Source organism: Diprion similis, chromosome 3 (assembly GCF_021155765.1).
Source record: "Diprion similis isolate iyDipSimi1 chromosome 3, iyDipSimi1.1, whole genome shotgun sequence".
NCBI classification, from domain to species: domain Eukaryota; kingdom Metazoa; phylum Arthropoda; class Insecta; order Hymenoptera; family Diprionidae; genus Diprion; species Diprion similis.
In genome coordinates, this window is record NC_060107.1 from 4355770 (window position 1) to 4499948 (window position 144179).

At 42.1% G+C, this 144179-nt stretch overlaps 1 protein-coding gene across 1 annotated transcript; it reads right to left on the bottom strand.

The window, feature by feature from the left end:
• Positions 1-75485: 75485 nt before the first annotated feature.
• Positions 75486-77881, bottom strand: LOC124404648 (transcription factor Sp5). Its single transcript, XM_046878982.1, has 3 exons — positions 77687-77881; positions 76346-77176; positions 75486-76267 (listed from the first exon to the last, which is right to left on the bottom strand). The coding sequence occupies exons 1-3, from the start codon at positions 77879-77881 to the stop codon at positions 75566-75568; spliced, it is 1728 nt and encodes a 575-aa protein (XP_046734938.1). The 3' UTR covers positions 75486-75565.
• Between the last annotated feature and the right edge of the window lie 66298 nt (positions 77882-144179).

A 144179-nucleotide genomic window follows, 5' to 3' on the forward strand; every position in this document is an offset into this window, starting at 1 on the left:
GACAGGCAAAATACGATCTGTGATTTGTGCAAGATAATATCTGTTACAGTACCTGTACGATACATATAAGCAATCTTTTCTGGGAGAAATTGAAGAAGCAGATTTGTCTTCAAATCAGCATCTGGAACAGAAATATCATTTTTCTATTCTTCAATCTATCGTACGTCAGACTATTTTACAAAAAATGATCTTCATCTTCAAGGCACAGGGTAAAAAAAAAACACACACAAAAAAAAAAAATTTTAATTTATGCTTTCAATCCCGTGCGAGAGATGGAGAATTCTTTTATTTTTTCACGGGCAAGCTCCCGAAAGAAACATTATGTATACCATGTGTACGAAATTTGTAAGCAAGGATAAATGAGGTACACATTTCGGTAGCGATATGGCGCATAACATTTATATATATTTTTATATGTATATACATATATCTAACCGCATGAGACACGTAGACGACTTTTATCTGGAGTCTTTACAAGCATGTTCTCTCGGTTCTTCCGGTAAAATAACCGATGTCAAAGGTGGCAGTTAAGACAACGAGTCCGGTTCACATTGTTGCTTACATACTTTTAGACTGTAATCACGAGGCTCGTAAATTCTCCTTCCTCTTCCCAATTTTTTTGAACGTTTCAAAGCGTCCACAATTTGCCCAGAATAGTCTCAAAAATATCTTGAAAAGAGAAGACTGCGATGAAATTCGCGTCGTAGGGAATAAATGTGATGATATTTCGTATAATGCAACAGCCAGATTGACAGTGGACTGCAAGTTATTCTTCCTCATCTTGGCTACATCGACGTGCGAAATTACGACAAGCTTGCAACACGTTTGTACACAAAAGCTGCTGGATAAAATCGCGATAAGGTGTACAAAGCGCGAGGCTGAGGCGAGATGGGGACAAGAAGCGATTAGCTCGGTGTAAGATATGATCCTGAGGATAGGTGAGGCGAGGTGAGCGCTAGCGTGATGCAGGGGAGGTTATAACAGAGAATGGAAGATGATCATCTCATGGGTTCGAGGCGTCGCGTCGCGTCGCGTCGCGGAGGATTTCTCACGTGTACAAGTCGCCTAGCAGAGATAGCGTCACTCGACATACCTTGATATCATTAAGCAAGATTTATGCAGTACATACCGGCGCGCCACCTCGAGGTAAGGCCAGAGGCTACGGGCACTAAGGAAGAGAGACGAACGGACAGGCGCTATTCAGAATGCCACCTTAACCACCCCGGCTTCAACAGCGGTACGCCTAAACCACCCCATAAAAGAGTCACCAGAGAGAGAGTCTTTCTAGTTCTGACCTTTGCTTTCTCGTAGGTAGGATGCTCCACTTTTTTGTATCAGCTTCTCCGTAACTCTTCATGCATAAAATGTTCGTCTCGTCATTGGATTGCACAGCAGAACTCAAAGTCAACTAGTCATTTCTCGAAATCGGAACCATCCGCACTGTCACGTTTCAGAGAATGAATCAGCATGATCAACACCTGTCAAATTAAACGACTATTGGTCCTCATCCACGAGTTTCATATACACAGAAAATTCTTTTGCATTGTGAATTCTCGGTCGATGATGCAATTGCAATGCCCATGATGGTAAGTTATACACGCACAGCGGTAGCAGTGGCGCATCGAGACGCAGAATGCAGTCACAGAGAGAGCCGTGCAGCTATCTGCCGACTTGTCACCCGGTAGGGTGCATGACACTCGTGGGAGAGCGAGCTTGTAGGGCTCGGACTGAGGACTTGAGAGAGTGCAGGACAATGAACGGGCAGAAACCCAAAGAGCCAAATGACGCACGTCTTTGCTCCGCGCTGTGGGGACACAACGAAGATGATTAAAGAATGATAAAGCCCCAAACAGTATTCAAGGTAGTCCGATTCCCGTCGGTTCAACCAGGCTCCAACCGGTCTCGGTGAAACTGGACGTAAAAAAGCGTTTTTTTTTTTTTTTTTTTTTTGTTTACAAAATCGTTGGTCATCGCGTGATGCTTCTGATCCTCTTTGCACAGCGGTACGAATCCTGAGGCCGTGAGGTACGAAAGCGACGTGACGGGGAGACGGGCGGACATATTTCTAGTTTAATCTGCAGTTTGCGATCTGAAATCAAGCTGATCGCCTGCAGTAATACAGACGATCCGCGGCGTCGATCGTTGTGATTTATGGTCACATACCGCGAGATGCAGAATTTTACAATAATAAACCGCGCGCCAGATGATCGAGATCACCTTTCGATTTACGGAAGTGCGATGTACATTCGCGTGTCCGACGCCTGATCAGGATCCATATCTTCATGCTGTATTCTACCAAGCCTCACGTCACTTTATCGTTTCGAAATGCTGTCCTACTTGCATCATTCACTGCAACAGCTGTGCTTAATTTTTTCAGAAGATGAGACTGGAATATTGAAGATTCGTCAATCATCCAATCAGACTTGACACAAAAGATGCTAAAGTTGGTTCCAAGCCAATGTATAACAAGTTGAGTCAGACCCAAGTTACACTGCAAAAAAAAAAAAAAATTTGGCGTGGACTTCTGTACTTAGATTTCGATTTCGTATCAATCAATCCAACACTGTTTGATGATGAATGTCCAAATTGAGCCCAAAAACTGTTGCTCTAGGTAAATTCAACACTACAGTACCATTTACCTTACATCGTACTCTCACCATCGTGATGCGATTCGAGTTTGATTCGCATGCCAAAAGTGTAGCACAAAACTTGGCAATTTCCAGATACCGAGTAAGACACGAGACGTGAGTAGCCACAACGACTCGTCGACGACGCGTGTCCCGTTAAGATAGTATTCGCGGCCCGTAGGCAGATGGATCCTAGTCGTCGGTGCGCATCTCATGGACTGCAATAAAGTATGAGGTGAACAAGAGATCCGGGGGAGGCTCGCCATTGTCCCTTCGTATATATTAATTAATATGTTTGGCATTGTGCGTCGAGTCAAGGAGATGGTATCGCTCCTTGCCTCGCCTCGTCTCGCCAGGGCGCGTAACCTACGATCACTACCTGTGACAAGATCGCGTAACGCGATACGCGGAAGCCTTCCTTGAGTCAAGGTACCGCCGCTCCCGGGGTTCCAGCATCTTCCTTTACCTCCCCGGACCTTCGCCGAGGAGACGACGCGACCCGGCGGTCCTGGTGTCACCGCGATCCTCGACCTCCCGAGACGATGAGGGTATCCAGGATTCTTCAGTCCACCGTAAACCGACCGCAATCCAATCACGAAATACGAGAATTCACTTCAGGTTCTTAATTGCTGACGGTTGTTTACCCTCTTCCGTTCTTGTCGTTTATTTTTTTCTTTCATTTTCTTCCGTTCATTGTGTCGGCTCTTGATTTCACTGTAATTGAATGATCTTTTTAAGAGATCAGATGCTTTGTTTCGATCCGATGCAAAGTCTGTTTCGGAGAATAAAATAATCTCATTGTTGAAGCTCCTTTACATTTCTCTTCATTACGCGAATGCTTCTGCGAATAACGTGAAATCACGTAACAAAAAACAGATATAGCGGTATGAATAAAAAATTTCGAAAACAAGAAAAAAAAATTCTTACGAAATTCAACGAGAACACTTCGTGTTCAATGTTGGAAATCGCCACGTTTTCTAGTACGATTCCACAGAATAATTTATACTCATAATCGGCATCCTCCATTCGATGAAAGTATAATGACAAAAAAAAAAAAAAAATTGTAAAACTCTAGAAACGGATCGAGGAATCGGTGTATCGGACTCGTGGATTCGTCTCATACGTCAGGATCAGGTATTCCAGCGGTGAGTTAAATACACATATCCATTAGCCGAGCGCACACACATAAAGACTTAAAGTTAAACACGCGTATCTATCTAGTTGAGAATGCAGTCAGATTGTAGAAAGTATAGCGGGTGCGGGGTAATAAGTTGTGGCAGTTGAGGTCGGAGGTTACGACTAGGCCGTCCAGCATGAGAACGAACATACCTACCTGCTTGCCTGCCGTGGTCGGCTCACCTGACCGCACGTGGAGTTACGTCCGTTGGGTATCAACGCGGTTATACACCTGACTAAAGATGCCTACCTTATGCCGGAGGCCCACATCCCGGTCCCCGCCCATCCGCAGGGTCACCCAAGTTCACTCGGTCCGCAGTCCCACTTACCGCGAAAACTCTTTTTGCCCAGAAATCGGTACCGACGAAACCGCATTGGCTCGTTGATTCCAGAGGAACTTCGCTCAATTATGAAACTAACAGGTCTTTCGCGATTTAGAGTCTCCTCTACACCTTTCATGTCACTTCATGTCGATAATCATTTTCTGGTGTGTTTGTTGCGTTTTAGACTCGAATTTTTGAAATACTATTCAGTTCAGATTTCTCCAAGACTTGTCAATACCTGCTGTTGCTCTGATTGCGAGACGAGCAGTTGCTGACGGATGTTGAGGTTGTTCCTTCAGACGACGACGGAAGGTGGACTGACAGATGCTCGTCAATTTTCTCCCCCCCTCTTTTCACAAACATGTGTGCAGAGGAGAGTCCGGAGAGTTGTTGGAGTCGAGAGGTGTGTATTGCGTGTAGACATAGTACATAGGCATCGGGTATACATACCTGTACGTAGATTACCCATTGCCTAGAGGCCTCTCAAGCTGCGGGTAACAATAAGAAGCTCCGAACCGACTTTCGACCACCGCGCCGGCAGATATCGTGGGCGGACAGTTTCAGAGTGGAGTTATGAAACGGTTGTAAAAGAGGGAGCGAAATATTTACGATACTACTAAAGTCTTGGCGACACGAGATCCTTACGTCGTATTTCATCGATGTGCTCTTCGCCGCCGCGGTGCGGTGTGGTTGCATCAAGAACTGCAATAAACTCATAGAACGCATTGTTTGAGGAGCAACGATCTCTCCATTCTCTTCTCCCGCAGGCATATTTTCTTGTCTTTTCTTTCAGCGTCAGACAGTTTAATTGACTGCCAATTTCTTTGCCCTCAGTTTCCGTCTGTTTAATGTCTTCTGTATGGTTCTGAAGAAACCTGATTTTTTTCTACTTGTATACTATCGCGTTGCATTGGATTCGAACTTGAGTATTGAGACTAATTGACCATTTCAGAGTCTGGATTAACCAATTCTGGTCGCGACTGAGTGAAATGAAGCGATATTCGCGTCTCGTAGAATTATAACGCAACGTGGGCTAGTCTGATATACATAAACACGATTCTCCTGCACGCAACGCAACGTAACGCAACGCGGCGTGGCTTCGCTTCGCTATGGCATGTGTGTGCAATGGTGGGTGGAGATTTACGCTGGGGGTGTTTCCTCCGCAGGCTGCAGGAGAATGCATTAAAGATTAAACGCACCCACCTTGTATACCTGGATAAGCCGTAAGGTAAGAGTACTTTAAGCGAAAGATTTTTCAGATTCAACGATCAGATTTTCTCTTTCTTTTGTCTATTTTGATTTACCGAATAGATACTTAAAGTGGGTTCAAAACTGTCAACATTATGACAAATCGAAGGAATAGTTATACCGATATACGAAGTGAAAATTGATTACAGCCAAGCAAACGGTTAGAAATCGTGAATAGCAAAGAAATTTCAATTTCCGTAAGTACGATTATGTACTTGCTGCATATATATGTACATGTATGTATACAGTATATTCACTTGATTGCGGTATAAGAGAAAGTTGTGTGCATATGAATCTAAAGGAAGTTTCGACGACCGCTGAATTAATTTTCGAAAGGATATAAGCAGCAATTATATATCTTGGGTGCATACAGAGAGTCTACACGTCGCGGAATCCATATAAATCTGTAACTTGAGTACATTATACGATTCGCACACAAACACAAACACACACACGCGTAAATAATCGTGAAATAATATGCCGCACGTTGCACCTTGCGATCTCTCGTGCTCGCTGCACACGAACATATTGCTTATATTTTATTCATGTAGCAAAGATTTTTCAATCATTTATCGATTTTTAATTTTTCGTCTGACCCCTCGATTCTCTCTGCAGCTCTCAACCCGTAACCACATCGATCAGTTTCCTCTCTCCGACAACACGAAGTACATAAGCTGACCGAATTCAGAACGCAGCCGATCCAACAGGTGTTATAGAGTGACGGAGGAAATCAGGAACAATCTATTTTTCAAGCTAGCATAATGTGCCATATGGGCATCCCGGTAATAACCTGCAATTACAGCCTAATGGAGATCCATCCTCTGTAAAAGATCGCCTTTTTTTTCCTTCAAATATTCCACTTCACTTATCCGCACGCAGAGACCGAATATCGCCTCCGTTTTGCTGAATTTATATCTGATAAATGTGTACTGTTTATACTTAAAGAAAAATAAATAAGAGAAAGAAAATTTGTAATTCTTAATTAGACGTATAATAACGAAATTTCTAATAAAATTTAAAAATTCTCGTCCATTTAACGGATTTCAGGCAACACTTTAGCGTCGAATTTAATTGCAAATGCTGTATTTGAAGGCGTTGATTCGGAATAAAAATCGAAGAATGAACAATAGACAGGAAATAATCTTGAATATTCATATTCATCGGTAAATTTCCGCAGGCGCAGGACGAGGCTGCGGCTAATTACACGCGGTCCCGACATCGGTTATTTTAATAACTCAGTTCGCGGGCCACGCCACAAGATACGGGGTAGGTAAGCTCACCTAAAAAGTTAAATTAACCACAAACAACATTTAACAACGCAGTGAAACCTAATTTACGAGTTTCCAAGCAGCCCGCTGCATGCACTCGTGGTACGTACATAACATAAGGTAGAAGGAAAGGCCGCGAGGTTCTTCGGCCTCTGGCCGCGAGTAGAGAGCACCTAGATACGCACGTAATACATATTTATATGACGCGTTGAACGCCCCAAGAGCGCGGCACCGATGTGCCAAAGAGAATGGTAGGAAGATAGTCGGAGGAGTACTAGACACTCGATAAATTGCTCAAGTAAACGTTCGGAGCACGTTTTCTCGGTTCAATTTGCGTTTACTGCCAATTTAGTATACGAGTGGTGGGGAGGAGGAGGGGGGGGGGGGTAAAATTATTTATCGCACCCTCGACTTCGAGTCACGTGACCCAATTTACAACGACGATCTTATATCTCTGCAGTCCATACTCCAATTATCGCACGTCATTAAAGTCAGCCTCATATTACAGAAATATGCTAAGGCGTGTTCGGTGTAAATTATATAAACGATTCGTTTCGCTCTTTTCATCTTTACGCGAAAGCGATAACGAGGTGGAAAAAAAAAAATTGAAGTGGAAGTTTGTAAAATCGGTGAGTTGAAGAGAGGGTTGATTACTTCTGCAACCGTTTTCACTGCACAGCCACTGGTCAGGATCGTTCTTGTAATCCGGTAGATGGGTGATAACACATACGGTGGATGCGAGTTACTTGCGAGGGGGATGCGGGGGTAAAGAGGGACGGAGAACAAGGTGTTTATAGATTAAACCGTGGCGATAAACGTCGGGGTGAATAAATAACTGTGTGTATTCCGACAGAGGAGTGCGTTTTCGTTCCTCAGATAAGAATCCGACAACATCACACCCCCTTCTTTTCGCGCGGACCCGGAGAGTAAGGAGGAAAAGGAAAAGGATGAGGATGAGGAGACGGAAGAGGGGGGGGGGGGGGGGGGGGGTGGCAAGGAGCGTCTCGCAGAATCGCCTCGGTCGCACATATTTCTATAATTATCGGCGGCGCTCTTTGAACGCACTTGCAACTCTGCTCAGAACTCGAAGGCGAAACCGATTCACCTCGCGGTCTGCAGACCAAGGATCGCGGTATCATTTCTTCAAACCCTTCGAGCCTCCGCGATCGGAAATATTCTGAAGATAAAGAAATACCAACACGTTGCACGTATGGCGCTTCTCCCGCCAGTTTTGCTTCGGTGCGCGATTCGAGAGAGGAAGCCGTTTCGACTGGATATTTTCTTCATTTTGTTTTTTGTTTTCTTTTTCTTTCTTCGATCGATTTACTCAACTTGCCTTGTTTTTAGCCTCCGCGTTTCACCCTCTCGTTAATGACTTCATCTCGGTAGAGCCGTTTTCCTACAATCGAACACGGTTAGGAACATTCGATTTACACTCGTTAGGCAAGGTGATTATATTTTTATCTACCCATATTATCTGTCCATGAATTCCCTCTGTTGATGTATTTTTAAAAGAAAATTGTGCACATCGCCAAGCGATTGATTATCTTGAATAATTAACGCACTTGCCACAGTATTTATATGTCACGTGTCTAATATCTAGACGTATTTTAATTTTGAACACCTCAACATTTGATCAGATTCGAATGAATTTTTCTTCCAGTTTGCAATCTGCGATCTGTAAGCCAAAAAAAAAAAGAAATCTCCTCACACTTTGCGTAGAAAAGATGAGGTTTTTTTTTTTTTTTCTTCAGTATATCACGGGACATCGATATAACCGGTAATCGATATACCTGATTAAAATGCACGCGAAACGATCGATTTTTTATACAACCCTCGGGGTCCCGACTAAGCTGTCGATAATCTCGGAATTAACGAACCATTATCGAACGAAAATCTGACCAATCTTGACCAGGTACCTACTACACTATTTCTTCTTCTTCTTCTTCTTCTACGTCTTCTGCTTCTGCTCCCTTCACGATAAATAATGGATTACCAATTAAATTAATTTCGGACGCGTAGGCCGGAGCGGCGGCGGTGCAGGGAGGGGGGAAGGGGGAGGGAGTGTGTGCGTCATTAGGGGCGCGATGGTGATTAGGCCACCTTCGCCGTCCGACAAGACAGCGGCAAGTCGGTAGCCGGACGCTCACCTGCCGCCAGGCCACACGAAACCAGCTGCCCTGCCCTGCCTTACCTTGCCTTGCCCTGCCTTACCTTGCCTTGCCCGGCTGCAGCCTCGCAGCTTATTGCCTTGCTGTACCTCGCCGAGTCTAGCGAGTCGAGAGCTGCGTGCTTCCTGCGAGTCGACGTCTTGAATTCCAACTTGCCGTTTCCACCCTTCGATATAACGGGTTGTTGTTACATTCGTCGAAGAAAGGCTTTCAGTTTATTGTTAAAATTTATTCGTAAACAAAGGTTTTATTTTTCCAGGACACTAAAGTGTTTGATTACCTAGAAATAGCAAATTTTGTTAAATAATTGCATTGACATTACAAGAAAAAGAAATTATAAGCTATGAAAAAAACGTCAAGATCTCTCTGCAACTTTGCACTTTTTGATTGTGATCGGGAAAAAATTCATTATTCATTATTGTTTAATCGATTGATGGAGTTGATGAAAAAATGGTATACAACCGTGTTTTTTGACTTGAAATTGTAGTAATCGATCGGTAATTTTTGATCACCTCTCGAAATCGTCGCAGGTTAAATTTCAACACGTACAACAAATTCGTGTTTTGTGCACCGAGATCGGTAAGCGAGATATCTATCGCTGGGTGAATCGAAAGAAGCCAAGACTCGAGCAGAGCGTATAATGTACACGCGGCATCAGGGCCGATAGCTAATCAGCTTGCTAATAGGGATGGACAATGTTTCCATCTTTGATAGCAAGACAGGATTTCAGGGAGAATTTTTCATTCCAGCCGACAATCAGGTTTCTATTTGAATTCAATATAACTACGATATGTCATGTGACTTCGTATCTGCAGAAAAATTAACAATTATTCACATACGTTTATGATTAGTGTGTGTTTAATAAATATTTTTTATTCCCTCTTAACGCATTTGCGGGAAATATGTCCTCATATTTTTCCTAATTTGGAGTTACGGGACATATGAGGTCACATATGACACCGAAATAAAAGTCGATTATAATATAATAATCTTAGACTTTATTCCCTTGTGACGTAATGTACTATTTTACGTACTCGTTATGATTTTATTTAATATGGTTAATTATTATTGTATCATGTATTCAACAATTGCACGATCATTAGAATTGTATTCTATAATTTCCGTTGATTTTTATGCGTGGATAAAATTTTCGAAATTCCCTTTTATTTTATAATTTACATTCAGGAAAAATAATCTATTGAGAAGTTAAAAGAATTAGCTGACAATGAATCGATATCAAACCGAGTGACGTGTACCCACCTAATACATATCGAGAATTCATGCTAATTCAATCTCTCATTAAACAGGGAAGAAATTTCGATCCCCCCACACGAAACGGGTATACACACCTATAGCTATAGCAGCTTGCCTCGTTTCATATGCAAATGTTCTATGAATATATTTATTTAGTAGCATGCCATTTAATTTTAATTGAGAGGTTTATCGCTCGACGAATGTAGGTATACAAGGTATAAAGTACCTGCGTATCTCGAAGCAAGAAACGCTACACGAGGACGCATTGCGCGGTCGGAATAACAATTATTTTTTCATCTTTCGTATCATTAACTTCCACGCCATTGTGGTGGACCACTAACTCTGTATAAAAGAAGTTCTTTAAAATCGTCGAGAATTTTCTTTGTCAAATTTACATCGTCCAAAGCGTGGAGCGTAATATACTTTAGGGAAAAAGAATTCCTCGCTGAAAGAAAGGAATTCAATAATACGACCGTACGGCGTGGGTGTTCAACGCTTCGGGCGTTATCTCGATCACTTTGAGAACCCGCGCCTCCATTAAACTGGGCATTATTCTTACAACAGCTGCGCCTAAGGTGACTCGATCCCGATCTTTTCTTCTCATGATCCTGTATACTGTATAGGTAATAAGATGATCTTTAAGGATTGTTATAGATTCGAAGTATAAGATAACCGATTTACAGACAACAGTCTTGGCCTATTTCAGCCCCTTATTATTATTATTATTAACCTCTTCGATGGTTTTGATCGCCTCCGACTAGAGTGAAGAAATCCAATCTTCGTACCTTTGATCCGGCGTCAAAAATCTATACTTATTTTTTTAATAGAGATACGCAATTGAGCAAAAGCATCATATTTTTGCTATCTTTCTTAACTGATATGCGATCACTTTAATTTTCTAGCTTAATATAACAGCGATAATTAACACCTTTTTCCATAATAATTAACGATATTATATTTCAGGTGATGAGAAATTTCATTTCTATTCTTACCAAATTCACTTCCGATGCTTTGGATCAAATGTAAAACTACTAAATGATGTTTGGCGCTTCGTTTGTGAATAATTAATCTGTCTCTCAGACACACTGCACCTTTGGCCAGAAATCCATGTCACACTCGGAGCCGGTATACATATATATACATATGTGTATATGCACATATAAGTCAGGACTTTGAGAAGGCACGCGACGTGGTTAAGTGCTAACTTGTATATCTGCGGCGTGATTAATTATTTCATATTTACAAGTTCCGCGTTGATAATTCTACGAGTGTTGAATGCCTGCAGGAGAGTGAGAAGCCGAGTGTTGATCGATGGTCGCATCGAGGGTTATCATAAAATCTTCACACACCAGTGCAGCCTTGCGAAAAGCTGCCGACCTTGCACGTCGCGATATCAGTTACAATTGATGAAAACCGGTACAAACTGTTGCAGGCTTTCGATTTCTATTTCTCACCCACCACGTAGGCGGGGTTAAAACTTGGCGACTTTCCTCGCCGATCGTGATTGATACGATCGTTCAATTAAATCACGTGTTGAACATTCCTGATGCCTGGTGGGCAGCAAGCTTGAAATACAAAAATCATCGAAGCTTATCGCTCGGCTGAATTCATTCCTGCAGCTGTTGCCACCATCTATCTTGGTGTGAATTTATGCACTACCTATGCCCTGGAACCCGATTACTTGTATCATTCAATTCATACTTTGTAACCGATCGAACGCAATCACCGTCTCAAATTGCGTCATGCAGATAATTATAATTAATACTTGACTCTTGAATACTGTTCACCCTAATGCGAGTTCTGAAAATGTGGATTTAGCTTAGTCAAAACACGTCTGAATTGAAAATGTTCGGGATATGACTGCAGTTTTGTTTATAAGGATTTTCTACCCTCAGGAACTCAAATCTGAAGCTCTGAAAATAGCAGGATTTGACGTTTGTTCTGTTTTCCGAAAAAAATCGCTATCGATCGATGAAAAATGACTCGACCATCGTGTAGAGCGGAAAATTCTACATCGAATCATGTCCTCATATGTCAAAAACGGAACCGGATTAACAAATTTAAAAAAAAAAAAACAGAAATTATTTGATAAAAATTCCCCAGATGATGTCGATAAGCAGAATTCCTTTTTTATTTATTTTTAATCCGACTCCGCTTCCGACAGATTTGAGTTCCTGAGGGTCGATACCCTCTATGATTCAGCGATATCCCGAATATTTTTAAGTCCGACCTATTTTTAGTGGATTAATTGTCCAAGCCAGAACCAAGAAGTGTGGAAAGTAACCTTAAGAAAAGATGCGATTCCTTTTTCATTGCGGTGAAAAGTTGTGGAAGCTCCTTTACAAGACGGGCGTTATTTATCTCGACACCTTTTCACCCGATCTCTAATTGTACTTGCGCATCGGAAGAGCCTCGGGATTCCTGGACGTCTCGACAATTCTTGCCCCGCGATGGCTTCATTATTGCACCAGGATGTAGTAATGCAACCTCAAGCACCCGCTGCTTTATAGTCCTCACGAAATAAAGGTTTTATTCCATACGTGTTATATACTCGCTTGAACCCCCCGACGCGCTGCGCTGTACAGTCCAGTAGAGAGATAAAAACGAGAAACGATGCATGAGAAATGAAAATAAAAATAAACAGAGTTGTCGACTTATGGAGAATCAATTGCAACTTGAATGGCACAAAAACGGAATCATACATCAAGCTACGATTAATTGTTCAAACTATTCGTTTGAAAGACCATTTTTTTTCATGATATAATTACATCTTTCATTTCTCTTAATGAGAAAACTTTTCCCGTTGGATTGATTAAAAATTATTGTGTTCTTGTTGGTGAAACTTCCAAATCGTCGCTCTCAATGCCTTACTATGGAGGGGTGGTTACACCCCCGTAAAGTGTTTGTTGGCAGGTAAAAAAAAATACGTGTCGCCTAGTTTTTAGTCTACTATAACATATCACAAAAGAAATCAAATCGGAGTGATCGATCTGAAATACCTTCCTTATAATTCAAACTATGAAAACGTAGCTACTACACTGCATAGTGAAATCGATGAAGAAATTAGAGAGTAAACCGTTAAAAATGATGAAATCCATTAGTAATTACACGGTTTCTCATCATCAGGTTCACTTCAAAAGTTAAACTGGAACTATTTGCGAAACAATACTCGCGAATTTGGGCTTAATCGTCCGCGCCCAAGAAGAAAAAAGAAACGCAAAAATACTCTCGGTTCGATTTTCAGGATGTTTGCTGCTGTGCGTTGGTATAATGAGGGGGCCTCATCTTTTTTCCTGCTCTCCAAGAGCTGTTCTGGGAGCGCCCTTATGGTGGTATATGCTGTGTGTAGCACCATATAACACAGGTATGTAGGTACGTGGGCCGCGAACGCGAGAATGATTTACACCGGGTGTCCGGAGGGCAGCGTCAAAACCAATACCGGGGATTATTTTAAAGGGAGCAAATCTGCCCGGCGTTATGGGCCCGCTCTGGGCCCCCCTTGAGAAGCTACAAGCTACTACCGGCGAGATTTATGTCTCCGAAATACTTAGCCGCTGATCGGTTACCCGTCGTTACTCACTGCCTTCAGAATCTCAGGGTCATATCCATCGGTTCGATGGGTTTGGTAATAATTTTAGAAATTATGAAGATTTCGTGAAATGTGTGATGAAAACCTTTATGATGTATTTTCCTTTTTCTTTTTGGCACTTTTTCATGGCATTCCTGAAAAGTTTGTCACATGATTATAAAAATTGTGAAGCACCAATTAAATTTTTAATCTCGCTATAAGACTAAAATGGCGGTCAAATCTTTCGCTTTTACACAATTAAACTAGTCGGGCAGTAACGATATCCGATTTTTTGCGTTATACAGACTGAAAGACGAGAGGTCAAGCCGCGGGAAATCCTTATCAAATCGGGCCTATCGCGTAGGGCCGGATGATGAATGCGCATTAGCGCGGGCGTGCGTGAAGACAAAGGTTAGGTTGGATCTGGTGAATATATCCGAGGTGTACAGCGAGACATTAGTTCGCGTCGCCCCTGCTGAGCGCAAATTAGACTCGGCGGAGGACGCGCTGCAAGAGCACAAGACGAGGGCCACTGCGGGTCCTTCGTCCTCCTGCAGCACAACGAGGATCAAACCTGCAGGAGTACGTCTAACAGGCCCCGCAGGATCCGGGGTCCAGGGTCCAGGTGGGACCGCGAAGAGCCGAGACTCGGAGCGGAACGGAACGGAGGCGAACGCGATGAACGACCGTAATCAACGCAACACCGCCCAGCGAAAATTACTTGCAAAAAACGCGAATATATTATCCCTAGATCCTTCTTCCTCTCACTTCTCTCTACACGGGGCAAAGGTCAAGCCGACGAGCCGTGGACCGACGGATGGATGGATGGATGGATGGATGCAGGTGGCCGCCATGCATCGCTGTTCCTCCATATTAGGATGGTTCGTTTATTAACTTTTTGTTTTCTTAAGGTGTGACTTGAAATATTTGTGACAATTACTGGAAGAAAAATTGTCCCGAAACCTGGAGGGGATGGAAAAATATTTAGAGATCGCTAACGATTATTGTAATCTATATGTTAGTTTTTTTTTTTTTTTTTTTTGTATCGTATGAATAAAGCCCTCGTTGTCTACTCTGTCCAAAGACACTGACTACAGGATGAGCAAACTGAAGGGACTCCATTGGTTGCCAAAAGTATTAAAACCTACCCTCGGGAATTTTTATATCAAGTATGGGTTGCGAACTGGGTGCTGGTAGCGGTACATCAGTGTCCGAAGAATTACGATCGAACAACATTCAAATTGGAAGTATATATATATACAAACTGCAGACGCGCGTGCATGTATGTATAAGCACGTATCGACGGAACCCGAACAATTTGCACCTGATCAAAAGAGCCTCGAGGGCATGCGATCAAACGCACGCGAACTCTTACGCCGGCCCCAGGATTTTATATTATAAGTCGTATAACCTGCATTTGAGTCGATACCCTGGCATTCTGCTTCTTATACTGCACGCCATTAGCCCCGTAGCTATTTCCTTCCATCTGACAACGTCACCGTCACTAGAACTTTGTACGACAAAAACAAGGAGATTCGATCAACCAGATTAATCACTTATGTAGGGGTAGACCGATACGAGGCCAAAAATTTTGTCACGAGTATGTAGAACCAGAGTGAAAAAGAATTTCGTGACCGAGGGCTGACTGCAGTTGGCGGTTACTTATGTTCGCCGGAAGTTCGCTCGCGAGTCTTGAGGGAACGTAACAGGCGGCAGCTGTTATTTCCATGAAAGTTTCTGATTGATATCCATGGGTCCCGAGAGATTGATTATTGATGGGGTTAAATTACGGGTGCAGGAGGACAGGCTCCCCCCGCATGAGAGAAAAAGAGGAAGATGACTGGATGGTCGCGGCGTGTGTTACATGTAATCGTACCCCGAAGAGACGGCGTTCAATCCATGGAAGAAGATGACCGCGCGGGACATGCGTGACTACTGTGTTTATAAATATACGTAAGGTGGAACTCACACATATACTGACGCATGGTGTAGCGGTGCTGGACGGGACAGATGATGCGCGGACTAGCATATGGCCGATTCACCAAGCCACATGCACCTCGTCTTGGTACCACGTAGAGTGGATCGACTTACCGTAGCCGAGGGGACATTCGCTCGTGATAGAAGACGCCAAAGGAGGAATGAAGGAAAAATGAAGACCGATCGAAAGTCCAAGGAAACACAAAAATGATTTTTGGGGCTTCTAATCGGCACAAGCTGGAGTGTTCTCGAAGGATAGGAGTCAGCCATCCGGTTGGTACAGAGATCAGTGATCGAGATGGACACTCGAAGACCAATTTAACTACTACGCCTGGTGCCGAGTAGTGGGTTTGAAATTCCCTTACTTCGCCCCTCTTCGCTGATTGTGAGACTTAAATCCTCGAAGCTCGGAGCAATCACGTACTTATTTAATGCAAACGATACCTACGAGGATGATTGCACGGTTGAGTGTGTATCGGACGGTCTGTCCCTTCAGCTTCTCCTCGCTCCGTTCTATCTTCTTCTTATTCTTCCTCTTCTGTTCCTTCGACGTCAATGGCATATCGGAGCTCGAGCGGTATGCGGTGGAAGAGGGGGAGGAGGATGGTTAGTTGGGCACGGAGAAGTTATTTGCATATATGCATACGGAGGCTGAGAGAATGAAAGAATATAACTGATAGGTGCCCGCGCCCGTTCGACGAGTGGATTGTAATTAAGGGCGGTCTCGAGGCATTAAGAACCATCCGCTTCGGGGAAAGCTCGGCTTTTCGGATAAATCCTGAGCAGCCACATCTGCCAGAAGCGTAATTAGCTCCGTCGCCTGCCAATCCAAGCACCTGTAAGGTCCCCTGAACTCAATATTGAAAACACCGATCGTCAAGTCCAGGCTGCTGCTTCCCCACTTGTTAATCGTTGAAGATCGCAGAGAGAGTAATATGCTGCGTCGGAGGGGATAAGAGCCCAGCTATCAGATCCAAAACCAATATCCGGTGTTATAAACCTCGCGAGTTGGAGATGTGTAACGCCGAGGGTAGATAATGACGCGTCTCCTCCAGCCCACGCCTCGATCAAACTTTCGATATCGATCAGGGTACGCGTAATGACGTCTGTATGGAAACCCATTCGATGGACTGTGGCTGTGGCGAACCGCAAGTTCGTGGTATAATACGACCAGCGGATCCCTGAAAGGCACGAGGAGGAGGTGAAGGATCGAAGTAACGCGTATCACGAGCGCTCGGTTATACGCACAACAAGATCGAACCATTGGTCTGCAATGGTCGTGTTTTCGGTGAAGAGAGTCAGGAGCAGTGGTCTAAAAAACAAGACGATTATCTGCGATATCCTCCAGCATCACTTAACTTCCCATTTCGCGGCACGGTGACCGATTTCTCGACGTAGGAATGACGAGGGGGGGAGGGGGGGATCAACAGCTGACGCGAGCTTCCCCAATCATCGTCACTCTTACCAACCTACCTCCACGCAGTTCGAGCGAAAGGAATATCAGTGTTTGCGGAAGCGGGCGTGAACGGAAAAGTTAATTATTTGATGATTAACGAGTGGTCCTGAATTATCATGCCCGGCGAGAGTTGCGGTGAACCGGCTTGAAAAATGGTCAGTGATCATCACGCTGGCTGGTGGAGAGTGCGGTGTAGAGGTGTATGAGGAGAGACCGCGCAGCGCATCTCGTTAAACGCTGACATACTTGAAATCAATTACGAAACTTGGTTGCGCTCCCTAAAAACAAATGCGCCGCTCGCCGACAAAACTATCGCCGATGGGGCTGTGTGAAGGTGAAGGGCGAGGAAAAGGGGCCCATGAAGAGGGGAACCAGCTATATAACTTCTCTCTAACTTCTTCATTCCGAGCCGACAAGTGCAGCCCGTTGCCTGCTCAACCGTACAACCCATCCTGCGCACTATGAGTCCACCGTAGGTACCTCGTGATGCTTTTTGTCCAGCATAGGACCGCGGCGTCGAGGCGCTGGCTCTCATTAGTCGGAACAAACTTCGTCAGGTATTCAAATGAACCCATATTTAATCCGGGAATATTCCAGGTCGGCGTCGCTCGATACATGATCGGAGCATCGCGCCCCAACGAACGTCTTAATCGTCCTCTCACACGGCGGGCACGGCTTATATACACACTATACTTACACTACCTTCATGCCACGGGGTTATCTCGGGATCGGTTACGACGCAGCCTCCGCCGCCGAAGAAACCTGCTTTGCGTGTGACTTTCACGTATTAATTAGATTCTTTTAGCGTGGGAGCTTGTATCGTTTAGTATAACTTTAACCAGTACCAAATGGTGCAGGATCAGCGCTAAGGGGGCGGGGTCAGACTCCTTTCCATATACATACGCGGTAAGAAGAATTCTGTTACAAACTTCAATGGACCATGACAATTTGGATCAACTATCACCATCTGACGTTGGACTTACGAACATTGTTTATTTTAACAACAATATTTTCCAAAGTAGCTAGGTACCAAACGAGGGTCCAAATCGGTATATCTGAAGTCTGTTTCACCTGGCACCAATATCGCGTCTCGCCCCCGCGTCATGACGTCACATTCGCCACGTTTTTGCGTGGCCGCTGATTTGATTCTCTTCCACATTCCGAGGATGAAGGATCTCTTCATATCTTCGAAAGGAAGCTGCGACACGCGACGATCTAGAAATGAAGACTGGGGGGGGGGGGGGGGGGGGAGCTATTTAGGCGTGTGGTCATCACGGGTACGAATTTATATTTTTCGTACCTCGGAGGGCGTGGATTACACCGTACTGGGTTGGCCTCAGGGGATCGATACGTGACACGTTGTTGTGGTGATCTATTGCTAGCCATGGTCCGATCTTAATCGGTAGATCGATTAGTTTTAGATCGACTCATTTATTGCGCTTGCGAGCGGAACGCCACGTCGCTCAATAATGTGCCCACTATCTTGTGCCAACCTAACCTCATCCGGTACTAATTGCCCTCGGGTTCGACTTCTGAGTTTGAAAAGTTATTATATTATCCCGTGTTATATGCCACGATATTCGTCTACTTGCCAATCGCTTCACCCGATAGTGAACTAATCTCTGCTTCTGGAACTCTAATTTTTTAATACCTGTCTTAGACTCTTTTTCTCTATGGAAATGAATTTTCCGCGGTGGACGAAAAACTTTGTTTTAATAACTATCGCAATTTAGAAGGAGATACAAAACGACCGTCACGAGAGGTTCAATATTCTTCTCTAACTCCGGAAATGAAATAGCGAAAAGGAAGTACCCAAGCTGGACGAACAATTGATCAAGCACGAGGGACGATCTAAGTGGTATACGGGAGTGCGCAGGTGGTTCGATATCTTTCACAGACTACTTTGTAATTCTTGATTGCTTCGGCGACTTGACGATCGCGAGAAGCACCTTACAGGATACGTATCCACTCGCTCTCGGGTAAGTCGCTCGGGTGTATTAGCTTATCAGATGTCGGGCGCGGTAGTCCAAATGCGACCATTAGCCACACACGGACGGAAATGGTAAACGAGCCCGATTCTCATCGTCAGTTTACATTTGCGACCAACGTTCATCTCAGAAATCTTGATTAATTTTTCCACAAGACATTTCCACAGAAGTTAAAAATCTTTTTCGCAAAAACGGTTTTGGTACCAAACAAAACTCCACCGATTGCCCATGACTGTAATATCAATCAACTTTCGCAACTTGGGCAATGTTTATCTGCGTCTGTATAGTTGATAAAAGGGATTTGCAGTAACTGCAGTAATGCGGCAGCGTGTAGCTCGGTAGTTGAGTAAAGGGGGACTAGAGTCGAGGTCCTGGTCCCGGTTGTCGTCGTCTTTAACCCGTTCTGGAACTATGAATCTTTCATCGAAGACGTAAAGATTGCTTCAATAGATTCAACCATGCGTCCACAGGCAGGCTCCGTTCTGCCAGAGATTCAGGACAGAGAGCCGAGGTGGCCCCGACTGAAGTCCTCCTCGTCGTCCATCACTCGATCCTCGACGCGGCGTAGGAGGCGACCGACTTGCTCGCGTATAAATTATACCACCAACATGTATCTCCCCCTCCTCTCTACTTCCCTTGCATCCTACTCGATCCAACTTGCCGTCAACAAAGGTACATCGAAAAGAACCGAAGTAAATCCACAGCGAAGAACGAAGAGTAGGTATAAGAAGAAGCTACAGTATCGATTGAAATCTGTCTTCTCGATGAAATGAAAGTCTGAAAAACTTCGTTGGGTATACAGACAACTAAGTACCCTGCGACTGTAAAAAGTGTCGCCTGTTTCTCGATATTACCATTATACCAAGGAACCTATTAAACTGTAACAAGACGTTGAATTGAAACCCTGCCGAGGTTTCGTTTCCATCGAATCATCCAGCCTGTAGGAATAGATGAATTCGGTTCGTTTCAGTGCACCAGGAATTGAGTTAAGTGATTGAAGGAAAACACTTGTAAGGGTCCGGTAGTTGTCAAAAAAGTTTCCCAACCTCCTAGGGACAAAAAGTGATCGTGCCATCTGGGCGTTGGGAGACTTGTTGATGAATAATGGTACCCACTCCGATAAAAGTGACGAGGAGGACGTTAGCGGACGGTTGTTGAAGTTGGTAGCAAGGTACATGTGCAGTCAGGCGTTAAGTGCATCATCAGTGAGTGAATTTTAAAAGCATAAAACGGAATAATAAAAGGTACTGCAACAGGGTGGAGGGGGGGGGGGTCCGAAGCACAGTGCGGATTTCTTAGCTGGCAGACAGAAGAAGCGAGGGGATCGAGGGGATCGAGGGGAGAAGGGAGGATGCGACTTAAAATAACCCCTAGAAGAGGCGAGCTTTGCGAGCTGCGAGGCAAGTACGCGGTCGACGTACGCACAATCCAGTATCAGGTGCAACGCGTGTCTCATCGCGATACGATCTTAGCTACGCGCGATGCAGACTGCTGCTTCGGTCCCGCCGCTGCACGCAGGCATGGCATGGCATGCACCAACCAACCTCTGGGGTACTCGACCGAATATTCCGCCCACTTCGTGGCATGGCACCGCAGTGCATTGTGGACGCCTTTTGCAATTTATGTACTGTAGCAGTCGGTTACACAAGTGCACAATACTACTCAGGAGGACTTTATTCCGGGAAGATCGTTGAGGGAATAATTCTCGCAGCGCGGTACCTACTTATCGCATTAAGTTGGTACCCAACGGAAGCTGGAATCACACGATTCTAGCCAATCACAGAGATCACATGTCTTTGAACGTTAAGGCAGTTCCTCGATTACTAAAAATTTTTTCTAATGCAATAAAAGAATTATTCTAATCAAACTTGAGGTATATGAGAGAACAATATTTGAACTATATTTTGTAAAATTTTTATCAAAAATTTTTGAAAATTCAGTCCTCCGGAACTGGTTTTTAGAGAGACCCGGTATTTTCACGGTGGAAATGATAACTCCTGCTAGCTTCGTCTGAAATCAAAGAAACGAAATATTTTCTGTAAGTAGGTGAGCATATTTTTGAAATATTTTTATCTCATACACATTAAGTTTGATTAAAATAATTCGGTTGTTATATTAAAAAAAAATTTTTTCTGAAAGTTCAAAATCCACGTAACCCCCTAACCCATGGGGTACTTATTCTGCCGAGCAATGAAAAGATCGCCTAAAAAAAAAAAACGAACATGTTCCCGCGATCAAGGTGGTCTGTCTTCCTATTCCCAAGATGTGGACTGCCCTTCTAAATGAATTCGAAGGTGAATCCAAGGAGTCGGGCAGTGATGGTGGGGGATGGACACGGACGAGGACGAAGAGCATACGGAGGCTGAGTACCCCGACTCATTACCGAAATGACGTATCGTCCTCAAAGGACCGAGCTGATTATTATTTACGCCCGACGCCCCGGCATAAATCGTTCTCTCCACCGTTGCTGACCGGGTATGATGATGATCCTTTGAGAGGAGAAAAAAGTGGGCGTGCGGTTCGGTACCGCGGGAGTTACCCACCTCGCCTTCACCGTAGGGTATATTCTCCTTATTTACTCCTTACTTCCATGGACTCTCTCGTATTCTGACCCGTGGTCAAGAATGGCCCACTGCTGTGCCGCGGATGCTGTGTCGATAACATCGCTTCTTCCAACCATATAAAGACGTACCCAACCTGCATCTCTCTCTCTCTCTCTCTCTCTCTCTGTGTTGTAGAGGCGAGATCGTAAAGGATCGCTTATGGAAATCGGTCAGGGGTAGAAGAGCACCGCTGCAGTTACAATATAATCGTAATAACTACCTTACTTCATACCTTCTATCTCAGCGATGATCCCGTTTCCGTTACACTTCGTGCCAAAGTGTTTCAACGATCTCTTCCTCTCGAGAATGCGATTATTTTCAGTACAAGGCTACGTGGAGCATAGAGTCGAGGATAGTGACGGCGCAACACCCATAAACCTCGAGTCACGATAAATGGGTAATGAGTTAAAAAAATGCAAGGTGCGTTCGAGGGTCAAGAAGGTTCAGACTGGTCGATGACGGTGTAATTTGACCCCCGACGCATGAACAAACACGTGTATACTACATTCCTCTTGACGACGTCGCACGAGCATTGAGGTAAATGAGTTGATACATAATATGTGTCGCGAGGTGGAGGGAATCGGCAACCCTTTGAACGGTTCTTCAGCTCGTAAACGGCGCTACAGGTGTTTAAACGCGTCCTCGTAGTCGCTGAGCACATCCAGCAGGCAGGCAGGCACGCATGCAGACGTATAAAGTTGGTACCCGGCTTTCCTTACGACTGCAATAAGTCTCGGCGAGCCGTTAACGCGCTGCGGTAGAGAGTCAGTCGCTCCGGAGTAAGTCCGAAGTTTACGAGCCGAATCCCTGGATACCGGAAATCTTGAGGGACTCGGTATCATGCTGGGAATCAAAATATTTGACGAACTTTGACGCTAACGATCTCACCGATATGTCATTTATTCCACTCCCGGACTACCCAGGCTTGTATTGCCTAACCGACTTAAACCCCCTCCTAACTTCTGCTCGTTTGATCCTCCGCGCCTGATTATAATCTCACAATATTTAGACGATCCTTTTCCCGTCTTACCCGGTCCCCCGGACCTCGTACTCGACATGGATATTACGCCGTTTATACACCATCTGTCGTCGAACGGCGCGTCGTCACGCGTCCAACAATTAATTCGGCTTTGGAAGAAAAATTTTCGGTAAAGAAGGACCGAAAATGTAGAATAAAATAGAAAATGTCGATGAAAGGAATTAAAAAAAATTGTAGCACTTGTCTACTGGGAATTCAATTCATGCAGAAACTTCGAATGTCTCGCGAAACTGATGGAAACGAATTTTATAATCTTCTTTGTTCTCACTTGTCAGAATTGATATTTTTTATTCTCGTTTTTGATCTATTGTGGAAAAAAGGAATTTTGATCCTCTCGTGGAATGAATAATATAAAAAAGTTTTTCAAGTGTATAATATTACAAGTGATCCCGAAGTAAGAAAATGAGGAGTGTAAAAAAGTCTGGTACAGTGTTGCTCAAGCCAGCGTTGCGCGGCACTAGAGACGAATTAAAACGAACGGTTGAAAATTGGTACATTAATCAATCGGTTGAGAAAATTATTGCAACGATCACGGGGCGCATAAATCGGATCTAATTTAAACAAATTGCGGGTCAAGCGATTATACAACGAAGTTTGATTTGTGTAATTTATTCTTCGCTTATCGTCGCCTTGGATCAATTCATTTTTTTCTCGTTAAGTTCATCAGGGATCGATTAGCGCTGGCATCCCGCAAGACTTAAGGTATAAAAACTAGTGCAGACTTATTCCGACGCGCTCTATCTCGAGATCCCAGCATCACACAATGGCCGAAGAGGCTACTCAATTATAACGTTCACCACTTACCCCGTAGGTATTCAATGCACTTATACATGCACCTATACACCATAGCCGAAGAAGAAGAAGAACGGTGGCAATTACGTAATGCAGGCGTATTATTACAGCGGGAGGACTTATTCTTAATTCTCTTCTCTCCGAGCTCGCGAAGATGAGGATCTCTTCGGGTCGATCGCGTTTCACGCTCTACACGCGTGTATAGAAGCAGCAAACTCGCAGAGTTTTTAGGCAGGTGAATATTATGAATAATGAATCGTTGCAGCGGTCAAGAAAGGAAGAGAGAGAGAGAGAGGAGAGAGGAAAGCGGAACTTTGGGCGTGTCTGTAATACGCACGCGGTGGAAATATTGACGGTGAATAATAGCATGAAATTCATAATCCGTGAATGATTATTACGTTTGTAGACACAAAGCGGGTAGATCGGAGAAATTAATGTCTTGAATACCTAATACCCGATTACAACTCGAAAAGTCTCGCATGTATTTCTCATTATCCCATATACCTTTTACCCCATAACTCTTTCCCTTCTTCTCCCCTACTTGACAACGATAATAAGCTTATACAGTGTAACCTAGGTATGCGTAATATTTTCTTTTCGAAGATTAGAATATCAGACATATTGCTTCCTTATTTACACAACTAGCTCACATCCTATTAGCCCGTGGCGACACATCGACACAACGCACACACTGTGACATCACGCTTGCTAGTAGGTAGGTAGGTACCTACCTACCTACATGACGTGTTATACTTTCAGAGCAGGTGCACTTTCCGCCTGATCGTGACTCTCGGGATGTCAGATCAGGAGACAAGGTGGAGCGGAGATCATGGCCGGTCACTCGAGGCAAACGACTTATCCTATACCCGCACCGTTCTCTGAATTCGCAAACAGTCCGAGAAAGAGGGACGAAACTGTGCCAAGAGAAGCAACTAAGGAAGGAAGAAGAACGAATCCTCGCGATCCAGTACAAAGAAAATCTATCACATATATCAAAGAATGAATTATTATACGGATTGAAGAATTATCAAAATGTGCAAAAACAAGATAAAAAGAAATTAAATATAAAATTTGACTCAATCGTAATGTTAAATTTTTTTTCCTCATCTGCGGGAAAAAAGTAACACTTTTCTCCCGCATTTGTGGGCAATATAATAATCTTCAACTTTATTCCCTGGTTACATAATGAATTATTTCATCTTTCCACGAAGGAATTTTCACACCATTCTACTTTACTTTTCCGTTTACTTTGGGAGTAAGAATGGAACTTTTGACAAGATTTTCGGTCTCCTACGCCTCTGGGTAGTTATTTTCATATTTTGTATAGTTTACGGGCCGGTGAGTGGCGGACAATTCATGCCTCGTATATAACCCAGCGCGTGTCCCCGCGGTAGATAGGAGCACCTGTATCCTTTGAGATCTTTAGACGCTTCGGATGATTTTCGTATTTCAAACGAGTCGACGCGTCGAGATGCCGAGATGTAGATCCACGCGGTGGACTGGTGCTGTTTGAGGCGTAGAAAAAAAATGAAGAGAAATAGAAATTAAAAATAAGTTAAATAAAACACACACGCGCACAGACACAGACGCGGTTTATACTTTACACACAGAACGTACGAGCGGTAGATATATGGAATAATTTAGAGGGATTACGAGCGGCTACACGAGTGACACGAGTCTATTTAAGGTAACAAAATTGTCACGGCAGGTTAAGATTATCACAATTATCCGTTTGTCAGTCTCTTTCTCGTTGCATGGCTTCTTCGCTTTTTGTCGTTAAGATAGTCATTTTTTTCTCCTTTCTTCCTTTCCTTATTTTCTTTTCTTGCTTCATTTCTCTCGTTTTTTTCTCTTCAAACGCGTGGATACTCGATCCGCTTCGTAGGATATATATTATATACATACATATATATAATTTATTACACCGTATGCAGTGTCGTTATTATTTTTTTCATCAATCTGCGTAAGTGCACAACACTTTATTCGCAATTATCAAGATTCTACCATTGCACAGGCGATAGCGACACTAAGCCTACAGTTAATTGAAGTATTAATCGATTTCATTGGCGCATAAACATTTATGTATTTATATTTGTATATAAATGAAACATATTTACGTACGTTCAAATGTCGTAAAATGCGCGTAGCCGCTTCGCTGTGTTATTTGTCTCGTTCGTTTCATTTTGCCGACTTCTTCTAACTGTTTTTCAAACATTTGCATACACGCAACTTATGTCCATCTAATCTTCCGCGGTTTTTCCGGACTCGCGATTATTGCTCACTTTTCACGGATTAACGCATCGCCCGGTGGGATTTAGTCGACTATTATAGTCCAACGAAGTTTCATCCGCATCTGAGAACACAGCAATCTCAGATGACCAGGGAGACCAGCTCGGATGAAATTGCACTTTTTGCTGATCGATACACAAGCGTCGGTCATGACGCGTGATTAACATCGTAGAATCTACTTAGCGTCTTTGGTGCTTTGTACATCATCATCATCATCATCATCATCATCATCATCATCATCATCATCATCATCCAAATACAGGCGTCCACTTCGTGCCCGCGTCTTCAACGAATCCTGCACGCGTGTCTGCACGCGTGTATATTCGTGTAATAGCTGAAAGAGAAAGAGAACCCGAGAGGTGATTGGAATGAAACAAATGGCCCGTAAATAAACTATGCGATCATTATCACAAATCATGCGTCGCTCCGGCATTTGCCAAGATCCTTGCAACTGCGATCAGTAGTTGCGGCGATGCGTGTATGCGTTACGGGCGTTTCACATGCAGCCACGATACCTTCGGCCCAACTATCCTTGTGTGGACCTCATCGTCAGCTTCGGTGCATCGCGAGACGGCCGTGCAGCTGCCTTGAGTTGCATCGAAAACGTCTCTTTCGTGTCGCAACGGTTCTCTAGTTTCATTTCTATACACGTCAACTCCCGTCTTTATTTACGCCACGTTAAACGCACGCGCACGCACACACGTTTTCAAATCTCCTGCTTTATACAAGCTTGAGATATTTGTTGCAGTATGAAGATTTGCTCGACGGTCCTTGAATAAATAAGAAGGGCCATCATCCCTTCATTTTTTTTTAAATTTCATTACTTAAATGATCATTCAATTTGGTAAAATTTTACAAAACTTTTTACAGTAGGAAAAGTTGTCGATATTATGTAATTAATGTAATTAAAATTTGAGATGAAAATCAGAAGAATTAATAAGTTATATGACTATCAACTATAAGGTAACATTCATCGCTTTTTCATTCAAAGAAACGACCTTTTTTTGTCTCCCTTGAAAAAACCACTCGTTTGAAATTACTTCCACAGAATTGACTCGTCAAAATAAAATAAATGTCACATGAAAGCGTTACGATAAAGCCGAGGATGAGATTTCCCCATTTCGCAATGAGCAAACGTCGCTCCCAACGTCGTAATTTAGGAACATTGTGGATTGGTTTGCGCTGCGCGGAGAACGAAAAACCAAAGACCACACACCGGTAGCGGTCAATTTATATTTTGGGCGGAGTTATTGAGATATTTATTGCACTATCCGAGGGAGGGTTAGTCGGTGAATCGTTCAGGGTCCCGCGGGCAGCGACGCTCTCAATTTAAATGGCACACTGCACAACGCAGGCGGGTTAGGTAGGTACTTCACGTCGTATCCGAGCAGTGATCGAAGATCGTTATAAATTCGAGATGTAAGATTCGATATTCCCTCCGTCGCGTCGGCTCTAGATTATTAACGACGCCGCGAGACCCGGGAGCGGATATAATTACCTTCACAATCACCCCGATACGGAAGCCAGTCTCACGATTATAAACTCGGCGTTCCAAATGCCCCAGGATCACGATGCTCTCGTCCTAGACTCACCGAATGTATACCTAATAAAACGCGACGTAAGGTCGGAGAGAGAGAGAGAGAGAGAGAGAGAGATAATTAGGCACAAAAAGGAAACAGGCTGCTGATATGGACCCGTTGAAAACTGGTAGCAAGACCCGAGGGTTTAACCTGCGATTCACCATAAGCCATCGATTCTAGCTGGCGTTTAAGGGGCGCGAATAGAACCGTCGAAGAGCAACGAACTTGAGGCTGTATCGAGAGAAATAGGAAAGGTTTATAGCGTATCCTGCAGGCGGTGTATAAATGATCCTAGAAACTTGAAAGGGAGGTTTGGAAAAATAGAGGAGATATCCGAGCGCTGTACGAATGGGGGATCAACACCCCGTTAATCACTTTGCTGGGTAATTAGACCACGCTCAGGATACGCCGGCGAGAGTAACCTTTGCAGAAAGTCTTCTGCTCGCCGGGAGGAACTAGTCGCTGGTGATTCGAATTAAGATCTCGCTGGGCGTGGTGATGAATTGCGGTGCACGTGGAGGCAGCCGGACATTAATCCTGGAACGGTAGCGAGGATCCGAACGAACGGAAAGCACGAGCCAGCGATTTGGTACTTCGCGAAAAAGTTGAAAGAAGCCTTTTTTGGACTAAAATGTGAAAAATAAAGCCACGAAGAAACGGAATCGAAAGAACAGCTGCTGCTGTGGGGTGGAAGTATTTTTGTGACAATTAAAATTCTATCGGTTCTTGTGTGTGTCTGTGTGTCATGATAAAGAACTGGGGGGGAGGAAACGAAAGGAAAAAGGCTTTCAGCCACGCGAGCGGTCGGAGTTGCGTCGTTCTCACGTTACGAGTTTAAAAAATGTGTACGATTACAGAGTAATAGACAATTTCCATCACTAGTATCAGATCTGGTCAATTGCCTAATTACGGCCTCGCGCCCTGACCCATATATTACAGGGTGATAAAATCTCCCGACAACATAAACGGTTCTACTCCAAAGGCTACTGCTTTTAGTTCGACGTCCCCTGGCTTGCCCTGCGGACGACGACGGATCTAGGAATTCTAGGATTTTTCGCACCGCGTAATGACGTTCCTCGAAGAAGAATCGAAGGAGAAATGCCGCGGGAAAAGGGGGAGAAGGTGGTTAGATACTTACTCGAGTAACAGCTGTTACCGAACTATCGACGTTTGCAAAAGGACATGAGAAAAAAGGTTGGAGAAAATGACCTCGCTACCTTTAAATACGCTGACATTACGCTGTACGGATTAATCGAGAATTGACTACAAATCGAACACGCTGCTGTTGCTGCAGGGTATACGATAAGCACGAGGCATTCGGTCGCTGAGGAAGTTAAAACGTCTAATGAAAACATTAAAACCAAGCCGCGTCAACAGAAGAAAATATAACGATCATTTCTTACCGCATCGAATCGGGATCATGAGACTGGATTTAATTAATAGTTGCCGATCGCTTGAGTGTCTGTCGCGTGTATTGCCTAGACGCTTCTATATACCTGCAGAAGGAGAATTGCGAAATCTACTCAACGTTATTAACCGTAATTATAACTTTATAAGATTACCACGAAGAGATATAAAACGCAACCTTTTATACGTGTGCATGAGAACCCGTATACCATACGTTGTTTGCTTAAGACTCAATATTGCTCATCTATTAATTTCTGCATCATAGTTATAAGATCCAATCCCTAATACAAATATTAATTAATCCGTTAACACTGTTAATTAATCGATGCACTTTTTCACTCTAAATATCCTTTCAATTTTTATTTAGAAAAATGTTGGTGATTTTTTTTTATGTCCTGTGAAAAATCCTTCGAGTATAAATCACACCACGCAGAAGTAGGTACATCATAGACCAGAGACCCAACCGTGGGGAGATAATTGCGTTCGTGTGGCGCCGAGTGCGTCGTTTCTACGAGTGTCGGGCGGCGCAATAAACTCGGCTTGACCAGCCGCTATTTTAATTAACCGCTATCATATCACAGGCACAAACAACCGTCACGTATGTGGAGGAAAAATTCTTTAAAGTAGTGCTGCTGTGCAGCTGGTGTAGGTATACAGGTAAGTGCAGCAGGGAGGCAGGGGAAAAATAAGGTAGGCCGGTACATAAACTGGAGCAATAGCAGGCTCAACGGCAGTTGCAGGCGGCGTTTGACGTTTCTTTAATCTTTGATTGACGCCCAGGAAAAATTCTCACCTGGTGAATGTGCAGGCCGCGAGTGCATGTGCCTTTCGACAGAAACCCGGTGGCAACGCAATTCCGGGCGAAAAGAAGCGGCGTCAAAGTGTCCAAACAGTTCCTGACCATTCCGAGCATCTCTTTCTATTTCTCTTTCTCTTTCTCTTTCTCTCTTCATCCCGCCATCTCCCAATATTTGGACACGGTCATTTTTAACCTGACGTACGAGCTTGGACAACGGTCAGAAACGACGACGGGACATCGGGGGTCGTTTGTAACGCCTTTGTAGCGAAATGTCCTTCTTTGTGCTAACTACACGAAAACACGGCATACACGCCGGGTCTACAAGACACTTAATATATACCTGGTTATTTTTCTCTTCCAGATCCATGTGCGCGCGCGCGCTTACCTACTTCAAGGTGTGGGTGCAGAGCGCAGCTGGTGCAGGCGCAAGAAGGTACATTTCACACGGACACACGCACGAGACTGACAAAGTGTTACAACATCGGGGAAGAACTCGTAGTTTTTTGGAACCAGAAGCCATGACGGTGATAAAAATCTTCAAGAATCTAGGAGGACAAAGACACGGGGTACCTACACCTAGAGAGAGAGAGAGAGAAATGCTCGGAAGTATGGTGAGGACTCGACGCATTAATAATCACGGTAACAACGTACTGGAACAAACGGACTAAAGACGACTAATAGCCGTTCTCGTTGACTCTTGGACCCGATGCACGGCTCGAACTCTCTTTTTCTAGCAGGGCCTTTCAGAGGCGAACCTAAGATGGGTCAGGGGTGCGATTCTCGGTCCCTTCATTCGAAGAGAGGCGCGTGCTCGTCGGTGATCATTCAATGCGACAAGTATCACCGGGTCTAAGGAACAAGGCCCGAAAATCCTATACGCATTGCATCTTCACCCCGCAGGATGGGCACGAGTCTCGTCAAAGCGACGGACCCCAAATCCTGCGGAGCGAAAAGGCAGATGCGGTGGACGAGGTCGGGTGGGAGACGGGGAACGGCGCGTGCCCTGCTTCCCACTTTTTCTTTCTCTTATTCTCATTCTTCTTCTTCTTTTTCTTCTTTTTCTTGCTTCTTTGAGGGTACCGGTAGGTCAGAGTCAGAGAAGATCGGAAGTCCGGGATCTGGATAAGCTGACTTTGTCGAAGACCAAGGAAGAAGTCTCGTTGCGTGCGAATCAAGGAAGAGTGCGGTTAGAGGAACGGGACATCGACTGATATACCATGGAAGAAACCATGGCCGAGGTCGTCTAACGAACCATAAGTAGTGGGGCGATTTAATTCTTGAAGAGGCCGAAGGATTCTGAGCCTCGCCTTGGGACGTCAGGCAGAAGGGCGAGTAGACGCCAGGGTGAAAAGAAAAGGAACAGGAAGATCCTGGCTGGCTGCCGTTAGCGAGAACCGTTAGTCCACACCTTGAAAGATTCACCGCGATTCACGGACCGGATCATCTCAGCTGCGTCTCTTTCGACAATTGAAAAAGCCGTTGGGGTGATCGACTCAGATTTTTTGCCCACTTATACCCGCAGCGAAGGTTTCCATCATATTTCTCTAGGCAACCAAAAACTGAGAGACAAGATTGATCAAGATCGGTGATCAGATCGAGAGACGCTTTCTTCTTTCAAACGGCAGCCAAAGTCCAGAAGGAAGTTCGTTCGTGGGGAAAAAATGATTCCGAATTGCTACCGCGCAGCGCGTAGATACTCAAAGATGTAAGACTCTTGATAAAATTCTCCAACCGCCGCCGCTGAAGCTGAAGCTGAAGTTACGATTTTTTGTCTTCTCCTCGGAGAGGCCAAACTTGATATGTTAAAGTTGACAGGGCTAGAAATTCCAGTCAGTTTAAACGAGACTCTGCCGGTTTTCTAACCGAGATGGAATAAATCCGATAAGCGATCGTGAGCTGGTTCCGTAATTGTTTTACACCGTGCGTTAATGCGGCGTATAATACGCGCTGCGTTTCGCACCGGTACGATATTCCAGACGGATCGATCCATTAAACGAACGATCTATACGGATCGACAGTTTTCAGCCGCTTCATTACGCTCTGCTCCTTATTCGTCTTATTTTACCTCCAGTTCAAATCACCGTCTATTTATACTTTCCAATCAGATCCAACGAATTATCTCCGAGATATTGCGGCGACTCGGCTCCGATTGGACCGAACCCACGCGCTCCCTTACTTATGCATATCGGAGTCGGGCCCTCGGTAATGGGCATAATGGGACCTGGTACTACCTCAGGAATCAATATAATCGACCCGCGGACCGGAGACCACCGTGTTTCTGCCATCAACTTCATTACCTCGATATACAATGACGTCGGTTCAGCGATTTATCGAAAATGCGGGAATCAATTTCACTTCGACGTTTCAACCTGTCTCAAGGAATCGGGAATATCAACAGAAATCAGACGCGAAGTTGGAAGAATTTGAAGCGGGGCGGGGCTCGAATTCCGAATTCGAAATGTTCCGAGAGCGCCAAATTACGAATTTTATCGTTTTTACATCATTATTGATCCGACGATCAAAATTCCGAAAGTGGGAAAATAAGAAGATTTAAAATTCTGAAACACCGAAATTCCGAATGACCCAAGGTTTTCTGTTTCGAGAATTTCAGAATTCCACTGTGATCTTACTTTGTTTTGGATTTTCGATATTTTTACTTTCGGAGTCCTGGTCATTCTAATTTTGGGTTTTTGATGATTTTTCACGCCCACTCGTTGAGTCGTTGAGTAATTTTCGAAGTTTCTCTCTATTGGAACCTGAATTTTTCGAAACTTTGCAGTTTCATAAGAGTTTGATTTCTTCACTTTAAATTTCGCGACCAAAAAATTCGAAATTAGGCGCCATCGGAACTCTTCAAATTCGGAACTTCAACGCTTCCCCTTAGAATTTATACTCAAAAATTGTGGGTCAATCCGGTTATTTCTGTCGGCGTAACGGAGGGATCTTATACAGAGAATCTACCTTGCTCTGAACGAATTAACGAAATAAATTCTGTGAAGCAGGAAAGGACCGCTGTTCGCATTCTTCCCCGTATCTTCGGTTAATTGTAATTGAATTTTTCACGTACTTCAGGCTTGTTGGTCGGGGGAAAGAGAATAGTGTAAAGAGTTTCAAACAAATATTTGTACCCGTGCAAGCCGCTGGTGTATATAAAGGCACATAAAAGCCGCGCTCCTGGGTTCAACGATTAAGAGAACGCCGCGGTATATTCAAAGATTCCAAGATAAAATTCCAGCTCTCGATACATCTGCTAACAATTCTTCTTATACATTATGTAGAGAAAATAACGTATAAGAAAAAGAGAAAAAAGACACAAATAAACTGGACATCTGTATACCGTTTTCAAGGCATCACTGTAAACCGATTTTCATCCCCTCTAATTTACAATTTTTCCTCAAATTCCAACTTCGTTACGCGTGTGAAATTCGATGAAATAAAATTAAAATGGTAAATAGAAATATATTAAGAAAAAAAATAAAAATAGATAAATAAGAAGAAGAAGAAGACGAGTACCCACCACTTGCACGGAAGAGATATTTTCGGTTTCATGTTGATATCTCGATTTCTCGTTCGGCATTTATCTGAGATCGTTCAAGTCCCTCGTTAGCCACCGGGTACCACGATAAATTTCGGTAGCACATACACACACACACACACACACTGAGGCCACAAACAACACGTTGTATTACCGCTGAGGTAACAGACTCGGTGAAGTTCCTACACCAAAGCAGTTTCGTATGCGTGCGTGCATGCTAGCTTACACCGATAGTGCAGGTGTTCGATCGGTGCAGAGAAGAAGCTGGTGTGAGTGCGTAAGGAAATAGCTGCAACCGGCAGCATGCCGGCAGCTTCGGAAAACGGGATAGGTTTATCGTTATGGTGTTTAGGCTATTTGCCCCCCTATTAATTAGTGGATTAAGAAACAGGCTCGGTCGCGTGGGCACCTTCCCACACTCCCCTTTACTAACGGAATCCAGGACTTGATAGTCCTGAATTCCGGCTCAGCCTCGAGATTTTTCATTCCAATTTCAATCTCCATTCCGTGTGTGTATCTATATACAGTCTTTTTACTCTCTCTCTCTCTCTCTCTCTCTCTTTTTCTCTCTCTATGGGAGAATAACGAGAATTCTTTTCAGTCATATATTCGAGTTTCTCCCGATTTCTTTGACGACGTGAGAAGAATTGCGGATCCACTCACGGGGAGGAAAAGAGAGAGAAAAGGGGGGCGGGGGACAATTAAGCGGGCGACTGTCGTCGCGGTTGACAGTCACTAAGGTATTCTAATTTCGGAGCAATATTTCCCTCGTCTTGTCTCGTCTCTGTTCGGCGGATAATTCGCGAAAGACAATCGCGCCAGTCGCGAATAATCGCTCAGTGTCGACGGTTACATGCAAGCCGAGAGGAGAGGAGCGACTCCTCGTCCTCGATCACGAACCGAAGGGACTTTGCTCGAACTACGTCGGGGTGCGACATCCTCGCCTGGCGCAATAGCGGTGGTAGATTAATTGCCCTTAATTATCACCCCGCGATGTTAATCCTCGAGAAGGCGGTTCACACTCGGAGAGTCTTATATTAGCCGAATCACGCACGAGAGGTATAGATCATTCCATTTCACCTTTGGATGCAAGAATGCCCGAGTGCTCGAGTTCGTAAAGTTTTTAATATCGAGTCGCGACGGTGAATTAGGGGTGAGTTTGATGGTCCGGTCGTCGTCGTTTGATTTTTAACGATTTAATGAAACCCCTTATCGTCGGTGTGTGGAGTGAATGAAAAAAATGAATAAACAAATAAATAAATAAAAAGAAATAAGGACAAACCTGCACGCGCTTAAGGAATTTATTAAAAGCGTTATTATATATTGCCGTGGGGGTAGAAATGATCTCACGTGAGGTGTCGAGGGCGATAAACGGGCATCGTCTTCCAGTCCCTAACAATAAAGCATTAGCATGTCGGCCGGGTTCATTATCTAATATAAGAATTTCAACGACACCGTATTTCAATATGAGACCCGCTGCGTCTCCCGGTTCACAATAAAACGTTCACATTTTTTAAAAGGTTATATAATTGGGGCCTGTCTTCTTTTTCCCGGCCCTTTGCGCCACGGTCCCATTAAAAGAAACGCCCGAAGACGCCGCGACCAGATCCGAGGACGGATATCGCGCCGTTTTACCACATTCACAGGAACGACACCGACTAAGCCTTGCGTAACAAGCCGCGTTTCAACCTGCGACGGATATCAGCTGCGCACGAAGCTCAGAATCGACTAATCTCGGCGGGTTCAATTCCCTGAATGATTATCTCGATCATCTCAAAAAGACTGTTGCATCGAATCTAAGTTGCCATTCACCCCTCATAATAAGATGATTAAGAATTCATTAATTTTAGAAGACGATCTAGTATTTTCTTCTACAACTATATAACTAACTCTTTCAATCTTTACTCTGAATAACAGAATCTGATAGGAAAAGATAATCTTATCTTTATGAACTGTGCATCGTTCAAAGTTGATCAAAATATACTCAAAACTGTGAAAAAATAATCAAAAACAAAGTATAAGGATTTTCTACTCATTTCTGTAGGGAAATTCAGTAGCCATAAAGAAAAAAAAAAAAGGAAAAATAAAGCACGAGATACGATGCTTACGTTCGATCGGTTTAAATATCAGCTGGATATGCAAGATCGTTTTTGATATATGCATGAATTTTTGCAAATCGCTATTTTTTAGTCATACTTCACGCGGCACGAGTATTACGACGTAATCGACACTAAAGTCTTGTATTTAAGACCCGACGGAACTTGCGGTTTCATCTCATCGTTGAAATCGGAATTCGATCGATTTAAGACATCGCAGATGAGAGTGAAAGTACGAATGTGTATACCCTACGCATATACCTATATATGTATACCTACGGATAGTTGGTACGGAACTACTTGCGATGAAATTTATGTACAGTGTGATGCCTAGCCGCGTGTCTAATAAAATTCTCCTTCAATTAGCGGGAAAGCAAATGTCGTTATTTACCCGGAAAAGTTGAACGCGCTGTCCGATCGAACCAGTGCAAACTGTAAACCGGATGAAATTACGGCCGCGATGTATAGACGGCTGTTTTCAATAGCTAGGAATTAATTTCCCATTGCGCATTTCATCAGCCGAGATAATAAAAGTCCGGGAATAATTTTCGCGCTGATAATCGATTTTCGAGTCGACGATTTTCCTCAGGAATCAGAGAAAATACCGGTGAAGTTTTTTGGTGGGCAGATCGATGCGTTGATTGAATTCTCCGGCGACGTGTAATGCGCTATAAATGCGTTGTAGCTTTGGCAAGGTAAAAAAAGAAAAGTAAAGGTGGCTGAAAATGGGGCGAAAAAAGAAAGGGGGGAGAAAATCGTGGGATCTATTCAGCGAGCCGCCTGCAACCGGCGGCTTTCTTTCCCCGAATAGAGCAGCCACGGTACCGAAATAATTGCGGGCAAAAGAAAGGCTTGGAATAATCGCGGCAGACAATGTGAATTATTTGAGTTGGCGGCGTAGGGTGCAGACCGAAGAGGCGAGATTCCCTCCCGGTTTTACGGGGGTAAAAAGAGACGAGAGCAGGAAAGGAGGGAGAATTAAGACGGTGGGAAGGAAAAAGGAAAAGGAAAAGGAGAAGCTGCTGAGAACGGCGCAAGAACAACTCGAATTACCGAGGACTGCAAGCAACGCCGCTTCACAATCGACCCCCGTATAATGGATATTTATAAGCGGTACAGAGACTCGGTGTAATAATTGCCCGAGTTTCGGATCGGCTTCGAAGAAGGAACTTGGCGGGACGTCTTATTATACTCGCTAAGAGATAAAAACCGATCGATGGTAAAAAATCGGCTTTTCAAAGCCGAACGCAGGCGTTGCTTCCAGATTCACTAATCGCCCCGACGATCATCGGCGCATTGACCATCAGGTGAGATAATACATTAATACCTGTGTAGTAGTGGAAGGATCGAACTGCCCGAAGGCGCGATTCGGTACCGATCGACACCGGCCACTGTGCCTACATCGATCTTCGCTCTGCAATTAACCGCTCCCATTTTAATTGCGGGATTCCGGTTCGAAAATCGTTCTACGAAACCGAGGCTTTCTTTATGTCGATATTGTGTAACACAATTTTTAAAGTACGCGTATAAGAGACGATAGTTTTTTGCCAATCATTAATCGGCAGCTCAGGTTCGCATGATCGAGCCTATAAATTAGTGCTAAAGGATGGGTGGATACAAAGACAAAAATAATACGGCTTATACCGTTATTGATCTCTTTTCTTTACACCCCTTGATCTTTGCGATATCAATGATCAATGCTCTGAGGGCGATTTTTTTTTATGGGAAGTGTTTTGGCTAAGAAATTGCCGATTGAATGAGCCCTGCGTCACTTATCTAATTTTCAATATGGAAATTACCTGGAATAGTTTTTAACAACCACTTTCGAGTTTAGGTACTAATCGATGCACTTTACCTGTGAAATTTTCCACTCGCCACGAAAAGTTATTTAAAAGTTGTTTTAAAAATTTTTTTATACATATTCTGATGTTTATTATTTGTAAGAATAATGATTTTTAAAGCTGCTACAGTGAGCAAGATATATCTGGATTGGATCATTCAAAATGAAAAAAACGAAGAAAATTTAGTTATTACAAGGTATTATCTGGTCTTCGATCGAAGGAATAAGCAAAAGATTAATTCTTAACCAAAGGACAGCAACGCGAAAAAAAAGTTGATTTTTCATGAAAATTTTCGCCTCAATTTGATTATAAAATGGAAAATATTTATCGGAGAGAAAAAACCTTCGATCAAGGACTGAAAAATGTCGAGTTTTTGATTTTTGAAACGTCTAAAAAAGATGTCATCAAAAATTCCTCCCAACAAAATTTAAATTATGGTTATGTATGTCCTGAAAAAAAATTTCCTTTTGCATACACTTTCATCGCAGAAGATCGAAATATTGTTTCAGTACACATACCGCGATACTCTAAATTTTCTTGGGAGGAATTTTTGATCACATCTTTATCAGGCGTTTAAAAAATCAAGAAACTCGATATCACCGAAATTACACGAAAGTCCCCACTTTGACTTGAGATCGGAAAAATTACTTCGCACGCGAGGCTGGAAGAACGAAGCTGCACTTGATCGGTAGAAGCAGTGATCGATGCTTCAGAGGCGTTGCAAGAAGCTCGCTGCCCTCCTCGAGAGGTTCCCCAAGAGTAACGAGCCGATCGTTAATTCGGTTTCGATTATTTACGTTTTTTGGTCAATTAGCTTCTCTCCCTGGGATATACCGAGGGGCAAAAACGCATTGTCACTACACGAGCGAGGCTCGCGCGCGCTAATTCGAACGTGTTAATTGCGGGAGCGGGTAATTATGAGGCAGTAAAACGGGCGTACAGCTCGTCGTTAGCGATGCAATTACCGGACGAACCTACCCGCCGTGCTTTCTCCTTCTTTCTCCTTCTTTCTCCCTCTCTCCTCCTCATCCGAGTCGAGTTATCCTCCTTCTAAGACGAGCCGAAGGGTACAAGCTTCCGATTTTTCCACGCGGCCGCGGCGTCACTCCCGTTAATCGCAAGCATGGGGTGGATTCCGATTATTTACGTAATCCGGACGGCCCGGTATATTTCATAGACTATTTTCGGAGGTCTGGAGTGCGATTGCTAACTCGACGTGACAAGAATTTGGCACGAGCTTCAAGAATCGGGCTCGTCTCTCTCTCCCTCTCTCTCTCTCTATCTATCTTACGCCGGATTTGCAAATTTCACTCTACAGACCTCGCACCTTTCCTCTCTTTCCCTCTTGATTTCCATTTTTCACTTATGCCTTGCAGACGCAGCTTCGAAAATCATAGCTTAATGCACCCCGGCTGCAGATCTGCTGCAGTTTATTGTTTAGTCTTTGGCTCGGGCTTTGCACAAGAGCTTTCCGAGTCTCGCCTTGAAATTTCATACGTACTTAGCGCTCTCGACCCGCTAATTCGTCACAGCACAATGGCCTATGAACACCGAGCGGTTGCATCCGCGACGTCTGCACTATCGGGACAGTTATTATGACTACACCGTTAACTAATGCCCCTCCGGATTATATATTTTAGCACGCTTAACCAACCCGCCGCTTTTCAAAGATCAGATCCGAATTATCAACGCTCCAGACGCCCTCCTTTCAGGATCGCCAGTTTTTATTTCCGCTATGAATTATCACCGTATAATCCAAGCAATTAAGCTGCTCTCAAGTATCAAAAATTTTCAATAAACATCGAAAAAGCATAAAGTATCAGATAACGAGAAGCAGAAATCACGGACACTTGGGTTTCATTTTCTGTGATAAATGTGAAAAAAAAAACAAACAAAAAAAAACAAATAGTAATAATAATATTAAGAAGAAGAAGAAGAAGAAGAAACGAGCGCGATATGATTAATGGGGCGAAAATTCAGGCATAATACGAACGTCGAGTAAATGCTGGTGCATTCGTGCTGCGCTGCGGCGGAGGCGGCTTATTTTCCGCAAGACTCGTCTCTCTTCTCGTTGGTGTAACAAATTGCCGGACAAGTGACAAACCTGAGCCTCGGCTCGGCTCGTCCCGTCCACGTCCCGTGAACATTGCGCAAGAGTTGAGTAGGTATGCGCATAACGTATGGATCTCGCAAAGTGCATGCGTTGCTGCAGCCAAGCTTGGCCTGCCGAATACGCCGCCCACGCTCTCCTCTCCTCTCCCTTCCACCTTATTCCCTCCGAAATCGCGTCTAGGATCCCGTCTCGCGACGAAATTCGCGTAAATTTAGACAGTGCAAAGGCATTATCCACGCTTCGTCTGTATCGCATTGAGCGTGCAAGTCAAGCGTTTTTTTTATCTCGAAACGGGTGTATAAATTCGAGTAAATTCACGTCGGTAGTCTCGGAGGGTTGCTACTTTGATATACTTTTCCGATGAATCGCGTCTCTTTGCTCTTTTTAATTTATTATTAAGCATTATTATTAGGATAAGCTAAGGCAATTGTCGGGTTCGGTGATCGATCGTTGATTCGCGAACGGCTTAATGAGCTGTTTCTCGGCAAAACGCAGACGGTCGTTCCGACATGTCATAATCAGCTGGCAGAAGTCGCAGACGGCGCAACGCGCGGCCCATTAGCGGGACAACGTCGCCTCCTGTTCTCCCTTTCTCTCAGCGAATCGTTACGGACCCCGCGTTTATTCATAAAACGACGTCGTCGCGACGAGTATTGTAACAATAAAAAACAACAACGAAAAAAGTAAAAGAGAAAAAAAAAAAGAAAAAATTATAATCTAAGAATGAAATGGAAAGTCGTTGGCGGATTGATCAACCACCATCTGTTGGATATTGCTGTTGAAAAAAATTGTGAGTCATTTAGAAATTTTTCCCGGAGCGCAACACCCCACGCGAATATAAATTAGACACAATAATTTTTCATCACTTTTTTGGAATTGACGTAAAAAAATTTTTTTTACCCAAGTGATTCTTTGTTAAGAAACTAAGAAAATGAGACCCTATAAGACCCTTAACAAATTTTTAACTACTGACCAGTCATAAAACAAAGCAAAATAATATGATTCTCCCGACACTGTAACTGCGAGTCCCTTTGTCCTGAAAAATAAGGTCAAACTGACTTAAGTAACTTGGATTTTCACCCCCCTAAAATTTGGGCGAAAGGGGGAGACAATTTTGGCTAAAATCGTCGCCCACCCCTGCGCGGAGAAAAGCTGCGACAACAAATGATCGAGGGTTGTTTTCGATCCTTAGGGAGAGAAGGAAAATGGGGATAAGTGAGCCCGCGCTGAGATCAGCAAAGAGGTATATAGTTAAGTGCTGCTGGTGTGTGACGTGAGGTGGAAGCAGAGAAGTGACTCTCCGGGTTTCAGTCTCGGTATAAATAAACGTTGCGGGTTGCGGGGGACGGGGTGGAAAGCAATAGACTCGCTGCACCGTGGCTTGGCAGCAAGTCCGAGAGGGTTCTGCGCTTCTACGCGCACTGTGACACGGCAGAGCTGTCATCGGAACGCGAAATACGCGCAGTTGTAGCGGCGAGATGCGCGAGCTGCTGGACCTCGGCAAAAGAGAGAGAAGGGGAGGAAGAGGAAGAGGAAGACGCGCGCGATTCGCCCGCGAACAAACGGAATCACTCGCTCGCTGAATATCTTACGCCCCCCCCCCCCCCCCACCCTTCGTGGCCCTGATGCCTCAGACTCCCGGTCTAAGTAATAATTACACTGCGGCTAGAACGATTTACCGCTCTTCCAAACCCATATAATGCACGTTCAAAATAACACCCCATTATTTATGTATTCCCCTTTCAATTTACGCACCGCACAGCTGTCCTCCCCGATTTTATCCTACATTATATCCCCATACTTATACACTTTCAACAATTTTAAGGTATCGTCTATACGCAGGCGATTTCAACCACGTGTATGTGTGTGTGTGTGGAGGTTTGCTCGATATTTAGAATCCCATTCATCTGTGGATGGGATTGGAAATAATTCATCACTGGGGGTCGTAATGATCGATTGAAAAAAGACAGCGGAATTAAGTCTTTCTATTTACTTGGTTCTAGTTCTTTTTTGCATTCGACAACTTTACGAGATCAATAGTTTCGATAATTAGTTCGTGAAGTAATGATTATCGCTGCAAATTTACCCTTCCGAAACGAGAAAAACCATGAAATTTCGCAACACCTGCAAAACAAGTTTCACGATTAGTATTGCGATTATTTATTTGCAAAAACAATTTCGCGCGGAATCAATGTGGGAATTATATTTAATATATACATTTATATGATATGCACATGCATCTTTCATATATGAAATATGTCAGGCAAGTAGGTAGTTGTTACTCTAATAGCCAAGTTCCACAATGCATTTCAGCAGCGCAGCAGCGCAGCGACGGCTATTTCCTAGAACACATACGTGTCTCAGCTCTGGCTTATAACCGACCACTGTACCTATTTGTATAATTAATTCAAGGATTGTGTGGCCATAATAGCTAATGACCACCGTTAGGAGCTATATAGGTAAGACTGCGTCGCAAAATACCCGGCTGATTTATCTCCTCCTCTCCATTCTCGATCTCGATCTTGCTGCAGCCTCTCTAGCTTTTCCGCTCAGCAATCCGCTAGCGAGGGACCAATCATCGACGCGGGAATAAATATCTCGCGATTTGGCAACACTTTTATCCTCGTTTACTTCCCAAGGGGTAAAAATCATGGCACGCTATTGAAAGATGAAATTTTTCAGACCACTGCGGTGATCTGAAAGCTAAACAAACGTCCCAGTAAAGAAGGTGAGGACAGCGTGTAGAATTGGTCGGCGATAAATTTGGAAACATATCATACATATATAGACGATAATATACCGGAAGCAACGAGAATCGATTTGATAGGAAATCAGAAGAAATCAGTTAGTCTTAGATACTTAGTAAAAATGAATCCATACATCAACGGCGAATAAAGCGAAAATACGAGGGAGGGGGATCCAAGATTGCAATACACGGTGCAAAATTTCACCGGCAAAGAACGAAGAAGGGAACTCGCTACAGTCGAGAGGCGATAAGCGCGAAATGCGGCGAACAGGCGCGGCTTTAGAGTCTGGATGAAGCGGGGCAAACGGCGCGGATCTGTCGTCCCACGTACGCCGGGAAGCCTTCGACGAGGGTTGGGCTGTTGGAAGAAGAGAAGCAGCAGCAGGCCAACGGGGTTGGGAAAAACGAATATCTATGGTGTACTTTTGTCTCGGCGGGCGCGATACATGCGAGCGATACTTGATGATGGATTACGCGTGGTAGCTCGGTTGTAAACTACCGGACAGTAAATCGCGTCGATAAATGACTGCTGGCCGAGTGTCCTGGGACATTATGCAGGCTCCGTCCTGGTGGTAGCCTGGCTGCGTGGGCGAATTTCGAGATATTGGAGAGAAGGATATCACGTGGGATGCCGGGTGAAAATTATGGGGCGACAATATCTTGCGCAAATGATATCTCCATCTTTTTCTTTCTCTTTCTCTTTCTTTCTCTCTTGCCCCGCCGCATTGTCTTTTCGCAAATTAATAGCCGACACTCTCGATTCACGCTCGGTTTATATTATGTAAACCTTTATACACTCGCTTACGCTGCGGAGGATTTATTCACGTCCTACTGGGTTAACGCTGATATCTGTATGCAGGTATTGCTGTTGTTCGACTGATAAATCGATGGACAATATTGCACTCCGTGAGTTACTGGATCGGCATTATACGCACGGAGGCGGTCGCACCTCCTTGTAGAAACGTCGACCATCATCCATCACGAAATTCACCGCATTTTTCATCCCTCGTTCAGAGTTCCAACTAGGCCTGAAACTGAACTCGTTTCAAACTCGCTAAGAAGCTGGTGAAACCAGGACTCCGAGCACTTTCTTCGAAGGAAAAGCAGCTTCCGAGGAATCCTTTAGCCTGGAAGTGTACTGGAATCGATGTTATCGAGCCTGTCTCAACTACGCAACATCACGAAAGCCACTCACCATCAGTGTCCACGCTCCGCTGACTGACCATTGATGATGATGGTTGCGTTGTTTCCTGCTCTTGCATTTTCTTTATTCACTTATGGCCGCTGTCCGGAGTCTAGATGAGTGCATTCAGGGTCACTGGGCCGACCCGAAGACCTCGGTCGGGTTAGGGAGCGTAGGAAGATGTCTTGTTAAGAAGTTTCATACCGGAGAAACAAACCGGCCGAACGCCTCTTCCGCAACCCCGAGTCCGTTTTCGTCATCAAGACTTACAGCTCATTCCAAGAAGTAAGCAGTTGCTTCAAAAAATGTGTTTAATAATGCAATAAAGCCTTTAAACTCAAATGGTTCCAAGTGTTCTAATTTTCTCTAAAAAAAAAAACCTGCAACAATAGATGCGATTTTAAATTGTCTAAGCTGTAACCCCCCCCCCCCCCCAAATGATATCGCGAGGATCAGTGCCCGTGACTTTTCCGCCGAATAAAGGTTGACGACTCTCTTATCTAAAAACTAAAGAAACTGGCGTCGGGTCGAGAATTACGAGGGTGACGAGTGACGAGTGCGGCGGTGGCACGGCTCGTTTGCGGCTCGAGGTATACCCACGATGTCAGAGAACACTTTAGAGCCGATGTCAGAGGTCAGAGGTCGAAAGGAACCAGGAGGAAAGCCTAGAGCGCGTACACGTTGTGCCCACAAGAGCTCGGAGATCGTGCGAAGCCGGCTCGTGATCTTCCGACTCTCTTTCGCACGGCACGGCCACGCTTGTATAAATATTCCAGGAATAAAAACGTCTTCACGCTAATTACCTAGTCAACGCTGGGGAGATGAAAAGCGCCGGATCGATGATCGACTCTCCGCAGGTGGTTCTGGGAATCCATATATCCCAAAGGTGACAAGCGTGAACACGAGTCAAACAGGACTCGGGACAAATAAATTAATTTTCTTAGCCCCGCTCTCGCGGCTTGAAAGCCTCGCGAGATCCACGTCTCAATCGCTCACTCTATCGTCGATCGATATTGATCGAGCACGTTCGGCTCGGCCCAGGAGCGAATTAACGAGGAAACAAGTCCATGTGCTAGACCAGGATCGATTAATATTATTTTTTGCCCATTGTGATGAAAGAATCGGGTGAAAACGAGGCGAAAAATCCCTTTGGCCTATCAATCGGGCCTAATTGGATGGCTATTTTAGCGGGCCCGTCATCCTTTACCCCGCGATCAATTGATTGATGGGAATTTCGATCATACGATCGAATACGATCATCGCGCCGTACGAGTCCCAATTACCGATCATTAATCGCCAATATTTAAACTTCAACCTCGAGGCACAAGTACCTGTGGATCAACTTCGATCCAGAGTTCACGAGGATCCAGCACTCTGATCCAACCGAGCTGTCACCAATTTTCACGTCCCGTTTCAACGGATAAATTAACGCGACTGTTAATCGCGTAACGGAGTCAGTCGCGATTTTTTCCCAAACTAAACTGTAAAAGCGTAAACGTAAGCTAATGAATATAAAATTGGCGATTTCACAGAGTGGCGTAGAATCGTGATTCGGAGCAAAAACAATCGAGGGTTTACGATCGGATCAAAGAGGCGCGCGGTGCGATGATCGGAGGGAAAAAAAATAATTGATTTCTTCATCGAGATATTCGGCGACGAAGCTCGAAGGAGCGGACGCGATCATCGCTCCACATAAATACATGCCGGCGTATAGAATAACAGTTTGTTCGAAGGTGGTTTAGGTATAAGGTACTACAAGCCAATGTCCATCGACGGTGGTAGAATATAACGACCACAAATCGGCCTCGCGGTCGGCATCGTTGTAGATCCTTGATCGACGTGTCGAATCGGCCGCATTGTCGAAATACATCAAATAATAATCGATAGACTTTCGGTGGGTCGTTTATTTCCTCCCGCGGGGATATGCCTGTGTGTTCCAGGGACGGCTCAATCCAACTAGCCTTTCTCTCCCACACTGTCCCCTCTCTCTCTCTCTTTAGGCCCACCTATAAGTCCCGGCTCGTTATGCTGCTGCACTCGCTTGCTCGATCCTTCCACATGATCTTCTGTTCGGCTGTATTATTTAATTAATTCCTAATCGATTCTGATTGACACTACCGATAAACGTTATTACGATTTCACACCACTGGGTGCCGCCGCCACCGCTGCTGCTGCTGCTGCTCCTGCTGCTGACTTCACAACCGCCCGCTGACCGAGCATCGTTTCGATTCAGAAACCTGGTGCGTACGTGACGCTCATAGATTAAACTCAATTGCCACATATAATATGCCTAGATCGAAGCACACGCTACGCACTGTCCAACCTCTTCATCGTGATCTTTATTCAATTCGGCCGACATCTTTGGTCCAGGGTTCTCCAAAAAGTGCAACCGGTTTTGAAACTCGTTGAAATTTTCTACACACAAAACCATGCACAGGATCTTATTCCACAGGCGCAGAAAACTGCTCAAGTATAATAGACAGAGAGATATAGCCTGGCGCGTGAAGGAGTGAAAGTGATTCGGCCGGTTGGCCGTGTCTATAATCCGTAAGTGTTTTGAAATGATAAAAGGAACTGACATAATGATAGCCGGCCAAGAGATCGGCGGTCACGCATCAGGTTTTATGCTCAACACGGTGATTATTATATCCGAACAGCTGACCATTGTGTCTTTGGCTCTGTCTGAAAGTGATCCAACTTTTATTTTAATTAGTTGTGTATTTATTCAGGGTATATCCTTTTCTGCACCTGTTTTTCTTTCCGGTCTGGTTGAGAGGTATTTTATTCCGAAAAGAACAAACCAGTGTCTGTTCAACTCTACAGAGGGATCGCGTATCGATAAGTTACGGCTTTAGTAATTGCCTTGGGCATGTGTGTGAAAGAGAGAAACAATTGAATTATAATTCGAGTATTAACTTTCAAGGATACCCGAAAAACGAACGTTAGGATCGTTTTTTTTAACATTTTTTTTTCATATTTCATTTCCTAAGACCTGCGATCGGTTAATAATAGCGTTTAATGATTGGTAATAGAGGTGGACACTGTTAGTCTGTCCAGATTTATATGGCACGCAATGAATTAATAATTGAATTAACATATTAGAAAAATCGCGGCGACTGCTGGCGAGGATAAGGAATCGCGATACAAGAGATTAATAAACCGCGGGGCAGGTTACGGAATCGGCCAATCGCTTAGGCCGGAATCCTATTAAATCAATATACACTCGGTTGGTCACCGCCCAAAAACGAAAAAACGAAAAGTGAAACAGCATTAAAATTGAGAATAAAGAAGAAGAAGAAGAAGAAAAAAAGAGAGAGATAAGACAGAGAAGGAGACGAAGGAACACTTCTCTCAAGCCGAAAAATCCCACTGGCGCAGGCACGTAGCGACCTTGTGTGTAACGCACGTTAATTACACGTGACCATTAGCATTTAAATCACTTTTTAATTACAAATGGCGGATGATAATTTAACCGTGCCCCGTTCATACGTGAGAGAGCGACGGTATACGTGTACATGATACAAACCTTCTCCTCGTGGAGGTGAAACTTACATACATACTGCAGTGTGGGGCCTTTCGGGCCTTTCGTGTGTTGTATTATGCCACCGCAAATGGACCCGCGAGATCGGTGCGGACAACGGAGAAGCCGAGTGCTTCTCACTCAGTCATGTCGAGTGTCCCATGATCGTTCGCATCATCATGATCGTGGCGGATAGTCGCGGCTAAATACCGTGGGAGCCTGTCCGACCGATGGACCGATGGAAATTATGGACACTCGTCGATCTCGGAAACACCCGCGTCTTTCGGATCGAAAGAGTCAAGGTCGTTGGTTGAGCCCAAGAAGGTAGAAGAAGGAGAAAGATGGGAAAAAGAAGGGCCAGCCACTTTCAGTAATTCCTTAAATCTCAAAGGCGTATCACCACATCGAGTTGGCTGTTATCAAACACAATTTCAGACTAGCTGTTCTACCCTTTTACGGTAAAACCTCCGGAGTCTCGGAGAACGAACGAAAGAGCGATGATGCTAATTGTAAGACGGTGAGGTGGATAGGTGGGTAGGTAGGTAGGTAGGTAGGTACACCTATTTACTCAGGTGGATAATCAGTCGAACAGTGAGACGTGACTGCCCGGGTTCCAGGAAGTCGGTGAGCAAATCGTGACGAGAGGTGTGTTGAGACGGTGGAAAGAGAAGGAGATGAAAACAAAAAGAAGGAGATCGGAGAGGGAATAAATAATTCTCGTATGATACTGCTCGAGGCTGTTAATGAGGCCCTATGATTCGTCGCTCGATGTTTAGGTCCTCGATTATATTTGTCTCTATCCGTATCTTTTTTCTCTTCTCTTTCATGTTCGATTCCTTTTTTTCCCAGCATTTTCGTTATATCTGATTTTCGTTTTAAGAAATCACTGATTTAATACCTCCTCCGGCGATCGTATACTGATAAGCCGAGTTCCAGCCTGATCAGCTGTGAATAAAGTGTTAATTTTGTGTGTGTCAGACCGGGACGTTGCGGCCGAGAGGTTATCGATTGAATTTCTTCACAACCCGTGAGCGCTGCATGAAAATTGTGTGAAGGAAAAAGAAATAACGAACTAACATAAGATGGAAAAAGAGAAACACACATGCATGGAAGAATCTCACATATTATATTATATAGTTTTATACCAAATCAGAGAGTCCGTGTAACGCGTGTATACACGATTCAGCGACGCGTTCTAAATCACAGCCGAGCCTCTTCACTCACAAACAGTGTTGTATACGCAATACCGTGTATGTACGTGTGCATGCGCGAAGAGCCTTTCTCTCTGTCCTCTTCGTTTTCATTAATTTATTCCCAAGATTAAGTTACCAAGCGTATCTTCCTGGAAACGGTGAGTGTACATTACAAAATTGAATTTAATGAACAAACAGGTGTTCGTGATATTGAGAATCGGCGGGTTTGCCTTTCGAGAGAACGTAATCACGGAACACGGAACGCTCTAGCTGCATATAAGCCATGCTCCGAGCACTCTTCGGCCCCTATACTCGCATCCCATCCTCGATCCATCTCATCCAGCTCTCTTCGTGTGCACACGCCATTACACACAAGTTGAGCTGTAACTCTAGTCATTTACTGAAATCCCATCCGATCCCGTCCTCCGCCACCGCGCCGCGTGGTAAAATTAGTTAATTCGTAACTATCCGACGTTTGCTCACACGGGATGGTGTAATTATGGCCAATGAAACGAGACTCTGTACCCCACAAGATTTCACACCGTTGTAAAACAATTCATATTCACACTAAATCTTTAAATATTCTGTACCTATCCGATTTCCTCGTTTTTTTTTTATATTCCAAGCGTGTATGATTCCTATTTCAATTTCTACTTGTCAAACGACCAAGCGTGATCGCATTGATAGTAGATCATTGTCGGTCAAGACACTCACCGTTCGTTTCCTTGACCGTAAGCATATTGTACCTGGTTGTAAGAGAATTGTAGAAAAAAAAAGAACTGAAGCCGATAGAACCATACCCAGGTATCCACTATTTTGTAATACCCACTCGTGACTAACGGTCGGGTGTAAAATTAGTATTGGAAGTGTTGAGCCTTACCGAATGTGCGGAGAGCATAGGACATAGGTCCGAAACCAAGGACAATTAGTAGTTTGTTTTGGTTACGGTGTGGCCAGGCCGTGGAATGCGCCGGGCTAATGAAGCGTTAATTAATAATCAAATAAGTGACGTTCGCCGAGGAACGGCGTGGGCAGAATGAACCAAGAAGAAGGCGGAGACGAAGAAGTCGAAGTGGACACCGGCGGCGGCCGTCGGTGGTCGTCGTCACTCGCTTAGCCGACATTTTCAAGAGCGTCCTTGTCGAGGCTAAGTACACCTCGTCGCTCGACGTTGATCGAGCCGCCGCCAGCCTCTTACACCCGTCTACACCGAGCAACCAATAAATGCCTCCATAGATACCTTTACACAATCTCCTTTACTCCGCGGTGTGTAACCTCACCTCCCCACCCAGCACCTCTGGTAGCTCCACCAACGCCAGGAGGTTGATGCCTCCGGTACACAGACCAACTTCTGTGTACAAACTCGTCACTCCGAATTAGACAGTGAGTCTTTCGCGCATACGGTGTATGAGCTAATGTTGCCGCATAAAGAGACGCGGTTTTGTTGCGAGTTTCGGGTACTGGAATTATCAGTTTCATCGTTGAAAATATCCCACCTCGAAAATTCGATATACTGCGGCGTCGAATCTGATAAATGATAAAGTATGAAAAAAATCACACTCATAAAGACAGTTGGAACAAATCTATTGAACAAATTTCATCAAGATTGATTAACGATTTCCAAAGTTATCGGCTCATTAAGATTTCCGGTGAACGCCATACTGAAATAAAAAATTGCAAGGATTTGTACAGAGAGCAGCCTTTGGCAGAGTCTATGAACCGTGAATCTTCTTTATAAACAAAATACATAAAAAAAAAAAAATAGAAAGAAAAAAAAACGAAATCGACACGAGGCCGAATTTCGAGTTCGAAGCCGTCCGGATATCGGATTCTCACGCGAGTCCGCGCATCGGTACGGTACCTATCTACCTGCGTAAGGTGCACGAGCACAGGTTAGGTGTATCTACCTGTCCAGGGGCCCCTCCCAGCTCACCTGTAGTGAAAAAGGGTCAACAGCACGCGAGACCCCGCGCGCGTCCGCGCGCGGCAAAAGAATGGACGAGGTTGTGGAGCCGAGAGTAGCAGAGAAGGACGGACAACAATTGTCCAGCAAGTTGTCTCGGAGCGCGGGCCTTACCGAATGTGCTGGGATAAAAACCAACAAGGAAAATAAAAGATCATCCGGCCAGGAAGTACCGGGTGCGAATTGATTTCAGGGAGGATACTTACTCGCAGAATATTGTAGAAAAAAAGGGGGGGGGGATACGAGAGAAATCGATATCTTGAACATCTTCGTCCTTTTTCAGAAAGACGAAGAGAGGAGAGGATATAGGATATATTTATTTGACAAGGAGCGACGTCTATTACAGCAATTGCAGGCGGTCTCTTGGCTCTGGAGAGTTTATCGTTATACGCAACGCCGTTTAAACGACTATTGGGTGTAAGTACCGACCGTAGGCCTAGTTCCAAGTCTCTCGAGCAACGTGTAACGCGCGGGTCGAGTTGGGCGCACAGGTGTGTCGTATAGGAGCCACGGTGCTTAGAGAGGTTAGAATTTAGCCTTAAACAGCCCAGAGCTAAATCTGGCCGGGCGAACTCGAACGGTCTTCGAGCAGCGCGCAGCGCGGCGGCAGTAACGAGGCTAACTGTATTTTATTCATTAATTACAGCTAATAACTGACACTCGATTCAGCCCGCGATCTCGGCTCCTGATTTCCAGCTACTAATCACCGGTAAAACACCGCGCAGCACCAGCAGCGATAAGACGCAATGTAACGCGACGCGTTGTGCGGCCGCAGATACTCACCATCGTCACTTTAATTTTCACCTGACGCGTTTCGGCTCGGCTTGGATCGGATCGAATCGAATCGAATCGAATCGCCGCCGCTTCTTTCGCGAGCCGATCGATCCTCCGGCCTCCTTGCGGGGTGCTGCCACCGCCTCCGAGGATGATGCCCCAGGGGCCGGCGGTAGCCGGGTACTCATTGCCCCGAAATCAAGCGATAATTACGGGTCTCGGACCGCTGATCGCCGTCTTCTCGACGCGGAGGACGACGAGGACCCGGAGGTGGTTGCCCAGCGGAGGCGGCGGAGGCGGAGGCGGAGGCCGAGAGGAGTAAAATACCGGTTTCGACGGCGAGGCCCAACGACGAGCTGGACCGCGGGGGGCTTCGAGAGCTGCGTAAGCTGCGTGGAAACTGTGGTACCTACGTAGCGCATGCGGGCTGCCGTTGTGGCTACACCTCGACATTACCAACTCCCATGATGCCAAAGTAGCTGTGAACCGCGATCGGCGGTCGCGTTCTGGTATTAGTAACACTTGAATGAACCGAGCACTATCATTACCTCGGCCAATGGTGGACCGAGTAGCCTTTGATAATCAGTTTCGTCAAGATTTATGGTTATTGTTCATCGCGTGCCTCCGGATCACCAACTTTGTACCCGATTGAAGCAACTCCGCCTGGTATTCTAACACACAATTTGACAATACTCTTTGGCGAGATCATGTTTTTGTCCCCTTCTTCGTCTTCTTTCATCCTCGTCGACGACCTTCTTCTTGTCATGAGAACGATGCTCCTTGATTCGAAGACGGTATGACTGGTACCTTTTCTGATGTTCGTTTCAAAGTCCCAGTAACACCTCACGGCGAAAACCCATAACTGCAGGGAGACGTCGAAATAAAGAAGAGGACCTCGTGGTGGCCGCGAATCATCGGTGGTAAAATGCGCGATACCTCGAAGTGGTACAGCAGTTATTAAGTAAAGGGCGGTGTACGTGTCTCTTGGCTATAATTTGGGCAAAATATATATATATATATATATATATATATATATATATATATGTATTCAAATTTTACGACAGAGTGAAGTGCGGAACATAATTCACAATTATTATAATTCGGGGCAGGAACGTCGGCGCTGCGGTTGTGCCTCAGAACCGGAACTGTTTGTAGTTGAAATCGCTGGTGGTTACGTGCGTGTGGTTGCATACAAGTGAAGCCTTGCACCGTACACTTCTTACATTATATACCTACGCCCGCGTCGCCCTGGGAGACATATCGGGCATGAGGCGTCTTATTACGTCATTAGCGCGTCCAATAAAACTCCTTTTAGTACTTCCTGGTGCTGGAACTCCACGCCCTGGGCCCCGGACCACGTAAACTAGAACCACGACTGTGTGAATGAGGTCAGTCGCGCTTTTCGCGACCATTTTGCAGTTTTTTATAGCACCGAACTTGCCTCGAAGGGCTTCGCCGATGTAAGTTTCGAAATTTCGGGCTCCATGTTCCCTCGCGTTGCGAATTTCTTACCTTTACTCTGCCGTTCTTCCTTGGTCTGGAATCCCGTTCTCAAACCTTCGGCAGTTTGAGTATCACGTATTGATAGTTGGAATTCACCTCTAAACCATCCCCTTCCGTCCCATCTGTTCCTTCTTAGATCTGTTCTAGGTTTATCGGATGAGTTTTCGTGCTTCCATTCGTGGTTTCGTGAGGCGATCAAAGCCACGATGGTCGCCGATTATCGACGACTGATCCGCTGTCCCATCCTGATCATCGATTCTGAATTCTCGAATCTCATTTCCTTTCACTTTTGCCGACCCTCGTGATTGCCCCCAGGCAAAGGCACTGAAAGTTTCTCATACGATAGCATTTTACCACTCGGATATATACGTATACCTACGTCATAGGATAGATAGGGACCATTAGCGGGGACCCGTTTGCGAGTGGCTTCTCACAAATCCAGAATATTAAAATTCTACTCGGGAGAAGCTTAGAGAATCGAGAAGAATTTAAAACCTCCACGCCGCAACGCCATGCGAATAAAAACATATCCGTACAAGTAAAAACGGTGTTAAAATTGTGCTGGAAGCGTGCGTGCAGGAGTATCGAATTCTGAAGAAAGGGTTTTAATCCCGATCCCCAGATATGTTTGATTTGAGGGAAAATTGCCGCGCTACAGCTCCAAGCCTTCCGTGTCGGATTTTGATCGGGGTGAACCAGATGTGAAGACATTTGCATTCGAAATTGGTTGAAACTTGATAATGCGGCAGCTCCACAGCGTCGAGGAAACGGTCGATTAAATTCCTTTGTTGTTGTGTGCAGGTACCGACGATGAGTGATGTGGACTCCTCAGGGTCCAGAAACTTGGGAAAAGGAAAACAGCATCGTTAGTCAAAATCTCGAAAGGCAATCACAAGCCATGTGACTCGATCCTTCGATCATGTCTCCAACAAAATCCAGCTAGACGAGACACGCAGTTGTATAGGGGTCAAGACTTCGACGGATCAATATTTGGAATGGCAGATGAATCTTAATTTCAAACATTCGAAAATAAAATAACTAATAAAGAATTCTTCGAAATTTTAATTTCCAAAAGAGTCACTGATCAGATTCCACCCCACCCACGCAGTGTCCAATAAACAGACTTCTCTCTCAAGCCGATTAATTTGTCCTGTAAATCCTCGAGCCACGCAACAGGTGGCAAAGAGCCACCTGCGACTTCTCCGAGGTCACTGAGGAAACACTGGCTGAGTAAAGAGACGGTAACGAGAAGATGAAGAAGGGGAGCAACCCGGACTGGTGGAAGTCGGCAAAAGTTTGCGCATGCAATCCGCAGCTCGGTGGATTCTTGGAGCTGGAACTGGACTATGGTGCAAAAGGTACTGGAGGATAGTCGACTCGAGTCGAGTCAAGTCAAGTCGAGGCAAGGCAAGGCGAGGCAAGGCGAAGCGTGCGGCAAATGTACAAACCGTGACGCGAAGGCGACCAGCGCGGAAAGCCGATCTGTCTGTAAAGCACGTCGCCCCCGTCCTTGTAAGGCCACTGCCTTTCCATGTGGACACGCTTGGGCTCTCACCTCTCTCTCTCTCTCTCCATTTTCCATCCTCGTTGCTCCACTCGTCTAACACAGTATTTACCTACGGCTGAGCTGTGCCCACATGCGGACTCGCCGCCGACTCCCAGGTACACGTAATAGACCCAGGCAGGTGGAGTGCGTCGGTATGCGACTGGCGCATGTTCGATTGGAACGCTATCGGTACAGGCGAAACGATTATATTCAACCCGGGTTGTCCCCCGTCGGCGTGATTAGATTTCGATGTCGTTTATTCCGGCTGATTCGTCCACACAATGCCGTCCAATGTACCCACCATTCGGATGATATGATACCCATTCACCCAGGCACAAAACGAGCTGGTCAACACTTTCATTCCGGCTTATAGTCTTATCTTTACGACTCTATACCTCTCAGCACCTCGTTCCCCGCCTCCAAGGAATATCATCTCTGAAAAGGACAATAAACCGTTTTTCGACCCTCTCCTTTTGTCCGCTTTCTCATTCTTTCTTCATCCTGTGTTATAGTGTCTTGATAATATCAGACCCTCTTTTCGTACAACTGAGTATGTTATCCTTAGGTCAGGTCAAGTCACACTACAAGCATTGTCTGCAAAGGTGTGAGGCGAAAATAATCACCCTGCATATTTCGATCGGAGATCAAGGGGCTCCTGGGCGAGCCAACGATAGGCGGCTTCGCATACGTAGGTAGTTAGCTGGCGTCAACCGGAATGTGGAGCCAGAGCTCATATTCAGCTGGTAATAATCATAAAGTCTATTGATCGTTGCAGGATATTTGCATTCCATTCGAAGCACTTGCTCTGCAGCGTGGAAGGATACGATTACAGGAGGGATTTACTCGAGGGTCGTGAGTCGAGTATCGAAAGAACAAAATCGACTTTCATGCCAAACAAATTGTCCAGGAAGAGATACTCTGTTCCCGTTTCCGATTTAATTTCCATCGCCTTTTGCCTGCATTAGATCGAATTTTCTCTACACCATGACGCGACAAAAAGTTTTTATCAACTCATTCGTATATTCGGCATTGAAAAAGCCGTACTTATAGTCAGTCGGTGAACCAGCTGTCGACTGATTCGTGATGCAAAATCCGTGTAGGACAGTGTAATCAATGGCTGACCGTGATTAGAGGTCCATTACCAGAGGCCACCCACTGCTTCAATCAAGGAACTCGAGTGGCCCGAGTCCTGATGTTGCCGTTGCACACTGCATGCATGGTTTGCCAGCCGAGTCGAGCGAAGAGGAGAAGAACAGCCACTCTCCGGACTTGATGAACATACTGCATGGATTTTTTACCCCACAGTGATACCGGGCCAGGCTGATTGTGAGTCGATCTTGGCGTGTAGCAACGATCAGATTGCACTGCTACCGCCGCCTTACGTAAAACGGGAACGTGATTCATCGGGCGAGAAAGCGACACGATTTCCTGAATGGACAGGCGGTTGTATTGTATGTATGTAGTATACCGTGTGTAAGCGTATCCTGATCACCCGGATCCACGTGCAGTGGACCAGGCGTTTTAAGTGCGGATGAATTCGCGTGGGATTTCGATGATTGTGAAAATAAATAAAGAAATTTAATGACGCGCAGTGAGGAGAGGGTGAGCAGCAGAAGACCTGGTCCCCGTTTTAGGACTCCCTTTCCGGTCCCTCGAGACGTGAGAAATACTTATTCAACACGCCACCTTGAGGCTGGAGCAAGCTTTTTAGCGTCTCCGACTTAACGGCTTCGGTTTCATAGGCTGACTAATGCCGTGTGTGCCTGGATTACACGCACGGTGAAGCATGGATGTAAATACCTACCATAGACCCAACGACCATGCAGCTGGAGCGCGATCACAGGTGACATGGGTTTGGAAGAAAGCCGGGGAATCGAGGATCGGGATTCGTTGGTGTTCATTAAAAAGCCAAACTAAACAATTTCACAGCACCAAGAGCGGAATTGAGACGCGGACGAAGGACGGGTCTAAATCAATCTCGAGAATGCGGCTGCCCGGTAAGGTGGCGAATGAAATAAATAAACGAATCAATCGACCTGCACTTCGATGCGAGATGCTGAAGAGTTAACGCCGTCGTTACCGGGATGGACTAGTCATTGGATCCCGGTGTAAGCCCGTGACGATGAGAGCTGTAAACAAGCCCTCCACGCGTACATAACGAAACGCAAAGCCGAAACTCCCCGCGTCTTGATCCCGCCTGGACGCGGCTCCAAAGTCGAAGACGAAACTGACACGACGCTGAGGTCAAAAAGGAGCACCATCTTTTGATTGCCCCACGTACGTGCCGCGCCTATCAAGAGACCAGGCAACCCACGGACCCTGGGCCTTGGGCCCTCCCGCGAGCCAGAGGTCCCGGGGCCAGGCTCATCTCGGAAACGACGTATTCTGTTTCAGATGAAGTGTTTCCTTGGTGTATGCAGTGTCCTCGCTGCGGTGGTCCCGTTCATCATCTATGCCTGCGCGCCACATCACGTGATCAATTCCCAAATTCAGCCAACTCTGGAAAGTCCATCGGTGCTTGGTCTCAGTGGTCAGGAAAAATGGAAGATGTCACTGATTGTAGACTGTAACAAGTTTAGGTGATGGTCAAAAACGTGGAGATGATTATTCCTCGAAATCAATCTCCCTTCACTCAATTCCAATGTGCTGGTGATAATTGGAAGCCAGATAACGAGAAGGGCAACGGCCGGCTGGAAACTGAGTACGGAATGAATTATCTATATCGGAATGTCTGAGGGTGACGCGATGGAGATAAGTAACCCACATTCGCAAACGCGTTGGAATCATTTATGCCGGGGCGCGGTCACCCGGACTAGGCGAATAACGGAGGAATAGATTTTGACTGTTGAACTGTTCGGAGCTGAAATCGATCGGGTACCAAGAATCCTCCGAAGGAGAGATTCTCGAGTGAATTTAACAATTTGTTAGAGGAAGAACATGAGATCATTTCTAATTGGTGACGACATCTTGAAGAATGAGTGCGCTGCAACCTTTGAGCGAAGACTGAAGACTGAGAGGATGAAGATCGACTAGTGGAACCGGCGCCTGGTATGAGAATTTAAAATAAGTTAAAGTCGACACACACCGCGTAGTGTAATGGTACTACAAGTAAGACTCGATCTTCTCGAGTCTCTTCACCGCGGGCAATGTCGCCTCTGGGTGGCGTTCGAAAGCCGGCGGCGCGGCGACGCCCCTCGTCCATTGTCTAACGGGTCGCCGAATACAATACTTAAACCCGTGGCTAACATGAATAAATGTATTACGGGTGTACGTAGGTGTGCCCATATATGCCGCGTGCCACCCACAACACAACGCTCACTTTACCTACCATTCAACCAAGCTGCACACTCCGGCCAAACTTTCCTTGGAGTCAAACGTCCCGGGTTGTTGGACCGAGTTTCTTCTCTTTGATGCGAATTTGAGACGTTGAATTGAAGAGAACTGGTCACAAAGTCGATCGGTGAGTATAAACATAGTATGGAATGCCTCGTGACCACCAACGCGAACGAGAATGGATTTCTCAAGCGTAAGCTGGTCGACTATCTTGTGTAGGTACCTTTACAAGCTGGCGCGAGCGGCGATAGATCGAGGCTGGAGGAGAGACTGTCCTCATCTGGTAAAATCAGCAAACTTGCGACCCGGCATTCCTCGCAAGGGGAGCTGCTGATCCGGCTCAATAAATGTCCGACGTTTGACACACGCCTAATAGGTACGGGATGCGGCCGGGATAGCTGGACTCGAGCTGGTCCAGGAGGGAGGATTATACGGCACCGAGACCAGACACGCGATGGAAGTTGGCATGCCCTTAGACGCAACCAGATCGATCGTAAGTAAACCTAATCGAACCGTACAGCTGGGGGCAGTTTTACCCTAATACAGAAGTCGTCGCGACGTAGGCGGTCTTTTAACCCAAGAACTCGCGGCCACCGAGAGACGCTTTTCTTCGATACCTTTTTTAGGAAGCAAAAAGCGACAGGCTAGCCTCGAGGCGCTTTTCTAAAAACACAATTTCACTGCTCCGCATATTGTAGGTCAGCGACCGATCGGCAACGAGGAAAGTGGCCACATTGGAATAGGGGAAAATAACTGATATTGACACTAATTCCGGATTCGCGGGACCACGTGGAGTTCCGATACCTACAGGTACTCGTATCCACCTGAGGTGATCAGGTGAGGTGAGGATCGATGGAGCTCGGTACAATTTACAAGCCGTGCAGGCTCCCGTATCGGCTATCCAATCAGCTGGCCAGTAAGAATAATGGCGGTAGCTGTTAAAGGTGAAGGGATTGTTTTACTACCGGTAAATTTATAATTCGACATATGATCTCCGGCCCGAGGAGCCCGTCGGTACGTAATGTAAAAATTGAAAAACCTCCATATACGCACACGAGCGCGTCGAGGCATGAATATCCGGTTTACGACCTTCTTCGCCTTCTTCGTCCGAAGTTCTATCATAGATTTGCTGAAAACCCATGTCTAGGTTTCGGAAGGTATCTCGCGCCGTTGTGTTTTCCTTTCGCGTCTCGATCGGATTTTCTTTTGTTGGTACCGAGTAATTGAATCCACCTGGAGAACAATGTTGTTCCTTTGGAAGGCCTTGGAAGTCATGTTTCTCATTTTCCCGCCAACCGATGTAGAATCAACTTACGGCACACAATGATCCCGTCTTCGATGCGCACCTGTATGGTATAATACGAGGTTTACGCAATAACAAAATACCGACGAGAATTTACCGAGCCTTTGAATATACGCTTGGGTTTGATTTTGGTACCGGCTTACGCGTAGCTTCAAAGTTGCGCAATGATATTATAACAAGATGATAATTTGTTCAGTGAGACAATCGGGCCGCAGCTGAACGCCGAATAAATAATAACGTCATCGAATAAAGGCGTATTGTTACAGAGAGAGAGCCATACAACCGGCCAATAAATCGATCATTATCATCTGCGTACGGTTATTTGTACGAGCCGGTATTCTCCATTCAATCGAAAATACGCCTCCCACGCGCAAACGGAGATCTCTCTTGTTAACGCTGCACAATTCGTTCCCGAAGAGATTCAATTATCATTGAAAACACCGAAGACAAGCTTAATCGCCCAGCCCCGAAATGTGCTTCATTGTTTCATTGAAAACCATCTGGCCCCAATCAATCTGTCTCCTGCAAGCGATCAGCCCTTTTCCATTTGTGCTTGAAATTATTCCGATTCTCTTCGGTTTCCATTATCTCATCATTACGTCATTCAACTCTCGTTCAACGAAGCCGCGAGCTAAAGGATCCTCGGAAGAGTGAAAACTGAAATCGTTTTCAAACGGAAGGGATCGTTTTTGTCTCTCAACCCTCCATTCTAGAATTTACATCCCAAACGCACTGCTTCGGGGCCGCTAAAGAGCTGCTCGAGGATGATTAGAAGGAGCAAAGACTCGCGTGCAGGATCCAGGAGTCGGCGCTACTCGTTGCCTCGTCCTGAAACTCGCCCGAGGCCCGGAAGTTCCTCGGCCAGTTCCTACTATCTCGACTTGTGACTCCCCTCAAACTGCAGCTGATGTGTATCAAGGGGCAAAAAATGGCCCGACTATCGTCGAAACGTTGGAAGAACCAACGATACTTGTGTACCTATACACAAAGCCAATTCTTTCTGGATTCGCCGAACTGACCGACTCGACAGTGTTCTACATTTCATTTTTAAACTTTTACGGATATCCGTGAGAGGGTAATTCAGTCTGACGGAGCATGCCTTATGCATAAGCCGCTATTCGTGCCGCACGAATACTTGCAGTTTAATTCAATTTGGCGTCATAGTCTTTATTACATCGGGCCACTGCCAACGGCGCGTCGCGGCGTCGGTGACGTTCGTCACCCTGACGTCGAATACTTTCACAAAGTATTTAACCAGTCCATACAAAATTCAGGATACAATGGCGTCGATTTCCTGCCTGAAAAGTGAAATGAGATGATTATCTGATATTTAGATCATAAAGGTAGGAGAAACTTAACTTGCCTGAGTCAATAATTATCATACAATATGAAATCTCAGTTTCGACGTAATGATTTTTGACGTGGGGTCTCCAGTGACCCCGGTGACACACACAGAGTACTCGATTCTCATTCGTAAAATATTTGCCATTCCTGAAGAAAACCTTGCGTGTCTGTGACATTCGGCCGGAGTGAAACGACGACAAAGATGATGCTGACTAGACTGATGCTGATGGTTCGGAATGTCGTGGGCAGCCCACGCGATAAGTTGCGAATCGTCGTCTCCTTTCAAACTCACACACTCGCAGTCACACGCGATGAAGAAAAAACACCGAGGAGATCTTACGAGCAGAGAAGAGGGTCGTCATGCGGTGGCAAAAACCTCCGGCGTGTTTCATCAGACTGCTTCAAAGTACACAAGCTGCTCCTTGACGCAATTATAAGTAACAGGATCGAGGAAATGAGATCGGGTCGAATGGCCTTTCGTTTATTTACTTGTATTTTTTTGTTTCACAATTTTTTCTTCCTTCTTCTTCTTCGGAGCGAACGCGATATCTCGGTCCTCGGTGAACAGCTGTAAATATCAAAGCGATCGCAACAAGATATCGCTGTCATAATCGCGATCGTCGTCCTCGTCGGATGCTGTGCCTGCCGCGCGGAGAACGCGGGCGGCGAGTTGAGAAAAAGGATCTGAGAAAAAAGGAAGAAGAGTTGAAATGAAGGAATAATAAAAGTTAAGCCGTATTTATGCCGGCGTGGGCGTTCGGGCCCAATTATTATGGTATTTGTGCGCTGGCTGGTCGTCGCGTCGCGTCGCGTCGTCGTCGGATCATGGGAAGAGAAAACTGCGCTCCGCTCGGCAGTTTCGAACTCGCCAAATGACCTGCGTCGGTTGGGTAGGTACCTACTTCTTTTTACAAATTGCGACCGTCCCAGTCCTGCTCGGTCGTAAGGAGGTGTCAATTAGCGCGAAGGTACGGCTCGGCCTTAAGTACATCCTCTTTTACGTCGCCGAATGGTGTGCGTCGCGTCTCCCTCGATCCGCCTCGATCTTTTCTCTCTGGCGCACTGATCGATTCAACGATTACATGGAAAAAAGCGATTATTCGATTCGCACAAGTCCCACCGACTAATCGCAAAAGCTTCGCCTAGTTTTTCTCCAGCGATTTTTGAAACGTTCAATTTTTACGGAAATCAAATTTGGAATGATTTAAGCACCAATTCCGTGACTTGATCATCGCGCGATGCGAACGATCGCATGCAGTCGTTAAAATGTATCATCGGTATCGATGATTTTTGAATATTTTTTTCACACATGATATATGTGTACATAAATATTATGTACACGGATACTTTCCATGGCCTTAATTTCAACTTGAAATTCAATCTGTTCAATTGCAAGTTCGAGTCATTATACATAATATATATATATAGGTCAAACGACTAGACTAGAGTAAATTCGCGTCTTCTTATACTCGTGCTGCTTTCTGTGGACAGGAAGTTGGGTTTCTCCGTTTTGTGAGGTAAAACCGAGTGTTTGAAAAAAGTTAATTTTGTAATGAACATTTTTCCTCCAAAAAGGTTTATCGCCGTCCCCCTGGGCACGAATTTTGATTGTCCCCGGAATTCGTTGATCAGAGAACTTTCACCACCCCATATATGTAGACATATCAGCGTGAAGAATAAACAAATTCTGTTCGTCGTCGCGCTAGAATCGATTGTCTGTACGATAATAAGAAAACAGACATTCGGACGTCCCGTGGTTTACACCGTCTAATTACTCGCCGCCGTTGAGTTTCAACGCATACTATATGCATGTATGTACCTGTTCATAAAACGCCGATATGGGCAGGTATATAATAACAGTGTAAAAATGAAAATACCAGGACTTATTCACCCACGTGCAAGTGCATGAGGTCCCACATAATAAACACCAAACGTAGAAAGACGCCGGTATAACCAAATACGGTAAATTTTCGTCCCGATCATCGCAGGATTCGGAGAGGACAAGTAATCGACGCCTCTCTCACTCTCTCTCTCTCTCTCTCTATCTCTTTTTCTCTCTCGCGGCAAGCTGCTCTTCTGCAGAAGATGAAGCGGGCCGTGATTCTGGGACTTACAGCCATTGACAGCGGCTAATTAACCGTGGAATTGACTCTTTCGGTGTGGTCCGCGATCGGCTTGTTCCGCGATCGAAAACGAGGAACGTGTTTCGAGCAATAACGATCAATAACTCGCGACCCTCTTTCTTCCCCCCTCTTCTCCCCTGTACCGGCGTATTTAAGACTTTCGGGTTCTCCTCAGCCACCCACGCCTCCGGCGATGGTTTATCGCTTGTCATTAGCCTTCCGCGAGCACTGATTAACCATCACCTTCTAAGGGCATTTTACGGTTTTCACATTCCGGAGGCTGCCACCCACCCCCCCTTTTAATGTGTCGAAATTCGAGTTTACCTCGCGTTTTTTTAATACGCCTATTCCAAGGCTCAGGCTTATGCATTCGATGATAGAAATTCAATCCCTTCACGCTACCTACAATCATGCCCATTACTCAAAAGCAGATAATCTCGATATATTTTTGTTGAGAATTTTAAAGCTAGACGAGATATTATCTGGTCGTTGTCTGGATGTATAACGAGCGAGATAACTTCACGAAATCACGCTTTTGATCGAAAATATGGAATTGATAGAAGGATACCACGTGGAAATACATTGAAGGATCCAAAAAAGATAGATTTGACAACAGGCGAGTGATGTTACTACGATCATCTGAGCAGCAACTAGAAGGAAGCAGTTGTAAGAACTAAGGAAGAATATAGAAATTTAATAATAACAAAATCTTGGAAGAAAAGAACGGGAAAAAAATTGAAAAAATGTAGTAATTAAGTAATTACGTGAAATTGAGAATAAATATAATGTAAGTACAAAAATACACGTATCGAACTGTAATGTAAATACTTAAGTAATAACTTGTCAGTAGAATGAAACTTTTGTAAAACAAATAACAAAAATAAACAAGACCATTCACACAAGTGCCAAATTTTTATACCAATTAGGTTCAGTACGTATAAAGTGAGAAATATCGACTGGTAAAATAAACTAGTCTAATAGCAAATTTTTTGAAACTGTTTTTCCGATAGTCGGAAATGCTTTTTACTCGCGTAATTCAAGTAGACATTTTATATCTGTAAAATACTACATTTTGTAACGAGGAGGCAAAATCGGTCTTTTCGTATCGAGCGTAAGTTTACAATATAAGTAGTAGGTGAGCCGAAGCCGAATATTGCAAAAATCAAATAACAATAGAATGTCTCGCGTTTTTTCATCAAGCACGAAATTGAGGTTAGAGTCGCGTAACGTCGGATTCGTGCGCGACAGCTTATGCGCGTGGTGCAGAAAAGACGACTTTCTACACTCCTAGGACTTAAAAGTAGTGTTTTCAGAACTCCGCGCATGCGCATTCGCAAACTCACTTATTCATCATAGAAACAAGTACTTAGTGTACGGAAAACAGGCATGAAAAACACGTAAAACATGCTCGCGTTGTGTAATTTTATATATTCGTGAATGAAATCTCGGAGCAAATCATTTCATGTGGCTTATGATGCATGGAGATGAGAAGAGAAGAAGGAACGAGAGGAAAAACAGATCGCCTGACGGCGAGGGCGTCGCACAGATTGCTGATGTGGGCGGCTGCGAGATACAATCGCAAATCACTTTACGCGTCGTTTCGCTTTCCGGATGAATAGGAAAGTGCGCTTGCGGCTCTGTGATGGTTTCATATTCACAGAGACGCTGCTGTCTCGAGTTCGCTGCACCGTAGCCAACAAAAGTTGCACTCGGTAGATACTAAAAACGACCAAAAATAATCGATTCTCGATTGTATCTATTATTTCTGGCAAACTCCTATTTGATATAAAAATTGAAAGATGAATGAATATTTTCACTTGAAATTGAAAAATGTTTTCAACGAAAAATTTTGATTTCATTTGTAGTTCCAGAAAAAAGAAAAAAGACTAAATGATCGATTGATCGATCAAGTTTTACCGATTCAAATGTGTCGCGTTCGATTATTTGTTTGGACTTAATCAATCGATAGATCCATTATTTTTAGTTTAGTGACGATGATCGCTACTCGTGGATACGGGAAGCTTCTTCGCGGCAATTCACCCGGAGATGCTGCACGCGGTTGCAGCGGCTTATCTATCTATCGGGCATCCAGATCATCGCCACAACATTTCACCGGGCAACGTCTCGCAGACACGCGATATTCCCCGGCTTGTTTCTTGTCGTGCAGCGTCGCTTCGAATATACGGAAAACCTGCAATTTACACATCCCAGCTGCACTGCCGCAGTTTACGCGGCACTTTTAGCGAGTTAATTACCGTCTAATTATATCCCTGAATGTATGCAATCAGGTATGTACATGTACGTGTCCCTGCACCGCGACGAGTCCTGTGTCAATATTATTACTATAATGGCATATCGGCGCAAATCCTTGGCGCCTGAAACGCGACTCGAACACCTTATTTTCTGCAACGATGCACCAGCGTAGGTTGATATAACTTGCATACGATGCAGTCGCTAAATACTCTCCCACATCAATCAAGCATTTCGATAATGTTAAAGTGGAAAAGAACTCTCGTTTCGAACGAACTGAAATCCTTCCTTTATCTACTTTTAATTAAACCTTACAAATGAATTAATCCCAGTTCGTTTCCAATATATCGTTCCAAGCTTTGATTCATTAGAAAGAATTTATCTTACCGATATCGTTTGTGCATTCGAATAACCCGTCTAAACTCGAGACAATCACGGTTCAATGAGCCGCTGAAATTCATCATGTTCATTATACGCGTTGTGGCTTATTTTTTCACACTTTTTATTTTCGGTTATTACTTTTCGCAGCAGGAATACCCGTGTATCGAGTCGTAGTTGTAGACGAACGTAAGACGTGTATGAATGTATGTATACGTACCTTATCACGTCTTCCAGATACGGTAACGGTAACGAAAACTATTGTAGAAACGCTCTAATTGCCTCCTACGAATAAATTCCAAGCGTCAAACCGCATCTATAACGCGATAAATCAGAATGACATACCAAACTTTCAACCATCGCGTGCCACTGTGTGTTTGTGGGTGTGAATAGGTGTTGTGTGTGTTTAACAGCAGCTGAGAGGAGAACCGAATCGAACTGAACTGAACTGAACCGACTAGACTTGTCCGTCTATCTGGGCTGTACCAATTAACTGTCCTAGCCGGAATAAAATTTGAATGCGGTCATAGGCATGTGCTGTGCTTGTATATCTCGTAACCGATTAGCTGCTCTATTATACTTCAAAGCGAAACTCCCGATCTTCCGCTTATCCAAGAGCGGTGGGTTATAGCTTTCGAGATTTAAATAGTAAGAGATGAAAGGTGGATGAAAAGTTGCGGGAACGTAAAGAAAATGGTGTAAATAAGAAAAATTCTAAGCTCTTTAGTACGGGAAAAACGAGAACCTTTAATTACTTTCTTCTCTTAGGTACTTAAAATTTTTTCCTTCAAATTTCATAATTTTCAAATGGGTCTGATTTGTTTGTTTTTCTATGAATTCAACGATTTAGATAAAGAGAAAGTTATACGCATCGAGTAAACTGATGAATGAAGTAACGAACGAAGTCAAGGGAGGGGGGAGAATATCCGTATAATTGATATCGAGAGAAGTAGGAGAGCTTAATGAAATTCAATCGTCGAATGGACTAGCGTAATAGTAATTACTATATGCTAATAACGTGCGGCGCGGTTGTTATTCTAATATCTGAATCTGAATATTAATAGTTGCAATATAATTGCAGAGCTGTCACCGTTGCGGGAAAATAATTACGCCAGCCATCTTAAAACGTATATCATATTTATCGACGTCGATGAAGTGAACCGCGATTTTTGGATTCGGATTCCAATCGCTCATCTTTGTCTTGAATATTTTGGCCAAAAACGAGTAAAAACCTGCTAATAAATTCGAAAAAATCACATTACGTCCCAGATTGCTCGTTCTGAAAGTAAACGTAACACGGCTACAAGGTTTAAGGATCGTGGACCTTATACGTAGGTATGATAGACGTTCGGATACATGAAATAGAAAACATGCCTGGCGCCTGGAATAGAAAGCGCGATAAAGTTGTGGGTGGACCGACAGGCACCGGTTGGGTCGCAACGTTCGGTTGGCGGCTGTCGGCTCCGGCTGCTTGTAAGAAATCGCACACGAGCTTGTGATGTTAATTTACAATGAAAATCTAAAAATTCGTTCGAAAATAGGACATTTTTGATTCAGGATCTAACGAAAAGAAACATATTTCTGAGAACAGCGGTTAAAAACTTGTCGTTAAAGAATCACCTGTTTTTAAAATCGATAAAACTCGATTTCCAAATTGGTTTCTGAAATCGAATAAGCAGAAACAAATGTAACCGGGATGTACGTGGGATTTTGATCGATGAAAACTGATCAAAAACTGTAATCATGTAACAAGTGAAACTCTGCATACTAACAAAAAGCACGATATCGTTAAATTGGGGTTCTCGATCATATTGCTCGGATTCAGAAGTTTAAATACAAATTGAAACTTGAATTTTCGATGAAGCTTGTGAAGCTAAAATAGTTTCAGATTAAAAGCATCGTTTTTCTCGATATCACCCCCGTAAAAATCGTTCAGTAGTTTTTTAACGCTTACTTTTTACTCTACAAGACTCACTCTGTAGATTTTCTCCTCTCTCTCTCTCTCTGTATCTACTTTTTGCCACTTTCATCCCGAAAATTCCAGTCACCTTCCATACCGAAGTTAAAAACCAAGTTAAACACGATTGCCATAAAAAATGGGACTCAACGAGATTTTCCCTGTCATTTGGAGGATAAAAAAAAAAAAAGGAAAAACAAACTGATCGTGGCAGGGGAGGGGGGGAGAAATGTTGGGTGTATTGTTGCCATCAGACACCGAGTCGGAGATATGATCTAGCAGCGCGGCTATCACTCGGGGGAAACGTGTTGTGGCCATGATATCCTAGGATGGATGCACAAACGCGGGCGTGTGCATGAGAGATGCTGACCACGCAGGTCACCCACCCCTGACAATGAGTATAAGAGACGGGCCCAGGACTCGGGGCCTTACGTAACACGCAGCCTCCACTCCGCCACGCGGCAGGGCTCGGGGTCCATTTTTCCCGCTCCTTCGACTCCTCGAGTAAAGGAGTAAGTAAGCTGACGATGAACCAAAAAGGGGATCCGTTTTTATCCCTCTTTGTGAATAAACCATGAATTGGAGATGGGCGGGAGAGGGGTACACGCATACAAGGCCCCCAGGGCCCGACGCATCGGGTTTACAATTTACTTTTTATAATACCGATCAACGCGTGGCTCCGGTTCGATCAGTCTCTCGCTACTCCCCTCCCCCCCCCCCCCCTTCTCCTCATCTCGCTTCAATTGCTGAGCTTTTTACCACCCTCGTTCCTTGCGGAGCAGCTGAAGGATAAAGAACTGGATAAATTGAAAGACGGATATAAACGATCGTATGAAAACACTGTCACGGACAATTATCGGAATTTATACAATGTTCCAATTCTTTTCAATCTGCGCGAATAATGTTGTGAATTTTGTTACTGAAGAAATATTAGATTACGCAACTGGTGCGAAAAATAGACGGTTCCCGTACTAGTGCGGGAATGTACTATTTTGCGCACTGATTAGCGTGCGCAAAATTGAATTTTTCCAACTCGGTTAGGTGAAAAAATTTCATTTCATTTTCCAGAATCTAATGAAAATATAAGAAATTTAATTTTTAACTTCGATGTGCACTAATTTTTTCCCCTGACAAGGTGTTTGAGAAAATTCCTGTAAGACAAAATTTCGCGAGATTCGTCAAAATTCGATAAAAATTTCCGATAGCTGGTTGTTTGACACGAGCTGGGATGAGATAAAATAACTAAATAAAAATGAAAATAAGTGGCTCCGTGAAAGAAAAACGTCGCAAGAGAGCTGCCCTGCGGCTTTGGGTTCCAGGTAGAAAAAAGCGCATAGAATGGATAATAGACATCGGATTGGTTACGTATACTTAGAGGGAATTGTGCGGTTGGATTATTGGAACACCCGCCCACACAAAAACCCGTCTTCCCTCAACTCGAGGCCATCATCCTGCCGAAAATATTTATTCGACTCGTTTTTCGTCGAAGCTTGTACATAAAAGCTCGGCCCAGCTTCCAAGCCTCGAATTCGGTGAGTACAATAACATACCGCACCTTTCGTTAAACTTGTAATCCCGAAGGTAATCGCCGATTAATCGTAAAAATGAACGCGACAAACGTTATACCGCTTATATTATAATACTAGGATTTATTTTGTCATATTTCTCGACAATAATTTTCATTTTATTCATTCATTTTTTTTTCCTTCTCCTTTTTCTTTTCCTTTTTCGCTTCAAAATCCCTGTACAAATAAACACGCATCGTATTATACCATGAATGAATTATAAAGAATGAGAGAAAGCTCACACGGGGGGAGGGGGGGGGGGGCGAGGTGAAACCAAAATAAGATAGAAAAAAAAAGAAGAAGAATCTTAGACGCCGCCGCGGCTGCGTTGATTCATGAGAAAAGATAAGCGCCCATTTTTTTTTTCCTTTTCTTTTTTTTTCCTCCTCCTCCTCCGGCACCTTCCTTACATAATCTCGGCAGCGGAGCAGCGCGGTTGCCTCGAAAAAAATATATGCCTAATTCTTTTCCTGACAAAAGCTTAAGCCTTAACTGCTCATTCCTTCTGCGTTGGGACGACTCGAGGTTCACGTCAAAATTACACGTAGCTCAATTACCATTAAGCGATACGACGTCTCCGTTTTCGGTACTGCGGCACTAATTTTTTTTTTTTTTTTTTTTTTTTTCTCTTTGTCGTTTTTTATTCCTCATTTTCATTATCTCGATCCTGATCGCCGATCGACACGCGAGGATTTCAAGTCCGTCCGGAATCTTGTCGCATTCTGCATTAGGTACCGTGAAACGGTAACAGTGGGTAAAAAATTAATAACGACGGGTTCGGAGGAAAGAAAAAAGTATAAAAAATGTGTAAAAGTCCACCCCTTAAAACTTAAAAAGATCCGTCGCTTCGTCAAAATTTTTTTTAAGAAAATAATAATAAGATAATAACTGCGCCGTTTAATTTTGATATGTAACGTGTAATTCGTATCCGCGTGCGTGTAAATATATTTATGTATGTACAATATAATATATAAAAAGTGCACTACATTCAACACCTGAAAATATAGTCTTTTTTTTTTCTTTTCACATTGATAATAACAAATTCAACGTTCAACGTATATCGGATGAGTAGCAAAATAACCGTCTTAGGTGTAAATTGTACAAGTTAAATACAGGTTTACAAAAATTTATAACTTAGATCTACGTTGTACACATTGATATACATATATACATATATGTGCATATATTAATCTCATGTATATATATATATATATTTGTATAATTTGAAAATAATTTACCTCGACTTACCAATGTTTAATATTTAATATAATGTAATGTGTTTATAACAACGGACGTTTCAGATTCAACTTGGGTTATTTATAACTTATTATATATATAGAAGTGGATCATAAGATAAATTCTATATCTGCAGGGTACAGCTTATTCGATTTGTTCACCCAATTATTTAAATAAATCACACCACTCCGTCAGTCCCATAACGTAATACACATCTAGGTAGAATAGATATGGGTAATTTTTGCATCTACCTGTAGCACCGAATTAATGGTCTTACGATGAAAAATATAAACGTATTATACATACGTGTTATTATGTATATATCTGACTCTGATTTAATTTGTAAGTAATTTCAGCCTTTTTGAACGATATTAAAATACCCGAATTTTATCCACAATTTTTTTTTTTTTTTTTTTTGTTTTTTTTTTTCACCATGATTTATACATCGAATTCATTTTCTCCGATAAACTTGAGAATATAATAATTCTATTATAGATATGTCTATATAGACTGATTGAAATCAATGATCTCACGAGTGAAATATGAAGATTTTCAAAATTTCAAATTCCTCAATAATTTTAAATTCGTTCGGCATTTGTTTAAATTTAATTCACCACCTATAATTTTTAATAATCAATTCAAATTCCGAGATTCTATAGTGGTAAACACATCTGTCATTTACCAAGGCACAATATTTAAGTAGTCAAGTCGAACCGAAATGATATCGGCTGATACATAACTCCGCTTGATTTACCATACAATAAAAAAAACATTTGGGAGGGTAAGAAAAAAAAAAGAAAAAAAAAAAGAAAATTCAAATCATAGGAAATGAATAACACAAAAGGGATAAACAAACAACAGGGTTAAATCATAAAAAACAGAATCGAAAAATTCCTTCAAAAATTATATTTTCATCATTCTGGCACGATTTTGTAAACACAACATAATTTATAAATTAACGTACACAATCTTCAATAATTTATACATATTACCATTAATAAGATTTTTGACCTCATCTACTACCGTTACAAAAATAGGCAATATTTTCTTGATATTCCGTGAATTAAAGAACAAAAACAATAGCAAAAAAAAAAAATTACAAAAAAAAGTTAATAAATAAAAAGTGAAAAAAAGAAATTGTTAAAAATTATTTCCAAAAAATGAAGGAGAACTATAAGCATTTCATTCGACCTTTGATCATCTATAATAACGTACAGGTATAACAATTTCTCATATTCCTCAAGCGCGCTCAACATTTTTATAACAATAGTAAATGCACACAGGACTCTAGAAACAAAAAAAAAACAAAAACAAAAAAAAAATTTCTTTTTTTTACCATCGTTTTCTCCATCTTTCTTTTCTTTCTTCATCTCAATGCAATAACTTGTGAAAACCTTATGGAAAACTAATCGTGAATAAAAAGGATATATTATATATAATAACGGGACGCGGCGGGATTAAGGGAAGTTGGGTAACGGGGTAACAAAATAAATAATAGAAGCATTAAACATTATTAATCACTTAACAAGATAACTAATATGTAATAATAATAATAATAAGAAGTAGAAGAAGAAGAAGAAGAATTATAGCCAAGTATGTACGTATGCGTATGTATATGTATAAGGTAAAGGTATGAATAATTACAAATACAGGTAAATTTTTCTGGCACGAGGAAAAAAAAAAAATTGTCTTGCATAAAATTATCGTTATGTGTGTGTGCTTTTTTTTGTCCTTTTTGTTTGTTATTTTTTCTTCTTGTCATACGTTATTATAATATAAATACAATAATATTTCAGTTCTCAACTGCAGATTATTTTCTTCTCCGATTTTAAATATTTTCAAGTATATAACACGCCATACTGTAACAAATAATTGGCGAATTGACGGAAGGGGTTGAAAAAAAATAATGGTTTAAATGTAATTTATTTTTTTCTCCGTTCTTTAAAGCTTTTCAATTTTTTTCTTTTTTTTTCCGTCTTTCTATACATATTCAACCTCCCCGGAACCGTTCAATTAGTAATAAGGATTTCCAAGTCCGATTACTATTTGCGGAGATGATCGAACATTTAATCGAAATGGAAAACTGGTTTGATCTGTAAGTTCGAATTTTCATTCCTTCCGTCGAAAAAATTTTCATGCGCGTGAATCATTGTAAAGAGATAGATAATAAATTGTCAAGCCAGTTATTTACGGGCAAGTAAAATGGCAAACGAGAGAGCAAATAACTTCGTACGGACTTAATTAAAACAAAAGAGAGAGAGAAAAAGAAAAACGAAAACATTTTTTAAAAAAAACCTTATATACTAATTAATGTCTTAATAATGCTTAGCTATTAAACAGGATAAAAAGAAAAAAGAAATTCAAAGAAATGAGATACAACTCGACTTTCAAAAATATACAAAATTTTTGTGATCCGATGTGTGTTCTATGTTACATACAAGTGTCTATGATAATATAATTTAGCTAACTTAAGACGAGAAATTTCCAGAATATTGTAAGGCTTGTCAAATCATTCGCGTTTTTGCAACTTTCAATAATTTACTAGACTTTCGTGCACCGTAATGCCCTGATATACACTTGATTTTATAACTAATGTTATTATTATTATTGTTAATATTACTGTTATCGTTATTATTATTATTACTATTATTATTATTATTACCGTTGTCGTTATTATTAACGAGAATTTTTGCTAACATTATTAACGGGTTACTTTTTTTCTTCGATTTCCTTTTTGCGTCGCAAATACTTAAAACAAATTGACAAACATACATATACAGTTTTACATTTCATGTTATTCGTTATAAATTACATTTTTCGAATAATGAATCAAGGATTTTTTTTCACAGGAAAGTGCACTTTTTACTTTTACATATTTTTTCGAATTTTTTTTCTTTTTGTACGTTTTATGTTCCCTTTTTTTTTTTTTTTTTTTTTGTGTCCTGGTTTGTTTCAATTATTAGAAGAAAAAAATAAAAAATAAAATAAACAACCTCACAACCCTATCCACATCGATGATCGGATCGAAAGTATCTGTGATGTGATTCTCTGCTTTGCTGTTATCCGTAATTTTTCGACGGCAATTTTTTTTTTTCATTCCATTTTTTTTTTTTTTTTTTTTTTTCCCCTTTTCAATACGTGCACGATACGTTATCATCATATTATTACGCCCATTGTACGGAGTTGAATTTATTAACGTATTAAATATGCGGAATATATGCGCAATAATGAATAACTGTATTTCTCAAAAACCTCGAGATTTGTTTTAAAAAAAAGTTTCGAAGCTTTTCGCAAAATTTTTTCTTAGGTACATGTGTATTCAAGTCAATGTATACGGATAATATATATATATATATATATATATATATATATGTATATGTTTATATATATATTTATATATATATAGTCTTGTATCAAAAAATATTTCATATCGTTTATCATCACAGCAGTGGACCACAACTTTTGTATTTTCGTTTTCGCGTGTCGGTTAATTAATCAGTCAAACATAGCGGGAGATAGTTGTTTTTTTTTCTGCGTTTTGCTTTTGTTTGTTTTTTTTTTCCTATTTGCGTAGCGCGTATTTTAACGTATGTTAAACACGAGCGCAGATATGATTTTGATAGATTAACAATTAAACAACTCGTCAAAATGGAATAATTTTGCGAACAGCTTCGTTGCGCGGTTAATTTTATCGGTATTTTTAATTTTTCTTGTTTTCATAAAGTTTAAAATAAAAAAAATTCGTAGTAGCTTTGCAAACGAACAATTTTTCATCCAACTATTGTAAGTTTCATTTGTTTTTTTCTTTCTTTCTATCTTTTAATCGTATTTATTTACGTACCTTGTACATATACATATAATATAATTTCAAATTTTCAAGAACAAAAGCAAAATATTTATCCAACGGTTATAAATATTTCGTTCGCGGTAGAAGGCGAGATAATTTTGGTCCTAGATTTTATTTTACATACGCGTAATACATATACGTGTATATTTATATATATTTTGTTTGAACTGCATTTGGTTTACAGGAAAATTCGATTCATCGTAATCGAAACGTGTAAAGGATCGTCATAAACGATTACAAAGTACGTGGATTTGTGTTAATTGATCTGTTTTAGGACATAAAAAAAGAAAAAAAAGAAAAATCCAATTATTCCTAGATAAAAAAAAAAAAAAAAAAAAAAAAAAAAAAATAACATAGATAATATAATAAGATAAAAGAATGGTGCACGAAAGTTAGTCGGTACCAAAATAAGAAAAACATACGCGATCATACAGGATCGATCGATGTGACACTTGCGTGAAATTTCACTCTCCAAATGTCCGTTACAGGGCAAGATGATTTGGCACTGCAGACTTTTTGCCCGACGAAAATTTCTCGATCAAGTTTAGCTAATTACAAATTAAAGAAAAGAAAACCAAAATTACAAAGAACAAAAATGAAGAAGAAAGTTTAATAAATTATAATACGGATATTAATATATTAAGGATCACAACGTCGGAGCATAATTATGAACATAAGACAGAATATTTACAGCTGTTTACTTTAATATGATGACCTCGGAGAGCTTATTATTTATTATACTAATTAATTCATACTTAATTCGTACATCGTGTTTATGATAATAATAGCAATAATAATAATAATAATAATCATAATAATAATGATAATGATGATGATGGTGATGATGATGATGATGATAGAAATAGAAGTACGACCAGAAAAGGTCATCTAATTAAATTCCTTACACAGCATCGTGTCACGTTTGTTACGCGTTACGTTTTACGTATGTAGTTTTGCGGAATGCTTGCGTTTTTTGTTTCGTTTGGTTGCTTTTTTTACTTTACTTTTCCTTTCTTTTTTTTTTTTCTTTTTCTTTTTCTTTCCGTCTTGTTGATTTTTCGTTCGTTCAGGTGGGGGAAAATTTCTCGATTAATCTTTTCCTTTTTCTCACATCCTATCCCTCTGCGCATGTGTGTGCATATATATATATATATATATAGAATTATAAGAAAATGCGTTAATTTTTTGAAAATGATCAATCGGTGTAGCGATGATTAAAATTGTTTTAATATTCTCCTGCAGATGAATCTTCAGCAGATTCCAACGCATACGCAGACACCCTGTATAATTCTGACGTCACAGACTATAAAGAATTTTCCAAAAGGTAAAATTTAGGCTTTGCATGCGGAGACGATAAGTAATAATAATTTCGTAATTTTTCAATCGAGCACGAAGTACGGAATTCACAAGTTTTCGAATTTTCATCAATCTATCGAACAGCGAATAAAACTGGCTGGTAAAAGTCACGAGGTTGGATAAAACTGACCGTAATGGCGGCCATTATCGTCAGTCCCATTCGCGTATTTCATGTCTAAAAGAGGTTACGATATCAATATTATTAAACAAAAAATATAAACTTCAAACTTTCACACGTAATGCTTCAATGATGATTTTATATTCTATTTTACAAAACGTATGAATTAATTAATTAATTAATTAACTTTCTTTTTTCTTTTTCTTTTGTCCAAGCGATGCCAACACATCGTCAACATATCGTGAGTTATTCAATAATGAAAAATTTTATAATCTACGACGTCGAAAACGCGACGTGATTTCAAAAGCGTATGTTATGGAACCGACCAAATTATAACAAGTCGTAAGTTGCATTCAATTTGTACAATTATATGCAGACAGAGGTGCAGACGTCACCGGATGATAGGTTAAACATCGGTCTTCATTACGTATTTTCATCTCCTTTCCTCATCCTTCTTCCATTCGATTTTTTTTTTCCGGTTACAAAAAATTCCAACAACACAAAAAAAAAAAAACAGAATTCTACATTTCTCAAGAGCTTATTACCATGCACAATAAATTCTACGTTTCGTTACATATTAGGTATACCCATATTCAGCCCTTGGAAACATAATAATAATAATAATAATAATAATAATAATAATAATAATAATAATAGTAATAATAATAGTTAAATCCGCAATAAGGGTTATTACATACACCCACATATAATACTGTAACGACGTTGCAATTACATATGCATAAATGTGTGTATGTATATACACTACATATGTATAAGAAATACGAAGTATGTTCATCAAAAATAAGTATATCGTACACGCAATCGTTCGCTCGTGTCCAACTTACATGAAAAGTATAGAGACGTGGATAAATTCGATGATCGCGTCTCGATCACGATCTTCGGTGCATCGCAATAAACGCGCAACGATCATAGAAAAAAAAAAAAAAAAAAATTGATATTCACAACACAGAGTGAAGTACGTGATAAAGATCGTAGCAAAGTATGGTAAGAAAGAAGTAATAACAGTATTAATATCAGTATAACGATAACGATTCCAATCGTCATCGTTACAACAATCATCAGCAACATGGATAATAATGATGATGACGATGATAATAATGATGATGATGATGATAATAAAAATCGTCAGTATCAAGGACCAAACCCTCAACAAAGGTCATTCCATTTTCCACTCCATTTTGACGCTGGCGGATCCAGCCGACGGCGATGGTGCTCCATGATTTATCGAGGGTGACGGAGGACTGCCCTCTGGTGTGCCGATTTCGCTCTTCATTGGCTGTCCGTCGGGATACCTCGCGTGGGTCCTCATATGCCGTGTGATCATGTCCCTCCGACAAGCGGCGTAAGGACACTGAGGACACTTGTAAGGTTTCTCACCCGTGTGGGTCCGCTGATGAGTGCTGAGATGATCGGACCTGCTGAATACCTGGCCGCAGACACGGCAAGTATACGGTTTGACACCGGTATGAAGCCGCATGTGTCTGGTGAGCATGTCCGACCTGGCGAAGCTGCGTTTGCAGACATCGCAGAGGTAAGCCTTGGCCGAAGCATCCTGAGGACCCTGACGTCGATGACGCGAAGCCATGTGCTTGGCGAGACGATCGTGAAGGCTGAACATCTGTCCGCAAACCGGACAAACATAAGCGACGTCGGCACCCGGTGGCATCTCCTCGACAACAGGCGATACCTCCAGGTTATACCTAACGGCGACGCTTTCCTTGGTTGTCGGAGAGGCGACGTCGCCTCTTACAACCGGTACGCTTACCGATCCGCGAGTAACGATGCCGGGTGGTAAAATCTGCAGAGGATGAGGTCGTCCTCCGGCGCCCTTCTTCATCGAGAGATCGAGCGGTGATTCCTGAGCCGGTCCGCTCGTCGACGACGACGACGTTGTCGTCGTCGTCGTCGTCGTTGTCGCAAGGTTCGTCGTCGGTACCGGTGGCGACGTCGCCTCACTCTCAAGGGATCCACTCCTCTGAGGCGGTGGCGGGGGCGGCGGAACCGGTACCGGTGAAGGTCGGTCCCACCCTGGAACATCGGAATCGGAGTGACTCCGCCGCCTGAACATGTCCGGCAGGTACTTCGTGTGGAGGTAGTGCTCGAAGCTGTAAGACGAGGGCGAGACCGGCGTCAAAGGCGTCAAGGAAGCCGGCGTCAGGGGCGTCAGGGGTGAGGCGGGGGACGGAAGAAGGAGCGACGGTGGCGTCGCGCAGTGAACGCAGGCGCAACCGGCGTACCTTAGAGCCGGATGGTAGCTCGAAAGGGTCAGATTGCGCCGGTGAGCACCGACAGCCGCCCCCGCCCCTTGACCGGAAGTCGGTGGATGCTGATGATCGGCTTCGTCGACCCCCGTCGCCGCCTCGTCCTTAAGCCGGAGAGGTGAAAAGTTGAGACGACCGGGACTGCAATCGGCGAGAGGTGACCTCGACGAGCCGAAGACCTCCTCGTCCTCCTCCGAGACCGTCGTCGATCCCTCGAACCTGAAGACCTCACCCTCGTTCGGTGAGCTTCGGTGGGCCTGAAGGATGTCGAGGACCTGCGAGAGCCGCTTTCGTTTGCGGTGACGGTGGTTCCGGTTCGCCGTCGCTGAGAGGGTGTTGTTGTTGGTACAGGGGGGCGGCTTCGCCGGTCCGGGGGGCGCTGCGGCGTCCTCCACGGCGCTCTCGGCCATCGTCATCGGCGACGCGCGGCACCCGCCGCCAAGGCCCTTCCTTATTTCTACCGCTACACCCTCCGAGGCTACCACCGTGCTGCCTCCCACCTCGTCCTGGAACATCAAGTTTTTTCGTACATCGGTTAGTCATTTCGTTGATCATTTTAATTTTTAATTTTTTTTCTGGCACCAACTCATGAACCATAAGTGTTGTACATATTGCAAGATAGTAAAAAAAAAAAATACACACACACACACGATACTCTAGATGGTTGTTTTTTCACGAATATTGATAGTTGACTTTTTTATTTAAGAAACGTCCGATCGTGATTTGAATTAGCCTAAATTGTTACTTCCTATATTTATTTAGTCACTTATTTCATCAGTCAGTTTTTCAAAAAATAATCTAATAAATAATCGAGATAGCAATTTTCGATTAATTTTGCAGACAGAACAAGGTTTTTATGTGGTTTTTTGTTTCTTTTTTGTCAAATTTCAAAAATTTCATCAAATTCTCGCTTACAACACACGCATAGCGTAAGGAAGACATAAATATTTGTCTGCGAAAGTTTGATATCCCAAAGAAAATCATCCTCGTAAGCGTTCCTCTCAATATAAATATACCATTCGAAAAAGAAGTGTTATACGAGCAATGAAACTTTGTCGCATAAGCGATTGATCAACGATTGTTTCGAAGAGATTAACAAAGATCGGTGATCGTTCGACGAGTTTTTTACTTCCGGTCTTCCAACTTCTACCTACAGTATAAGTTATATCCATAAAAATCGTTTCAACGTCGTAATAGAAACGAATAGGCATTGTATAATATTAGTTTTATATAAATACACACACGTGTATGCATATGAAAAAAAAATAAAAAAATAAAAAAATTCTCCCCGACTCCGATCGGCCGATCCGATCGTTTGGTGGCCGGTTTTTTCCTGCCCCTAGGCTGTGACCCCTTCGCCCCGGGTCTCGAATACCGGACTGCAATCGCGGTAGCTGTAATTGCGGAGGCTCGGATGTATAAACAGTTTCTTTGGTGCCGATCGGGGATCGACGATCGTCGCGCGATCGGCTCGATCAGCGTCCGGGCGCCGCGTCGATCACATCACGATGTCGAGTCGAATCGAGTCGAGTCGAGTCGAGTCGCGGAGCCAACGATCATCAAACGGAATGGCCAGACTCGAAGAGGAGAGGGTGTGGGAATCAAGGTCAACGTTCACCGATCGACGGTAGGATGGGATCGATCCCGAAGAAAAAGATGGCAGGGTGATCGAGGATTCCAATACGTCGAGGTCTGAAGGAAGACGTGGCAAAGGAGGAAGAAGAAGAAGAAGAAGAAGAAAAGATCGTGAACACTGATCAGAGATCAAAATACATCTAGTTAACGGTTCAAAGATAAAATGGAATGGTCAGCCAATTATAACTATGAAATATGAAGAAGTGACCACCGACCCTACAATTAGTTCACGCTTGAACGATCAGTCAGTGACGATGAGAGTTACAAGTTGCGATATTGAACTCGGAAAAGTTATCGAGAGTCTTACATAAGCAATAATAGATACTATAATCTTGTTTTCCCATGGAGTTTCTACGTCTCTTATTAAATTTCGGCAATATTTCATGTACCTAAGTGAAATTTTGAATGATTTTTATTTCATTCCAACGTTCGTGGTTTATTATTATTATTTATTTATTTATTCATTATTTTATTTTTTTTTTTTTCACTATTTTTATGTCTTTTCACTGATTCTATTACTTTCTTGTTTCTCTGTATAAAATTTGATCGATCGTGACCCACCGGGACGCGATTCTAATTCTCCTCAAAAGTTTTGTTACCGTATTCGGTGACAAAACGCGTCTCGATTTCTCTCTCTCTCTTCTTCATCTTTTTCTTTCTCTCCCTCGGCAACAATTCACGAGTGTTCACTGATACCGCAGAGTTAGGTTGCCACCATATCCGTGCATAGCTGATGACAATTTATCACAAGTTTGAGTAAACTGAGAAGTATTACAGCTATATCAAACGAGAAAAGATACAACTATTAATACCTGCATGCCTACAGGACGAATAGGCAAAGGTATAATATTTTGAAATTTGAATACGATCATGGACTACGGAGTGTCTACACAACTAAGCATTATACCTACATGCGTGTACAATAATAAACGTTCGGTAGTAAATCACTCCGAATATTTGATGGCATCGTAAGTAATACCGTCTCATTATTTTCTTCCCAGGCGTGAAAATTTATTTCACTTCTTCACTTCTTCTAGTATACATATATATATATACATATATATATATATATATATATGTATACATGACAACAATATTATATGTAACCGTACACACGGGTACCTATTTCCTTATTATAAATTCGCGCGATTCATACGCAAGAGGTTATCATTATTATCATCATCGTCATCATCATCATCATCATGAGGTTCGCGTCCATGCGTGTTGGGGGAGGGGGAGATACTTTTACACGTTACAACGACATCCGTGACAGTTGGAAAAAAAAAAAATATGAAAAAGTCACAAACCGGGAAAAGAGAGAACGTTGTGAGAAAAGTAAGAAAAAAACAATTAATGAATTATGAAAAAAAGAAAAGAAAAGAAAAGAAAAATAAATAAAAGTAAAGAGGAATAACAAGAAATAAAAAAAAAAACCATGCAATGGTAATGAAGATCGAACTGGAACTCGAACGTCAGGTTATACGTCAGCATAAATGAATTCTGCATCCGATCCGATCCGATCCGTGATCCTCATTTCACATGATTTACCGCAGGCATATAAATATATGTATATATATATATATATATATATATATATAGACAGAGGTATATAATGTATGTGTACGTATATCCACACATGGTGTATAAATCCAGTTTTACGGAATTACGATAGGTATGAGAGTTTTCTTCTTGTAGATATAAAGCTACGTTTATAATACCTAAGCTAAGCTCTGCTGCAACCTGCGGCCTGGCCGCATGTGCCGATCGTGCGATTCAGGCAATGCTGCATGTGCAGGTTGCACATTGCAAGTGCGGACAGGCTGCTGCAGCAACGGATACTACAGAAGCCAACCAACCAACCAAGCAGGCAGGTATATCTATCGTTGGACAGAGGGAAAAACTTGCCTCAATTTATATAGACAGTCGCGACAGGTGCGACGGAATGTGATTTTCTCTTAAGCAATTCTCCACTCCATGCAGGAACGCAATGCAACGCAACGCAACGCAACGCAACGCGACGCGACGCGACGCCTTCGCAGTTTCTGCAGTGCGTCGTTATGCTCTCGAGATCGGCAACTGCAACCGCGAACAGTATTTTCATTTACATTAATCCGCTTCTAAACTGTCCAGCAAGCTTACAGCGGAATAATCGAGCCGAGTGTTTTGGTCGATTTCGACGTTGTCATGTACCTCGAACGGGAAAATGGGACTAACGATCTCATTCTGTATACGATTCTGAACAGAAACACTCAAACGCATTTTCATTCAACGCAGAAATGAAGAAATGCCACGGAATTAAACGAAGTCGCGTTCAGAATAAACGAATTTTTGTAGTTCTTTCCAATTTTACACTCGCCACTTAACTTCAGATTCTTGATCAACGACTCCATAATATCGAGTGAAAAAATCTGTGACCAGGTGTAAAGGGTTAATTTATTTGATAACCCGCAACGTAAAAAATCCTGCCACATGGATAAATAATTTAATGAAAAATCGCAATAAAAAAAAAAAAAAAAAAAAAAAAGGTAGATGGTCGAATAGTACAACTGCGTGTACACACCTAACCATGAACGCGGAAAACTTAATCATGCCGTACCGTTTCAATGAGAAGTTGCAGTTAAGCGACTGCCTACCTTACCGATCGATCGCACCCGAGGCGCCACTTATGACGATATTTATATTTACCGTTCTTACTGGCAATTGCACAGCAGCGGCGGTGGCTTATTAAGCATATACCTATACAGCTATACATTACCTCTACGTACACTTCGGTATAACTATACATAAAAAAGAAAAGAAATTGCATGTATGTGCGAACGTGCACAGCAGCGATGTCGATGTTTTATATCTCGAAAAACTGTTTCACCACGTTTTTTCTCAACCAAAAATACGCATATTTTGAAAATCCAACTATGTACGTGAACGTCTAAAATTTCAAAATAATGAATTTCTTTCTAACGTTTCGTGACGTTAAAACGATACTAATTTCAAATTCGTGAAAACGAAGAAGTAGGATGAACGTCGTAAAGTGGAAAGAAAATCTCGCTAACGCGGTCTCCAAATACATATGTGGATGTAAAAATTGTCGGCTTTTGAAAATAAGATCGTAAAAAATAAAAAATGCCGCACAGATTTTCGGCGATTGATTCTCAGTTCAAATTCCCGATTCTCGAGTCTCGACTACAATAACCACGAACTTATCAAGCGAAACTTCATACCAAAATCATCATACCTAAATTAGTAAGGTTATTGCGACGATTTGTGGCGAGGAAAAGTTTATTTCGCGAATTTGGATCTGTTTGAAATTCAATTTAAAATTCATTTAAAAATCTTAGTGTATCAAGTGATTGTAAAAATAAAAAAACAATATATTTTGTCTCAAATTTTCGTTACAATAACTTTACAAACTTAAACCTGCTAATATTCCGAATCTAAAACTAAAATTTCCATTATTCCGGAAGTTAAAAACGGATCACCTCACCGCTTCTGCGAAATTCGAGAATTCGCAAGTCGCAGAGTCTACAGAGTAAGGCCGAAAGCCCCTCTCCGGGTCTTCCTCGAATCGAGTCCCATGGAATGCCCGTCAGAGGCACCTGTAACAGGGACTCGCGACCGCCGGACGAAGAGGAACGGAACAGGTTGAGAGGCAGGCGTGGGTGGGGCTGATCTTTCTCCCGTACGATCCGGACTCCCGACCGCGTTCAGCGAGGGGTTCGAGGGTCGAAAGAGGGCGTTCAAGCCGGGCTAAAGCTGGTCGGGAGATCCGTAAACTGTTTCGAGAAGCTCGGAGAGTTTTTGCAAAGATTTGGGTGCCTTTAAGCAGCGAAATTTCCGCGCCTCTGGACGCGCGGAAAAATTTCCGGGAAGTTTACAGATTCGGATGCTGGACAACGGAGGCCGGCTTAAACCCGTCGCTAGTATCTCTCCGAGATCCCGATGATGCGGCCCTCGGGGCAGACGAGATCGGTTGCTGCTGCTGATGCTGATGCTGCTGCTGCTGCAGCGGAACCAGCGATGCTGCTACCAAAAAACCCGCCGCCTCGCTACCGAAGACCCGTGGAAGAGATGAGGAAGACCTGGAGCTACAGCGAGAGGAGAATAAGATCACGGTGTTTTCTCTCTCTCTTTCTTTCGTTTTCTTCTTTTTCTATCTCAGCGAGAGTCCGACGACTTGCATCCATCGAACCGTGCAGCCAGCAGCTTCCCATAATACGAAACCACGCGATACCGATCCACGTGCATAAATATATATGTATATATAGGTACGTATATACCCGTGCAAATATTCCGCAGCCACGATTCACGGTTTCTATTGTAGATATAGAAGCAAGATTTGTTCTAGGAAAGAGAGGAGGTTGAATTTCGTAACGTTCAATAAAATGATGCATATTGAGGAAAAAGGAAAGCGTTACTTCGGAACTTCAGGATTGTTTGAAATTCAGTAATTCATAATTAAAGCAAAACGTAGATATAACTACTCGTATCGTTCAGAGTAAACTTTCTGAAAATTGTTTCAAAATAGTAAAAATCAACGAGTTTTATTTCGACGCCCTTTTCGTTTGACGTTGACGTTACTAACTTAACGTAGAAACGAAAATATTTTTCTCTTCCTTTTTTTTTTTTATACACTAAAATTGATCAATTTTTGTTGATTTCGTTTATAAATTTCAACAATAATCCTTTCATTTACCCAAGCAGGCGTGAAGATAATTTTTTATCTAAATCTATCAAGTATAAAATTCTATTCATAACAGTGAAAATATTTTCATCGAGAAGTAAAATTAAATTTCGTTATACCAATGGTGTTAATATTTTTTTCCTCGCATATAACAATTAAGGAGCGTATATTTTTCTCTATTTAGATGTCAAGAAAAATCCAGAACTAATAAACTTTCCTCGGTGTATTTAAGATAAGTAGAAAATTTTCCGCGGGCTGAAAATTAGCCGATGATCGCGTGTCTCGCGAAAGGGCCGTAGATACACAGAGAGCTGTTAAGCATGCGGCTCGGCTGTTGTACAGGCGATGGCTATGAGCTCTCTTCGCCTGTTAGTAGCAAATTAACCGACAATTACGCGATAACGTCTCTCGCGCGAACAGCGCGCGCAAACTCGCCTTGCGCCATAATTCTGCGCTATGTAGCTGAATGCCCTAAAGGTGTGAGCGATTCTCGATAAGTTGCAAAAAAAAATTTTCCTGCAAAACAGCTGTCGGAAGACGGAATGAACAAAAATAATAAATTTTTTTATTAAATCCATTATTTTTTCCCCAATTAATCGATTCATCATTTTTCCTCACAATAGATTTTCGTTTTTTACTCATATCAAACTCATTTGATACAATAAGTGAAAGATGAATGAATATTTTTACTTGAAATTAAAAAATATTTTCAACAAAACTGTGAATTATCAAAACACATTTCCGCTGTCAAGACTGTGTACTAAAATTTACTAAATTTTGGTTTTGCATGCACAGTTTAAAAAGAAGAAAAAAAAAAGAAAAAAAAATACAAAATGATTGATGAATCGATTAATTTTTACCGATTTAAACGATTTTTTTTCGATTCTTTTTCTTTTTATTTCATCGCTACGCATAAATCAAATAAAATCACCGAAAATTACAACACAGTGTTAAAAATTTCGGAGAACATTTTTTTTCTCTCAAATTGCGATCTATAAAATTTTCACAACAATTCGCGCTGGTGTATCGTTATTAAGGTTAAAAGTTCGAGGTTGAGAATTTCTGTCGAAGAAAGATGCAGCAGCAGCAGCAGCATCCGTACACCGACGAACCGAGACAAAACGGTCTTCCAAGTATCCCGACTTCCGAGTACACAAGGTGGACGTCGACATTCCGTCGCTCCAGAAAGTTGTCTGCAGTTCCAGTATGTTGTTGTAGGTACCCATATAGACGTACGTCTACCTATCGGAAAGTTAACGGGACGAACAAGGTGCGCGAATTCAAGATTGGTCTACACACGCCTTCATCGGTAGATCGTACGCCTGCTAAAAGCCACTTTCGCATCTTTTTTCATTTCCTCTACACACCGTATCGTCGTGGAAAAATTCGTTGAAACGGTTATAATTTAACATTAATTATTGTTTTTCAATCACCGCGGAGAATAATTGAAGGTATACTCGTATACTCGTATTATACGTATATAATAATAATAACAGTGTCGGTTTATAATTATTCTTAAATTTCTATAATTCAGAGAAGAGTTTTTATCTCCTAAACTGCATCGAGTAAGAAAAATTCAATTTTCAATTTTCTGTCTTCTATTCTAGCGCTTTTTCTTCATTTTTGCCTTTCGTGGATCAACTTGATTCCCTCTTTCTCGTCTCGTTCAACTATTCTTTCACTCCTTCGCAATCGGGTCCCACATATATATGTATAGTATATGCAAATATATATCCGAGGAGATCGCACGCGTGCACGCCATCCTGTAAAGTGGTCAGAGTTTACAGCATGAACGAGTAGTACAGGCGTCTATATATATATACACAAACATACATATATATACATATACATACGCAGTACCAACGCCCATTAATATCGTACTTTTATATTATTTGCGAACACAGCAGCAGCAGCAGCAGATGCCTGAATTCGCTACGCGATCTGCATCAACAGCAGTTAAAGTGAAAAAGAGAATTAAAAATTACTTTTTCAAACAGACTACAAATTATACTTGTATTTAAATGTACGATAACTAATTGTAAGAAGAAATATTGCATATCAATGAAACAAGTGTTAAATTTGTACAAATTATAGAAATTTCATTTAAGATAATCATGTGATAAAATCTTAATAAAAAGATAACGGTCATTACTACCAATTATTATTGTATAATAAATTTTTTCATTCATTAATATTACTCTAGTAAAATTTATTATACGATAATAAACGATAAAGCCGGATGAAAAATGGTCTAAATTTCCATAATCCTGCAATTTCTCTTCTTCCAGATAATTAGCAATACAATGCGCAAATTTTCACGAAAATCTAGTGTCAATTATCTATAGTACACTCACGCACATTACACAACCCTGTACCTAACTGGTTTGAAAAAATGTCACGCATCTATGTGTATAAATACCGTGTGCACTGGTCGACGCACCAGAGGTTGTTGGTTTGGAATGAGAAGTAAGGATTATTAAACATGGTGTAAACGACGGACAGGACCAGGAGGAGAAAGAGAGAGAGAGAGAGAGGGAGCTTCGTTAATTATCCTTCCGCTTATACAAACACGCGGTGGGTTATCCTCCCCGCTCGTAAACATCGGTTTGTAGTAGGTACAACATGCTCATGTTCCTCCTTCTCCTTCTCCTTCTCCCTCTCCTTCTTCATCATCATCATCATCATCATGATCATCATGGTCCTTTGCTCGCTCGCGAGGACCTCGAAAGGAAGTTAAAGGCGATCTTCCCTCGTGCATCCCCCGTATATGCCTACAAAAGTCCTTGCACTCCCATGCAGCAGCAGCATATTTTTTCCCATAAGAAAACCAAAAATTCCATACGTGTGTCTGTCCGCGTGTATACAGACACATACTGCGGCGCCTCGCTACAGGTCCACCAGCAGCATGACTCGTACGTAACTGGCATAAATTATCTACATATAAGCATAAATTAACCGCCCTCGCTGTACGATAATAATTAACTATACCTCGACCACTGGCACCTGTACGTTATGTGGTACTAACTTCAACTTGTACTTGTAGTACATCGTCGTCTATACGTATATATATATATATATATATATAACTACACAGAGACGAGCGCAAACTGTGTCTTGTGAAGCCAACCCAAAAAACCGTCCGTGAAAAGAGAAGGTGAGGTAATAAGTTGCGATAAAGCGGGGAAGAAAAAAAGACAAAAAAAAAACCATCGTGTCAACGTTACTTAAATTTCTTAACTTTTACACGGTGGTCACAAATTTGTGTAAAAAGGAAATTACACGGAATTTCCAATTTTTAGAACGTAGTTTTCCTATATACATAGCTAAGGACTTACTGAAATCGAGGGACAAAAAAAAGTGTCTGGAATCCATTGTATTAGATATCAGAACTCGGACAAGAAATTTTTACAACTTTAATTTTCACAATTCATATCACATTATAGTATTTATTTAAAATAGTGTACCTTTGGTCAGAATCTATCGGTTTTTTGTTGTTCTTTGTTATTTTTTATCAACACGTTGCAGCGTCGCGTGCCTCGAAAAGCGTAATGTGTGCAATGCGAAACGCTAACCCCTATTTAGTATGTATCGCATACCGGACAGGCTATTAATTACACACATATATATATATACACACCACCGGTGCGTTTATGTGACATTTCGTGAGCTGCGAGCACGCTCAGAGTTGTGGCATATAATATTGTATATATTGCAAAAATGATCAAACGGTAAGGAAAAAAAAAAAATAAAAAATACAAATTCAAGCTATATAAATTGACTATGCAGCAAAAAAGAAGATAAACAGAAACGGTTTTTCTCAAGTTTAAAAAAATTCTTGGTCGCGGGCCGCTCGAAGCCTTTTTTAAATCTCCTCTCCTTAACTGATAAACGATGCTGCACTGGACCTAAGGCACATAACAGCCAATCGTAGGAACCAATAGGAAGCAATACGCATCAGGCAGACTCGACGTAGCTGTACACTGTATAGTAAGGAATGGACGGATGGCATTATATGGCGGCACTGTTAAGGCAGGCAGCAAGAGAGGCGGTAAGGCAAGTTTTTATCTCAGCCGCCATCTGCCGACCGATCGTCATTATCGCTAAGTAATCCTTCAGCCACGAAGAGCACCACGCCGGTTCTCCTCTCTCTCCTGATCCTCTCTCCTTTCCTCTCCTCTCCTCTCCTTCCAGTGAATCGCCTCGCCCTGTCCTGATCGTCATCGTCCCCTTCTACTACGTACGCAATGCCGTGCTCTACTCTCCTCCTTTCATCTCATCTCTCATCTTTTATCTCAAGTACATTTCGATGTATCTCTTGATGTACGCGGAGAAATATTACCACGAGTTTTGGGGCGAGAATAAAGTTTCGAAAACGCTTGACTCCGAGTTTTTTCCTTTTTTCCTTACTTGGAGTAAGGAAGTCAAACTTGGGCGATACATCAAAGTTTGAAAGCGCGAAAATGAGAAAATTCAAAAATCCGAAACATCGAAATACCGAATGATCGAGGATGTTTAGTTCCATGAATTTCTGTCTCGATAAAATTTCCATCCTAAACACAAACAAATCTAATCTAATAACGATAAATTTATAAAAGACGGCTATTAAATTCTGAATAAATATGTCAAAGAACGTTGATCTGTATAGTTCAACAATATCTAATTTTTTTTTTGTTTTCTTACACACACTATTTACGCTCGAATGCGACTGTCCATAATCAGCAATTCAACAAGCCTAATAAAATCCAGAATTCATTTACTCGGAGCATTACGTAGGGGAGAGTGGGGCAAAGTGGGCACCTTAAAATTCTTGAGGTCTCAAAAAATTTAGGGGAAAAGTGGGCCCCCTGAAATTTTTGAAATAACAAGGTACAAAATTAATCACCTGAATTTTATATTTAATATGAATGATTCGAACATCATAATTACTCTGAACACATTATTCTGATTTTAAGCATTATTTTTTTAGAAGGGTCCACTGTGCAACCACGAAAATGTAAACGAATCAACGAAGGGTGAATAAGTACAAGTGGCGCGTGGCACTCTGCATCGATAACGCGGCAATAAAATTGTATAAAAATATTATAAATCAATGTCTGCGTTATAAAACATGATCGAGAATATCGTATTGCTCTTATGTGCGGGTAATTTATACCTATACATGTATAGCAAATATATGTATATGTTTATGTATAAATTTATGTGTGTGTGTGTTAAAATAAATACTGTGACACGTGTTACATAAGGAAGAAGCATCGACGTGAAGGAAAGAGATCGAGGTTAATAAATTCTCCGCTTTTTACACAAATCAAATAATTATGCCTGCATGTAATATTTAATACACATGAGCGTGTCGTGTGTTTTGACTCGACGATGCAATATGACCAAACAAAGTGAAATAAAATATTTAAAAAAAAAACAGAAAGAAAGGAGAGAAAATTAATCGAAATAAAATCACCCTTTGCAAGGAAAAAAAAATGCAAATTTAATTTTTCATCTCGTCGTTGATCAGACTTCGTATGGATATACGTGTATATATATGTTTAAAGTTGTCTTCCCGCGAATATAAAAACGAAAATGATAAAATGATGAAAAAGCGTTCTTTACGTAGATCTTTTATTACGTAGTCCTGTCTGTATTGCACAATTGTATACTGTATATACACGATAGTTTCCTACAAAGCTGTGCAGTTGCGACATAGAGATTTTATTTTACAATCATCTCCTATTTTGTGTTATCCATTTTTAATGGTTATATACGGATTTACAAAAGAATTCCATTTTCGGAGTCTCGTATTATACATCGATTAGAATATTATGCGTGTCTATTACACATTAAATTGTCACGTGACGCGAAGTGAAAAGAAGATAAAGAACATGAAAAATAAGAATAAGAAGAAAAAGAAGCAATAGCTGAGAAAAAGAAATGTAAGGCCTTTTCGAATTCTTCTAATATTAAAATTATTCTCATAATTATTATCATTATTGTTATTATTATTATTATTCATCGGATAACCGATGGTTGAAATCGCGTTAGCTTCCACCTCCGTTTAATCAAAATCACATTTGGAGAATTTTTGAAGCAACGTCGCCATATTAGTCGTTGACGCGATTTTAAACTGAACCTGCAGCAGCTGTATTTTTATTTAGTCCTACGCCACGTGTACTTACGACAGACGTTGTGAATAAGGAAAAAGGTATAAAATATTAAGGCAAAAAGAAAAAAAAAGAAAATTTCCGACCTTTTTTTCTAGTTCCCTCCCCTTATTCAAAAGCATTTTTCTCGTAATTAATTAATTAATTAATTAGTTAGTTAATTGGTAACTGAGTGGTTATATGGGTAGGCGGTTTTACTTTCGGCAGGATAAGAGGATCGTGCGACAAGTAAAACCTGCCGATATAAAATGCTGCTCGCTCGCCCGCGTACGCGCGCGGTCAAAACTTGCGGAGAGAAAAAGAATTCTATCGTTATATTCAGGTTAACCAAGGTCTCCGATAAGGCACTGCGTCTATCATAACTGCAGCCTTTCTTCCGGCAGCTTCGAGAACTCAGAAATGATTAAAATAAAGAAATGAAACTTGTTGAGAGAAGGTGATGACGTATACCTCAAACTTGCCAATTCTCATTTCGCATTATATTTTTCTTCTATTATAACACATATATATATATATATATATATATATATACTTGGGTTATATAGGTAGGAGAGGTTTTACTTTTTTGTTTATCCATTTAACGTTGGTTTTTTCTATTCTCATTAATTGACGTTCAAGTCTTGAGGTGAATTAATTATCTCGGAGTACGAATTATAATATCGTTGAATAAATAAATGAAAGATCAGCCAATCAATCAATCAATCAATCAGTCAGTCAAACGATCGATCGATCGATCGATCAATCAGTAGGTCGATCAATTAATCAATCAATCAATTTCTGCAACTGTAAAATTTTCATCGATTTCACCAAACTTCTGTATATTATTTACTCGATGACATTTATCGATCTGTATTCACGCAATTAAGGATAAAGATTATAGATCCAAAAAAAAAAAAAAAAAACTTATGGAGTATGGTAAATTGAAATTGGCAAATTTTTTTTTTTACAACAGGTTATAGGTGATTCTTAATTCTCGATATTGAAAAAAAAAAAAAAAGAATACAGCAATAAAATCCATCTAAAATTTATAATATATAACGTTATAATGAACCGTAATAATTAGTGAATTGTGAATTAAAAACGGTCGTTAATTTTGAAGAAAAGAAATATTGAATTTATATAATACCATCGCGATACTCAATTAATAAATCGACAAGTTTGAAGATTGGAAATTGATAAAAATTTGGATGATGATACGCAGGACAACACGTATAAAGCGGGAAGCTGATGGGCAAAAGGTGAATAAGGTCCTCTCGCAAGTTCTGCGATGCGAACAAAAAGGAGAATCAGGAAAAAAGCCGGGACCGATCAGCGACCGTTTTGTCGGGACAAGACAGAGAACCGAAGGGATGGCCGGGCGACAAGGAGAGAAACGGAGAAATTGGGAAGAAAAAGAAGAAGAAAAAGGACGAGGACGGGGTAAAAGCGACTAAAAGGGGAAAAAAGAAGAAGAGAAGTGGGAGGGGAGGAGGAAGGAGAGAGGAGAAGGAGAAACATTAAAACACTAAAACGTCGGAGATGCGATAGGTCGCCAACTATCCGAACAAGCATCCAACCCACGTAATTAACAGGCCACTGTGTTCAGGGTGCGATGCCTGTCTGGCAGGTGAACTTCGACCAGGTGTTCTCAACGAGAAGGCGACGCGGGTTCGACGTTGAGCTTTAAATTTGTCGAGTCAAGTCACACACGCCGAGTGCCGCTGGGGGTGAAAATGAGGAGGGATGAAGGCGGGGTTGAAGATCCGAATTTGAAAGTTGCGAAAACGCCTGATTCAGAGTTATTTGATGGCGGAACTTGAAGTTAAGAAATTAAACTTTTATCAAACGACTTGATTCTGGAAATTCAAGTTACGGTGGAGTGATATATTGTAAATAAAGATGAAAAATGTGTAGAAAATGAGAAAAACCGTGAATCGGAATTACCGAAAATCCACAACCAAGAAATATCAAATTGGTGGAATTTTGCGGAAGTGAAAACCGATCTGGCGCGTCCGGAGCTTCTCGAATTCGGAATTTCAACTCCGCCCCTGAAGTAGAGATAAACGGACCGATAAAAATCGGTGGAATTCGGGCACATCAGGATTTTTCTTCTTCTTTAAATAATACAATTTACATATCAATTTTCCCACCTCTTGTACCCCCGTTATTTTTCATTAGCCATCGTTTTTTTATCACCATTTTTCGTACAACGTACTTTGTTGCGTTTCAACCCTACCGAGTGAATGAAAATTCAAACTAGACGTACAATTGCGTGAAAAAACTAGATTAAATCAGAAAATCGATTCTTCCCTCACGTCGTGCAGCGCAGTTTTTCTCTGTGATCCGGATTTCGTTAAACTTTGCGATTATCGCATAGTTCTTAAACACATAATATATGATTATCCTTTATCACGTACATACAAGTATGCAATACACATCTTGCGATGTTATATCCGGCGGATTTGGTTCCCCACATCCCATATTAACACTGCGAGGTCACGCATACGTACATATAATTTTCATCCATAATTCAAAAAGCAATGTTCAGATGAAAAATTCGATTTTGGTTTATTAATAGAAGGTATAAATCTAAATTTCTTAAAGAAAAAAAAAAAAAATCCTACATAGCTTGACGAAAAATAAACAAAAATTACTTCAGTGTCCTGATTTTTTCCGTGAATTTACAATAACACAAAAACTAGAAGAAATCTAATATATTAATTACGATTTTGTTCGTAAATTCTACTTTAATAAAATCACGAAAAACCAGGGTGAGGAAAAAAAAAATTCTTTTTCAGTTCTTTTTTTTTCCTGAGCCGCGTAATACGAAGGTACATATAATAATTTCTTTCTCCATAAAAATTCTACCGTATACCTACTGGGCAACTTTCCCTCTCTTTTCCTACACGCGCATCACAATATGATCTTTTTACTTAAAGCGTGGAATAAAAGGAAAAATACTAGGCGATACTATCCGCAGCATCAGTAGCGGCAGATGAAGCCTGGACCATTCGTTGTAACGACCAAAGCGTAATAATTACAGGTGCGTGCAGCGTGTTTCTGTCCCTTTCTCATCTCGAGTAGTAAAATGCAGGGTGTACAAATACAGCATGTATATATATATTATATATACATATATATATATGTATATATATATGTATAAATGAATGTAAGAGTTGTAATTTAAATTGACTCGCGTTGTTCAGAGTCGTTAGTCGGTTGATTATTATTTATTTGTATATTTTTTTTTTTACTTATAAACAAAGTTTTCTCAGTTTCTTTCCATTGTCTCAAATTTCTTATTCTTTTCTTTCACGTTTATGCTACGTCAAATTTTCATTCCTTTAAATATATTACGACGATTGTTATGATTATTACGAGGTTAATGATGACCTGCTAGGAGGTTCGAAGGTTTTTTTCATGTCAGCGGGACAGCGTGTTTCCTATCTCTAAAACACAGTGTAACAGAGGTTGAGATGACAACTGCGGGGTTTTTATAGTACGATGAAACAAAGAGCGCTGTAAATTATATCCCGGCTTATTTATTGACGTATGAATATTACATGTAAAATAAACCTGACGAATTTCCTAATAAACAATTTACTGCACGACTCGTCACGGTTTTTTTTATTTATACATACGAGGTGTTTTAAAGCTAAAAATTTTCAAATATAACTACATGTGTTCGTTTTTTCTCTTTTACAATATCCGTCGACGTCGTGTCAAAGAATAACGATATGAGATTGAAAAAAAAAGTTCGTTATTCCGTCGATACAATTGTCTAAATCAAATTGATGGGATTTAAAATGGTACAAAAAAACAGAAAGAAAACGTTACGTTATCTTAAACTCTTTCAAATACATTATTATACATAGTGGCCAAATTTTTTTTTCATCAAAAAAAATTATTGTTGCATACTTTTTTATTTCTTCTTCCATTATTCCCGACTCTTGTCGGCAATTTTTTTTTTTTTTTTTGTACGAATGTATGTACCTGAGTACTTTCACCTTATTCCGGGTTCACGTGTCTCTCCGTGTTATTATATGAAAATATAGGTATGTATAAATATATGTACATGTATAGCGAGGACGCTACGCTGCAGGGTGAGAGAAAGTTAGGAACAGCGTCGCGACGACGTCGCATCACCTGCAGCGCTTCTGATATTTAAGGTAATTTCAAGTTGACGACGGACAAAAAGGTCGTTTTCTCGTCTTTCTCATGTACACGAGCATGTATATGTGTATTATGTGTCCACCCCTACGTATAATTCATTTCTTTCCTGCAGCCGGAGTCCAGCGAGCAGCTGGTTAATGTATTATTTATTAATCGTTTTAAATTTGTTAATCGGTATTTAATACTATTTTTTTAAACGTACGCAATGTTATAAATAAAGTCAAAGAAATTCTCAAAGTTAACGATATTATTACAATCACGGGGGAGGGGGGTTGAAATTCCGAAAGGACAGAATAAAAATGCGAAAATTCAAGAATTTTGAAATACCGAAATTCTGAATCTTAGATCAAGATTTTCCAGTTCCACGAATTTCTGGCTCGGTTAAATTTCGCCACTTTCGTCTTTCTTGGTTTGGTTTTTCGATATTTTCATGTTTAGAATTCTGGTCGTTGCGATTTTCGATTATTATTATTTTTCACGAAACTTTATTTAAAGGAATTTTCCTCTATGGAAAATTTTAGGTTCTCTAGCATTTCGTAACTTTTCAAATTCGGAACATCAATCAAATCGAAAAAATTTGAAATATTCACAAAATTTGATTAAAATTCAAGCGACGCGTTACATATTATATACTCGTATACTACAAACAAATTGTATTGTATAATATTAAGATGGTGGACTGATCCAAAATTGGCACTCTCACCCTTTCTCCCGGAAATAATCCAAGTAAAATAGGGGATGATGAAAATACAGCGGAGCCTTGAACTTGAAACCGCAAATCGATAATCGCAGGCCCGGGAATAAAAATCACGAGATTATAACCAAATCGTGTCGATGATCAAACATATATACATATATCTACACATGTGTATGCGTGTGCCTCTGTGTAATTAAACAATTCTAGTTTTTCCCGCTGAATATTTCACCAAATTATTTCCCCAAAGTGAAAAAATTATACATACTGACACGTGGAAATGAGTGAAATAAAAAGATTCCGATTAATCGATGGACGTTTGTAACCTCGTGTAAATTATAATATCGAGAGAAAGAGAGAGATAGAGAGAAAGAGAGAGAGAGTTTGGAGTATATGTATGTACACGCATGTGTACGTGTGAATGTATAAATGTATATATATATAAGCATGTATTCACATACGTATGTATAAAAGGTGCCGCATAGGCCAGCGGCCATTAAACGATACACCTGTAGGCAATTAAGAATTATGCTGTAGGTATTATAAGCGTTCGGATATGGCCGCTGAGCTGCGGGGCCACCTACGCGTCTTGATTTATGCGCAGTTTGTCTCGAGCCATTACCGCCTTGCCGGAGAATTAATTAGACGGAGATTCACACGGTCTGCATAACCGTTCGTTCGTTTCTTCGTTTCTTTCTTTCTTTCTTTCTTTGTTTCTTTCTTTCTTCCTTCCTTCCTTCCTTCATCCTCGCGTAAGAGGATCATCGACTTGGTACGTATACAAATATTACACCCTACGCAGGTATCGTATTAGGATGAGAGAATTTTTCAGCGGTTCCCTATCAGAAGGATAAAGAGAGAAGAAAAAGAGAAGAAAAGAAGAGATACGGTTATATATTATGTACGATGGAAAAGAAACTAAGCAGGTAAAGAGTCACACGATGCGAGAAGAAGAAGAAGAAGAAGAAGAAGATGAGGAAGAAGCAGAAGAGTTTCTCCCTTTCTCTCTCTCTCTCTCTCTCTCTCTCTGCATTATACATGCGTACGGGATACTAAGATGTGTCTCCCGGAGATGGAGAGGCGACCTTACAAGGTCAGATTTAAATTATTCATCTCCGAAAAACGGTGAATATATACACTTTGTCAACACTCTAAACTGCCGGAGACACCTGGTCGCAACGACCGACGACCATTTACGAGAACCAACTTTAAAAGAGATGGGTATAATAGAGAGGAGAGAGAGAGAGAGAGAGAGAGAGACAGAGGAATGAGCCCGGTATACATAATTATAAACTTTCTGAAATTCACGCGGCTCAAGTTATAATAGACCGCATTTTTTCCACCAACTGGTTTTTATTTCTAAATTATAAGTTTTTTCTTCTTTTTTTTTTGCCTTTCTTTTTCAAATCCAGTTCTTTTTTTTTTCTTTTTTTTTTCATTTCTTTTAATCTCGGGTCAATTCTCGGTTTCAAAGAGCTTTCTCAAAATCTATTCACGTATCCGTGTGACTTAAAATTTTTACACACCATACGGATTAATTGTGGTTGAAAATTATTTTGTCTTTTTCGGCGGAAAAAATTTGTGTCAAATTTCTGGTGCGTAGGGAAAATGAAAAAAAAAAAAAAAATAAAAATAAAAATAAAAATAAACATGCGAAATATAAAAAATATAAAATAAGCTCGAAAATCTTGCTTCAATTTTCAAACACTCGCTCTCTCTCTCTCTCATATCTACTCTTAACGCGATTATTATGCAGATCATTCGAATGTGAGAAATAATGATCAAGAATTATGATAATACGTAGATCGTCGCCGGGGTTCACCGACCGCGATTCGCGAATAGATCATTTGAATTCTCTCTCCTCCCGTGAGTTATTATATTATACGTAGGTATTGTCACTTACGGAGGTATATATATATATATACATATATATAAATATAAATATGTATATATGTTTTTATTATTATATATCTACCTGATACTATACTTATCTACATTATCGTATGCACACACAACAGCTGTGTTTACACTCGAGCCGAAAGAGTCGAACACGTTATAAATATCAGGTATATGTATATACATACATCCTTAATCCAAGAAGCCCCGCGACCATTATTTACAACGAAGATCGGCTGTCCAATTCTTTACGCCCGAATTTACATTTTTCAACAAATTAATGTATTCGGTATAATGTTTGGAGGTTTTTTATATATACAAAATTTAAATAAACCGATCGGTGATCCCAACCATCGTAATTTTTTTCCCTCATTTATGTACTTGCACTATATGCAATACCTTCATTTTTTATTCCTTTTTCATCAATAATTTCATTAGGTACATGTAATGAAAAATTTCTGCGCAATTTATTTGTTAATATTTAAAAATTTTACCAAATAAAATGCAGCGTCAGATTAATTTTTGGAATGGAATATCGTCGGTTATTTTTATTCATTTTTTTTTTGTTATTGTTTTAATAAACATTTCGTCAGGCTAAAGTTTGCAACGTTATTGCAATGATGCATCTTTGTCGAAAAATTCATTAATTTTGCAACTTTGGGATTGAACGTGAAATTTTGCAAACCGTTAATTCAGCACCAAACGAAAAAAAAATGGATAAGAAAAAAAAACTACAATAATTTTTAATTTCAACTTTTTTCGACACGTCGACGTATAAACAAACTAACTAACTTCAGCCTCGTAGAATGTCTGAATCGAATAGTTTTTTTTTTAACCAATCGATCGAGATTAGTGTAATATTACTACTAATTCTAAAAGAATCAACGATATGAATAAAAGTATAATCGAACCGGTATCATTCGATTATAAATTCACTTAAAATCAACTCTGATCGTAAGATGGAAATTAGCTCTCATCTGCAGCTCCGGGTGTCGCGTTCGTTCACGCGCGCGCAAATTATTGTACGCCAAATGAATTTCCTAATTGCCAAGCAATCACTGTCCGATATTACTGCAGTGCATCGGGAGTTAGACGCACGTATGTACATACGTATAAGGTGAACGCGAACTGCAGGTATTGGAAGAGAGATTGCACGAATAGTGAAGAAGCATTATTGCGGGATGAGATATATATATATATATATATATATATATATATATATATATATATATATATTAGGGTGGTCCTTGACAGGACCAAGTTTTTGAATATTTTTCTGCTCCCAGGGGATTAATTAAACGCTTTTAAATAAATAAATAAATAGGATTTCAGATTTACAGGATATGCAATTCGTGGATTTTGCATGGTATGATGATGAGTTGCAACTAAAACTTCGCAGTTACAGAATTTTTCTTTTTTTTTTTTCTTCTTTACTTTCTACTTTATACTTTATATATATATATATATATATATATATATATATAACAAGTGATCTCGATATCGAATTCGAAAGATTTACAATAAACTCTCGCAATTGAAAATAACAATATTTAGTACATAGATAAATAGATCTGAATACAGTATGCGGAACGAATATTTATTCGTATTTGTGTTTTTGTTTCAATCTTTTTCCCTATCCTTTCGACGACAGGGTTGACAATCTCGTCTCGTGACATCGCAAAAACTCGATCATGTCGGATTCTTATCGACGTGGAAAAACTTTTCAAACGTTCCGTTAATCCGAGAACTGAGAGAACTTAAGAAGAACAAAAAGAAAAAGAAGAAGAAGAAGAAGAAAAGAAAAAGACTGGAAAAAATTGCGTAAAAATAAAAAGAAAAAAAAAAACAAACAAAAAACACGCACGACAAATATAAAAAAAAATTACAACAGAACCAAAACACGTGTAGTTACTCACAGGCCTATGTTAGACGAAAAAACGTATCTACCAACGGAGAAACTATACGCGCGTAAGTAGATTATATGTTATGTATATATGTGTGTGTGTGTGTGTGTGGCATTGATCGTGACGGAATGCAAAGGCGCCGATGACAAAGCCGTATTTTCATTATTCTCCGATTTACTGTGTAGCTACTTACTTTTTTCCTTTACTACTTCGACGAAATGTAGAAACTCACAATCGAATCCAGGCAGCGGTTATACGACGTTTTATGCGACAAAACTTGTTAGATAGAAGAACAGATTCTGAATCGAAATAATTCGAGAGAACCGGGAACAGTATTGATGATAGATAATAAAGCAAGAATAATGAACGTGGAAGCGAGAGAAAAAGAAATCTGTCACAGTCGATCATTTTTTCTTTATTTTCTTTTCTTTTTTTCACCTATCAAGATCGGATTATAGATCATATTATGCTGTAAGTTGTGTATATACATATATATGTACGTATGCATTCAGTGATATACCTATAAGATATTTAGACTTGATCCGGTAAAAAATACGAGTTAAAATTGTTTCATAATCAATGATAAAAATCGTGTCAAGGATTGACAATATATGCACAAAGTAAGCCTGAATTTGTCCGTAAACGAATGAAGAAGGAAAAAGAGAAAGAATAGTAAAAAAAAATTTTTTTTAAATAACCAACTCTCGATTGGTAAACTTAAATTAACGAAGATTTAAAACAACTAAAATATATACGTAAGTATAAAAATCATCATCATCATCATATCTTGAATGGAGTGAAAATATTTCATGGTACGCAAAATTAAGTTTTCCCAATAACAAGATATTTGCGAACTTTGATGTTCAGCAAAAAGAATAATGAAAAATCGAACAACCATCGATTTGAAATCCCAGTGACAAGTAGTTTCGGACATGATAAGATCAGAGCGAAGAAACGAATCGCATATCGACGCGCGTCTTGAGATAAGGAAAGAAGGAAGTGAAAAAATATAAAATGAAAAGAAAAAAAGACAGAGATCAGGTAGAAGAAGGGGTGGATTTTTCCTATCGACGTGACAAGAGGCTCTTGAAGCGTGAAAATCGCGTCGCCTTCGGCAGGCAGACGGCGTTCATAGAGATATTACGCTCAGCTGGGTTTCTCTGTGCGTGCGCGTCCGCGCTCCAATTCCGACGCTTAGCGCCGCGACGCTTCGCTGAGTTCTTCTCTTCCCCTCGAGACACCGCCTGACGTCACGCAGCGCGCGACCAACGCGTGCCACCCTCGCCTCTTCTATTCTACTATGCTACTTTGCTATACTTTGTTATTATACCTACTCCAGATAACAACAATAATAATATTATCAATAAAAATAGCGGATAACTGAAAATTCGCAAATAGATTTGAAATCCGTACGAATTGAAAGAGAAGAAAATATGACAATATTCTTAATGAAAGATATTCTAAAATAAGAATTTTTTGAAAAATTTGAAAGCGCAGTTCTATTTCATCTGTTTCTTTTTAATGGAATTTAGAGACTTTTTTTAATTATTCTTTTCAATCGTTTACAAAGAACGTTCCTAAAATTTTCGCCAACTATTGTAATACGTGGTCAGATTATTTGACCGGATTCGATTTTTTTCGCTGCTTAATTTAGATGCTTCAAATGTTGAGTTTCGTATATTTTATATATAATTGTTTAAAGATTTTGCTGTGATCCGATTTTGAATAAAGAAAAAATTATTTTGTTCTTACGAGTCTTTTTTCTCCTTCTTTCTTCTATGCTACCAATAAGAATATTTTCGTCAAATCAACTTGCAAAAAAAAACTTGTGAAAAATTTTTCTTCGCAAAAATGTATATTTAAATAATTTTTTTCACGAGTTCACAAACGACGTGAAAACGGATTATAAGTATATTTAAAAAAATTTCATCGAAACTTGAAAATAATCCAAGTAATATTGCAAACTTTTTGCATTTTGTGCATATAAAAAAATTAGTTTTTCAGAAAGCAAAACGGTTATTGTTTCGTTGCGAATTTGCCGCGGGATTTGAAAAGAGAAGAATTGCACATCGGAAAGGGGAAAGAAAAATTGTTTGAAGTAGTTCTCCGTTTCTCTTTACGAGGCTAAAGTCAGTAACATTGACGTATATACGAAGCTTTGTTACGGAAAAAACAGAAGCACTATTTAGCAATTTTCTAGTGACTTTGACGTGGTTGAGTATTGAAAACATGAATCACTTTTGCCTCATCATTATACTAAAGTTCAGAAATATATGCAAGACGACGAAGTTTTTGCCAACCTCCTTACTTTCCACCATGTTGAAGTTAGTAACGATTCATGACTAGGCAAAACCGTTATTTCGCATTTTTGGAACGGTTTGATATTCAGTGAACCGTAATAAAACGAAACAAACTAATATTTCGCAATCCTATTTCCTTCAAAACTGTTGTAATTATAAGAAAATAGTTATTTTTATAGTAATAACGTTACTAACTTCAAGCTCGTTAATTTTCTGCAAAGTTTGCAGTTTTGTACGTAGTAATATTATAATTTATATAATTATTATGCACTATGTATATATCATTGTTATTATTATTATACATACACACAACAAACATCCAACGTCTGTATCCCCGATAAAATCGCGGTTCTGGTTTACAGAACCGCAGCTTCGCAAGTTTCGCGTTTTCGGTATACTTACAAGAGCGGAGAACTGATAGCACGAAAAGGTTTCCCGAGGCGTTTAAAATAACGAAATAAAACACATCGAGAAGTCGATTCGAGGCGGCATGGCATCGTGTATTTAATTTACGTTTTTACACTTGGTTTGCGAACTTACCGAATTTCCGTGCTAATTGTCGTGTTCGCAGAATTTCAGCGGCTCTTTATTCGCACCGTTTGATCGGCTCGTCGTTTCGCTCCTCGTAAAATTCCTCTTCTTCTTATTCTTCTTCTTCTTCGTGTAATCTTTTCCTCTTCAAAAGCGGTGAAATGAAAACTTGATTATCTCGGTCGTTGTTAAATTCGCGAATCAGTAAAATGTGTAAAAATATTCCTCACAAATCGTCGTTCACACATGCACTCGTAATCATTTGTTACGCATAAATTTATCTACCATTATCAGCTCGACGGCAAAATAATGAATTAGAAGAAAATAAAAATCGTTAAAAACCGCACTCGAGTACCATTTCAATCTGTAATAAAACGATAAATCGTTTAATTCTCAAACAACAAAGAAATCTCTCTCTTTTAACTTCTCTTTTTCAATAAAAAAAGATACAACTTCGCTCCGTCGCGTCGAAAACGTTGATTATATCAACCGTTTATCCTTTTAATCGTTTTAAATCAAATCATTCAAATCACTGTCTTCTAATATCCGATTTATTTTCCTGTATTCCACAATCTCCGAAGTAACAGATCGCGCACAGTTTTTCCGCAGCCAACTTCAGAACTTTGCAACAAGTATCCATCGAGTTCCAGCACACATGGCTAATGGTTTGAACGCCATAATCGTAACTAGCATTAAACAATCCTTATAACATATATGAATTAGTCAGTCTTTCTCTCTCGTTTCCTCCTTTCCTCCTTCCTCGTTAACACCGTAAATTTTCTTTAAAAACGATAAATAATCGTTTCACTGACCAGCTGCACTGCGTTTATATCGTTTAATTTCACGTTCCGTCAATCCGTAACAAAAATTTAATTAATCAATGAATTAATCACCGTGAAAAGCTCGTCGATCGGATATTTCCCGAAAGTTGTAACTTGTATTACGTAAACAACAACAACAACAACAACAACAACAGTAGTAGTAGTAGTAACAACAATAACAACCAACAACAATGTTAATAACGATTCACCGTTCTCACGTCGCACAGAAATAATAATAATAAAAAGAATAAAGTCAAATTCCAATCGTAAAAAACCACAACCAAAGTCTCATCGATATGGTACTTGAGTTCCATTCACCTCTTCAGCTACAACATATCCCGTATATATAACATACAGAATATACGATAAACAGTTTCGGCGAAACAATCGCGACGGCGGCGGCTGCTGATGCTGCTGCGGCAGCGGCGGATCAAACCCGAAGAGCAAGAAATTTCCGAAGATTAAGAAAAATAAAATAAAATTCCGATATGAACAACTGATTCGAAACAAAAAACAAACAAAAAAACAATTTCAAATAAACAATACTATAACTCCTCCTCCTCCTCCTCCTCTTCTCTTCTCTTCTCTTCTCTTCTCTTCTCTTCTCTGCGTATATCGTATGTTCGTACGTTAATTATATATACAATCTATGTGTATATATATATGTATATATGTATATACATAACTCGAATAGAAAGAGAGAGAAAGAGAGAGGTACAAAACACACGCAACGTGATCGTGTGTGTCTGTATATATATATACAATATATATATATGTGTATATATATATATATATATTATTATTCGTTTTAAAGACAAACAGACCGCACGCGGTGCCTCGACGCGTTCTTAGTGGCAGCGCGGTTCCGCGCTGACTGTGACGACCGGGTATCGTCTCGAGTCTCGGAACCCTCTTTCACGCACTGCCAGTCCTGCCACGGGACACTCGACGCGCCCGCCGTCGGCCGAGGAGTGGGGTTCGAAGTGGGGGAGGGGGTGGGGTGGGGGGGAAGGATGGGGATGGGGGGCCTACCGGCAGCGACTGCCCCCCACCCCCGACGCCGACGCTCGCGCGAGTCGGGCACACTAACGCACTATCGCACTACTTGGCTCCACCCCATTCACCCCCACCAAACCACCGATTGTATAGTATTTTCCTCACACAGTCGGCCAGGAGGAGTCTGGCTGTCTCGCCTTGCGGCGAACGCGTCTCTGAAGCAGACGATTATTAACCAGGTTTTAATTTCTGACGACAAGGAAAAGGGATGTATGGGATCGGGTTGTTATATGAACTTTGAGAGTGGATACTAATTTGGACACTTTTTTTGATAGATTTTAACTTGCAAATCCTCTGGTCGTCTGAGGTTAGGACTCGGATTATGAAAAATGATGGGAAGAATAGATGTTTTTGGATACTTGAAGGGAAAGGGGAGGAAATTATTGGCATGTTTTAGGGTTTTCGGGAATTTGAGGGGGTTGGAATGGGTAGAGATGAAAATTTGAAGGGATGGGTAATGGTGGGGGTCTTAGGGGAAGGGAAAGTTGGTTTAGAGAATTTGAAAATTTTTAAAGGTGAATTGAAAGGTCACGATATGGAATGCCGAACTCTGAAGTCGACAGAATTCTTCTCGATAATACTGAATCGTGTATACAGATTCTCGATTTTCACGGTCTGTCGTTTTGATCTATTTGAAAATTAATCGGTAAGAATAATTTACTTCAGGTCTTAAACATTTCAGATCCCGTACTTGAAATAAAACAAAAATTAATACGATTTAAAGTTCGATTTAACCGAACTATACGCAGGCGTCAGAGACATTCGTTCATATATTGTAATTAGTTATGCTAATTAGGAAATCGGAGTATGCGAATTTTGATTTATATCCGAATATGCGATACAACAGAGAATTGAACTCTGGACAGATGCGAAAATCTAATCCTGACTTTGCTTTTCAGCTAATTTATACCCGCAAATGCATCTAATTAAGATAATTATCCGAATAAGACGAGAGGAATAAGTCAGCTTTACAGATTTATTTTTGATTACCGTTGAAATAATTCCGCAAACTTTTCGACACGGCCTTGCGACGTGGAATTTCACAAACGTTTATTCGCTTGTTAGTTATTATATATGTATAGATCTATATATGTACACTCTATATTTCTTCTTTCCAAGCAAGAATGTATAATCTGCAAGTCGCGTGTGGGACTGACTGCGTCTATAATTTTCGAATCCGCGTCACACAGTTTTTTCTCTATCTTTTTCTCGTCTTCGCTTCTTACCTGTCATTTTTTTGAAAACAACCAATAATTTCTCGATAAATACCGAGGCGGTCGTTCGTGTCGGAATTATTGCAACTGGAGCTCGCGTTGCATCGCAACTTTGTACACCTGCGAGCATAATTTTTGTCTTCTTATTATTCTTTCGCTCTTTCAGAATATTCAATAGAATGTACATGTATATATATATATATTATTTATATATATGTATAACGAGCGAACCTCGCTCTTGAAGGTCTACAAATTATTTCGCGTGACTGCATGGCAGTGCAGGGATGCAATCGTTGAACATGTATATAGTTATGGTTGGTTTTAAATATAAGATGTATATATATATATATATATGACGCAGGCTTAACAGCGAATATCGTTACATTGTGAATTATAAAATTGTGCGGAGTGACGGCATGTCCGTGAAATGGCTCGTTATAAGTGGACTTATATATGAATAAAGTCACGAGTTCGCTTCGCTGCAAGAGTCGCAGCTTATTATCGTTATTATATATGCAGGTGGGTAAAACCGCTGATTGCCCGACATTGTATATAAAAAGAAGACTAACATAAGCGCAATTAGCAGCATCCTGATAGATGACAGTAAGTTTCTTATCATCAATATACACGGAGGGAAAATAAAAATGAATTTCAATAATTCAGATTTTGAAATTCTCTAATTTTTGCGCTTTCGAATCTTTGATATTTCGTCAAAGTTTTTTATACTTTACACTTACTTACATGTTTCGCCAGCAAAAAATTGTGAATTTTAATACTATGCATGAATTTCACAAGCAATCGAGAATGTCTGGGGAAAAATGAGAGATGAAAAGAGAATGAAGGAAGGAGGAATTTTCAGGGAATACAAGAGTGCACGTGGCGGTCGGCGCACGCTTTCGACACGTGGTATGCACGCACTGGAGGCCTTTTTTATTCTACGGATGGTTGACGAGTAGTCGCTAAGTGAGAAGTGGGTGTTCGCTGCATCAGCATCAGCATCAGCATCAGCATCAGCACCAGTCAGTCCCTTTTCATTTTCTTCGCCTCCTTCATCCTCTGTTTACCTTTTTACGAAACTGGTAAAACCCTGATACCGGACTGCTGGATGCTGCAGTCGAAAGGATGCAGCAGCGGTAGCCAATGCTGTATGTGCGCCATTGTACAGGTGTAGGCACACCTTATATTATACGTAGGTACATTTAGGCTCTCGTAAAGGATACAATTTTACTACCCAGACATCGCGCCCGTCGTTTATAATATCTTGCGAGATGCATTTTTACACCTATTATTATACGTACACTGCACGCTTGCATCTCGCTTGCAACAGCTATCCACACACCAAGGGAAACGCATATATACACGTCTACTTTGCGTTACAAACGACGACAAATCCCGGCGTTATTATAGCTGGGTGATCGTGTAATAAACAATGTTGGAATCGACTGTGAAAGAGGATAAAAATTGACGATTTTTTTGAAAAAAAATAAAGTCTCGCTCATCCCATCAACATTTTTTTTTCTCTTTTTTAGTATAATATTAAGACAGTGAAAGAATTGAGAAGAGCCTTGATTTTTATAAGAAGAAAAAACTAAAATATATTTTATATAAAATTAAGAGTATTCTGTAAGAAAGAATCTGTAAAAAAATAAATAATTTATGGATAGATGAAAAGAATTTTGACGCAGCAGTGACTGTAATATATATACATATATATAACCCACTAAAAATATTATACAGCTTTAACATACGTATATATTATACCAGCTATAATTCACAAGGGAAAAGGAAGATTACAGAGTCTTCAATTTGTAACTAATAATTTTGGTTATTATATTATATGTATATGTATATGTATATTGTTATTTATACCGTCGAAAAAGATCAGCAACTCATCACGCACATGGAGAATTTTTTAAAGTCAGGTTTTAAACTTGTGGTGGATGAAAAAAAATTCTGAAACTACCCACGTTTATGTTATACCTACCTATCTACCTAATACAGTATACGTGTGTGCATGTATGGGGCACTTTTCGCTCCTTCGAGGAATCACCATGAATTATTTAAGCCCGTCGCGTAACAGCCTCGTACCTCAAATATGAAAAAATTTTGCTTTTCGGTTTTGCAAAATGTTGACTTTTCAATCGAAACGCAATTATCGTGGATCGATTTAAGTGTTAATTGAAATCTAAATTTCCCAAAGACGAATTTCCAGCGTTAAATGAATCCAGAACGATTTCCTCATCCTTCTTCTTCAAATCTTTGAAACATTAATTCGATAGTTTAAAAAATAAATTCAAGTTCAAGCTCAATTTCGGATCGAAAGATCGACCAGAGATATTTCCTCGCATCTTGTACGACCATGTGATACATAAATGTATTGTGTAAGGCAGCTGATAATCCGGAGTAGCCTGTGTAAACACAGATGCTGGATCTCCGAGGAGCGTGGCACGTGGTTCGATCAAACAGCTGGATCATCTCCGTATCGCACGCTTACAACGCGTACGATTGGAGAGCCATGCGTGCAGGCAAAAGAGTCGAGGATATCCCGCGTTTTCTCGCAGGTATTGTCGGTTGGTTGGTTCGTTGGAGGGGGGGGGGGGGGGGGGGGGATTTCCGGCATCCAGGTGCACCTCGAATAAACCGACAGCATCTTCGGGCACGCGCTCACCTCATAATACACCCCGTCTTCCCTCCTCCAAGACCTTAGCTCCGAATCCGAAGGGGGATGCTGTGGGATTAAAGAAAGTTATCCGGCTCTCTAGCTTTTCCTTCTACGACGGATGATCGATTGGCTGGATTTACGAGGATGCAGGCTTCACCCAGATTTCAAATTACTTTAAATCTTTTTCACCTCTTCACACGATTTTCATTCGAGTTTTATTCCAATTGAATTGAGTCAAGATTTTTTCCCTTTTACAATTCTAAGAAGAAAAAAATCTCACAGTCGTCGATCAGAAAAACGAATTTTAATTTCCTTCGTATAATTGATGCAATTGAATACTGTTTTATACTTGACCAATCATTATCTCGCATCCTTTACAGGATCGTATAATAATAATGATAATAATAATAACCCGGATGACATAAGGCAAAAACTTGCCAGCTGCCCGAGTTTAAATCGCTTCATTAGCATCTTCTCTTCAGTTAAAATTCTTCTTCTCCTTGTTTTTTCGGGTATAATCTTCAAAGAGTGGGAATAGACACAGGATTGTGTATAGAGAATCGTAAAAAAGGGTTTATCGGAGATGACTGGCTAGTTTCCGTTGACTGGCAGCAAGGAACTGTTCAGGGTTCGGTAATTAGTACAGATAGAACAGTTTCAGACACAATTAGGATGTCATGTGTATAAGAAAGGAGTCGAAGAATGAAGAAAAAGGTAGAGTAACCTACACTACCAACACAGCTGAAGGTTTTCTTTCCCCCAAAGTGACAAACAGATTAGGTCTTCCTCAAGCTGAGAGCGGACAATACGGAGCGGAGTTTCAACATCCAAAAAGATTTACGACGCTTTCGTCACCTCTTTTCCCTCTCTCTCTCTCTCTCTCTCTCTCTTCTCTCTTCGAACCCGCAGGTCGTGCGAAGAGAAACGATAATAAAAGGATAAAATAAGGTTAACGGAGATCAAGGAGGAAGAAAAACCCGCAGGATACGCGTGAATTAAACGGGATGATCTCCGGTGGTCGGGAAAAACGAAGAACAAAATTCGATTTAAGGGGGCGCCGTGACGAAGAAGGGAAAACTGCAGCGGCGACTCCCGACTTACGGATTCTCTCTCCTTCTCTCTCTCTCTCTTTCTCTTTTTCTCTCTTTCTCCTTATCCCCCCCACACGTCGTTCGCGCGGTCCTCGAAAGCCTCGGGGGTAGATCTCACATAAAGATCTCGTCGGGTCATAATGCCTGAGGTACCTTACATGTCCCACCTCTGCACCCGAACACACGTATAAACCCTCCACTGCGTGTCCCCTAACGTACTTCCCGCGACCGTTACTGCGGTGCTTACACATCCACACGTGCCCGTCACACATACCTGCACATGTTATTATCATATTTTGTTCATTTTTGTTCCCTCCTTTTTTCCTCTCTCACTCGCTGTTGTAGTGGTGGTTAAGCTCGACGTGTGCATCGTGTATGGATCTACCTTATACTCGTTATTAGATTCTCGATTTTAAGACAGAGACTGAGAAACGTTGGAATTTGGACAGGGTAAAATATTTGGATCGATTTTTTGCGCGTCAATTGTATAAATTTAACGCTAAGACAGATCAATGATAAAAAAAATTCTATCAATTATGTTTACAGTTTAAATGAATAAATTTTTTCATTCTGTAGATCGAATATTAATCAAAGTTTTTATTTGTTATTTACAAAGTTTTTTCTCATCATTTTTACGTCGATAAGTAAGTCCTGGAGTTTTTGGTTGACGGTGTAAACAGCGCAGGTATAGCAGTAGGTTTAAATAAAAAGTAAACTTTATCTGATAAAACTATTTTTTCTTTCATTAGTTACGTGAGAGAAATCAAAATTTCACATCTCAGACTCGAAATTCGCGTTTACCGTTGTAATTCATTGGCATTATTTTTAGTCTAGTACAATATCGACAAAACGAATAATATTAAAATTTCCCTTATTCATTGTTATATATGATTAAACTATTTGATTCGTACAATTTTTCAACTACTGTAATACGATCACATTATTAAATAAAATTGAACGATGAAATATGAGCGATTTTTATTTTCCCTCTCCTCCCACCCCTTCAACGTTGATTTTTCTTTTTTTATTTTTGTGGATAAGTGATACTTGTCCGTGTACACAATCAATCAAGATAAGATACTTCCTGCAGCATGATGCACGGAATGCTTGATTACGTACCAACAAGGTATACATAGACGCTCGATAGATGTACACAGAATAGTATGGTGCAGTATTCCATCCTCGACAAAACATTAATAAATATTATACATGTATGTATATAAATTGTCTACTACTATATAGACGCAAAAGTTGTAAAGACATGAAGAAGTAGCTGGCGGTGAAGAAAAAATAGATGTAACGCGCTGCACGTATAATTATATGTAAGTAAAATGCACGCATGCGTTCAAACGAATAATAATTTATTCGATTATTTATACATACATATATATGCATTGTAGTTTATACCGTCACGTTTTTTTCTCATCGCGTCCATGCAGCAGGTATAGGTATTATATACAGCAAGCACATAAGTATTATCCGTACATTAGACGCATGATGATATTGATAATATACGTAAAACAATTGCGCGTCAACATACGCAAATTAGAAAAAATTAATAACTATAGATAGATGCGTGTGAGTGTCTGTGAATAAAAGAGAAAAAAAGTTGAATGTTCACGACGCAATTACTATTCGCCGCAGTGTGCGTACTTCACGATATTACCTGTTGTTTGTTCGACATATGCAGACATATGATAATCATAACAATGATAATGAGAACAGCATGCCCACCTTCGCATACACGCGTTCCAAAGTACAGGCGTACAAGGTATAACCACACAGAAGCCTCCGATTCGCCTCGAGACAGAAGGCTAATGGCTGACACGCGAACCCGTCCTAGCCTCTCGAGGTTTGCAGAACCAATCGCTACGAGCTGAACGCGTTAGCAAAATTTGCATTTGCATTAGCGGGGGAGTAACGCTCCCACTTTTTCTTACAATCATCTTATGTGGTATAATTATTCAGGCGAACATCCAAGTGTGCTTTACTTTAAATTGTATAGATATTCGCAAATTCGATGTCGATTTGCAAACACACACACGCACTTGGAGAGAGGCGGGACTGGCAGGGAATTAATGACGCCTCCTTCTCTCTTACTTGCAAAATTAGAATCTAATACACGTGCGTCAGAATCCAGTTGGGGATTCTAATAACTAACGGTCCCAGCTTTTTCGCAACGAATCGTCTTGCTTTTACACACACCGGTGAAGACGAAGGCTCTTCGGGCTCCGCCCACGCCTGAGGATTGAATCATCCGGACACGTAAAAGGTGTATTACAGTCGTGCGAATATTAATGCGGTTGGGTGTGCAGGGTACGGTGTCGACGTTGTGTATATGTATAAGTTAGGTTATTCACGCTTGCCAATTTTTACCGATACGATGATTTATGGCGTGGTTCAAACTTGGCGCGGAAGACTGATTGGTCGACACTGGTTTTTTTTTTTTGTTTCTCTTCTTCTTTGGCAGGTTTAGATTGAAATTTTATTCAACTGTAGGTTATAAGGTATACAATAATTCGAAGGAAGACATTTATTCGATTGGCAAAACTCCGACGCGATTTCATCAGATAGGATCTTTGATGAGATTCCAACATATTTTTTCATCCTCGGACGTCTTTCTCGGTCGGAAGAGTACTCGGATCGCCGACGTAGGCGCGACTGTCGTGTATACCGAATAAGCATCAACACCACGGTGACCTTTAGGTGCTCGAAAGTAACAACGACCCGGACGAAACGAGGCAACGTCGAATTGCTGCCGCGGCTGGTGTGGAAGGAATTTCGAATGGTGGCGCGTACACGGAGCCCCCCGCAGCTCAACAACTCGCAACAGGTGAAGAGGAGATCCCTCGACACTCGAGTCTCCGCACGATGCGTCGTTATAGGACCAGGAGTGGTCTTGAAGAATTTTGTTTCAAGATTCGAATTCGGGTTCGATAAAATTCCGATGTACTTCAAAGGCAAGAGGATTGCTGAGGTTGCGTAGAGATAAGATGGCGCGCAAAGCGTGATTTCAACATGGCCGCCGTTCGCTCGCTTCGAATTTTGTTTCGAGTGTAACGTCGTTTTCAGAACCCGTAACCTGGTACAATTTTTTTTACCTCAAAGACGACGATGGCAAGAGTAGTTCAAGGTAGCTGCTTAATCTCCGATTCAATTCCACAAGCTATAAATTCGCTCCACGAGATCTAGTCAGTTCAAAATTCTATCGACGTGAAGTTTCATGTCGGTTCAAAAACGAGAGCATTTATCTAAGCGTTGTTTACAGTCGTCAAGAGCTTGCGAAAAAAAGTAGGAAAAAACCCTAGTGAGAGGGGCAAAATTACAGCCAGTTTCAGCGCCGACGTATACCACCTATAACAGCAAGGGCACCAACAATGATATGTCATTATTCTCGAAGGCTCAGTCACGCAACAGCTGATGGCAGCGGGCTGGAGGGTGGCGGTGGTCGAATTGGAGAGGAGAGAAGTAGAGAAAAAAGAAAAAAAGGCAAAGAAGAAAGAAAGAAGAAGAGAAGAAGATAGAATAGGCGAGAGGCACGCGTTGACCACGAGACGCCAGCCCTCTGGCGCACGCCTCAAGGCGATGCGGTCGAGCGGTCAAAACGGTCAAAGTGTTGCCGTATGCGGTCCCCGAATTCGAATATACAGAAGAAGGAGGGCACGCGGAGGCGAATAAAGCCGCGCGTGTTTTGCCCGCATTATATTATATACCTACATGGCGGGTATACTTGTCCAAAGGATGTTCTCGGCTCCTTGGCTCTCCTATTTTCTGGGCCCACAGCGCGTATTACAACACACGATTCGTCCTAGCCTCGAACCCCGAGCGAACAAAGCGCGGAGCTTCTCCGATTTTCTAACAGAACGGCTATTCCAAGATTTACGCCTGTCCAAAGCCATTATGCAGCAGGTTCGAGGGCTAAACGGTACCGCGAAACACGCGCATTGATCTTCACGGCTCCATAATACGCCATAACTTTCCGACCAGTTGTGTTGTAGGCGTGTAAACTGACCGTCTAATGCTATTTGCTTCTCGGGACGGGGTTGGAAATTCGAATTATTCGGTGGCGGGACTTGAAGTTAAAAAATCAAACTTTAACGAAACAACAAAGTTTCGGATCTTCAAAAACCGCAATATTATTCAAAAAAATAAATTTCCGATGTAGTAAAATTTGGAAAATTCTTTAATATTTCCTGAAACTCTGATTTCTCCGCTTCAAGTTTCGCCAGTAAAAAAACCAGACATCTTCACTTTCGGAAATTTTAAATTTCTGAATTCAACCCCGTTTAAAAAGCCAGAGTACTAGGGTAAAATCTATATTATTTCCCGCCACGTTTCCCCAGCTCTCGGCACGTCGTGTGCAGTAATAATCTGCAACCGTGAACCATGCAAGCTTGCTGCTGACAAATCGCTAACTGCTTACCGTTGGTCTGTTATACGCTTGCGATGCTGCAGGCGAGAAACTGCACGGCAGCTACCGGTAATAGATAAGAAAGAATTAATCGCGCGAACACGAGTCTAGTACAACGCTTACCAGACACTTTACACGCTCCCGCGAACTTGCCACGGTTTACACACGTTATGCGGTATGTATACCTTATACGAGCCGATAGCGCTGCTCGTGCAGGCTAGTTGTGTACAGTTAGGTCAGGTTGGAACGAGCGAGAAGAAAGAAAAGAAGAAGAAAAAAAAACATTCCATACCAACTTTTCAGCTCTCTTTACCCGAAGAGCTGATTCGTGACATCCGTCCACGTATAATATATGATAATAATAATAATAATAATAATAATGAAAGTTCAGAAGCGATGCTGCAGAGGAGAAGTTCGGAAGTAGCTGCGTTTTGTGTCCGATTTTGAAATTTTACCAAAAGTCAGCTGCACTTCTTAAAAATGAAGAAAAAAGAAAAAGAAAAGAAAAACCGTTATTGTAATGATCGGAAGATTCTTCGTAGTAAAATCAAATAGTAGAAAAAGAATAAATTACTGATTAGAGGTAATATAAATAAAGTAATTTGACAGTAATTTTTATACATTGAAAGAATGAATTATATATAACTATATGTATTGTGTTCGAATTAAGTGTAAGAAAGAATTGTTTCGATTTCTCTAGTTTCTTTATCTTACTGTTCGGTACATTTATTATACTATACGTATATATACGTATACAAGGAATGAGAGAAATAAAACGAAAAATAAAAGGTGATCCATGATCGCATCGCGCGAATGCATCTGCCAAGTATAATAGGCGGCTTAATAAACGCCGCGAAGAGCTTTTGATATTCCCTCTCTCGGCATCAAATAACATAATCCGATTACGGGTTTCGCTGGGAGTGTGATGTAATCGAATTGGCTGGTAAATGCAGGCGCACATATATGTCTTTATAAATTTGTGTGTGTGTGTGTGTGTGTGTGTGTGTATGTATATATATACATATTATACATATATGTCGACCTACGACACTGTAAATACGCTGTTACCGTATAGCATAATACTTCCGGGCCTAGTTTCCCGCCCATTTTACGTATGCATATGTATTACACAGTGTATATGTGTATAGTTAGTAGTTAGAAATTTGCAAAAAAGTGCAAATTCCCTTTTACTATTGTTGTTTTATTTTTTTGTCTTTATTTTGTACACCGCAAATAATCTGCCTCCCCTTTCCGAATTATTATTCAAAAATGGGTATTTTAGCTCGAAAGTAACATTTTTTTTACCAACCCTTCAAAAAAATATGTCACTGATTACCGACAATTTCGTTTTACACGTTAATCCTAATACCTTCAATATTCAATCTGTCTATCAATTTACAAAAAACTGTCTGCGATTTGCCATAAGAGAATTAACAAGAATTATAAATAAAAAACACAAAAAAAAAAAAAAACGAAGGAAGGTTTGGTATCAAGCAATAATACACGTAGAATGTATTGCTAAAAGTGGTGCGAAGAAAAAAAAAATTTCAAGCTAAATTTACTTTCATTGTCAAGAACGAATTTACTTCCTCGACAGACTGAAACTAAATTTCCAGTCTTATATTTCCGAAATTTCCTGACTTTTCACCGACGTCTTTTTCCCTGCCTTGTATGTATAAGATATTCCCCGAGTTTTTCCTGCGCGTACGAACCCTGGAGGTCTAGCTCTCGTCTATCAAGTGAATGGAATTATTTGGGCCTTCTTTTTTCCTTCGATCCGGATACGATCTCGACACTGTACCTACACGTCGCGGAGAGGCTACCCGACAGATGAGGACTCGGGAATTATTATACAGATCGGGGTTCCGATGCGTCAAACTGACTCGCTCGCGCCGAATGAATTGCAAATCCGATCCGAACGGACCCGGAGGTATACAAGCAGCTGCCCCAGGGCGGCGCGGCGTGTCGGTGAGTCCCAAAGACCTCCTTCTCTTCTTCTTCTTCTTCTTCTTCGTCTTCGTCTTCTCAGGATGTCTGTCTGGCTGATTGTACGAGAGTTCCCGACCGACGACGAGGCCGTTTTCTCTCACACATCGAGCAGCCCTCCTTCCCCCCTCCGCCCCTGATCATCCGAGAATCCTTATAGCCGTCGAGCTGAGGCGAGACAAAAAATGCACCCAGCTATGAATGCCTAATGTCCCCTCCATCCCCCGCAGCACGTGCTCGAATTGCACCTCGGCGGTAGCACGTGCCCCATTCAAATTCACCCCCGCTCACCCTGCGTCGTCCGGAGACGAAGACGTTGACGCCCATTCAGGACGATCAACCGAGCGATTTCACTCACCCACCCTCTCCTACAGCAGCTTCTTAGTTATATAAGCCCGCAGACATCCAGACGACCGTTTCTACCCTGAATGCAGCTGGGATATCGTGCAGCCTTGATTCACGATCCGAAAACGAAATTTTATTTTAATCGCAGCTTTCGCTCTTATGGGGTTGAAAATATCCGGAGGTTCGATACGAAATTTCATTTCAAAATTGTTATTAGGGTAAAAAAATACCGTCGCATCGCTCGATTTCAAGGATATAGAAAACTTTGTTTTTGTTTTTTTTTCTTTTTTGTCACTAATTTTACAGCATTAATTATACATAATATTTTATCTATGTACGAGATAAAAAAAATTTTACGGTTACGCGGTACGGAATCGTTTGGGAAAAGATTCATGACATTTTTTTTTTTTTTCGTTATTCACTCGAATATGGATTCTAACCAACGTTTGAATTTAAATCGCTATTTACAAATCTACATATACACATATAGAATGAAAATAAATAAATGAAAAAAAAAAAAATTAGCGATCTCATATGACTGCCGATAAATTCATGTATTTAGCAGTTAATTTACGATGAAAATTAAGAGAATTTATTTCATCGAGCAAATTATGGTAATAAAGCAGTAATTACAAAAAGAAGGTGTTTCACGGAGTGTCATGGTGGTCATCGAAGCAGCACGCGGTCATTTCTCTTCCGTTTGCACACACACATATATACATACATATAGATATTAGATTCTCCTTTACCTATTTGCGTACGTAGGTACATACATATGTAAGTACACCATCGGATATTCATGTTGGGTGATTGCTCAAGGCCGTTATATATATACCTGCACGATGGTGTGCGCATAGGCATACCATAGATATATATATATATGTATCTATATGTTGGTGCACTGTGCCTATATAGTCTGAGCACAAGGCACAAGGGGTACACCATGGAGCACAGTGTGTGCTGTGCACGCTTGCTGCTATATTTGTCGACAACTTTGTCCCGGCAATTCCCCGTATGTACATACGTACATACATGCATCCATGTGCCTACGTACTGTAGGTACAATGAGGGGCACGTGCGTGAGTGGGCTAGCCTCTCTCTTTTTCTTTCTCTTTCTCTTTCTCTTTCTCTCTCGGAACTGCGTTATTACCGTACCGTTATTTCACTCACAATAACCCCGGCTATTCCGTCGCATATTGTGATTCTACTGATGTGAGTAAACTGCAATCGATTATATAGTTGAAGAGAAGAGAAGGAGTGTACAAGTAACGAGGAGATTTAAATATGTGTAGGTGTGAGGATAATATATATATATATATATATATATATATATATATCTACTTTAGAAGAATCGTTTATGAAAAATTTAGAATTTATGGAAAAGTATCAACGAAAAATGAGAAGGACAGAAGTTGAGTTGATGATGAAAATCGATAGGATATTTGTGCAGAAAGACGATCGATTCGGTGCAATTAAATTTGCGGCGTTGATTGCACCCCCCTTCCTATAATATTGGGCTTTATCTGTAATAGATATCAGTGAAAATGTGCAATTATTCAAATCTGCTTCTACGGAGAATCGCGTCGATGATGATATTCCCAGGACCTGTAATTACGTTATACGTATGCGTGTATCTTATACGCAGATAATTATAACAACGTTCGATTTAACAATAAATAACAAGGGTGAATGCAATCTCTGGAGATATAAGCACAATTAGGAACAAATAAATAAATAAATAAATAAATGAATAAAAGCGTTGAAACTGCAAGAGATACCTGCATAAACGTATACATATATCTATATGATAATAATAACAATAATATTTTCACGCGTTATCACGGTGTCCCGTAAAATGTGCAGCGGTGAGCAACATTTCAAACATCGGAATGCTTAATTACCCCGTACATGCAAACGAGCGTGCACCATACATATACCCTCACTCATCGGTGTATGTACATATACAAATACATGGGTGGATACGGTAATCGGAAACATATAACCTAACGAGCAATTAGCTAGATCGGTGGACTCATCGCTCCGGAATTTCCACCCCCGCGAAATATAATAGCATGTAGGTATACGTGTAATCGGGTAATTTGTCCTCCCTCCCGCCCTTTCTCTCTCTCTCTCTCTCTCTCTCTCTCTCTCTCTCTCTCTCCGACTTCCGCAATCCGAGTTTCCCTTTAATTTCGTGAAAGTTCACACTCGCAGCGTGCAATGCATAGAATGCAATGTCTATTATCTATATATAACCCGTGTACTATACCTGTAGGATTATACATTTTCTATCGAAAATACGTTTTATTGTAGATCATGTATAATATATAAATATTAGGGTGGTCCTTATTTAGGGTGTTGACGAATCTTTGCCACCCATCCCCCAAATCAACTTGAAATAATTAAAAAATAATTACTTAATTTTTTTGGATTTTTACCTCAACTCTAAGATAGTCCGCTTTATGGTCGAAGTTTCTTATGGAAATAACGTGGGAAAAACTTTTTTCTCAGTATATATTTTATTGTAAAAGTAATAATGTTGAAAAAAAATTTGTAAGTGTGAGGTTTTAGTCGGTATTAGTGCTACTATCTGGGAAAAAATTCACATAATCATCTCACGCAATCTCGACGAATTGCACACCCTTGAAATCTGACTTTTTTTGCATTTAGAGGAAATGCAATTCGTCTAGATTTGCTGGTATCGTGATGTAAATTTTTTCACAGATAGTAACACTAAACTTATTTGAAGTTGATTTGGGGGGGGTTGGGGCGGCAAAAATTTGTCAACACCCTAAATAAGGACGACCCTAATAAATATACATCTAATGTTATAATTCCACTCGATTCGAACGAACGTCGAGGTGTGAAAATTTTTACGCTAAATCTCTACCCTTATAATTTTTACAATCCTTTGCAGGGATGAATGGGAACAACTTATCAGAGAAATCAATGATAAAGTGGGTAAAAAATTATTAATACAGATTATCGAAGCTCAAGCGTAACTGCAGTGTATATCTAATTTGTTATTGTGTAAATGACGTGTGTAAACTACTCACCTCTGGTACAGACGGCAGCGTGAACTGGCTTATCGACTGCGATTCAATGATGACTGACGACGCGTGGCACTGAGGGATCGTTGATGACGATGAAGGTGACGATGACGATGATTATGACGACGATGTATTCAATTGGATAGATCGATATCACACTGTGAGCATCACTGATTTATCCGTTGCTCGTCACGCCACAAAACTGTATCGTCGTTGTCATATTTTGTTGTAGTTGTTTGTTTGTTTCTTTTTTTTTTGTTTTTACTTTCACTAGATTCTTTCACAAAGGGATGACACGTGATTATGCGCATGTTACGTAATAATTGTTCGCAGCATCCAACCGGTCATAATATTTATCAATAACTTATCGAATCAATAATTACTATTTTTCGTATCTCATTTATTTTATTAACGTACATACATCACTGCATCCCACGTCTCTTTGTCTTTTATATACGTTTGCACATTAATCAAAGTGGTTGATTCAACCAAGTGTCATTTCAATCATCGAACACGTATAGTAAAGCGATAGTTCAACAGGGTTCAAAGTCTCGCAAAGGGTTGTTCATGATCTCGTTTCACATATAAAATTAAACGTCGCTTCAACACTTGTATCATTTAACAAATCCCTGCAGAATTCAGTACCGAAACTTATACGTGTTACGGTAATTAAAGACGGTGATAAAACATCTTTCTCTTCGGTAGATATCTGCACCATCGCCAATATGATCGCAGAACTTGGTTTATAAAACTTGCCACCACAAACGACGTAAACGAAAAACAAAAACAAAAAAAAAATAAACAAGATAAAAAAATAAAAATAATAAAAAAAAAAAACTAAACAAGAAACGAAACACTGAAACAATTCAAACGTTTCGAATGAATTGAAATCGGCTTCAGGGCACGCGGGTTAGATTCGTTCGAATGAATCGTTTAAACAGCTTATCCGACGAGAGATTTGAAAAAAGGGCGCGAAACGTGGATTCTCGTGGGCGGCGAAGATACGCGAAGAGTAAAATGCGGCGGCGCCGATGTCGAGGACGATGTTCGGGTCGAGAGACGCGGGGTACAACTGGAGGACGTCCGGCGTCGGTGGCGTCGGCGTCTGAAATGCACCCCGTCCTCGATTGCCCTCGGGTATAACCCCCCCTCGTTCCCCGTTCCCTCCCCCCCCCCCCCACCCCCGTCCCTCCGGCGCCGCCGCCGCTCCCCACCTCTCTCTCTCTCTCTCTCTTCTCTCCTCTCTTCTACACGACTCGCCACTAACGCGTTAAACTTTGCAACAGGTGACCGAAGCCCGAAGCCTTGTGTGCACGTATCGAGAGAGAGAGAGAGAGAGAGAGAGAGAGAGAAAGAGGGAGAAGAAAAAGGCTTCGTCTTCATTTTACGTCTCTCTGTACCCCCCCTCCCCCATCTAGGAGGGAGAGGAGAAAAGCCGAGAGTGCATCCGCGCGTACGCGTCTCTGCTACATCTCCACGTTCATGCTATATAGTATTATATTACATACCTACCTGCATTCGTGTTCCCTGCCGGGGGGATCCTCGATCCTGTCGAGTGGATCGAGAGTGGGGAACGAGACACGCGACAGGATCGAGGTGGGGATCGTTCTTCCCCTTGTACCCTACACTCTGGTAGGATGTAACCTACCTTATAGGTGAGGGGCTCCGGGATGCGCGGATCCTTCGCACTTTATTATGTTCTTATATGATCAGTTTTCAATTCTTGTCTTCGCAAATTTCATTCTCGATAAGGGAATTAGTTGATTAATTTTTACGGTGTTTTGGATTTCATTTTTTGTTATATTTTATATTCAATATTTTCTTGAGTCGAGTATACGGATCGATGTTTTCACTGGTTATGTGAATGGCGTGAAAAATGTTTGTTGTACAGATTTTTGTCTTAAACTTTTGGAGGAGGAAGAATATTCGAAAGACTTTTTTTCGTTGAATTGTTTTATCAGTAATAAGTCCCAAGAAGCTAAATCAATTTGAGGAAAATTCTTACTTCTGTACAGATCTATGCTGTAATTATGAAAAGTTGAGGGATACGTTTTAATGATTAGAGAAAATTAACTTTCCACTGTCCATTGCAACGAAACGAAGTGGGTTGTAAGTATAAAACATCGCATAAGGGAAAATAAAAAATAAACCGTGATAGTATAAATAATAAGTAGCAGTAGTAATTTAATTAAGAATATACTATAATTTCAACTCTATAGTGTAAAAATATTTTCTTCGTTTTTCGAAGAAAAACATTTGCGTAATACGCTAGAAAATTTTTGTAAAAATGATATAAAATCATAGATCATTTAAGATTCTAACCTCGAGTTAAAATCGCACCGCGAAGATATCTCGATCAGGAATTAAGATTAAAATTTCTGAAACGTTGCAATAAACAAATGTAAGGACGAGTCCACCACAGTTATAAAAATCCCTCCCCCTCTCCGGAGCTCTTGCCGTCACTCATTGTCAACTACCCTTGATGTCGTGACCAATCAGCATCCTGCTTGCGCACCTTTAAGTGTCTCGGGTGTAGAATGCGTTCAATGATTCCATGAGCATAAGCGTGGGGGTAAAATTCGGGGTAAAAGGAGGGCCAGAAGGGCAGGTTGCGACCCCTAGTGAGAAGCGAACCCCTCCGAAGGACCCCCAAAGATTTCACTGAGAGTCCGCGTGGGAACCACGCAGGAGAAAGGGGGGCAAAGGGGGGGGGGGGGGTCAGGCGACAACTGCGGCGTAATTCCTCCTGGTTCGAGGGGTGGCTGCAAGGGTGGCCGGATCTTCGAACCCCCTTGCAAGATCGCGATCTACGGGGGTTGGGGCTCTTCTCCCTCCCTCTCCCTCTTTTTCGCTCCCTTCTTCTCCGATATGCAACAGGCCAAGAATAATATCCATTTGTACCTACTGTAGGTCTAACTGCAGCTGCGACGTAATTCGTTACTTCAATTCCCAGGACCTGCGGCTGTGAGACCAATTAGCGATTCTCGGATTTAACTAAAAATTATTATACTTGTAGGAGAAAATTTGGATTACGTATCGTGAAGGTTAATTAGGGGTTGGTTTCCCGAAGTTAAACAGTGAATCGGATATACTTCATTATAGTGCTCATGGAAAAAAACCTCAACTTGGGTGTCAATTCGTACTCTCAAGTTTTTTTTCATAGGAATTTAACATTATCTATGAGTTGGAGGTACGAATATATATTCGAGTTGAGGGTTTTTCCGTGAGGGTAGGACAGTCGTGCTCTCACGATTTATTGAATTACATATTATACTCATGATCTACGAAGATCTCTAGAAAAATTATGAAAATACGTAATGATAGGTGCTGGAATTATAGAGAAAAACTTTAATAACGATGCTTTGAGTGGATTAAAATCGTTGAATTCCGAACTGACCCAAAAATGTTTTTTTGCTCAATAGTTGGTTCAATATTTTCATTCGTTGATAGTAATCGATACCGGTGCGATGCTGCATAACAAAAACGAATGAAAAATATTTTCGTGAATACGTAAAAATCAGTCTTTCCGACGAAAACGAATATATAAAAAATTTTACAATTTTGAAACGAAGCATCGTTGTCGAACATTTTTTTTTATAACTTCAATATTATCGATTTCTGAACTTGAAAAAAGATCTCTTCGGTTTGCGAATATGATAATTTGATGAAAAACTCAACATTCGACCATCTTCTGATAAAATTAGTAAAAAGTACATAGATTTTTGGCCAATTATAACCTCATCAAATTTATTGGTATTATGCAAAATTCGACGTATTATTTGCAGCATCACCGAAGCTCTCCTTGCCGTAATTAATTAACACAGTTCATCTCCTCCAGCAACAAATCGATTCTGTGAAAACGGAGAGAACATGCCTGGGGATGGAAATAATATATATTCTGCGTAGCGTAATTCTACGACGTAATTTACAGTCTCAACTTCTTCGTTTATCGATCCAACTAAATTTTGCGAAGAAATATAATTCTCCCTCTCGGAGTTGGGGGAAGGTAGCCTTAAGGCCCGACAGACCATTAAGCCGGAAGATCGGGTTTCCGAAACACGTATTGATCTGAGCAAAAGAAACAAAGCAATAAACAACAGAAATTCACTCGAAACATTAGGCTAATCAATCTCGTATGAATGTCGTATCCTCGAAGAGATAGGTAGAACGATGAACTTTGCAAGCGCGAATCAAATCTGTCCACTTTTTTGTACATTGATTTTTCGACGATGGATAAAAGAGAGAAAGAGAGAGATAAAAGTTGCGTTATTTAAAAAACACTGCTATGAGTCATTAATTTATCACTGTCCAAAATATCGGATACGAATATGTATTTCGAAAGGATTCATTTACTTTTTTCCCCTAGAGTCGAGGCTGGCTGCATGCACACACGGTAATGACGTGTAAGCAAAAAGGAAAGAAGAAAGAAAAACGTATCGACTACCGCTTGTCGCTGCATGGATGAACACACCGTACGTACATGTACTCGTGTTATTATTTCCTATTTTATTTTTGATTGAAAAATGGTCGAGGTGGGACATTATACCCCCCCAGGCGAAGGAGCTACTCGACGTTACTCGACGTTACTCGACGTTACTCGACGTTCCTCGACGTTCGGTGTAATACAACTGCTGCACGTACCTTACGGGGTGCCCACGTGTGTACGTGTATAAAAATGGACAGGCGTCGTGCCTTGAGGATGATGAAAAAATATTAATCAAGCGTTTAGGAGACGTGAACGGCGATGACCCTTCGGTGATTAATGTTGCTTGAAAAATACGTCTGATAATTGAATATACCCGGGGGTAGAAGGAAACTCACCATTTAAACTTCGGCAAAAACTTTCCCCATATATGCATATCTACGCCTCTGCGCTATACGCGTGTCACGAATCGTATATCACACACATGTATATATATATATATATATGTATATATGTACGTTTATGGCGCGATTAGACGACTGCATCAGTGCGAGGGTCTTAATTAAGCCGTTACACCAATTTTGCCCTGGTGTATATAGTGTATAATACGTGTATAAAGGAACTGCGCCCAGCCTAATGAAATAACAAAAGTAAAAGGATCGTCATGGTTTTAAGATATATATATATATACATACACGTGCCGGGTCTAATCAGAGCTCCTGCACAGGATGAATATAAATTGAGAGAGATTTCGATGGTAATTTGATACACGTAAAACGAAACGAATGCAGGAGGATTGGGAAAAGTTGAACGAAATAAATATGTAAAAAAAAGGGAAGAGGAATTGAAAAAATCCGGACACGAGAGCCCGCTTCGTGTTTTTAGACCTCATCTTTGACGGTGCGGTAAGTTGGCCTGACAAAATGAAATGGTAAGTATACGAGGCGTTGATAAAAGAAAAAGTGATTTAGTCGATCAGCGTTGGGCGTGAGCGCGCTGTCAGTCCCGCCTCGGTTAATGTTTTAATTAATATATCGATGCAGGAAGGGGGTCCCTCCCCCCTTGATTTACACACACACGCCGATATCTTCGATAATAATTAGACGTCTTGTGGACGCATATGCGTTATATACGTGTATGAATGTTATAAAGCAGCGTTGGAATACCGATCGACGCTTCGAACTCGCCTGCGTATCGATCGAAATTTGCTTTCGTTGAGAGATCGATTGATCATATATTTTATAGGCATTTTTTGTACACTTGGAGAACTTTGAAAACGTATTTCATTGCGATCTTTTGCTATTTCTGATAGGATATTAATCGGTTTTCAATACTCGAGAGTCATTATTGAGGTAGAATGTAAATTGTTATTGTAGATACAAATTGGTTGAAAAAAAATCGCGGAAGTTTAAGAAATAATTCATTTTGAGAAAGTTAAATTTATAAGTTTTTTGGGGTCGCTGATTACGAATCTGAAATCGGATTTCAAAAATTCAGTATACCGAATCTAATCAGCGACCCTGAAAACCCCTGCATAAACTTTTTTGGCCACATTCGATCAAATTTGAAATTTTCGTCCGCTATATTGGATCCAGCATCTTGAATTTTTTAAATACGATTTGAGATTCGTAATCAGCGATCGCAAAAACCATAGAATACCAACTTGTTATAGAAGTTGACTATCAATAAGCACAATAACGTATGAGTCAAAGGTTATAAAAAAATATTCCAGCAGGTCCACTAAGATTTTTAGGTTGATTTAACCATTTTTTAATGCATTACTATGTGAAAAAGAAGTATAAAGTACAAATTAAATGCTGCTATAACAATTTGAATGTTAAAATTACAATAATTTCTGTCAAATCTACTAACATAAATGTAACAACCAACTCAAAGATAAAGTGTACCTGCTGGGACATTATGTTTAGTTAAATTTTGCCAACAGTGCAGAAATACTGCAATGAGGCCGGATCACGTATTCCTTAATCGGACTTTAAACAGACGACGGTAATTGGATCGCGAACATTTGGATCCACGCTAAATATAAAGTATAAATGCATCGCGGCTGACGGTACGGAACACGGAAACCACCTAAAATTATTATTATTACTAGTATGCCTCGGCAGATTCGATTCCGCAGACCGCACGCTCCTCCAGAGGGACACGCAAAGGCCACAAACACCTGTTGATTCGGTCCTACAGTCGGGATCGGGATAAAGGAACGAAAGAAGTGAAATTGAAAGGATTGAAACGTCCACGTGTTGTTAATAAAATTATGACGTTCACGTAGCGTGAAATACGATTAAAATTTTTATTTGGCGTCTTGGGATAAATTTAAGAATAGAATTTTTATCAATAAAATATGAAGATGATTCGAAAAATTGAATAGATACAAAAAAAAAAACATATCAAATTTTATTTTATTTCCCGATTTTTACTCTGATCACTGCAGAATAAAATTTATTCAATTACGTTCAAGCGACAGAATTATACGTGCAGTTATAGTTGGATGTAGAAATGATACGTACAATACGTTTACCGTTTTGGAGGAAACTAGAGGATATTACGCTCGCATCCGCGTAACTTGTATGTGCCTATATTTAAATAAACATACGCAGAGTATCGGCTCGTGGATATTTAGACGCCTACGCCAAAGCATCAGGCGACTGTTTAATAATGTTTATATAATGCTAGGCGGTCCGTGTTTAAGTATCAATTCATGCGTCATTATGACGACAGCAAAGCTGCTCCGGCTTGTCGAATTGCGCGCAAATGTCGAAAAGCGAGGCAGTCGGATAAACGATAAGTGAAGATTGGCCTAGGCTGCTCGGTTCTTGCCTATTTATTTGTTTTTGTTTCTTTGATTTTAAATTCGAAATTAATCGAACCCCCAACTGTATTTCACGTGTTCGACGTCACGGTACCAAATCGATAATTTCGCGAGTTACGAATCGTGATGAATTGAATTTCTCAGAATTTCAATAAACGTGGGATATTTGATTGGATGAAATCGTTTCTACTTCTTGATCTGCAGAACAACGATTACAGTGCAGGTGAAAAATTGTGTGATGGATTTGCAGAGAGTGAAAAATGATCGAGAACGATGCTGGTCCCGACCTTGGGGGGTTCCTATCTATCTCCTGATACTCACGAATCTTCCGTCACTTCGAAACAACAGACAGATTTTGGGAGGCGGGTCACGGAGGTTGCGGTCTAATGACGTCAATGCCATCGGACCACTGATACATAAATAGTATAATCGTGGAGATACGAATGTGGGTGGATCGCGAGCGTCAGCGTCAGCTGCTCGCATCGTACGAGGATCGCATATATGTTTTTGTCAATTCCATACTTTGTGCGTGTGGTGAAAAAAAGATTTTGCGAAACGTTGAAAAGTCATCAGCAACTTTGTAAGAGAAGCATCGGTTTGTTGATCGGCCGCGAGACGACAGCCAGTCAGGGACTCAATCGCCGAATGTGGGCCCGTGTGGCCCAAGACCCAGAATGTTTGGTGCCTTCTTCGTAGAACCAGAGCCCGAGGGATGACCCAGAGGAAACAGGGAAGGAGGTGCGGAGACGTGGGGCTCTTCGGAAATACTTGGGCCCATTGGACGACCCAGGGACTAACTAAGGGCCGGTGTTTAGGCCCGGTAATGAATGTGATCAGCGGAAATAACATGGAGTTTCGAGTTATCCTTTCGTTCCTCGATCGCGGATGTACCCACCTACCTACCTACCTACCTTCTACCTACTGCGCAACACGCACAACAGCCGCGAAAGAGAAAATAAGACGAAGATTTCGACGGCTGACGCGGGCCCAGCTCGCAACCTCCTAGCTCGGGGCCAATTATCGTCGAATATAAGGGCCCGACGGTGTCCCGCCCACGCGGCCCTGCGGGCTTAAGGCCCAGAGCCCATCGACGCCCGGAATCGCATTCCTCGACCGTCGGGCCCTGATCACCGACTCGGTACACGCTACGCGGGTAAGGCTATCTTAATTACGACCTCTTAATTACGACCGCGATCACGCGACCTCGAAAACCGCGGACGGTCGCCAGGAATTCCGGTCACTCGATCTGCGCGCCGTCGACGAGCAGCGAGCTTCGTATCGGAAGATAAAAGAACGGAGGGTCTAAGATTGCGATTAATTGTGCCTACTTTTGCTCGGGGACGAAAAGCGTTTGACTCAAATAATGGTCAAAAAGCTCCTGAAGTCAGTGTATCACCTGATTTGGACGTTGGACACTCTCGTTTTTTAGTCAACAGCGTTAGGAAAATCCCATACTTTTGTTGGCGACACTTTTTGGAACCTTAGATGAAACCTAAAAGCTACGATGACATTTTGTACACTCAGGAAAAAATTTCGTCTTAATGACTAAAATTTACTCCTGAAAATTAAATTTCAGGCTTAATGTACATCAGACTAAACAGAATTATTTCACTCGACCAAAAAGTTTAGTTGATTTTGTACTGCGCAGAAAACAAAATGTTTCAGTTCTGTTTAAGAAAAGATTTGCCACCACAATCCCAAACATTCTGTTGCGATTACGAAGTCAAATCTATACACTGAAATCATTTTGTCAAGATTGAAAAATGATTGTTTAATTGTTGTAAAATAAAAAAATTGTACTACATTAATTAAGTGTCACATGAAACAAAGATAAATAAATTTATCGTTACAAAAAATTTGTTTAGAATTTCGATGTAACATATTATTTAATAAGGATAATCAATTAGCAGCTCTCCTGATTTCGTAATCAAAATCTCGTATTTATGAGTATATTTTATTTAAAATTTTTTTTTATTTTAACCAAATTATTTTATTGGCCAAAAAAAAAACAAAAATTCTTCCAAAGCACGTAGTGCTGGGTGTTTTTCATAACTTCACCCATCGCGATCATCAGCCTCGAGGAGGGTATAACTTATGCCTACCGAAGAGGCAAAGTCAAGAGTTCCTTAGGCATCAGGGGGCTGAGTCCGGTAACGGTAGGCTTAATTGAAATATTGTTTCAGTAAACGTCGCCATTCGTCATAGAAATACACGCGGTGAGACAGATGAGGAAACTCCGGGTGCGCACACCTTGTACCCTGGCTTGTAGCGCATGTGCGTTGGTTTGTATCAAGGCCCGTAGGCACGGAGTGCGCATGTTAAGGGGTACCAACACGGACATGCGTGAAACTTACGAAAGCAGAAGCATTAGTCTTACCCGGATCCCCCCCCCCCCCCCCCCCTCGATCCGAATCCTCTGTTGAAACATCATCTTACTCCTTGCCACGCCGATCATCGTCTATTAATTCAATTTGGCACGAACAACGTGGAGTCCGGAATGCCAAGTCACGGTATCATCGTGTCTTTGGTGCGAATCCGAAGAGGATTCCAAATGGATCTATAACGACAGTTTGCGAGTTTAGGTTGATCAGGATCCAACTCCGAAGTCTCGTGATCGTTACCGATGGACTCTCAGTGCCTTCTTCTTCCTGGCATCGATTTCGGTCGATGACGAGTGGGTATCCGGTTATTTTCTATTTCCCACGGAGCGACGGGTTCCGGGGAACAAGCGATATCTCTTAAGCCTTGTCGATCGGTGAACGTGAGGTGTTGTAAAATCGTTTAGACCGTTTGATGGCTCGCTGGCTGACTGGCTGGCTGGATGATATTGGTTATACCCGGGGGCTTACCCACGTTGATATAACACGTATTCAAATGAAAATCATACGTCGTTAACTAAGCTCCTAATCTCGGGAGCTGCTGAGGATCGTTACTCAAGGTACATGGCGCAACAGTGAAAAGCACTCCGTGTGACTCACTACTGGAAACCGAATATGACCAGGGTTAACAAGTCGTGTCCATGCAGGGCGGGCAACATCGGGATAAGGATTTCTGTATCTAATTAGTGATTAATTTACCGATCAAAGGGACGTTAACAACGTATAATTGTTTAAAACGCTAGTCAACACTCGGACTCCTCGGACAATTCACACGCTTCGACCACCGGTGAATTTTATTGGTAAGAAATTTGTGCCTTGTGTATTAAACACGTCGTCTAATCTCCGGCAGTGTTGGGATGCATGGTGTTTAGTCGGGGCCTTGTTGTCCTCCGTGTAATATCGGATAAAACGGTGATCGAGGAAGAGAGTCTCGTTCCTGCGAAGCTTTTCCTCATGAATCGACTGCCTGAGAAGGCGCCGATAGCGAGGAGGAGAAGCTTGGTTTTCTCGCATATCTCGAAACCGATTTTCCCACGCTAAGTAAATTTTTTTGGAAAATGAACGCGGTCAAAAATCTGTGAACGACGTCGAATGCATCGTGGGTCTAACTCAAGGTCTCCTCAAACGCAGAAACTCGCCTGACCCAGACTGGAAGATAATATAAATTCGGCAAGGATTATAAATCTGACTCGTAAATCGGTGAGACGATCGAAACGGTTGCCGAATAAATTGCAATCGTTTTGCATCCCGAAGTCGGGACGTGCAATCCCATTTTTAGACGACTTTTAGATGCCCAAGGCTCACATTTCAATATAGGGGTCAGCTCGTAAGGGACATGCCTAACATCGAGGCGGTCAAAAGTAGGCTTCTTCTGGGCTCGATATATTCGCCGTCTTAAATGGCCGACGATTTTTTGCACTATTTAATTATTCGCACATTAGACGGTACGTTAGAAATCACTTGAGTGCCATATCGGTAGGAATACGGGGAAAAATCGCGTCTAGCGATAAAAATCGGTAAGTTTGGTATTAAATGGAAAACCGAAGTGAAACAAGCCCGTGATAGAAAAGAAACTGTAATAAAATTCTTGTCAAAATACCGAGGTGAATTTTGCATCCAAAAATCGGGGGATTTTGATTCTTGAAATTTGGATTAACGGTGAAAAAAACTATTAGATCGATTTGGTTCATAAAATTGAATTGCCGTTGTCAATCGATCGAGTCTATGATACTCAAAGGTATGTAAAATTTGTTTTACTATTACCGAACTGATCGATCGTTGTAAGACGCGATCGATGTCCTTGAAAGGCGATGAAAAGGTGAAGGTATATAGATCAGCACTGTATACACTGGAATATATCTGTGTACCTACACATCTATCGTTCTTTGAAATAGTTAATGAAATTTTCTAATTGTCACAGCGCTGATTAATTGACCGCTTATCGGCAAGGCGTAATCTTGGTTTAATTTAATTGCTATCAAGGCTCACCCTCTCCCCCTTTACCTCTTTCCTCTCCTCTCTGCTCCATAACAGCAAATCTCCCTCCCTCAACCGCCAGCGATCCTCATTAACCGAGATTAGTCGATAGTCGCGGGAGTGACGTGGTTAATTAAGCTGCGGAGATTAAAGAAAAGAAATAAAACACCCATGGCTAACATTATTCTATACATTACACATACACGTACAACCACCGTGTAGAGCGCAATTGCGCAAGGCTGTGACGTTAATGTAATATGAAATTAAAATGAATCGAAATCGTTCGCGTATACACACGTGGTTCTTGTAACTGGTATACAACGTCACATGTATGACACCATGGCTAATACACGATATTAATCTAAGGATTTTATCTTTTTTTTACACATTCTGAACAAGATCGTGAACACTCGAGTTTCACGCTGCAATCTCAAGTCGATTTGACGAAGTGCAGCTGGAAGCTTGTGCATCGAAATACCGACGAGTGATTGTCGGCTATTGGAGAAACGGCAAATGTGCTTTATTCACCTTCACACAGCATGGCAGTTTCGATCTGTTGCTATGCCAAAGTGGCCCGTGGAAACTGCATTCGCTGAATCCGATCCAAATTCATGTATTCCATCCGACCTATACTCGGCTATCCGACGTGCCCCCTGTATACACTTGGCAGTCTAGATTCTATAAGCAATGCAAATACTTAAACTCGTTTGCAATTGCCTCCCACTTCGCCCACGGGATCGCGAAGAAATCTTGTCGGGGAATCAGAAATGAAATGGGGCTCTTATATGTTAAGTCTTGAACAGGCTTCGCCGCGTATCGTACAGGAATATCTATGCCAAACCTACCTCTCCGGTATCTCCGTTCCTTAACCGTGGTCATTGTCACGCTCTTAATGATACTCGCCATTTAATGCATTTTCACCGCCACCCCATCGTCAGCCATGAATTCATCGAGTTGCGGTTCGACGTGTAGGAAAAAGCTCGTGAAAGTCCCTTGACTGCACGCGCACGTCATTCTCCCGGATCTTTACCCGAATCGTTAGAGGAAAATTGAAATAAAACTACTTTGCGATGACCGGACACTCGTCACTTCACCTTGTGACGCAACGTTCTACCGTCATACGGGACGTAAGTGGATACACTTGAGCACCGTTTCCCTTAGCGTTTTATCGAGGGACGTGAGCTAATACATTTTGACGTAGGGCGGACGGTTATATCAATTAGTAGGAGTCAAGACGAGGTCGTGAACGGATTTCAGGTCAGGAGTATCGGGGGCGCGGAGAGAGAAGAGCCAGTCTCCATAATTCATGCGCGCACATATCGAATGCATATCATCCTTACGTCCCATGCAGGAGCGAAGGATCGGATCGTCCGAACAGCGGTCGTTGCTGCAGCTGTGTATGATGCCGGTACATGAATACGAGGCCGAATATCGAATGTGTGGAAAGGAGTCTCGAGATTGGTCAGACGAGATAAGACGAGCTTTGTCGCAAGTGGATACGCGGTGACCGCTGTACGTACGTTTCCCGAATTATTCTTAAATGACGAATCCCCCGAGGCCAAGTTCCCGGTGCCACTCGTTTTGAAAATCAAATTCCCCGAGAAACGTTGTGCAGCGCGACAAACGATCACGTGAAAAGGACCTGACGGTGAGCTTACATCCTGAAACGGCGCAGCAGCTGCTTGCGCCTCCTTGCGTAAAGCAAAAATCATTACCTCTCAGGTTTCTCTCCCTGCAAGGGAGGAATTTGTCCCACGCAGTCCCGATCGGAATGATCCCGAGTCCGCGAGGCGACGCTAAACATTCCCGAAGAACCCATTCGGGACAATGGCGAAGTGAAACAATGTGGTTGCCGGCTCTGCGAGCTGGGGGAGCAGGGCCAATGGTCTCCAGCAGCCCTCCTTATCCCGGTAAAGGGGCTCCACCGCGCCAAGAATCAAGTCCAATTGTCCTTAGGGTGGCTTTCGAGCGCGTGAGAACTTGCGGGCAGCTGCAAAGACCTGAAGCCCCGCGATCAGCCCGCCTCGGCTAGTCGCGATTACGTCACTGCCTGTGCACTGCAGGGTCTCAGAGCTGAGGATGAGGAGTAAAATAGACCAGGGTACCAGCCGTGCTCCCTGGTGCACGTGTGCTGACTACAGGTAGAAGACGGCCGATGGCCAACCCCTCGACTAATGCGAACACCCGTCGCGATTCCGCCGGACAAACCCTGCGACCCGCGTTCTCCGATGCAAATTAAATCGCCCAGGGGCACCCTGGCTCTCCATGCGTACTTAGCCCGAAGGCCTTGAACGACCAGGAGGGCTTCTAACTCGTTGGCTTTTCTTCACAAAGAAGCTGGTCATGTGTTCTCTTCTTTTTTTCGACCGGGAGGCGTAAGCGAAGGTGAAAAACTTTGGATCAGTAGGTCGTTTTTCATTTCACTGGATCGGTACCAACGACTGACATCGAAAGTTGTTTCAGTGATAGTATAAGGTACCTACCGACAGTTGTCTCACGAGTGATCCCACCTCATCATTTTCTGAAGGCATCGGTGTAACCGTTCCGAAAGATCGTTATCAGTCATGACTATAATTGAGAAGAGGAATTAGTTCAACTCGAAACGGTGAACCTCTTAATTAAGTCAGGAACGACCGCGAACATTCGGAAGATCGTTGCTGAAACAGTTTCTCCGCGAGTTCAGAGGTATGAATGTATGCATGTTACGGCATGCATTTGACCGAGCGAATTTCTAAGACCCTGCTTTATGCATTATTTCAGTGCACGATAAAGATTGTCCCAGACACGTGACGGTGGTGGGGATGGCGGGATGTGGAGTCGCGTGGATTTATGTAAATGGTATAAAGAGGCAAGCGAGTTTGCAAATTTTCGTGTATACACCCGCGGGCCTTGGCACATAGTTTTTCTCTGTAATGCATTGGCCACTATATTGAGTGACGTATGTAGAATGCAAGCACTCGATATGTACATTATTATACACCCGTATAACTCGCAGGTAAGATTAGAAATGCAGATGGGAAACGATTTATTATACATCGATGGTATCGTCACCGTATAAGAGATGCAACGATTCCGTACTTATTCCTTCCACCCAGCCTTCAGCATTCCCACCGTCTACACCTCACCTAGACAAATCCACCCGGATAAGGAGCCGATAAAAAATCGAGATTACTTCCTATGCCAGTGACTTACATCCACAGACAAATTTCCAAACTTGATCTCCTCTCGTGCACCTGATTTTTGAATAGCAATCGATCATCAGAATTATTTCCAGGAATTGGAACAGTGGATTCCAAGGCTCTATGCTCCTCTCGTCATCGGGGAAGCCCCAGATGTGGAAGGTGTACGAAATGCAGGATTTCCAGAGCCGAAAACCCAGGCTTTCAACATTGTTCGAAGTAGATTTCAAACGCTAACCGTCAAATCGAGTCCAATTGCCGGATGTGAACACGGACGACACGGGGCTCTTTGAAATCAGCGCTTTCTTCGCCCGGGTAATTCGAGCGCTGGAGTATAACCGGCGCAACCTGCTTGGTATGCAAATTCTGGAACCCGATCGAGAGGGTGTTCTGAGTTCTCGTTTATGACGAGTCTCGAAGCGGCGGTTGAGACGGGGAACATCAGAAGAGCACCGGAGCTCCCACGACCAGGTGGAACCAGTGAGGTCTGGAATCTGGTTTGATTCAGCCTGACGTTGTTGTCGATCGAATCCCCCCCGAGCGGCAGGAGTTCCGTTTGTGGGAAATGCGCAGGCTGCGCGCACCTTGCGCTCTCCTGTTCCCGCCAAAAAATATGCCTCTCCTACGTCACACCCTCGATCCGAAAGCGACAATCCCGCACTATTACGTCACGTGCATCTGCGCACCAATTCGTCCCCTTCTTCGTTCTCCGAGACTTTGTGCAGGGCCAGATTTAACTCCGGTGTGGGAATGCGTGGACTCCCATCGCGCATCTTCCGCCATCCGGTCTTCCGATATTCTTTCTCCCCTTGAGGATCCCCCAAGGAATTTCTCTTACTTACCCTGCGATGCGATCTTCATTGTACGTCAGTCCCACTTCCTCCGTTCCATTCCATTACGTCACGAATATCACTTTGCGTCACACCTGCCTTCGAAAAATGTTCGATTGGAGTGACGTCGGATCTTGGGTATTGGATGTTAGGGTCTATCGGCTTTGGGTTGATCATCTGAGACTGGAAGTCCTAGGAATCACCTAGACGTTGCGGGTTTCGAAGAGGAAATTTCTAGGTACGACAGTTGATGTGGCGATTGAGCTACAGCCAAGGCAGCTCGAGGCAGGTCCAGTGCAATAACTCACCTGGCTAAGAATGGTTATCTTGTCGATAAATCATAACCAAAGCTTGTAGTTCGTTTCACTTTTACCCTTCTTGGTTATGCAGCGTTGGCGATAGACGAACCGGCGCCAGGTTGGAATCGACCGAGGGACTAACACGATTAATCGGAGAATTTGAAGAAGGTTCTAAGGCCCGCTAGTTGAGAGCCTCTATCCCATCCACCGATTGAGGACGGACCGTTTGAATTTTTAAACGGCTTGACTTTCTCGTAGAATGTATAAACTGGACGCTTCCGAGTCTACCGATCGGCCCATCGTCCTCCACGTCGTAGTCGTCGTTCAACGGCGAAGGTCGTTTCCACCGATTCCGCAATACCTTTCCAAGAGTTATGGCGTGAACTCGTGAACCACGGGTATTAGCCTTGCGGCTGAATCGAAAGACAGGTGGAAGGAGAAGAAGAGTCTCGGCGTTGGGCAATCGGCGCGATGTGCGTCGCACACTAATCGCTTTCTCCTCTTTATTCGGAGTTCTTTTTGGTCACGATCATCGCCTAAAAGATTTGCAAACTTGTGACTCACGGTCGTTTTCTAGGATGATCTTGATTTTCACATACCGATTTCTAGATGCGAACATCTGTAACAGAACAGAACATTCGTCAGAAGATATCCATGACCTACCTAGTATGTCGAGGTCAGAAACTGTCAGACAATGACGTGTAATTTGATTTCTAGTAGCTGGATCGGCAGTGAAATCAAGACTCGTGCCGATTTCCGAATTAGAGATCGCATCGAGAAAGGAGAGATATATGATCACGATTTTGGAAGATGAACAGTTGCGTTGGAGGCAGAGATTTCTCGGTTATTTTCACGGATGTACACTAAGACGGGATAATCGCCTTACTTAATACTTTTCAACTCGCGACTTATTAAAACACGATTCGTAACCGGAGACCTCCCATGCCGGGGGATACTTGTCCCTTCGACTCGAGTCCAGCAATGCTCCGGATCGACGTATAATGTACCCGCAGAGCCGATTTCATTGAGATTAAACCACGCGCGGGCGAGTTCTTGACGCTCTTCACTATGCCTCGCTTTGCTCGTGTATAATGCCCGAGTCCGTCCGATCTTTCATTGGTCAGCGACGCACCTGCTGATTGACGTAAAAGATCTAAATCGCTTTTTATCTCCTTTACCAATAACGCAGACTTGGGACCAAGCGTCTTTTTTCTCTCTCATATTAGATCGCTGCCGATTTTTCACCGTGCAACCAAAGTTGAAAGCGGTTTTCTGCTGGATTTTGCAAATGTAACACCATAAAATTACGCTCCTCGTGCCAAGAGTGCTTTACACCGATTCGACTAAGAATCGGCAAGCCCTGCAAGATGGCTGAAGGACTGTACATCGAATCTATGGGAATCGTTTTTATTGTCCGACTCTGTTTAGCACCGTAACCTGAGAAGTCTGGTAATTTTCTCCGGTCCTTCGCGTTAGGTACCGGTGATTAAAATTTGAGCTGTTCTTGTCGCGGTATGGTCGTCGTAGCACGTGGCTGTTTATCAGAGAGGCCTGAAGGTAGTAACGTACACCTCGACATGCCGAAGTCGTGAAGAAAGACACGTGGGGTCCGGTCATCGCGATAAATTAGAATAAAAAACGTCGAGGCACATGACATCGGTACGGGGAGTGCAGATCAGGGGTATCGAGGCCTGCAGAGTCGAGATCGGTAGATCGTTTAATTAAATTTCATTTCATTCAAAAGTTTACTACATCATCGTGGGCATAAGATATCGTTTGTATTTATTGTAGATCGTTATCGATCGCCGTGCTCGAAGTCGTTTATAAATATATATGTATGCCCATGCTCCGCGCACATAATCTGATGAGATCGCGGTGAGAATCCTGATCCACGCTCCGAGGTGTCCATCCGCCTATAGTTAAATATATTACATCAGCGTGTGCATAAATATATGATGCCTACAAGAAATTTGAGAAGCTGACTTACCGCTGCAAGACGCGTATAAGGTACACACAGTACAGAATGACGAATTTATAAAAGAAACCTGCGAGATCGAATCGGAGGTTTAAGGCCCGGGATCGGCTCCGCAGCTGGCCCCGCGTCTATTTCATCTCGGCATCTGCCCCTGCACTGTCACTGTGACGTAATAATGTGACGCGTCGAGTGTAACGGACCTCCGGTCTGCCCTTCTTTCGCCGGGTCCCGAGGGGCCCGCAAGACGCCGTCTGACGTCACGTTCGGGGCCAGGTGCAGGTCCCGAAAAGCAAAACCCCCGGCTGGCTCCTTCAGCCGTATCGTATTTATAAACAAACCCGCGGGGAGCCCTTTGAGAGACTGACGGTGAGGAGCAGAGGCGGTAGCCGAGAGAGCGATCGTTGATTTCGTGTACCTAGACTGTTTTTGCCTCCTAATTTCTACTGACATCTTTTCCTCGATCGTTAAATCCGTAGACACACGTTGCCGCAGGTACGTGCATGCGCATATATGAGCATAACGAGTCGAGCGGTGCGGGCCATGTGTCAACTAGGTAATTAACCAGTGATTTTATAGGGCCCCGAGAGCTTCCAGTTTTAAGTATGAGTTTGAGGTAAACCGTGGGAACAGAATTGTGTATATACGTATTCATATACGCAAACACACACGTTCGTCTTCGGGCTCGATTCTCGATCCTCTCTTACCTTTGCATAAAATATACCCATATCTACACCCATGCATATACATATCTGCCCATAATCCCACTGATAAGATCAGCCCGATGTCCGAGCCTTGTTGTAATAAGAAGAAAAAATAAAAAATAAAAATAACCTCCACACACCGATACACGTACTGTAACGCGTGTAATATACCTCGACGAAAATGTCACGAGCAAACGAGATATGCGCAGCCCGCAGTGACGCGACGTCGCAATTATTTTGCTCTTATTTAACCGGTGACCAGACGAGAATCGGCGTGCGGTGAAGAATGGAGAAAACCGATTCTCCGATAATTCGGCGCTAAGAAAACAGACAGCATGAAAGCTTTTTCACTAAAGCTTTTTTCTTTTCAAACCACTTTCTTCGACCCCTTCTACAAAGTCCCCGCAACAAAGGGATGTAATAGCATCCAGCCCCCCCCCCCCCCCCCCCATGCTGGGCCAGGCTTACGAGTAACAACAATGGAGAGACTATTTTGGGTCACGGTAACTTCAGTTCCGGTTGGAGTATCCGGGTGGCAGCTTCTGCTCCTCCACCTCCTTCTTCGTCTTCATCATCATCTTCCCCACAAGTTCGGAACATCAAACCCACACACAGGCAATGCATGAAGAAGTTTTTCCCACACTGGTCCCTCGAGGAAACGGAACCCCATCTGCATCGGCACGTAACCCGGGTGCCGGTGTAGCTTTTGTAATGGGAAGTTGGTATATATAGGCTGCAGTTTATTGCCCGTCGGGTCAACGGGTCCTTGTTTATGTTTCATTGATTTGAATAACCTGTAGATACACTTTTTTTTTCGACCAGGAAGAGAATTTCGCTGAATATTTGCCTGACGTGAGAAAATTTTGCCCTATGAAGGATCGTGAAACTTGTTGATGACGGATTACCGCTGGAAGATCAATATTTTATACTCCAAAAACTTCTTCTCTGGTACGTTGAAGCGTTTTTGGCCTATAGCGGTGGTTGAGAATTGTCTGTGAAAAGCTTTCGAGTATACTGCAGAGCTTGCGGTAATAACACGCGGCATTCGAGCATCGGATATCGACTTTTTCAAATTTCTTCAGCGAGCGGAGGACGGAATACATGGACATCGGGATAGATACGCGGCGAAGCATGCGGTTGCGGAAGACGGATGGAGAGACGGGATCGACGGAGGCTCTCGACTCGTCAGGACGGAGCGACGCAGAAGCTCAACTTCAAACACGCCGTCCGGTAATAGCCGATCCGTTTATGTCTGTATTAGCTCGCCAACGGCTATAAATCATTGACGTATCATTGTTTTGCTTGTTAGTAGCGCTACGGAGGAATAACTGCACCACCGACTCGCACAGCTCTATTCCACTCGTTCGCCCATCGCATAGTTGCATCCCTGATCTGTCCTCGAGGTTATGCACTTAAAACACCATCAAGACCTTCTCCAACGGTCCTCCGACAGTAATGAGATACTTTGTAGCTACCTCGTTCATCCCAGACAGATCTCTTTGCCAATGCTTTTCCAGATCAAGTAAACGATTTGCTTAAGGGCTCGTTTGGAGTTGGATCCGAACTTGGTCTTACAATCTTTACATTCCACGAGCCGGCAAAAGATGAAAAGGCTGACTACTGACCGCTGTCCACACTCAAGGTTCTCATAATTCCTCGGTTCCTTGGTTATCTGGGTTCGAACACCTGGTGAACGTTTGGATCATGAAATGGTGAATGGAAGCGTATGATTTTAGGAGGGTAAAGATAAGGTCGAGAATAAATAGTAGGTAGATATCGTTGAATAATTCAGGGCAGTAGCCAGTGGAGCAGTAGAAATTAGCATCGACGGACCGGATGACATTCGATTGAATGAAGTGTTCCAACAATGGTACACGCGTACGTATCCGAGGTAGAAAACTCGGCGTATTTTCTTGTTTCACGTGATTTCGTAACCACCATACCAACGCGGGTCATTCACCAACATCGTCACGCCGCCAACACGACGGCACGCGTGACTCACAGACATTGGATCGTGTTGAAGAGCTCGCGTCGCGGAGAGATCCGAGGAGCGAACAATCGCCAGGTGGTCCATCGCGTCTTGGCGATAGTCGGATAAGAATATGACTATACGTGGGAAGCCGCGCGTTCCTCTCCGCGTTGCCTTGGAAGGCCGCCGCGTGACCCCGTCTCAAGCACCATCCACACGACGAGGCGGTCACCCACGGATTTTACCGTGCCTCGTCCCAAATCCGCCTGCGACATCCGTCCTCTGGTTTCCCGTTTCGACGGGTCAAGCCTCTCTCCGTGATGCAGGGACTCGAGGAGAGGCCCAATTTCAGGAACTCCGCTTCAGCGTTTCGATTCCGTTGTGAGGAGAGCCTAACCACCGTTGGAGGATGGGGGCTCGGGGCGCGTGTGTGGGTAATTAGTGCCAGGACGCTAATCAGATGACGAAATATTCCACAAAGGAAGAGAGCTGCGACTGGTCTCCGGATAACGGAGAGACCCCGGAGAGGAGAAACTTCACCAACGCTCGCGGGCGTGGGCCGTGGACCCCGCCTGGCATTCCGCTATTGTTTAACGCTACGGGACTAACCGTGCCTCGTGCTAATTCTTACCAAACAACATAAAACTATCGGGCCCAGCCGGCCCTCCGTCCTCCAGACTCGCGGCCTCGTCGCGTCTTCGAAAGGCGGTGCCCACCTGGTCCATGATCGAGCGGGTGATCGTCTCGATCCCTAATTTTCGAATACTGTTAATCCCGAGGTATGATTCCGTTCACTTCCCTGTCATCATTCTCGTCTTTGTCTTTTTCCCGCGGCGTTTCCGAAGGTGAGGTTGAAGTGGTTCGAGGTGCGGGAAGGGGAGGGAAGGGAAGGGAAGGGAAGGGAATCGGTGAGAGAGTGGTAGGTACGTAGGCAAGGTTTACGATGAGACATAAATTTCAATCAATAAGCAACGTTGATGGGTATGCATGCTTACAGGTACGGATATACGGTTGGTTCGGACAAACGCGTGCGTCTCGTGTTACGTGTAAAATTCAACTTGTGTGCCTATTCGTCGGACGGTTAATATACATAGAAAGTCGGTCCTCTCGAGGGGACATATATACGTGTCCATGAATATAAACACGCTTTTTAAAATTATTTGTAATTTTCATCGGTGTTTTATACAGGCAGGACTGTAGACCCCCTTCGGGCGTTTATAATTAGAGTGAGATATATTGAAATGGCAACACCGTCCTGAATTATCATCCAATTACGGTGATAATAACCCCCATGGGACCACCTAGACGCCCGCGGACCATCGTTCGCATCATGCACGCTTACCGTGTACCTCGACTCTATTGAGTCATACCAGCATTCGCCTCAGGGTGAATGACGCTGCGTGTATCACTAGGGTGTCTTAGAAAACAATAATTTGCCATTTTCCATTGTGCCAACACATAAAAAGTTTGCTTGGGTTGAAAGAAATAACCGTTTTATGAGATTGAATTAATATTGACTTAATTGATATTTCATTCGGATTTCCAAGGTGGAAAATGGTGAATTATTTTTTTCTGAAACACCCAAGTGTATCACTTTTCGCACTCTCGTTTGAGAGTAAAAAATTTCTTCCAAAAATCCCAGTGCGAACCATAAGGGATCAGAACGATGTGCTCGAAAGGATTTCATCACTTCAGAGATTTCCTGAAGTTTTCTCTCGACGAATTTTCTTTCGACAGCTTGTCGAGCCGGATGTACACGGGCCGAGTGGAGGGGATGATTTGCGAATGTTTTGATGGGCTCGGGATTCAGAGGCAAGGAAAATACCAACAGGTGCTGGTTTATGGGATCAAGGGGCTCAAGGGACGCGCGTGGGCATGTAGACATCGATTCGGATCCAATTTAGATAACCGAAAGCGTTCAGACGGCACTCAAACTTGAGCATCGATTTATCTAGCGCGAGCTTGGTAAATGTCTGGTGAATAAATCTGGACGCATTTGCGTGACATAACACGCGCCGATAAACATTTCCCGCTTATCTAAATACCCCTTCTCGGTTATTTAGAGTCACTGTTAAAATCGGTAAGACTTTACGTACTTTACCTATGGATATTGGTGCCCGAATACTTCACGCGCATTCATATGTCCTATCCTGACGGGTTACGACTTCTCTTTGAGAGTTGAGACTGGATAATTTTACAAGTGCATCGCTTTTCCGGTGGATTATCTTCCTTGCGGGATTATTCTCACATCAGATTTCAACGGAGAAAGTTATTTGTTGAATAATTATTCTGAAAATCACGTGTATTGTGTACGTCAACTAAATTTTGTCCGGAGGATGTTTCAGTCGAACCTGGTACGAGCTTTTTTGATTTTGATCTCAACTTCCGAAGGATAAAAGTATTTTCCAGTTCAACTATCACCTCGATAAATACATCCCAACGAATTTGATCGATTTTCAAAACGTTGCTCAGAGTGACTTAAAGACTGTTCTTAGATTCCGCGTTCATTCAACAGACGTCATTCGCACTGCTTGGATGAAACGAATGAAAGATAGAAAAAATTTGGAGTAAATAAAAAACCGTTATCAAGTTTCCAGTCTTCAGATTCTTCGCGACATCGCGAACTGTATGGTGGATTGAAACATCGTAGGAAGAGGTATCGGTCGAGTGACAAGTGCGGAGAGGATTCCCGAGTGCAAATTCAACCGTCGAGCCTCCTTCTCCTCGTGGGAAAGAGAAGTCGAGTGGCTTTGCCGCAGACTCGGATGTTACGGAGGATCTGCGGAGAGACGCGTCCGGCAAAATCTTGCGAATAACCGGGCGGCCCTGAAAGTAGCGAAGGAATCGAATTGCGTGGGCGGGCACCGATAGGGTCTACATGCCCATCGAGCTCGGAGCCACGCACGACCAGCAGGTTACAGGTCTCTCTGTATTTTCCTTCGCTCTGTTGCAGCGCGAGTCTCGCAGCTCGCAGCTCGTAGATGAAGACTGAGAGTTCCGCTACGGCGGGAGGATTCCGCGCGTTGGCGTAGGAGGAACGTACGTTATACGCCGATGTCCCCACCGGAGATAAACTCGACTTTCCGACGACGACGACGACCGCGAAGCGATTCGATGCACCGGACAAAGTCGCGGGTCAAAGCCCCCCAAAGATTATGCGAGAACTCGTCGCGGTCCATTCCACTAGTCCGATCCCGCAAACTGGAACGTTCCATCTTTCACCGCCTAGTCTCTTGATCCTGAAGTCAGACACGACGATGTTCAACGTATTATTTGAGTAGTGCGGAAAATATGTTGCCAAATTAACAGGGACAAGGTAAGTGTGCCAGTATTCACGTTTTTTAGTTGCATCTGTTTGATCCGTAGTTCTAAAATTATCAAGAAATGAATTTATGGTGTCTGATTCTTTAGCAATTGGTTTCTGTCATCGAGAAATTCACAATTTCTACCGTCAATTTATAATTTTGGAAAATAAAAAGGTCAACAATTGGTACGCTTACCTTATCACGTGTTCAATTTTCAAGCGTGAATCCTATGTACCAACTTTATTTGAGTATTATTAGAGAAGTTTGAAATCAGCTACATAGAACGAAACTCTGCTGTCATCCATTCGATTCAATGATATCTATCCAATTCGTAAGCAACTAACAACTTTTCTCCGCATGTGGCGTTGAGCAATGCCTGAAGCTTGATTCATGGCTTAACTTAACGAAAATATGGTACGTTCTTCACCATTTTAATGGTCACGATGACGTTTTTAACGGTTTGTCTTGACCTTAAACGAAAGTTGAGGTACAATTCTTACGATACTTATCTCGCAGAGTATAACGGCGTGGGTGCTCTTCGTCTCTCTCTCTCTTCCCATTTTTTATTGAGGCTCATTCCTTTTTGGAAACAGCGTGGCTTGTTCCGCCTTCGGTTTTTCGCAAAGTATACGCGCGCATTCTGATTGCGAGACCACAGCGAGCACGGCCTACGCCCGCGGCCTATCTGGAATAGCTTAATCGAGTGTTTGCCCATCGAGAGGCTGTGGGCCTATCGCTCGATCCGTTGTTTATTCCCGAGCGTATCACAAGGACTCGTATACACCAGCGGCGAACAATGCGTCCGCATTATCTCACCCCGTGAAATAATTTCGCTTGCCACCCGCCTAGACTGCTCGACTCGACAACGAGTTTCGCGATATCGGACCTTTTCGCTCGTGTTTCACACTCCGCTGAGACACCGAGAATCGGAAGATCCGAGTTCGCCAATTCCTCGAAATCTGACGCAATTTTGCAAATTAGGTATACTTGTTAGGAGATAATCCTCATGCTGGCCGTTCTAATTCGATTCGATAACCGAGTCGTTGTGTGGTTAGATATGAGAAAGAAAAGTTTTCACCTGTTGAAGATAATTAAATAAATAACGTAGGCAAAACCAGAAGAACGTAAATAGAAGTAAAACAGCAACATCTACTTAGCGACGCTGTAAGAAATTACCAGCGTTCATGCATCGGGCGCAATTGATCGATTCGACGGACGATTTCATCGTTTTGCAACTTAATTTGCCTTTCTCTTCCTGCTGCTGCTGCTGTTGCTGCATTCAGCCGTGGTACGATCAGCGTATTTCTTTCTTTCCTTCTTGTGCGTATTTTATTTTGTCTTTTTACTTCTTGTATCATGTGTATTTTCTTTTTCAATCCTCCTTCTTCATTTCGTTTCCTTTCCATTTTTACTGCCTTTATTTCACGGTAAAAAGTTAATTGGGTATATAGTCAAGTTTTGCTCTCATATGCGAGATCTCTTTCTCTCTCTCTCTCTCTCGCTCTCTCTCTCGGTCCTTCTTCTTCTCTTCCTCACTTCTGCGAACACCGTGCACGCCCCACCGCATCTCCCTCAGGATATGGCCCGTTAAAAAGTTGTCGGATAATTATTTATTTACACCGTGTATATGTATACGGGAGGTACGGGATTTCCTTATAACATCACATCGAGCAGCGAAGCGAGCTGCTGTTAAGTCCTATAAAGCGGTGCCGATTGGGAGATATAATTTTGCCCGTGTGGATCAGGGCTGGGGACGCGAGAGAGCCTAAAATGTAGCCCATAAAAAAAATTGAGGATTGTAAAAAAGGTTCGAATCACCCGCCGCGTACGATTTTCTCTCCCGTAACCCAATTAAACAGCAGCGAATGGGCCTTATAAACACGTTGCGTCGCAGGAGGCGACTTCATGGGCCCCGAAAAAAGGACCGCGAGTACGAATCCTGGGGAACAAGTGCGGCTGAAAAATCGACCGTAAACGTGAACCTTGTGCACCAGACGTAAAAACAGCGTCGCATACTTCACCTGCAGTAACGCTTAAAATTCGCGGCCGAATTGTTTCAATAAATAACGCTGACGACCTGCACGCGAATAAGGGATTTTCGTAGCTGCAATCCGATGACAGGTGAAATAAAAGGCGTGCTCAAACCGAATAGTCGCACCTCCTTATATTAGCTCCTTGGAATTGGAAATGAACAGTAAAAGCTCCCTAAGTTTCAAGTAGTTGGAAAGCCGACGAGTTCCTCAAGGTTCCGAAAATTTAAGTTACGATAGAATAAAGTTCCGAAAAGTATAGAGTGAAATTCCGAAAGATAAAGTTTCGACTTAAAATTTTCTCATTTTTGAACTTTCGGATCTTTGATTTATTGCAGTTGTGTCTTTTTGGAACTTTGCGTTTTCGGAACCCAGAGTGTCAAGTTTAATCTTTTCACTTTAAGTTCGGCCATGAATAAATTCGAAACGTGGCGCGTTCGGAACTTTTCAAGTTCGTAATTTCAACCCCGCCCTGTATAAAATACCGAAACCATAACAATAAAGGCTTTGCTAACGATCTTCGTAATGGAATGACTGAAATTGTCGATTCTTGGCAACCACTTACCTCTAAAAGTTCTCGTTTCGGGTGTTCCCAGTTTTGCAGACCCGAGACCGGTGGCTTAAAGAGCTTTTACCGTACTTTCCGTACTTCGCACCGATGTTCGCCTGCCGAGGCGATTCGTGTTCGTAAGAAGGATAGCCGATGCGGAGTCGATATCTGGCGCAGGATCGATTGGCGCGATCAGAACCGCGTATCTCGAGATCTTATGGGGTATTATTGCGCTCGGCTCCGTCTCGTTATCTGCTTCGCCCCGAAGAAACCGCTCCGAGAACTTCCACCGCCAATTCATTAAACTGTAATTGAGTTTTCAGCCCCGCAGCTTCAGCCGGAGCTCAGAGCGAGAGAGGACGAGATGAAGATAGAGATGCACGTGAAGAGATACACGCTGGCGGTGACCTCGCGTTATAGTATCGTCCTGGCACAGAAACAGAACCTCGACTTCTGAGTTTAATCCTGCCTGCATGCAATGCGAC

Excerpts from the sequence above, each read along its gene's own strand:
- LOC124404648 (XM_046878982.1), bottom strand. The coding sequence starts at position 77,881 with ATGCCTATTCGTTTCTATTACGACGTTGAAACGATTTTTATGGATATA. Across the intron at positions 77,177-77,686 it reads TAACACTTCTTTTTCGAATG|GACGAGGTGGGAGGCAGCAC; the intron begins GTATATTTATAT and ends TTGATGTTCCAG. Across the intron at positions 76,268-76,345 it reads GTGAGGCGACGTCGCCACCG|GAATCACCGCTCGATCTCTC; the intron begins GTACCGACGACG and ends GGACCGGCTCAG.